This window comes from Lampris incognitus, chromosome 10 (genome assembly GCF_029633865.1).
Source record: "Lampris incognitus isolate fLamInc1 chromosome 10, fLamInc1.hap2, whole genome shotgun sequence".
Taxonomy (NCBI): Eukaryota; Metazoa; Chordata; class Actinopteri; order Lampriformes; family Lampridae; genus Lampris; species Lampris incognitus.
Genome location: NC_079220.1, coordinates 56,076,126 through 56,218,456, shown reverse-complemented (window position 1 = coordinate 56,218,456; position 142,331 = coordinate 56,076,126). Strand labels below are relative to the sequence as shown.

The 142,331-nt window shown below is 47.6% G+C and overlaps 8 protein-coding genes across 9 annotated transcripts in view; 5 read left to right on the top strand and 3 right to left on the bottom strand.

Moving 5' to 3' along the window:
• The window catches only part of LOC130119884 (zona pellucida sperm-binding protein 3-like), a 2,508-nt gene extending 690 nt beyond the window's left edge, over positions 1-1,818 (top strand). The window contains exons 3-10 of the mRNA XM_056288476.1: positions 1-64; positions 135-312; positions 388-505; positions 580-665; positions 745-914; positions 989-1,141; positions 1,219-1,275; positions 1,400-1,818. The exon at positions 1-64 is cut by the window's left edge and continues 40 nt beyond it. Of these exons, the coding sequence (XP_056144451.1) occupies positions 1-64; positions 135-312; positions 388-505; positions 580-665; positions 745-914; positions 989-1,141; positions 1,219-1,275; positions 1,400-1,818 (1,245 nt within the window). The remainder of the gene's footprint in view (positions 65-134; positions 313-387; positions 506-579; positions 666-744; positions 915-988; positions 1,142-1,218; positions 1,276-1,399) is intronic.
• A 1,520-nt stretch (positions 1,819-3,338) lies between these two features.
• On the top strand, positions 3,339-10,743 carry LOC130119883 (zona pellucida sperm-binding protein 3-like). Its single transcript, XM_056288475.1, has 8 exons — positions 3,339-3,722; positions 3,809-3,927; positions 4,008-4,099; positions 4,415-4,592; positions 5,045-5,162; positions 5,241-5,323; positions 5,471-5,583; positions 10,703-10,743. The coding sequence occupies exons 1-8, from the start codon at positions 3,339-3,341 to the stop codon at positions 10,741-10,743; spliced, it is 1,128 nt and encodes a 375-aa protein (XP_056144450.1).
• A 2,107-nt stretch (positions 10,744-12,850) lies between these two features.
• LOC130119507 (splicing factor U2AF 65 kDa subunit-like) lies at positions 12,851-30,872 on the bottom strand. Its single transcript, XM_056288023.1, has 11 exons — positions 30,699-30,872; positions 28,142-28,295; positions 25,413-25,516; positions 24,832-24,983; positions 24,574-24,690; positions 24,237-24,375; positions 24,038-24,117; positions 18,483-18,605; positions 18,308-18,394; positions 17,949-18,191; positions 12,851-13,525 (listed from the first exon to the last, which is right to left on the bottom strand). The coding sequence occupies exons 1-11, from the start codon at positions 30,745-30,747 to the stop codon at positions 13,394-13,396; spliced, it is 1,380 nt and encodes a 459-aa protein (XP_056143998.1). The 5' UTR covers positions 30,748-30,872; the 3' UTR covers positions 12,851-13,393.
• Positions 30,873-35,458: 4,586 nt separating this feature from the next.
• LOC130119945 (dehydrogenase/reductase SDR family member 7C-B-like) lies at positions 35,459-39,943 on the top strand. Its single transcript, XM_056288548.1, has 8 exons — positions 35,459-35,570; positions 36,263-36,345; positions 36,674-36,851; positions 37,357-37,469; positions 37,561-37,771; positions 39,134-39,226; positions 39,335-39,484; positions 39,594-39,943. The coding sequence occupies exons 2-8, from the start codon at positions 36,292-36,294 to the stop codon at positions 39,797-39,799; spliced, it is 1,005 nt and encodes a 334-aa protein (XP_056144523.1). The 5' UTR covers positions 35,459-35,570; positions 36,263-36,291; the 3' UTR covers positions 39,800-39,943.
• A 1,896-nt stretch (positions 39,944-41,839) lies between these two features.
• On the top strand, positions 41,840-45,468 carry LOC130119954 (protein NATD1-like). Its single transcript, XM_056288558.1, has 3 exons — positions 41,840-42,062; positions 42,177-42,298; positions 44,283-45,468. Exons 1-3 carry the CDS (start codon positions 41,903-41,905, stop codon positions 44,397-44,399), a joined length of 399 nt encoding a protein of 132 aa, XP_056144533.1. The 5' UTR covers positions 41,840-41,902; the 3' UTR covers positions 44,400-45,468.
• A 3,647-nt stretch (positions 45,469-49,115) lies between these two features.
• LOC130119981 (germ cell-specific gene 1-like protein) lies at positions 49,116-55,467 on the bottom strand. Its single transcript, XM_056288593.1, has 5 exons — positions 55,164-55,467; positions 53,851-53,898; positions 51,485-51,637; positions 49,655-49,766; positions 49,116-49,419 (listed from the first exon to the last, which is right to left on the bottom strand). The coding sequence occupies exons 1-5, from the start codon at positions 55,465-55,467 to the stop codon at positions 49,116-49,118; spliced, it is 921 nt and encodes a 306-aa protein (XP_056144568.1).
• A 21,854-nt stretch (positions 55,468-77,321) lies between these two features.
• On the top strand, positions 77,322-80,795 carry rcvrna (recoverin a). Its single transcript, XM_056288193.1, has 3 exons — positions 77,322-77,705; positions 80,397-80,508; positions 80,677-80,795. The coding sequence occupies exons 1-3, from the start codon at positions 77,325-77,327 to the stop codon at positions 80,793-80,795; spliced, it is 612 nt and encodes a 203-aa protein (XP_056144168.1). The 5' UTR covers positions 77,322-77,324.
• Positions 80,796-87,505: 6,710 nt separating this feature from the next.
• Positions 87,506-131,504, bottom strand: gas7a (growth arrest-specific 7a). Of its 2 annotated transcripts, none has more exons than XM_056287522.1 (14): positions 131,190-131,504; positions 123,656-123,779; positions 119,523-119,600; positions 117,146-117,231; positions 115,141-115,299; positions 109,346-109,435; positions 105,644-105,759; positions 102,495-102,569; positions 102,150-102,228; positions 101,361-101,492; positions 95,294-95,417; positions 89,722-89,801; positions 89,525-89,623; positions 87,506-87,642 (listed from the first exon to the last, which is right to left on the bottom strand). In XM_056287522.1, exons 1-14 carry the CDS (start codon positions 131,331-131,333, stop codon positions 87,529-87,531), a joined length of 1,500 nt encoding a protein of 499 aa, XP_056143497.1. In that variant the 5' UTR covers positions 131,334-131,504; the 3' UTR covers positions 87,506-87,528. The 2 variants fall into 2 exon arrangements, with proteins under 2 accessions (XP_056143497.1, XP_056143498.1); XM_056287523.1 differs by having other exon boundaries at positions 115,141-115,203.
• Between the last annotated feature and the right edge of the window lie 10,827 nt (positions 131,505-142,331).

Below are 142,331 nucleotides of genomic sequence, written 5' to 3'. Positions count from 1 at the left end.
GTCCCCTTCACATCCACCCAAGCTGCTGTGGAAGCCCTGGAATTTGACTTGACGATCATGACAAGTGGGTAGTTCAGAGAGGACTTGTCTTCCATCTGCTCATTTTCAGAATCGATGACTTGTTTTCTGTGCAGGTGACTGGCAGTATGAGAGGAGCTCCAACGTGTTTTACCTTGGCGAGCCCATCGCGATAGAGGCCTCTGTCAGGGTCGGTCATCATGTGCCGCTCAGGGTGTTTTTGAGCAGCTGTGTGGCGACACTCAACACCGACATAGAGTCCACTCCTAGATACGTCTTTATTGACAATGATGGGTAAGGAGATGAGCGGGAGACTGGCCACAAATCGAGTCAAATCCAATCTCAACTTTCCTGTCGACTCCTATGTAGGTGCTTGGTCGACTCCCAGCTTCAAGAGACAAATTCTCAGTTCTTGCCAAGGACACAAGATGAGATGCTCCGGCTGGTCATTAATGCCTTTAGGTTTCATAATGATGATAGGGGAGAGGTAGGATGAATTGCTAAAGCTATAGTTAAAACTAATGTATGCAACACTTTAAAAACGAGTTTTTTCTCTCCCAGATCTACATCACATGTCATCTCAATGCTGTGCCAGTCACAAGTGAACCAGAGCCAGAACACAAAGCATGCACCTTCATTAATGGAAGGCAAGTTTTCATTGAGTCCTGGATGTTTTTATCAAACGAAGTGAGAATTTATGCTAGCATTGTCTTCTCCTCACTTCAGATGGCGATCAGCTGATAGCAATGACTACTTGTGTGCATACTGTCAAAACACAAATGAAGCTGGCAAAACCCACACTCACTCCAGTAGCTATGCCGCATTTGGCCCTCGCAGCTATGGCAGCTCTCAGGTTCCTAAAACTACCTGGAGGAGTGGACCAAAGGCTGACAAAGGTATATCAAGTGTCTTTGAGAAAATGGGGCATGCAAAGCCCACTTGTGTTTGACTGTTGGGCCTTCTTTGTTAGCTTGGGAACAGGTCTCAAGTGTGGGTCCCGTGTTGGTATTGCCTGCCAGACGAAGCGAACCTTTCCCCCCAGAAGATCTTCCTCCACTGCTCTCCAAAATCGCCAAACCCTCGCTATATGGCAGTCAGTGGAGAAGTGGCGTGAACAAAATCGGTAAATATACGATTTTTCAGTCTTGTAAACTGAAGCAAGTTTTGCTTTTAACGGCATCTCTTGGGCAACCTCCCTAGGTCATGTGGACGGCCCCATGGAGTCAAGTGAAGATGAAGAAGCTTTTGGGGAGAAAGGTAGAACACGCCATTGGTACAATGTCTTAAGCTGGACAACTGGTCATGGCTGAAATACTCCACTAGGGACAAGAACTGTTAGATGTGACTAAATGGTAATCCTGAACCCCCCCCCCCCCCCCAGATTTAGAGAAGGGACTGGTTTCTACAAAAATGACAGTGGTGCAGAAGGTGATGCCTGGGTTTGACCATGACGCAGGTCCCTCAAGTCTGGGTGAGAATGAAGATCTGAAAGATCGAGGTGAGACTGGAGAGCTGAAAAATCGTTGCATTAACTCATCACTAACTCCCTTGAAATCGCTGACAGATGAGGTTGCCAAAGAACACCAAGTGGTCTTGGACAAGAACGCACCTGTAAGTATCGACGACGAATCCATGCAGACATCCGACATGACATTGCACAAGACTGATGACGTCACAGAGGCATCTGGTGACGATAGCTCTGCCGCCCCTCAAGAGGAAAACTACAGTGAGCTGGAGACAAGGACACTGAGAACAACTACAGACTCTGGCCTTTCAGATAAAGATGCACCCAAAAAATAAATTTCAATTAAAACTGTTTTGTCCTTTTAAATTATTGACATGCAAACATAAAGTAGTCTAAAAAGCCAACGGTTAAATGAGCTTGGATGATTGGGACGAAATTGTTTTTTTTTTTGCCTCCAAAGCTGATCAGAATTTTCACCAATATTGTGCTAGATCACAACAGACCTTAATCCTCTTACAGCATAGAAATATTAGTCCAAGTTTTATTTTCTGGTATTGTCCATATGTTCTCCATTGTTGGGTTGGAATGAAATCCTGCAATACATGGTCCTCCAGAAGATTGCGTAAAGGGGACCTAAAAATCCTGCAACGAAGTTCAAACCCATCAGTCGAGTATCCTCTGAATTATGGGGGTTCGTTTAGACTCATTGTGGACGTAACTTGATAAGTACACCTTGAAACGTTTCACCCGTTCGCTGGTAGGTGCAGGTGAACGTTTGTTGATATTTATCCACGGTAAATCTTACAGGCGTCGCAGAAAATATAACGTGCATGGTTAAGTAGAAACGTTAGCCCTTGACTAGCGGGTCGGACCCTTTAGTCGGGCGGTTAGCGATGTCTCCCGCGGCGCGGGAGATACGAGTTCGCGTCCCGGCTGCGGCAGTTCCTGTGGTTGCCCCCCTAAGTCGCTACAATATGCCATTGTCAATAGCACACACCGGGAAACTGGTATGACCGCTGCTGCAGATACCGGAAGTCAGTGGACTACAGTTATGCACAGGGTCAATTGTGTCGGACGCCCTACCAAGCCGGAGGTAACACGGGGATTCGAACCGGTGAGCCACGTGTTGGTAAGCAACGGGATAGACCACTACACTACTCGGACGCCCTGGCTAACTACTTCCTGTTTAGCACTTTGAGATTTGTCCTCGAAGTGTTTTGCATAATTAAATGCTGCGAAATGCAAATTATTTGCCGGGTGCTGCCCACTGCTCCTAGCTCCACATCCCGGATGGGTTACACGCAGAGGGAATGTATGTACAAATGACAGTGTATTCTGTTATGTTCTGTAAACACTTGAGTGCTGAAGATCTGGTTTTCAGTAACGCGTATGGAGCAAAATATTTGTTGAATGGCATTTATAGACACGAATGTATGAACTTATATTTCAGAATCCTTAAATGAAGTTAGTGACCCAATTGCTCTTCCTTGGTCCATCATCACCAATTTGCCACTTGGCAAGTGATAATTCGTCATAAGGGAGAAAAAAAGGGGGGCTAGTTTTGAGGGGGGAGCCCATGAGCAATTTTCTGTCTGGAGCTTGGACCAATCCCAGCGACGTATCTCAGCCCCAGCTGATGAGTGATGGGAATCAGCTGCAAGGGACTACGTGCTGCAGGGCTGAAATTCGGGGCATCTGCTAAGACGTCTTGGTGAGCGGTGCCTCTACGTTGCAGGTGAGCCATCGTCTTGATGCTCTGAGCTTGGTTTGGTTCTGGAAGATTTTTTCTTTCTTATGCAATGATTGTTTTTATTTCCCCGAAGTGTTTCCTGGGTGTTTAGATGAAAACGGAACAATGGCAAGTTTAGACGCCTTGGCTTCCACGGCGCTGTTGCTGTCATTCGTCTTCGGCGTTGCAGACACCGTGCGGCCTCTGAAGGAAGGGCCCCTGATGGGGGCTGACGGGAGACAGTACAAATCTGCTCCGCTGCCAGTTGATGCTCCTGTAGAGGAAGTCTCGACGAATGGCAGCCCCACTGTCCGTGTTCAGTGCACAGGTTCGACCATGATGATAATAATAAAAGCTGACCTCTACAATAATGGACGGCAGGTGCGTCCCGAGGAGCTGTCTGTGGGCCAGACCCCACATGCAGGACCAGCCTACTGCCAAGCCTCCGCTGCCAGCGACGCAGAATATGTCATTGAGGTTGGGCTGCATGACTGCGGCTCCAAGCTGACTGTAAGTGCTTAAAGCCATGCTGAAAGATTCAGGCCTGGCCTCCTTTTTAACCCCCTTTTCTAAACGTCTGTTGGCGGGTTCCTCAGATATTCGAAGACTCGGTGGTGTACTCGAACCAGCTGGTTTATTCGCCCGACAGCGCCGGTCACCACAGCATCACACGGACGACCAGTGCTGTCGTTCCCGTTTCCTGCCACTACAGGAAGTACGGAAATTCATCTTCTTGCTGTTTCATGGAGTGGGGGTGATTTCATATTGATCACGTTTTCTTTTGTTTTTAATCAGGACCCACTTTGTGAGCAGTGTCGCTTCACAGCAGTCCGCCCCTGCAAAGCACTCACCAGTGCCCTCGGGCTTCTCGTTAAAACTAATGACCGGTGGGTAAATGGCATGGGTGGGCAGTCTGATCCAGAAGGGCCAATGTGGGTGCAGGTTTTTGTTCCAACCAAGCAGTTACGCACCTGATCCCACTGATCAACCAGTAGAGTCTTTGCTGAGGAACTTGATTAGGAGACACGGGCGCGTAACTGCTTGGTTGGAACAAAAACCTGCACCCACACTGACCCTTTCTGGATCAGACTGCCCACCCCTGCTCTAGAGAGTGACGTATGAGACCTTCTTTGCAAACGGATTGTTTGGTATGGTCATGGGGGGCGGGGGGGTAAATGGTGACGACTTTGCTCTACACGCAGATGACTGGAGAAGTGAGAGGCCCTCCAACATCTTCTACCTTGGCGATGCCCTGCACCTGCAAGCATCTTACACTGGTCCAAATTACCTTAGCAGGCGGCTCTTCATTGACAACTGCGTCGCCACTCTGGAACCTGACGCAGCGTCGCTGCCCAGATACTACTTCATTGAAAACCATGGGTATGACGCTTGTGCACACTTGTTACATATAGTATGTGTGTGTATGTATGTGTGTGTGTGTGTATATATATATATATATATAGTTTTGATAGCTAAGATATTCATGAAACGTACAAAATTCCAGTTGATGTCGGACGGGTGGCATCCCAGTGCCCGTCTCCAGCGCCAGCTAGGTTCGTTGTTGCAAAGAACTGTAGTTTCTAAAAGCTTGACATGAAGATCTGCTAAGGGATAAGATTTTTTTAATTTTTCCAAGTTTTCTTTGGGGGGGGGGGGTTATATTTAAATGGACATGGCTGTGAAAACCCTGGTCAACTCGTTCATTTTCCTCGATTACTCTTAAAATATGCGAAATGCATGATTTCAAAAATTTATTGAAGAACACTTTAAATTTATTAAACTCAATATAACCCACATAGTGCCTCATGTAAATGTGTATTTGTTGTTGCCAGGTGCTTAGTGGACGCTAAAGATGAGGGCTCGAACTCTCACTTCCGACCTCAAAACAGGGCTCATGTGCTTCAGCTGCACCTGGATGCCTTCCTGTTCCAGCAGGATCGGAGGACCTCGGTGAGTCCTTCATTAGCATCAGTCGTGTTAGAGGCTGGCCTTGGTCGTGTAATGATGGTCATATGCCACCGCGTCTAGGTTTTCATTACGTGCCAGCTGACTGCTGCTGCTGCAGAGCGGAGCACCCCGCTCAGCAAGGCCTGCAACTACACCCATTCAAGGTTGGTCTTTTGAAACGGTGGGTTGGGGTGACATGAAGGTGCGCCGTAAGCCTCTGGAGGGCACTTTTTCCAGCCTAGTGACTGTCTCTAGACCGGATCGCTTCTCAGACTCCAGTGGTAAATGACTCGTGGTACTTCCCCTCCTAGGTGGACTAATGTGGACGGCGATGATGAGGCGTGTCAGTGCTGCGAGGGCGTCTGTCAGGAAGGCTCCCCCAGATGGAACAGCAGGACTAGTATTGGGCGTCTCATCTCTAGCGGTATGCGCCGACTTCACAGGACATTACCAAGTCTTGAGGCTTGTTATTAAAATGTCAGTAGCTGTACAGGCTTGGCAGAACCGTTTCCCTGTGCAAGACGTTTGAGCAGCACTTTCCTTTTCAGATACCACGGTTTGGGACACTGTGAGTCTTGGACCGGTGATGATTTTCCCAGGAAAGTAGACCCATCTGCTTGGCTCTGAACAATAAACGGCAGCACTTTTAATCGTGTGTGTGTGTTGTTGTTTTTTTTGGGGGGGGGCATTTGACGTGGCAATTCATCAGGGTGAGGGAATTGTCTGTAAATTAAGCCACAATTGGATAAGTTTTCTTGCTGATTGTATATAGAGACGCTGGTGAGTGGCCGCTCTCCCACAGCTGTTTGGTTCTTGCTGAACCATAAGCACTTGAATTTATTTATAAGATTTATTTTATTGGCCACACGACCAAGGCCAGTGGAATTTGGTTTTTGGTACACTGTGCAGCACAATACATGCACAACAACAGACACTCCACATATGATCACAACCAACACAGTTACACAATAACAGAAATAAACATAATTGAGTGGTGGTGGTGGGGACTACAGGGAGGAATTCGGAGTCCTGATGGCGAGGGAGGGAAAACTGTTTGCGAAGCGTTTAGTCTTGACGGTGACCTGTAGCGCCTTCCTGAGGGAAGGAGCTGGAAGAGGTGATGAGCAGGGTGTGAGGGGTCGAAGATGATCTTTGCTCGCTTTACAGTCCGGTTGGTATGTAGAGGTTCAGCTGAGGGGAGTGGGTTGCCTGTGATTTTTGGATGCCTTGTTGACAATCCGCTGCAGGCTTTTTTTTTACGTGTTTGGCTGTCTGTGCTGCCGTACCCTACTGTAATAGAAGATGTTATAATGGCTGAGTTAAACAGAACCAGCAGTTGATGTTTGATCCGGTATTTCCTTTTTTTTCAGTGTTAATTTTTCACTTCAGGTTGTTGCTGATGTATGTTCCAAGGAATGTAAGAGGTGGTGGTGGTGATGTGGTCTCCGTTCATTTGTATGAGTCTTTTAGGATTCGGCATGCATCGGAAGTCAACGAGTTCTTGGGTTTTGGTTGTATAGAGCAGAAGGTTGTTTGCGCACCAAGTGGTAGCTTGGTGTACTGCAGTGAGGTGCTAGGTTTCTTCATTGTTGGAGACGAGGCCTACAATAGTTGTGTCGTCTGCGTATTTTCAGAGCTATCCGTAAATATGAGGTGGGTGGCGTAAAGTGAGAAGAGCCAGGGGGGAGAGAACACAGCCCTGAGGAGCACCTGTACTGAGGGTGTGAAGTTAGGTTATTAACCTTCACCCTCTGTAGCCTGTTCCACAGGAAGCTCCAAATCCAGTGGCATATGGCTGGGTCAATGTTCAGTATGGTAAGGGGTTTGAGTGGGTTGATGGAGCTGAAGGCGGAACTAAAGTATAAACAGGATCTGTGCGTAGGTGTTTGGTGATTCCAGGTGTTGCAGGGCTATGCTACCTGCATCCTCAACAGACTGGTTGGCTTGATAGGCAAATTGATATGGGTCCATCATTGGGGAGGTGCAAGAGTTCAAGTGTGACAGAATGATGCGCTCAGGTGCTTTCACGGCCACAGAAGTTAGGGCAACTGGCTTGAAGTCATTGAGGCAGGTGATCTTTGAGGTCTTTGGCACAGGAATGGTGGTAGAGAGTTGGAAGCACTGTGGGACTGTAAATTGACTTGGAGAGAGGTGGAAAATATTGGGGCCAATTGTGCTGCACAGTGGCTCAACAAAGCAGGGCCGATGCCGTCTGGCTCTGCTTCTTTCCTAATGTTCAGCTTCATGAATGTTGCTCTCACCTCATCCTCCTGGATGCAGAAGGTTGGCGTAGGAGTGGGGGGGGTGGTGGCTGGTGGAATAGGTTTTTCAAGCCTTGCCTAAAACTTATTTATTTGGGAGGTTATGGTCATTATCTGGAGGGGAGCAGGGGCGTTTGTTGTAATCTGTAATTTTCCTAAGTTTTTTCCATATTGCTCTGGAGTTACTGGGAGAGAATTGTTGTTGGAGTTTTGTTGCGTAGCTGGACTTTGCTTTTCTTATCGCAGCAGGCAGCTTATACTTGGCTGCTCTGTACCGATCCCTGTTTTTGTATGCCCAGTTCTTTTCTTTGTGTAGGTGGTGTAATTCTTTGGAGAGCCAGGGTTGTTGTTTTTTTTATCGCCGTAAAATGTCACGGCTTGGTAGGGACGCACATTTCCTCGCAGAACTCGATGTATGGCGTCAGTGAGTTCATCGAGGGAGTCGCAAGCTGCACTGAAAATATTCCAATTAGTGCATTCAAAACACCCTCGAAGCGTTTCAATGGCATCCATGGACCAGGACCTGACAGATGTGGATGTTCTCTTGGTGGGTTTAAACTTTTGTGTGTATTTTGGGATGAGGAGTAACTGTGGCCGGACCTCCCCAGTGGAGCCCTCGGGAATGCACGGTAAGCACCTGAAACGGAGACGTAGCAGTGATCCCGGGTTTTGTTTTCTCTGCGGTGGCTTGTTGCTCATAGGTCGGTGGTTCGAGGGACATATTCGTGTGGTTGAAATCACCTCCCACGGCGACAGACGTGTCAGGGTTGGCGTTTCCAACATGGGGAATGTGTCGCGGGAGTTCGCCAATGGCTGTGTTAGCATTAGCTTGTGGTGGAATGTAAACGGCAGCTAATACAGCTGAAGCGAATTCTCTGGGAAGATGATATGGTCGGCATTTCAAACGGACGAATTCAATATCACAAGAGCAGCAGCGGCGAAGGATTGCTGTGTGCCGTTATTAACGCGGAGTCTTCACATTAGCTCCGCTCTGGCCAGCGTAACTCTCATGGCCCGCGTCAGTTGTCCCCGGAGCCACACGAACAGCCGGCATCTTTACGGCGCTGAGACGAACGAACGGCTTCCTTTACTTAGCAGCACTGTTAGCTTTCATACTACCGGCCTCACGCTGCTTGTTCTACTTCCGCCCACTTACAGCAGTCCTTTTCCGCTATCCATCGCCCCACAGTGCCACCCAGTGGCGATGGAATGTAGTGTCTACAAACAATATTGTTAGGATCCATCCATTATCCGAACCGTTTATGTCAGGGTCGCGGGGATGCCGGAGCCTATCCCAGCAGGCACTGGGCGGCAGGCGGGGAGACACCGCTTCTCCTGCTCGCAGCGTCGCGGGATGCTGGCGCCTGAGAGGATTTAAGATGGCGGAGTGAGTAGCAGTATCCTTGCAGGCTCCGGTTAAACTTTTGTCAGAGTCCTTGAAATGTAAACCTTTACGAGCAGTAACCTGATATTGTGTAACCATATAACGGTATCAAAATACTCTATATTGAAGTACTCCAGACTTGGGGACAAGGGAAACAACGTGTTTGTTAGGTCGCTTGTGGTCCGTCATACTAACGGACGGCTCTTCGCGAGGTGCGTGATGACGGCGACGTGGAAGACATTTGTGTGGATGGAGAGACTTCTAAGGAAGAAAGAATAAATTGGACTCACGCTAATTAAAAGTCCGGCGTTTCAGAGCGCATGCGCAATCCTCCGGGGGGGGGGGACTCGCCGGCATGCCTGGTCCGTAATCCAACCTTGGCTGGTTTATATTTGAATTATACCGCTACCTCGTGGGCAGGCAGCAGAAAGCGTGGGATTTCAAAACTGGATACAATGTATCACTTAAGCGCTCAGGCGCAACACAGAACGCTACATTGAGACTGCCTAACTGCAACAAAGTAAAATGATGAGGCGGACACGTGTCTTCAATAACGTGCTTTATTGTATTAAATCCGCAAATACAGGCATACGGAGCTGCGCGCGCATATATATCATTGCCCCCCCCCCCCACACTTCTGAAATGTTTCCGGCACTATGAGCTGAGTCGTTTCCGCAGGGAAGGCCTGAGCCTGTCGGTCGCCTTTTAAGAAATTACCAGCTCAAACGTTAATGACTTGGGATTTCATGGGAACGTTATTTTCTCAATTAGTATGGAAACTGTCCGATTAAAAACCCGACACGGGATTGCATGGAACTCTACTGGATTGGCGCATTAACCTTTTTAATCTTCACCCCATGAAACGGAAAATACTGAATATACTTTTACCTCTCAAGCAGCAGTTCAGCCTGTAGGATACGACAAAGTCTTCAAAGCACCCAAAACACGTTTCATTACAGCCTTCAAATGACGTGTTGGAGAAGGCGAGTATCCTGCCAGCACAGCTGCACAGGCAACAGCAGCTCCACGCAACAGACTGCCCGCTCACACATGGCAGCACAGCTGGGGATGTTGCCAGCAGCCTCTCTTTATCGTCAGTCTCGGAGCACCACGATCCGGGTCACGGCGCCGAAGATGTAACCCACTGGTGCTGGAGCCTGTCTGCACACCCGGGGGACTCTGCGTTGCGTTTCTTTTATGTGTAGTGGGGTATTGTGCGGCGGCACAGTGGTTAGCGCAGTCGCCTCACAGCAAGAAGGTCCTGGGTTCGAGCCCCGAGGTAGTCCAACCTTGGGGGTCGTCCTGGGCCGTCCTCTGTGTGGAGTTTGCATGTTCTCCCCGTGTCTGCGCGGGTCTCCTCTGGGTTTTCTCCCACAATCCAAACACATGTAGGTCAGGTGGATCGGCCGTACTACACTGTCCCTAGTGTGTGTGGGGGGGGGCATTACCCCCCCTGCCCTGTGATGGCCTGGCTGCCTGTCCAGGGTGTCTCCCGCCCAATGACTGCTGAGAGCAGGATAAGCGGTTGGGATGGTGGATGGATGGATGGATGGGTGGTGGATGGATGGACGGATGGCTTTTTGGATGGGTATTTTGCGGAGAGAAGAAAGCATCGGACACACGGGGGTTCTGAATTGTGGTTGAGACCTGGTGCCACTTTACTGACTCACAACAGCTGCTGGTCCAGAACCTTACGAGGTAGTCAAACGAACAAAGATGGCGTCGGCGTCGCCTTCTTCGTCTTCTCTCGGTTTACTGGCGGGTCGCAAACAAGTCCGAGTGTGTGAAGTCGCGTCACTTTACCCCCCTTAAACTCTGCCCATCAACCTTGCGGCGGTTAAGAAAGTAGAGAGCGCCTTCCTGGTGATTTCAATCCCCTCTCCCTCTCCTGTTCCCAGCATCCCCATCAGACCCCCGCCTCTCGGACTTGACCCTGTGACCTTTCTCTTTCCACTTCATCCATGTTACAATGTAATGATAGGGCATGTTCACCGTTGCCTTTACAGGCAAAGCGCCATTTAGTCCTGTGCAGTGGTGGATCTAGAGGTTTTTTCCTGGGGTGGCAAGACTGTGTCCCTGAGGTGGCAGCTGCTACCCCGTAGATCCGCGCCTGTGAGGGGGAGGGGGGGATTCCAAATCGGCGACTAATGTTTGAGATGAGTTTGGTGCGGGTCTCATTGAACTTCACCATGCATGTACATAAAATATACTTTAAAAACATATTATCTGATTTATAAATGGGGTGGCAACAGGGGTGGCAAGACTGTGTCCCAGAGGTGGCAGCTGCCACCCCTTGCCACCCTGTAGATCCGCCCCTGGTCCTGTGTGATCCAGTCTCAAGTCTTGTACCCATCATCTCCCACACACAACACACATAGTGTCCTAGAAGGGCCAAACGGCGACAACCGCTGAACTCTCAGGGGAAGAGACCGCGCAATATCGACCTCTGGTGGCCCATCCAGGCTACTGCGCGAGGAATGCCTTTGCTTTTAAAACAACATGGACGGGATGAACTAAAGTAGAATAATAGAAAAAAGACAGGCTAAAAAAAAAACCCGACAGTGGATGCAAGCGTTTATTCAAGGCATGGCAGTGGCAGGAATTGTAAAAAGTGAAAATGTTCACAATTGTTGGCCTTCCAAAAATGTATAAAATACAGTAATGTTTATTTGATATGTTGCACTTATTACATTAAAATACCTTTTTTTTCCTTTTCTTTCAAAACTCTTAAATGGAGCAAATCCGTTGCAGTATCTACAAACCGTGTGAGGTCCAAATCTGAATTCCTCACGTTCACATTTCTGGTCAACTGTAAATATATTAGGTTCATTACACCGATTGGTTATAGGGCATATTCCTGCTCGCACTGCTCAAAAAGCTGACAACCTATTCCGTAATAAATTAATGTTTCATACTAATAAATGTTCTTCAAAGGGTTTGAAGTGACGACACAAAAAATAAAGCTTAATATATAGTCACAAACCTCATACGTTATCTATCCTACAGAAGGTGAAGGTGTGTTTCTTAAAATGTGCCTATTTCCTGCTTTTCCTTAAATTGGACCTTGCAAACAGATTCCAGAACAAGACCAGTATACATTGTGTAGAGGATGTTCCGTTGCCAACGGGGGTGGACCCGATTACAGGAGCGGATGCCCGTTTCCCTCTCCTGCAGCCACGGCATGGAAGTTCAACCCTTTCATGCAGGCTCGTGTCCAACATATGATGTGCTGTGGTTTTGGTAATAGTATTTTACTTATTTACTATATACAAACATTTCAGTGGCTGAAGAGTGATGTTAAGATATCCTGCACAGACCTCTGTAGCATTTTCCCACAAAACAAAGGAAGACGCTTGCTTGCCTGCAGAGGTACCGCAAGTTTCAGAGCTAAGTAGTATGCAGATGAGGTGTCAGAATAATCTTAACATGTGAGAACGAAGGGGAAAAGGTTGGTTAGCAAAAGTGAATTAGGGTATAAATCGAATTAAAACAACGACCACACCTTTAACATCTCGAATACGGTTCTCCTTTCTCACAGACGAATGAAGTCTTGTGCGCAGCATGGAGATCTTAACGGTTTGATTTTTATGCTCATACAATGCTAACTTGAAAGCAGTGGCGGCTGGTGCTAAAATTTGTTTGGGGGGGGCAGTTTACCTGGCGCAGCACACCTGACAGCTGCTTTAACGTCCACACAGTCACAGAGTCCTTACGAAGGACAGTGTGGCCTATAGATGTTATCAGGGTTGGTAGACGGTGGATGATTGACAGTCGAGACGAGGCGTGGTGGTGGGTGTGAACATGATTGACAGCCACGAGAATCGTCCAATCACATCAGATCAACAAACATTGCAACAATACCAATTCACTGCCAATAAAAGTGGGCGTGTCTGGGGCAGCACAGAACAGCGCCCCCTGGAAAATCTGAAGAAACCAATCAGACATATGTATGCAGACAGGAAGTATATGTATTCAGACAGGAAGTATATGTATGCAGACAGGAAGTATATGTATTCAGACAGGAATCAACCAAATACCATTTGGACCAGTATTTAATGCTGCTGACAGACTGAAAACACGTTTATTTCATCGTTATTTGCATGATACAACTGCATGATATTTAACATGTTGAAGTAGATTTTCATCTCTTGATATTTGAAGGGGGCAGTGCCCCAGCACCCTGTACTGGCCAGCCGCCACTGCTTGAAAGACAGCTACTCTGGTGATGTTGAGTGGGTTTCGTTAAAGTGGACACAGGACGGTAATTCGACTGTAAACGCACGGTAACGCAAACTGCAGTATTTGATTTGCCTCATCGTTCAGAGTGAAACCAGGCCACTGAACACACGTTAAGCTCGGCTTAGGAGATACTCGGCACACACTCCGGAATATACAATGTACAAGATGTGATATACGAAATAAAACAAGTCTTTTCCAGACCTAGTCTGTAAAGTCATGTTCACGACATTCAAAGAAGTACCTGGGCGGGAAATACAGATGTACCAAAACCAAGCTTTAGAAAGGAGGGGAGTGGGGAAGACGGGCCTCTCGCGAGACAGACGCCCCCCCCATCAGATGTGTCGGTGCTTTCAGAACTCGTGTCTGTGATACATGTCCGGGTCATAGTATTTGGTGACCACCACCCTGTTGGCAAACTTGCGGCCGGTTAGGGCCTGCATGGCTTTCTGGCAGTCTGCAGCAGATGCATACTCCACGAAGATCTGAAATGAAAGAGAGGGGGTGAGTTGGCGTGCGTTAAAGCTACTGTAGCTAACTTGGGGGGAGGTGAGCAACACGTCTTTTTCACAGTAGCCACTCTGACATGAAATACAACGATACTGATGAAGGTCCCGTTCCATTCAGGTCAAACTGAGTCAGGCTGCTGCTACTGTGCACTGGAAAGGCTCTGCTGCACTAAATGGAACAGAACCTTCATTAATTTAATTAATTAAACCTGTTTTTATCTGCTGCTACTACCACTACTACTACTACTACTACTACCACTACTACTACTACTACTACTACCACTACTACTACTACTACTACTATTTTCAGCTGCTCCCGTTAGGGGGCGCCACAGCGGATCATCCGTCTCCATCTCTTCCTGTCCTCTGCATCTTCCTCTGTCACACCAGCCACCTGCATGTCCTCCCTCACCACATCCATAAACCTCCTCTTTGGCCTTCCTCTTCTCCTCTTCCCTGGCAGCTCCATATTCAGCATCCTTCTCCCAGTATACCCAGCATCTCTCCTCCACACATGTCCACACCATCTCCATCTTGTCTCTCTTGCTTTGTCTCCAAACCGTCCAACCTGAGCGGTCCCTCTAATATACTCGTTCCTAACCCTGTCCTTCCTCATCACTCCCAGTGAAAATCTTATCATCTTCATCTCTGCACCTCCAGCTCCACCTCCTGTCTTTTCATCAGCACCACTGTCTCCAAACCATACAACATAGCTGGTCTCACCACCATCTTGTAAACCTTCCCTTTAACTCTTGCTGGTACCCTTCTGTCACACATCACTCCTGACACTCTTCTCCACCCACTCCACCCTGCCTGCACTCTCTTCTTCACCTCTCTTCTGCACTCCCCGTTACTTCGGACAGTTGACCCCAAGTATTTATCTGCTATTGCGTGTCAATATTGCTGTTGTGAAAAAGGTATATTTTTGACACAACACCCCCCATAAAATCTAGTCCCCATCTCGTGCCATTTCCTCCTTCCAATAACCTCTACCTCCAAACCAGCTTCATCCGCGTGCATGAGTTTGTCTATCACAACTGGAAAATGTTGTACTGTAGCTTGGGGCCCCGCATCAGTAGAGACTGTAGCTTGGGGCCCCGCATCAGTAGAGACTGTAGCTTGGGGCCCCCGCATCAATAGAGACTAGCTTGGGGCCCTGCATCAATAGAGACTAGCTTGGGCCCCGCATCAGTAGAGACTGTAGCCTGGGGCCCCCGCATCAATAGAGACTAGCTTGGGGCCCTGCATCAGTAGAGACTAGCTTGGGCCCCGCATCAGTAGAGACTGTAGCCTGGGGCCCCCACATCAATAGAGACTAGCTTGGGCCCTGCATCAGTAGAGACTGTAGTTTGAGGCCCTGCATCAGTAGAGACTGTAGCTTGGGGCCCTGCATCAGTAGAGACTGTAGTTTGGGGCCCTGCATCAGTAGAGACTGTAGCTTGGGGCCCTGCATCAGTAGAGACTGTAGTTTGGGGCCCTGCATCAGTAGAGACTGTAGCTTGGGGCCCCGCATCAATAGAGATTAGCTTGGACCCTGCATCAGTAGAGACTGTAGTTTGGGGCCCTGCATCAGTAGAGACTGTAGTTTGGGGCCCTGCATCAGTAGAGACTGTAGCTTGGGGCCCCGCATCAATAGAGACTAGCTTGGACCCTGCATCGCGTCTCAGGGTTGGAACAAACGTCCCTTGTAGGGTATGATTGGGGATCCCTACTATACGCGGACACAATACCCCTGACCTTTTGAGGCCCCTCGTGGTCCGGGGCCCCAGGGCACTCGCCCTGCATGCCCGGTCCGTAATCCAGCCTTGGCCCTGTGCGCACACATGGCAAGATTGGCATTGGGTCGGGGAGGCTCCTTAGCCGTGACTGGTCATCTCATTTGGACCGAATTAATTTTTACTGAATCAGAATACAGCCTCAGGAGCAGCCGAGAGGGACCGGATTTTTTCACAGTACATTTACTTGATGGCCACCAGCTGGCATGTAATGAGAATTTCACCGCACATCACAAAAGATGTGTGGTGAAAGATGTGAGATGTTACAAGAAAGTGACCTAAAGCAACTTAAGGGGACCAGGGAAAGATTATGAACGACCCCTCAATGCTTTTTCGACCACAGTGGTGATAGTTGTCCTGTTATCTCTCATTACGATGTGTGACTTTTTGTTTTCTTTTTACATCGAGCCATGCGAGCAACATGTTCCAGTGGCGTGTGGACACTGCTTGGCATCCTCCTCATCATATTCTTCATAAATGTTATAATTCCATTGTAATTCTGTTATCCTCTTTCAATGTCGCATTGTGTGAACACAGCATCATGTCACGTTGTGCGTCTTGGGGGCGAGAGCCTCCTCTGGTGCTCTCCCTGAGCCTCCTTCCTGTTGTTTCTCCCTGTTAAAGGGTTTTTAGGGAGATGTTCCTCATCCGATGTGAGGGTCTAAGGACAGGATGTTGTGTTGCTGTAAAGCCCCCCGAGGCACATATGTAATTTGTGATAATGGGCTACACAAATAAAACTGACTTGACCTTGTGACCTTGTGACCTTGTGGCAGTGGGGTGTGGTTTTGTGTGTCGGCTGATGACACCGAGCTTTGGAGTGGATCTGTTGCATCAGCAACACTTGTGCAGGGGGTCTGCGCTTGGTCCCGGCTGCGGCGCATCTGTCCACTTGTGTGTACGTGACGCCCCCTGCGGTGAGGCTAGCGTGAGGGACGGAAGCTGTGACTTGTTTCGACTTGTGTTATAAGGAAGAGGGCTGTGCTTCATGAAGCGTGTATATGTCTCACTTGTGCGCTCTAGTCCATCCCTTGTGAGTCTGTTTGTCCAACTGAACAAACCACGACAGTCAGAGAAGTACATCAGACTTAATGGATTCAGCAAAATCATCCTTATAAACGCTGCCTCCGTTGTTTTAGAACCGTATATATGACATATTTCTGCCACATTGGAGTACAAATAAGGCCAGCTCGGCAGCGGGTGGGTGCGTGGCGTGCGGGGCAGGCTTGTGCTGCTATGTACTGAAGTGTTTTTTCCTACATCTATCTTGGTAGTCCGCTCCTCGTTTGCCGAGCACTTTTATCAACACCACTGACGGTTTCCAGAACCCCACCCCCCCTCCACTATATATATATATATATATATATGAGAGACTGCCCTATGATGGTGTGGCAGCCTGTCCAGGGTGTCTCCCTGCCTGCCACCCAATGACTGCTGGGATAGGCTCCAGCATCCCCGTGACCCTGAGGGCAGGACAAGTGGTTTGCATAATGGATGGATGAAATTAGATTTATAATAAATCAGTCTGAGCATTACTCTGTGTGTACATGCTCAATTCCCTCTATTTACCAGATCTTGGCTTTGTAGTAGAGGTTGTACTAATGTGAGGCAATCACCATCTGCTGTAGTACCGTATCCTCTAAGCGTGATACAGCCTGTCCCTGAGCTGGGTGGCTGCTATCAGTCGCCATAGCACCGAAAGTCATAGTTATAGCAATAGCAGAAAGCTGCAAGGAAAGAGTGCAAAGCTTAAGGCTCAACAGACTGAGCTTAAATACAGCCAGACAAGGGGAGTACTTGCCAGTTCTCTAACTTCTCCACATTGCAAACAAGTGGTGCAAGATAATAACACAAGAGTTCAAACGAGTATCATCCAGGTTTTGTTAACTGGTGAGCTAGGTCAGTGTTTCTCAACCCAGTCCTCAAGGACCCCCTAACCTGCAGATTTTCATTGTAACCCTGCATAGTAGCTCTGCTTGTACTTAGTCAACCAATCATCTCACAGCACTTCATTATGCAAGGTGTGCCAACTCTTGACATTCACTGCTGAACTACTACAAACAGGTACCTATTCAGGGTTGCAAAGAAAATCTGCAGGATAGGGGGTCCTTGAGGACTGGGTTGAGAAACACTGAGCTAGGTGACAGGTAAGCACTATGATCATGTTTGTTTTAGTGCGTGAAACCATGGCAGTATGCAAATGGCTCCATAACATGCTAATCCCAGTGTAAAATCTACGAGAATGGTCCGTTAATTTCTAAACCAGACAATTTGCCTGTCATTCTTTCTACGTGACAACATGCCTGTGGACTCCAGGGAAACTGGCTGGATGCTGAATCGAGATGAGTGACTAGTGGGACAGTTTAATTTGCTACACATCAGTGATGAGAGAGAGCAATTGCAGACCCACGGCCAAAGGTTGTGCATTGTCTTTTTAAGCCCTGATGCAAACTGCAGCTTCGATAGCTTCGCCATTACAATGGCTCCGCTTTTGTTGAGATCATTAAGTCTGAACCTGAACTCACACCTAATTAGAACAACACATTAAATAGCTTGCAGGGCAGACTGGTGCATTAGGAAAAACCCAGATTCTGCAGAAACCAGGGCCAAGGCCAAGGACTAACCTTGCCACAGCCAGGGACTTCAACGCCGTCGACGGGCCGAGGGATCTCGATGGAGCGCACGCTGCCGTATTTGCAGCACTCCTCACGGATGTCCTCCAGGATCTCCTCGTAGTCTTCATCATCCACCAGCTCCTCGGGCATCACCATGTTGAGAAGGCACAGCACCTCTGTGGGCATGCCTGAGTTCTGCAGCCTCTGCAGTCCAGGGACCTGTAGGGTGACTGGGGTCTCGATAATGGATGTCTGGCACAGAAGAGAGCAATGAGATCAGGGAGCGTGCAGTGCTTAAGCAGTCAATACAAATCAGTGTCAATTACAGATCCAAATGAGGTGCGGGTTAAAACAGTACTCCGACTCACAGGATGGGTGCTTTTAGCCCCCACACTAGCCCTTTGGACAATGAGCTTTTTGTCGCCTAGCTGCATTCCATTCAGCCCGGCTACTGCCTGATAAGAATACATAGAGACCTCTAAGCAACAGCTTAATTAGCTCTAAAATCTTTAAAAAGGAGAAGGAAAAAGTATTCAACGTTACCTGGTCAGTTGCACTGATGTCAACATATTCGCAAAAGGCGTAGCCTTTCGACAGTGAAGTAGCACTGTCCTTGACAAGATTGAACGCTCTGAGCGGGCCGAACGAGGTCAAAAGCTCTTTCACCTGTGCAGCAGAAAGAGTACCAGTGCAGGGGTGAGATCGACCACATCAGTCAACCAGCGCTTACCGCACCAATTTTAAATCTCCTTTTGATAATCATGACACAAAATGAGATCACGGTGAGTGGACAGAGGAGTGTAATAAACAACGTGATAGTTGACACCAAAATGCATACGATCCCGTAATAGTCATTAAGGTCATCTGTACACCCGTGCATGACGTGTCAGGGAAAACTAGGTTCTGCACTACTTGTTAAGCAAAGTATGTGAAGGGACAACGTGTTCTGCTAATTTCAACGGTTCGGAAAAGAGAAGTCAGCGGGGGGGCTGACCGCTCACCATACGTCGCTCTGACCGAGAGAGGGTCACGGCGTGCAGTATACAAAACTCCCGTCATGAGACGTATGAGGCACCGAGACAGACTTGTCGCAAGTTAGTTGTTAGTGCCGTGTTTAGACATGGTCGTATCTATTCAAGTAAAATTGGAATAAAAGCAAATACGCTGACGTATTAACAATGTGTGTTGACCTCACAAGCTGTGCAGTCGGCGGTGCACGGTAAAATAAACATGTGAAACGGGCCCATTATTACAAGTTACAGCGGCCTCCCGTTGTATTTTGCCAACTACAGGCCAAATAGACTTGAACAATACAAGGGTTGCGTTTTTCTCTCTCTCTCTCACAAGCTTACCTTTACTTTTAAATCTGAATACGACCACCCCCGCCAACCCTCAGCCTGTCTTGACCAATTACCCCAAAATGGCCCTGGGTCCTAAAGGCGCGCCGGCATAATGACGGGATTTATGAAGTGGCCAGCTAAGGGAGCCTGCTGGCTAGGAGTGTATCCGTGTGAGGATCAGAATGTCTTACTTGCCTTGTGTTACATGTTGGCATGGCAGCAGTAGATCAGTACTACTGAACAAATTATGAGCGCAGACTTAACGATCTTACAGCCCCTAGCTGGGGACAAAGTGGGGGGAACAAAAATGAAAGAGCTGTGAGTATCAATGCAGTAGCAATGACTGCAAGTATATAAGTTTATAAAATAATAATAATGATAATAATAATAATAATAATAAATCAATAAATAATACCAGGGTACATTCACTCTATTATCTAACTGGACTGAGGTTAAAATAGAAAGCTAGAGTCAAATTCAGTGTTGGCATTGCTAATGTTCACCATCTCCCCAACATGTGGGCTGAGGTGGACCTTCTCTGTGCATTAGTTTTGTCTACCGGAGCACAACACTTATCAAGCTATGAATCCTATGACCCTGACCTACTTAGCACCAAATGTATTGGCTATCCTGCAGCTTTAATACACTGATATGGACTCCTAGCTAACTGGGAAACACAACCAGGTCTGGATACCAAACACATAGCAGCATGACAGGCCATGGCCCTGTTATGAACTGGGCTTTTCTTACCTTTTTCAAATCAGTATGTTAATACAATAAATGTACCTATAAGCAATTAACCTGGGTAGCAAAGTCACAAACAAGCTTTGTATGCCTCTTATCTCATCAACACTACCACGTTGAGACATACTATAGTTACAACATGATAATACTAGTATATAGTGCATGTGTTGATGCATGCTTAAGTAATATAATATGTGCTACCAATGATCATTTTGATTGCGCTGTGGATTTGTACATTTGGACAATCATACAGGGCTTTTTAAATTGTACATTTTAAGGGCTGCTCTGAAGCGCGTCAACTTTTTTTGTGTGTAAAGATTTACTGCAACAGTATGGCATGACAAAAAACAAAGTTTTGCCAGCACTATGTACTTAACCTCAGCCACGTACACCGATCATCCAGAACATTAAAACCACTGACGGGTACGTGAATAACAGTGATTATCTCACTGCGGTGGGTGGCTCCTGTCAAGGGGTGGGATATATGAGGCAGCAGGTGAACAGCCAGCTCTTGAAGCAGGAAAAATGGACCGGAGGGACTTTTGACAAGGATCAGATTGTGATGGCTAGGTGACTGCTTCAGACCATCTCCAGAATGGCAGGCCTTGTGAGGTGTTCCCAGTGTGCAGTGGTCAGGGCCTACCAAAAGTGGTCCAAGGAAGCAGTGGTTCCCAACCTTTGTTGAGTACTGTACCCCCGAAGCATTTCAAGCCAACCTAAAGTACCCCCTATTACGCAATCAATTGTGGTGATCACCAGGGTATATCATTAATGTATATAATTTATATATACATATACAGTATATTTAGTCTATGTAGCATTAATTTAATTATAACTTTTTCTAAAAAAAGACTCAATCTCCCCAGTTAATGTGACCCTTTAATCATATTCAATCATAACTAATCATATTACTTCTAATAGCCACTGTTTGTAGACTTTAAAAAAAAAGTAAGGCTCAAACTCTCCAATAATGTGACACTCAATGGGACACTTGAGCCTGTTTGTCACTCATCAGTTTTGTGAGTCTGGGGGAGATTGTTGCAGCAGCGGTGACCAGGTTGTTCTCCACGTTGAGCCCGTTCCTGTGTTTGGTTCTGATGTGGGTCATGGTGGAGAACGTCACCTCACACGGGTGTGTGGGTCCAAAGGGCAACAGTTCATTCAGGGCATGCTGCCCCAAGTCAGGATACTCCTTCTGCACAACACACCAGAAGTGAATCAGCGGTGTGCTTGAGTACCCCATCTTCAGGCTCCTATCTGAGGACACATCTATGAGGTTCTCTTGCAGTCTGTCGGGAATGCTGCTGCTCATGTCCGTCACAAATGGATTACGAACCCGGTCCAGTTTGGAAGACTTGTTGACCATATCAGGGAAGTAGGAGCTGAACTCATTCTTCAGCCTGGATAAATGTGTGTGTACTATGTTCACAACTGTAGCTCTGTCACGTTCACCAGTGGCAATGTGTGCATCCAGCTGCAGGAAACTACTTGTGTCCCTGCCTTCACATTTGCTCTGCCAGAGCTTGATCTTCTCCATGAATCCACAGACTTTGCCATACAAGCTAAGAACGTGTGTGTCTTTACCTTGAGGAGAGAGACTCAGCTGGTTGAGTTTGCTGAAAATATCGGAGAGGTGTCCCAGCCGAGCTACCCAGTCAACGTCGTTGAACAAAGCCACCACAGGGGGCGCGCGTGTGCTCCGACAGACATTCCCTCACTTCATTGTGCAGCTCGAACAGCCGCTGTAACGTCTTCCCTCGGGATGGACAACCACCAGACACAGGTGTGAAGCGGTGCTGTCCATGTTCCGACCCACCATCTTGACAAAGCGACTGAAACAGTCTAGGATTCAAAGGCCCGGACTGTATGAAGTTGATCACTCCTACGGCAGCATTCAAAATGTGGTGTAACTCTGGATCATTCTCTTGCTAGCTGATGCTTCTGGGTGAATCATGCGGTGCATCCATGTAACGCTAGGGTTTCCCTTTTTGACGTGGGCCATTAAACCATTCACCCTGCCGGTCATCGCCCCAGCGCCATCCGTGCACACATGAGAGCAGGACTTCCAATCCAGCTTGTGTTGAGAGAAAAAATGGTCAGTAAGGTGAAAAACGCCCTGTCCGGTAGTTCTCCCCGTGAGTTTCTTGCAAAACAGCAAAGTGTCTTTGTGACACACAAACGCAACCAGCTGCACTTCCCCGCTGGCACCCGCTGATTCAGCCAACTGCAAAGTGAACGTGCCCGACTCTTTCAGTTTCTCCACCGCTTGGTCGATAATGTCAATTGCCATATCGTCAATCCGATGGCACACAGGATGATCTGACAGACAGCGGCACTTTCTTCAGGACATCAGCTGCTTTCTTTATCGGTCATTGTTTCTGCGAGAATGACAGCTGCAGGCAAGATGAGCTCTTCGGCTACGGTAAATGGATTTTTTGATTTAGCCACGAGTAGCGACACAGCATAGGATGCCTCCAAAGATGCCTACAAGGTGGTAGTGAGACCAGCTAATACGTTGTATGGTTTGGAGACAGCGGCACTGATGAAAAGACACATTACAGCAACACAAACAACCGCTATGTTGCATAACTTGAGTGGCACAGATCCCTGAACACAACAGCACGAGTGGGGTACAGCACATAACAGGAACCTGACAAACTGACCCGCCAGTAAAAGACGAGATGGCACATGTGACTAATAAGGTACAGAATAACTAATAAGGAAACTCAATAATCAATCACCGGAAGAACAATATTTCTCAGAGTGCACACATTACTTTGATCAGTCACTGGGGCTAATTGGTGATGTAACGCTGGTTGGGGTGGCTGACTCTTCCTGAGCGAGTCACCACAGGTGGTCTACCACATCCATAGATGAAATCATGGAACTTCTTGGTCGCAAAGATGAGAGCCAACATTTCTTTTTCATTCTGGGCATACTTTGACTCAGTGGGTGTGATGGCACGTGATGCGAACGCCACAGGCCTCCCTCGCTGGAGACACACCGCACCCAGACCATGTTGTGATGCATCAGCTGATATGACCACTGGCTTCGATATGTCAAAGAACTGTAGCACTGGTGGGTTTGTCACTGCTTGTTTCAGCCTGTTGAATCCCGCATCGTGGGCTTCATGCCAAGTCCACTCCACATCTTGGTGTACCAGTTGTCACAGGGGACCAGTAACCTCACTGCATTGAGAGATAAACTTTGACAGTTTGTCATACCTATGTTACTTTGACGCAGGCCACCTACCTAAACATCATTGCAGACCAAATACACCCCTTCAAGGCAATGGTATTCCCTGATGGCAGTGCCCTCTTTCAGCAGGATAATGTGCCCTGCCACACTGCAAAAACTGTTCAGGAATAGTTTGAGGAACTTGACAAAGAGTTCAAGGTTTTGCTTTGGCCTCCGAGTTCCCCAGATCTCAGTGGGATGTGATGGAAAAACAAGTCCAATCCACAGAGTCTTCACCTTGCTACTTACAGGACTTAAAGGATCTGCTGCTAACATCTTGATGCCAGATACCAGAGGACACCTTCAGAAGCCTTGTGTAGTCCATGCCTCGACAGGTCAGAGCTGTTATGGCGGTACGAGGGGGACCTGCCCAATATTAGGCAGGTGGTTTTAATGTTTTGGCTGATCGGTGCATACCAATGACACCATAGTCAGAGGTCGATGGTAGACATATCAGCATCAGCCATGTTAATTTTGTAACAGAATTATCTCCCTGCACAGGAACAATGGAGTCCAGTTTTTAATATGAGGTCGGCTATATTCATCTGTCTTTTTGGCTACCACAGAGTAACATTTTGGCTTCTATTCTGTCTTTCCAAGGCATATTTTTTTAGAGTGAAGTGGGCAGTTTTATCTAGTGAAGAAAAATGAAAAATGTAAATCAATACTTGGGGCAAGTTTAAGTGTGATAACCTCTAAAAGTGAGAGGAAATATGGGGAAACGTGTGCTTGCTTTATTAGTCAGGTTGATATGATTGTTAGAGAACTTAAGAGTACCTGGTCATCGTTAAGATAGTTAGGCAGGCCTCCTATGAACAGTTTATGGGGAGAATCAGGAACTACAGTGGATACAACACCTAAACAAACCAAAACGACAACAAGTCAACATGAATGTCATGTCTCACATCTCTGAGTCTTATATTAGAGCGTATCACTGTTGAATTTGATATAAAAGAAAACCTCGGAAACAACAAACCTGGGACGTGGAAAGCAGGTTGTTCTGAAATGCCCGGTAAAGGCCGGTAGTCATGAGGCCGCCTGATCTTCAATGACTGACCTTGGAAATTGATTCCGTCAAAGGCCATGGCCTGTGTGGTCTCGTCTACAGATCGAAACTGAAAAGGAAAAAAAAAATTCTGATCTGACATTGTCAACTCGGGAAAGTTCCCCGCCACTAACTGCTGCTTTTCTGTTGTGACCCCTTTCTGTTAGAAGGAAAAAAAAACAAAACAAACATATATCACAATAATGTCAAAGCTCGTGCTTTTAATAAGCAAAGACAGTATAGGGATGGCAGAAGAACAATCACTCACCTCCAGGAATGCGAAGTTCTTATCCTGATTAATCTGCACTGCAAGCACAGGGTTGCTGGGGGCTTGTGAAAGGCCTGCGAGCCGCATCTGGGCGTTAAAAAACTCTGCCATGGACTCCTAAGCCAAAGAAAGATGTGTCTGACACCTTGTAATAGCTCTAGCGTGAAATATTTCAACAGCACAGCAACACACCATCCACAGCCACATCTTAGGAAACGATAACGACGACGGCAAGGAGAACGGAGTTAGAAAATGTACCTCGGTTACTCCGAAGGGAATATTGCCAACATAAAGGCGCCTGGCTTGTCTCGTCATCTGACTGCCAACTATGGGCACTTGGGTTGGTGTTGCAGCTACTCCACTCATAGTGGACGTTGCCAGCAGGGTTATCGTCGGTATTTGCCCCGCAGCTGGGGGAAAAACAAAGGAAGAGGGCTCATCAGAAACGTCACATGGCCCAAAACGTCATGGCTGTCTGCAACCACTGCTCTGTTGTAATGTTATCAGAGGGGAGATGGAGATCAACCCAGCTGCAGATGCCTCATTTGGAGAGAACATAAATGGCCGTTCGTGTAAATGTCAACTAAGTTCAGCTGAAAGGTTTTGCAAAAGGGTCCTGCAGACATACGGTGATGCAGGCATGAGGCGAGGCTCCGTGAATGAAACATGCACTGTATTGTCATACAGCAGCACACTGATGATGCATACTCTTGCCTGGAAAGTTAAAATGCACGTCAACAAACTCCAACAAACTTCCATACTTCCATGCAATCCAACACTGAAAAGAAGCCCCAGATTGACTCGAGGACCGAGAAAGCATAAAAAACCCTGAGAAATACCTTGCATAGCTTTATATTGCATTGGTGTGATATGTTCAAAGCCAGGAGGTGGAACATCCCAGTACTTGCAGGTCTTTTTCTTCCTCGTTCTCCTTGGCGAGTAACTAAATACACAAGACAAAACGAACAAAATTCATTTAAGGGGTAAAATTTTACACACTGAGGCCTCACACATAGTTGTCAATGGATGAGTTATCTCTACTTCTGTTCCACCTCATACCATGTACATAACATATATTAACACCGTGACACGTAATTGGTGTGGACGCATGGGGCCTTGCACACTTGCCCCACGGTGGCATCGGTGGAGTGTGTCTGACACGCTACTGTGAGGACGCTTGACGTTTCAGTGCAAATATCCAGCATTGTAAAATTCCCCTATGATTACCAAATTTACCACACCACCCCAGCGCTAGCTAAACAAGCTAAATGTGAGGTGATTTAACTATACTGCTCAAAAAAATAAAGGGAACACCTAAAAACACAATATAGACCTCGATGAATGAAATATTTCAGCTGAAAATCTTTATTTATTAGATAGAGGAATGTGTTTAGAGCAAAATAACCTAAGAATGATCAATGGAAATCAAAATCATTAGCCCATTAAGGTCTGGATTCAGAATCATACTCAAAATCAAAGTGGAAAATGAGAACATAGGCTGATCCAACTTCTGTGGAAATTCCTCAAGACGATTCAAAATGAGGCTCAGTAGTGTGTGTGGCCTCCACGTGCCTGTATGCACTCCCTACAACGTCTGGGCATGCTCCTGATGAGACGACGGATGGTCTCCTGAGGGATCTCCTCCCAGACCTGGATCAGGGCATCGGTCAACTCCTGGACAGTCTGTGGTGCGACATCGCGTTGGCGGATGGTACGAGACATGATGTCCCAGAGGTGCTCGATTGGATTCAGGTCTGGGGAACGTGCAGGCCAGTCCATAGCATCAATGCCGTCGACATGCAGGAACTGCTGACACACTCTGGCCACATGAGGACGAGCATTGTCATGCATGAGCAGGAACCCAGGGCCCACTGCACCAGCATATGGTCTGACAATGGGTCTGAGGATCTCATCCCGGTACCTAATGGCAGTCATGGTACCTCTGGCTAGCACGTAGAGGTCTGTGCGGCCCTCCAAGGATATGCCTCCCCAGACCATCACTGACCCACCGCCAAACCGGTCATGCCGGAGGATGTTGCAGGCAGCAGAACGTTCTCCACAGCGTCTCCAGACTCTCTCACGTCTGTCACATGTGTTCAGTGTGAACCTGCTCTCATCTGTGAAGAGCACAGGGCGCCAATGGCGAATCTGCCAACCAAGATGTTCTCTGGCAAAGGTCAATCGGGCTGCACGGTGTTGGGCTGTGAGCACAGGCCCCAATTGTGGACGTCGGGCCCTCATACCATCCTCATGCATTCTGTTTCTCACTGTTTGAGCAGAAACCTGCACATTAGTGGCCTGTTGAAGGTCGTTTTGTAGGGCTCCGGCAGTGCTCCTCCTTGCACAAAGGACCAGATAGCGGTCCTGCTGCGGGGTTGTTGTCCTCCTGCGGCCCCCTCCATGTCTCCTGGTGTACTGGCCTGTCTCCTGGTACCTCCTCCATGCTCTGGACACTGTGCTGGGAGACACATCAAATCTTCTTGCCACAGCACGCATTGATGTGCCATCCTGGATGAGCTGCACTACCTGAGCAACGTCTGTAGGTTGCAGATACCGCCTCATGCCACCTCTAGTGGTGAGGGCACTAGCAAAATGAAAAACTAACCAAAGATCGGCCAGAAAAGATGAGGACAGGCAAATGGTCTGTGGCCACCACCTGCAAATCCATTCCTTTTATAGGGGTTGTCTTGCAAATTGTCTAATTTCCACCAGGTGGAAATTAGACAATTTACCAACAGGTGAAATTGATTCACAAATCAGTGTTGCTTCCTAACTGGACAGGTTGATATCTCAAAAGTGTGATTGACTTGGAGCTACATTGCATTGCTTATGTGTTCCCTTTATTTTTTTGAGCAGTGTAGTTGCACATGACGTCCCCTTGCATCTGTTTTACACTCGCAAGCCCAAAGATTTGCACGATCCTGAGAGTGTGCAACTCCATCCACGTCCAGCAATGGCAATATCGTGTCGACCGAATTGAGTCATGTTGAACTGAATTGATTTGAGTTGAGCTAATTTGAATTTAACTGAACTGAACTGGTTTGGGGACGGCACGGTCACGCAGTGGGTAGTGCTGTCGCCTCACAGCAAGAAGGTCCTGGGTTCGAGCCCCGGGGTAGTCCAACCTTGGGGGTGGTCCCGGGTTGTCCCGTGTGTGGAGTTTGCATGTTCTGCCCGTGTCTGTGTGGGTTTCCTCCGGGGGCTCCGGTTTCGTCCCACAGTCCAAACACATGTAGGTCAGCTGAGTCGGCCGTACTAGATTGTCCCTAGCATGTGTGTGTGTGTGTGTGTGTGTGTGTGTGTGTGTGTGTGTGTGTGTGTGTGTGTGTGATGGCCTCGCAGCCTGTCCAGGGTGTCTCCCCGCCTGCCGTCCAATGACTGCTGGGATAGGCTCCAGCATCCCCGCCACCCTGAGAGCAGGATAAGCGGTTCGGATGATGGATGGATGAATTGGTCTGAACTGAACTGAACCAACTTGGATTTAATTGAACTGAAATAAGTTGAGCTGAACTGAATTGAGGCGAAATAATTGAAATAAGCTAAACAGTACCGAGCTGGACTGAGTCACCTGTGTTTTTTGTGCTCTCGTGAGGAGCTCCTGCGGTCGCGGCTCTTCCGGTCTCGGCTGCGGCTCCCTCTGTCCTTGCTCCAGCTGCGGTGTTTATCACTCCGCCCGGGAGACCCGCTGCGGCTCCTCCTCTTGTGTCTCTCTTTCTCCCTCTCTGTTCACATCGATACCAGGGCAAACACAGAGCGAAGGCTCGTCACTGCTCCACCAGAGCTCTTACTGCTTAATGACCACCACTCTTACTGGTTATAATGACCATCATTCTTACTGGTTATAATGACCATCATTCTTACTGGTTATAATGACCACCATTCTTACTGGTTAATGACCATCATTCTTACTGGTTATAATGACCACCATTCTAACTGGTTATAATGACCACCACTCTTACTGGTTAATGACCACCATTCTTACTGGTTATAATGACCACCATTCTTACTGGTTATAATGACCACCATTCTAACTGGTTATAATGACCACCACTCTTACTGGTTAATGACCACCATTCTTACTGCTTAATGACCACCACTCTTACTGGTTATAATGACCATCATTCTAACTGGTTATAATGACCACCATTCTTACTGGTTATAATGACCACCATTCTACTGGTTATAATGACCATCATTCTCACTGGTTATAATGACCACCATTCTTACTGGTTAATGACCACCATTCTTACTGCTTCATGACCATCATTCTTACTGGTTATAATGACCACCATTTTTACTGGTTAAAAACCATAATTCTTAATGGTTAATGACCACCATTCTTACTGGTTATAATGACCGCCATTCTTACTGGTTATGACCATCATTCTTACTGGTTAATGACCACCATTCTTACCCGGTTAATGACCACCATTCTTACTGGTTAATGACCATCATTGTTACTGGTTAAAGACCATTATTTATACTGGTTAAAAACCATCATTCTTACTGGTTATAATGACGATCATTCTAACTGGTTATAATGACCACTATTCTTACTGGTTATAGTGACCAATATTCTTACTGGTTATAATGACCACCGCTCTTACTGGTTATAATGACCACCATTCTTACTGGTTAAAGACCATCATTGTTACTGGTTATAATGACCACCATTCTTACTGGTTATAATGACCATCATTCTTACTGGTTATAATGACCATCATTCTAACTGGTTATAATGACCACCACTCTTACTGGTTATAATGACCATCATTCTTACTGGTTATAATGACCACCACTCTTACTGGTTATAATGACCACCATTCTTACTGGTTATAATGACTATCATTCTAACTGCTTATAATGACCATCATTCTTACTGTTAAAATGACCATCATTCTAACTGGTTATAATGACCACCATTCTAACTGGTTATAATGACCACCATTTTAACTGGTTATAATGACCACCATTCTCACTAGTTATAATGACCACCATTCTACTGGTTATAATGACCATCATTCTTACTGGTTATAATGACCACCATTCTTACTGGTTATAATGACCATCATTCTTACTGGTTATAATGACCATCATTCTAACTGGTTATAATGACCACCACTCTTACTGGTTATAATGACCACCCTTCTTACTGGTTATAATGACCATCATTCTTACTGGTTATAATGACCACCATTCTTACTGCTTCATGACCATCATTCTTACTGGTTATAATGACCATCATTCTTACTGGTTAATGACCATCATTCTTACTGGTTATAATGACCACCCTTCTTACTGGTTATAATGACCATCATTCTTACTGGTTATAATGACCATCATTCTTACTGGTTAATGACCATCATTCTTACTGGTTAATGACCATCATTCTTACTGGTTATAATAACCATAATTCTTACTGCTTCATGACCATCATTCTTACTGGTTATAATGACCACCACTCTTACTGGTTATAATGACCACCATTCTTACTGGTTAATGACCATCATTCTTACTGGTTAATGACCACCATTCTTACTGCTTCATGACCATCGTTCTTACTGGTTAATGACCACCATTCTTACTGGTTAATGACCATCATTCTTACTGCTTCATGACCATCATTGTTACTGGTTAAAGACCATCATTGTTACTGGTTAAAGACCATCATTGTTACTGGTTAAAAACCATCATTCGTACTGGTTAATGACCACCATTCTTACTGGTTAACGACTATCATTGTTACTGGTTAAAGACAATCATTCTTACTGGTTGATGACCACCATTCTTACTGGTTGATGACCAACATTCTTACTGGTTGATGACCAACATTCTTACTGGTTGATGACCACCATTCTTACTGGTTGATGACCCAGTCATACATTTATGACACTGCGTTTGGGTGCGAGTCGCAGCAATGGCAGGTCGCGGCTGAGCTCGTGGACGATCTAATATTAATTTTAATATTACGGTCGCAGTCTCTGGCGTCTGTATTGAGACTGGCTGTCCACATGAGTCATGGCAGAAAAACATTATTACGGTACACAACGTGCACCGTAATAATATACGGAGCTACGCAGCGCACCATGCTGGCTGGGGGGAAAACACAACAAGACACAACTCACCTTGTCGATTTTCGCTCAGCTGTTTTTCAAATTCCTCGAAATCCGACATGTCAGTAATTATCTCTGTATGTAAAACAGTTCTGTCTTTAAGACCCGGCTCGCTCGCTTCGGCGCGCGGACAACCCGCAGAATTTGTCGAGCCTTCTTCAAGCAGAGGGACGTGCGGCGCGCGCGCCAGGCACGCGAACGCACACACGCACACGTACGCACGCACACCACGGTGCGCCGCCGCGCCTCGCGCCGATCTACAAAACATCCGCCTTGCTTCAGTTCCGAGAGCGGAGCGCGTCACGTGACTTTGATGATGGTTTACAGATCGGACCAGACTCCCACGTTCAGACCGGGACCCCATTCACAATCACGTCCCAGGCTGGGATGGTAAGGATTGTACATAAGGATTGTACATAAGGGTTGTACATAAGGAATGTACATAAGGAATGTACATAAGGATTGTACATAAGGAATGTACATAAGGATTATACATAAGGATTGTACATAAGGGTTGTACACAAGGGTTGTACATAAGGGTTGTACATAAGGGTTGTATATAAGGGTTGTATATAAGGATTATACATAAGGATTATACATAAGGGTTGTACATAAGGATTATACATAAGGGTTGTACATAAGGATTGTACATAAGGGTTGTACATAAGGAATGTACATAAGGGTTGTACACAAGGGTTGTACATAAGGGTTGTACATAAGGGTTATACATAAGGATTGTACATAAGGATTGTACATAAGGGTTGTATATAAGGATTATACATAAGGATTATACATAAGGGTTGTACATAAGGATTATACATAAGGATTGTACATAAGGGTTGTACATAAGGATTATACATAAGGGTTGTACATAAGGATTATACATAAGGATTATACATAAGGATTGTACATAAGGATTATACATAAGGATTGTAAATAAGGATTATACATAAGGGTTGTACATAAGGATTATACATAAGGATTGTACATAAGGATTGTACATAAGGATTATACATAAGGATGTACATAAGGGTTGTACATAAGGATTATACATAAGGGTTGTACATAATGATTATACATAAGGATTATACATAAGGATTGTACATAAGGATTGTACATAAGGATTGTACATAAGGATTATATTTAAGGATTATACATAAGGATTGTACATAAGGATTATACATAAGGGTTGTACATAAGGATTATACATAAGGATTGTACATAAGGATTGTACATAAGGGTTATACATAAGAATTGTACATAAGGATTGTACATAAGGGTTATACATAAGGATTGTACATAAGGATTGTACATAAGGATTATATTTAAGGATTATACATAAGGATTGTACATAAGGATTGTACATAAGGGTTGTACATAAGGATTATACATAAGGGTTATGCATAAGGATTGTAAATAAGGGTTGTACATAAGGATTGTACATAAGGGTTGTACATAAGGATTATACATAAGGATTGTACATAAGGGTTATACATAAGGATTGTAAATAAGGGTTATACATAAGGATTGTACATAAAGGTTGTACATAAGGATTATACATAAGGATTGTACATAAGGATTGTACATAAGGATTGTACATAAGGGTAATACATAAGGGTTATACATAAGGATTGTACATAAGGATTGTACATAAGGATTATATTTAAGGATTATACATAAGGATTGTACATAAGGATTGTACATAAGGGTTGTACATAAGGAATGTACATAAGGATTGTACATAAGGGAATAACTTTGCAGCAGTTGTGGTCCAATTGGAAAAAAAGGCAGAACAATTAACATTCAGAATATCTGAACTATGACAGATGGGTGATGGTCCCTGGTCCGAGGTCCGAGGTCTGAAGTCCGAGGTCTGAGGTCCGAGGTCTGCCTGCAGGACGTCGTATAGCCACTCACAGTGGGTCTGTCTATGTAATTCCAACGCTGAACCTCAGGGACCTGGGTGTGTGTCACAGCAGGCCTTGGCCCCTGAGCTGCCGATATGGAGTCGCCAGCTGCTTCTTTTCACCTGACAGTGAGGAGTTTCACCAGGGGGACGTTGCGCGTGGGGGGGATCACGCTACTCCCCCCCCCCACTCCCCCGAACAGGCGACCCGACCGACCAGAGGAGGCGCTAGTGCAGCGACCAGGACACATGCCCAGACCCGGCTTCCCACCCGCATCCCGAGTTACCTCAGACCCGATCAAGCCGGAGGTAACAGGGGATGCGAACCGGCAATCCCTGTGTTGCTAGGCAACGGAACAGACCACTCGGTTACCCCTCAAGGTGTTTTAACACAGGCTGCAGAGCGGATGAGCAGCATCCTCCACACAGCTACTTGACCAGTAAGCAAACTCTAGCAGATCGTGGTTGGCAATGGTCAAAGCAACAGCTCTGTAGTCATGAAGACAGGGTACAGGGACTTTTTTGGGGTACAGACACAATAAGGGTTTTCTTGAGGCACGTAGGAACCACACGTAGTGACAACAAGAGGTTAAACACGTCTGTAAAAACGCTGAGATAATCACAGCCGGGCTTCTTGTCGCCGGGGTAAGTTGTCGCATCGTTCATGTTTTCACCATCAGGGGGAGCTACATAAAAGTTGAATACTAGTTTTGAGCGTCTACTTGGTTTAAATCACCGAGACAAGTCGCCAGTACCCACAGAGACGCTTGTCAACTGTCTCACGTGTGATTTTGTGAATGTGATTGTGAAGAAAGAAACCCAGGGGAAGCGGCGGCGTCCCTGGGATCACGGCAACTGCTCTTCCTCTGGCGGCGACCCCGCTGCCACGCCGGCCGGCTTCCCGCTAACAGGGATTCAACCTCACAACAGGGGTCAATCAGTCAGTCAAGCTGCATGATATATAGCGCTTTTCTAGCTGCAGACACACACACACACACACACAGATGTGTTCTTGGAGACAGAACTTGCACCATCCTATGTCTCAGATCACCCCTTTCAGGACCCAGCACCAACCCAGCCCTTCCAGACTCCAGCACCAACCCAGCACTTCCAGACCCCAGCACCAACCAAGTACTTCCAGGCCCCAGCACCAACCCAGCACTTCCTGGCCCCAGCATCAACACAGCACTTTCAGGCCCCAGCACCAACCAAGCACTTCCAGGACCTAGCACCAACCCAGCAATTCCAGGCCCTAGCACCAACCCAGCCCTTCCAGACTCCAGCACCAACCCAGCACTTCCAGGCCCCAGCACCAACCCAGCACTTCCTGGCCCCAGCACCAAGCCAGTCCTTCCAGACCCCAGCACCAACCCAGGCCTTCCAGACCCCAGCACCAACCCAGCACTTCCAGACCCCAGCACCAACCCAGCCCTTCCAGGCTCCAGCACCAACCAAGTACTTCCAGGCCCTAGCACCAACCCAGCCTTTCCAGGCCCCAGCACCAACCCAGCACTTTCAGGCCCCAGCACCAACCAAGTACTTCCAGGCCCTAGCACCAACCCAGCACTTCCTGGCCCCAGCACCAACCAAGTACTTCCAGGCCCTAGCACCAACCCAGCACTTCCAGGCCCCAGCACCAACCCAGCCTTTCCAGGCCCCAGCACCAACCAAGTACTTCCAGGCCCTAGCACCAACCCAGCACTTCCTGGCCCCAGCACTAACCCAGAACTTCCAGGCCCCAGCACCAACCAAGTACTTCCAGGCTCCAGCACCAACCCAGCACTTCCAGGCCCCAGCACCAACCCAGCCCTTCCAGACCCCAGCACCAACCCAGCCCTTCCAGGCCCCAGCACCAACCCAGCCTTTCCAGGCCCCAGCACCAACCCAGCACTTCCAGACTCCAGCACCAACCCAGTCTTGCTAGGCCCCAGCCCTGCCCATTAGCACCACCTCATCATTGCCTAGTAATGCCAGCTCCACCCACCAGTCAACTCCAGAGGACATTTGGCCATACCCAAAAGCTGGTGCAAGAAAACTAGCCAGCCCAACCAAAAAAACCAAAACAAGCAAGAAACACTGCTGTTCTCACTGACACCCAGTGGAGGAGGCACCTGCGGCTGAAAGGCAGACAGGCAGGTATAAACAGAGAGACTCCAGGTGTCTCTTCATCAGATGAAGATGAGGGCCTGTGCCTTGTTTGTGTGGAGCCACTGGCGAACAGCCGTCCAAGCGAGACGTGGGTCCGGCTCAGGAAGTGCAGACTCGTGGAGGCTGCACCCCCGGCAAGGCAGTGTGTGTGTGCCGGAACCGCAGCTCTGACGACGGGTCTGGCTGCCGAGGTCTGAGACCCGGCTTGAGGTTTGCTTGAGTGCTTGACGTGTTTTTTTTTTTTTAAAGTTTGTTTGAGATGATTTTCCCGTTGCTGTAGCGGGGACCGATTTAACGGCCACATCCCAGGATGCGTTCAAGTTGGATGATTAATCGGTCTTATTTCAATTTTGAAGTTCGAGTAAAAAAACACAACCCGACAATGAATCGGTTCTTGTTTTATTTGTTGCAAAACCCAGTGTGACGTCTTACCCCACATAGTGGATGACCCTGCACTGAAATAAGACACGACAATGAAACGATTACAGGATTATCATCTGGTATGCCGTTTTTACCAATATGATGTATTGATCCCAACATGTATATATATATAGGAGTGTGAAAAGTGTGACCCGACGCCCCCCCTCTCCCCCCCTCCCCTCCCCTCCCCCACCACCTGTCATACTGCACATAATATTTGACAACATGCGTGGAAAATATCTGACTCAGCTGTGCCGCTATAAAAAGCGCTCAAATCCCCGAGTATTGCCGGGTGGGAATGCTGGCGGTCGGAGGCGGCGTTTGAATGAAGCGGCACTTGGAGCTGCAGCGCCACACCAGAGGAGCTGGCGAGGAAAACAGAACCCGGAGGCCCGTTACCAGCACAAGTAGTAAGTGGTGGTCCTTGTTTGGTTCTGCAGTGTGTAGATGGCACAGCTCGGTTCGTAATGGGTAAACGGCGGCCCGGTGCTGAGACGCGGTGCAGCAGGCCCGAAGGTCAAAGCGGGCCCGGTTTGTTTTCAGACGCTCGGCCCGTACAGTGAGAGGAGACGGCGTCTTTAAAGGATTCATTTTGTTGTGGTTGTTGATTTCTCTGGCCTCTCTCCTCTCTGTCCCGGTCTACCGTGGACAGCAGCACACCATGCCATGATCTTTCGTGAGCAGTGTTAAGCAGCATCTAATTCTGGGTCAGTTTATATTTAGGAGTCCCCCTCTCCAACAGGCACGGCGCACTCAGCACGGCGCGCCGTTGCCAAGAGGTTACCCTGCAGCTCCCAGTCGGGCCAAACTGCACTCTGGAGAGGAGTTATTGGGTGAGTGGCAGGAAGAAAGGCGAGCGCGGCTCGAGTATGGCGCTCTGTGTGCAGCTGAGACACCGAGGGTCCGCCGCGAGTTTCATTCATGAGACTGGCGTTGGTGGAAAATCATGCAGCCTCTCTCTCGCCGAGCAGAAATCCTGTTTAAGGACCGCTTAAAACTGTGACATCGTCAGTAACAAACACTTGCTTTGTGCAGTCTCGTTTGACCCGTGTGCGTGTAAAACCACAAGCCTAAAAAGGTGGCTTCTCTGTTTCCATTTCAGAATTGTAACCGTAAAGCTATATTTAAGAAATGGGTGTAGAAGGTCAGTTGGATTCCAACGTTACGGATCCGGATCACACACGGGTATGAGACGCTCGTTGTTAGCCGTGTTCAGTAGATCCTAGTTGGTGTTTGCCGTCCCATCCCATCTCATCTGCATCCGCAAACAGCACACTTTCCATCCAGATGTGTGCTCGACACCTGAGCATGCCTCCACAAACCTGTATTTTGCACTAACCTGGGGGTTTGTGTGGCTAAACACCGTCACGTAAACACCCATGTGTCTCTGCTGGTGTGTTAGTCCATTGCCTTCGTTGTCTCTGCAAAAACATCTCATACAGCTATGTGTCCCCCGACCCGCCTCAGCAGAACAACGTAACTTCTGTTCCCTCCACCTCTCTGAATCTTTTAGGATACCTTCCAGGAGATGGACCCAGTACTGACCAGCAATGTTCTGCTGGTACCCTGTGTGATCCTGGCCGCAGCGGGGCTTTTCTACCTCTACGGTGCGATCACAAGTCTGCTGTCCAAAACGTCAGTACGCAACAAGGTGGTGGTGATAAGTGAAGCTCTATCCGGCCTTGGGAAAGGTGACGCATGTTTTGTTGTCGACTTGAAAAGGCGTTGAGGCCTTGCAGCACGAGTATAACAGCCAGCTAGCCATGTCAGTATTATGTCGTTTTGGCGGCACAGTGGCACAGTTGCCCCACAGCAAGAAGGTCCTGGGTTCGAGCCCCGGGGTGGTCCAACCTGAGGGGTCGTCCCGGGTCGTCCTCTGTGTGGAGTTTGCATGTTCTCCCCGTGTCAGCGTGGGTTCCCCTCCCACAGTCCAAAGACATGTAGGTCAGCTGACTCGGCCGTACTGAATCGTCCCTAGGTGGGAATGTGTGTGTGTGTGTCGCCCTGTGATGGCCTGGCGGCCTGTCCAGGGGGTCTCCCCGCCTGCCGCCCAGTGACTGCTGGGACAGGCTCCAGCATCCCCGCCTCCCTGACAGCAGGATAAGGGGTTCGGATGACGGACGGATGAATATGATGTCATTTTCACGTGACTGTCCCTGACGTTTTGCTTACCTCGCTTGCAATTCGTCGACGAAGAGTGTGCGAGTGTGTTTCACAAGGGAGGAGCGAGGCTGATCCTGTGTGGGAAAAACTGGGAGAAACTTGAGGGGCTCGCTGACGATTTGGCGAGTGCTTCGGACCCGACGTTAGTAAGTACGCTATCCTCAAATCGGGACCAGTGACACAAGAACCACGAGCTACCTCACTCTCCCCTGCCTTCACCTCCTTTTCCCTCCCCAGACCTTCCCCCCTAAGCTGGTGCTGCTGGACTTCGGTGACATGGACAGCATGCCCGAGGTGACTGCAGAGATCCTGGATTGCTACGGCTGCCTGGACGTTCTCATCCTCAACAGCAGTCTGAAGGTCAAGGCCCCTGCGCAGAGCCTGTCTCTGGAGATGGACAAGTTGGTGATGGACAACAACTACTTCGGACCTGTCACACTTGTGAAAGGTGGGCGATGCAACGCTACACAGCAAACACAACGCGGGATATGACGATGGCGTGATATAACGTAGCTCAGCGTCCTCTCCGCCGGGTTGTAATCCAAGGCAGGCCTTCAAACAGAGGCCGGATTCAGGTGTTTAGAGGAGGATGCGCTAACCCTAACCCAATGATGTAGAGCGGGGGGGGGGGAGGGGGGGGTCGTCCCAAACGTTTTCATGCCATGACCCACGTACGGATGTGCTTTTGGCCAAGGACCCACCCAATATTTTGTGCAGTAACATAAGCGATAAATTCTCACGACCTGTCAAAAAGTGATAATTAGCGATCCTCTCTACATCGTTCATCAGCGCAGTATTTCCGTTTTCAGGTTTTAGTCCTGGCCCACAGACGAGGCACGTCAACATTACACATATCCATCCATCGTCCAAACCGCTTCTCCTGCTCTCAGGGTGGCGGGGATGCCGGAGCCCATCCCAGCAGCCACTGGGCGGCAGGCGGGGAGACACCCCGGACAGGCCGCCGGGCCCTCACACACATTATTTCGTTCAGTGACATTTTGGAAGACACTTAAATCATTGCATTGTTTGCATTGACTCAAAAAATATGGAAATCCATTATTTCTGCACTTCTGTCTCCAAACAAAATGTGTTTATGGCGGACACCCCGTGACCGCCTTGTCTGAAGTCTGGAAATCCCCGATGCAGACAATGTCAGGCCAGGGGCAAGATGTTGGGCAAGATATCACACTGACAATAAAAAGTTATTAACCTTATGCTTTGATAGTTTTGATGGCCCCTTGCAACCCCCCCCCCCCCCCCCGTTATGGTGCCAGTGTATCAGACTCTGCAGTCATAAATCTACCGGGCCACTGGAAAAACCCCCACTCCCTAACCGGCTCATCCAGAAGTTTAATCACAGCAAGCTGAATCAGGTCATGCAGGCACGACGTGGTGTGATTTTCCTACCTGGATTATTGAGCGTGCATCAAGGCTAGACATATAATGGTTGAGGGTAGGCTCCAGCATCCCCGCGACCCTGAGAGCAGGACAAGTGGTTTGGATAATGGATGGATGGATGGATGTATAATCACACAACCCTTGCCGGATATACTCCCACGACTCATCTGAGCTACACTTACCTAACTAGAGCTAAAGCCGGTGCGCAACACGATGTCTAAAACGGCATTAGTGAGGACAGCAGTAACCACTACGATTGGTAATGGGGGGGGGGGGACTTCTCAGGAGAGTGCTGTAATGCTGCAGGTTGACAGCTGTAGGATTGTCCCTGTGAGCGCTGTATGCTTCTACCACGTGTCCTTTATTAGTCATTGTTGTCTACACTGCACTATGCCCCGTGTTTCTGTTTAAGGCGTGCTGCCCTCCATGATGTCCAGGAGGACAGGTCACCTGCTGCTGGTCAACAGCATCCAAGGAAAGCTAGCCGTGCCCTTCCGTACCACATGTGAGTTTAGTTCTTCCACCACGCCCAGAACTTTGGGGATCTTGGGGCACACCCGCACGAGCTGGCCGGGGAGGTGGTATTCAGGTGTTGTGTGTTTTCGCGTTGCAGACGCCGCCTCCAAGCACGCAGTGCAGGCCTTCTTCGACTGCTTGAGGGCCGAGGTGCAGGAATACGGCATCTCTGTCAGCACCGTGAGCCACACCTACATCAGCGGCTCAGCGCCTGAAAAGGCTGCCCCCTCCAAGTCCCTCTGGTCGTGTGAGTAAAAAAACCAACAAATCCAACATATGAAGAGGCTTCTTTGTGTCTTCCGCCGCCTTTCGTTCAGGGTAAGCCGTTTCACCTCTCTTCCTTCTGGATGTGACAGTTTTCTACAGTAGGAAACCGCTGGGTGTGACCCCTGACGAGGCCGCCGCTGAAATTGTGAAGACGTTAAGCAACAAGACGAAAGAGGTTGTGATCGCGCCGTCCCTCCCCAAGGTGGCCATCTACGCCAGGTCCTTCTTCCCTAATGTTTTCTTTGCGGTGATGGCCGCAGGAGTAAAGGGTGCTGCTGCTGTCGAAGGAGTGTAGCTGCTGTATCTATTGTCGTGTATCTATTGTCGTGTATCTATTATGGCCTGGCACATATTCTGGGCACAGTGCTCCTGGAATGAGATTTGCCAGCTCCAAAGGTGTTATTGGAAGTAAAAGAAAATGTTGGAAATTAGAACAGAAGGATCATTAGATGTTGTTACAGAATAAAAACTGTAACTGTGATTAATCTATGCACTACTACGACTACTACTATTACCACTATTTTCAGCTGCTGCCGTTAGGGGGCGCCACATCGGCTCATCCGATTCCATCTCTTCCTGTCCTCTGCATCTTCCTCTGTCACACCAGCCTCCCTCACCACATCCATAAACCTCCTCTTTGGCCTTCCTCTTCTCCTCTTCCCTGGCAGCTCCATATTCAGCATCCTTCTCCCAATATACCCAGCATCTCTCCTCCACACATGTCCAAACCATCTCAATCTTGTCTCTCTTGCTTTGTCTCCAAACCGTCCAACCTGAGCTGTCCCTCTAATATACTCGTTCCTAATCCTGTCCTTCTTCATCACTCCCAGTGAAAACCTTATCATCTTCATCTCTGCCACCTCCAGCTCCAACTCCTGTCTTTTCATCAGTGCCACTGTCTCCAAACCATATAACACAGCTGGTCTCACTGCCATCTTGTAAACCTTCCCTTTAACTCTTGCTGGTACCCTTCTGTCACACATCACTCCTGACAATCTTCTCCACCCACTCCACCCTGCCAGCACTCTCTTCTTCACCTCTCTCCTGCACTCCCCGTTACTTTGGACAGTTGACCCCAAGTATTTAAACTCGTACGCCTTCGTGATTTATCCATTTGATTTATTGTGATTGATCCATGGATTTGTCCATGCACTGAATAGAGAAATTAAACATTTGTCATGTGGATAGCTCTGTTGCTCTGCTTTGATTACATTTTTGAAATATATTCAATAAATGAATCCTCAGACCGTGTCTCGGAGTTGCTGTAGGTCTAATTTCTGTCTGTCTGTCCATCCTTCCGTCCATCCGTCCTGTCTAGTGCTGCATCAATCTAGCCGGACCAATGGACAATGAGAAAACAGCTGCTCTTGATTTGATGTTGAGCAACTCACTGGGCTTTATACATAAGTATAATTTAGAAATATAAAGTAAACCATTTTTTTCATAGCAGTTAAGGCAAAACTTTTCACACCTAGTAAAGGTGCGTTATGTAAACTGAAGCGACCTATGTTGCCCTTATAGCTTTACACTCAGGTTTTCAAGTTTACTGTGATATATGAAAGCCAGTTCATACTGATTCTCATGATGAAATGCTTGTTTTGCTGGCTCAACACACAAGTGGGAAACACGAGTACTTATAAGAGTACTTAGAGAAGCCAAAGTGCAAGAACAGGATATGTACAAAAACAAAAATATGTGCAAAAAAGCAGGCAGAGCAGACTTTGTCCGGAGGATTCCAACAAAGTACATCCAGTGTGCTACAGCGGGGGATGTCTGTGCAATATAGTAAGGTGACACACTATGCAGATTGTACAGCAACCATATGCCATTTCCCCTTTTATTACTCGCTCAGTAACGTCTAAAGCAGTGTTTCTCAACCCAGTCCTCAAGGACCCCCTATCCTGCATATCTTCTTTGCAGCCCTGAATAGGTACCTGTTTGTACTTATTCAACCAATCAGCAATGAATTTTGTCAGACGTTGCACACCTTGCATAATTAAGTGCTGCGAGATGATTGGTCGAGTAAGTACAAGCAGGGCTACCTATGCAGGGTTAATCTGCAGGGTAGGGGGGTTCCTTGAGGACTGGTTTGAGAAACACTGGTCTAAAGGGACTCGGACTGAATGGACGAGTGAATGGTTACGTTTTTCGATCAAAATGAGCCGCTCCACCCTGCAGCTCTTTTGCAGAAATGAAAACACAGTTACACAACAGTGCGGTCCACTGGCGACACCTGCAGGTCACTCCTCACACCGTCCACTGGCGACTCCTGCAGGTCACTCCTCACACCGTCCACTGGCGACACCTGCTGGTCACTCCTCACACCGTCCAATATAATGCAAAGACGTGCTTGCAGTGTGCGCACCGCAGGCAGCGCACCGGGGGGGGGATTCTGGAAATGGCTTTTAAACTATTTTCCAGCGTCAACACGCTGGCCAGCACACGCCGGCTCAGGGCTTATCGTCCAGTTTTTCGTGCGTCAAATGGCAATCGCGCGTTTACGGTGGAGCACGACAGGCAGACGCACGACTTCACCGTCCGCCTGCGGAGCGAGGAGGGTGAGTAACCCGCAGGGGCCGTCTGACCACCGGGGGCGCGCTGCAACTCGAGACCGGTGCGTGTTCGCGGCCTCCCCACGAAGAGCCGTCAACTCTCTGCTTTCCTCTTTCCAGGCAACAGCGAACGTGTAGCGCGCCTGCGCTACGCGTTCACAGGCGAGAAGGAGGTGGACCTCCTGGCCACCTACGTGCCGGAGTCATTTAGGGGAAAAGGTGTTGCGGCCCTTCTGGCAAAGGTAGGGAAAGTGTGTTCAAACGTCGAGCAGTTGTGACGGTCGCAAACGCAAAGCGTGTCGGGCCACATTGTGTATCCCCTGTAGATTGTGTATCCCTGGGTTGTAGCGCTTCCGACTCGTTTTACGAGCCGTGGCAGGCACTTTTATTGGTGGAAAAAAGTAAACACTCGTGTGTGTGTGTGTTTGTGTGTGTTTTTAAGTCTAGTGGCTTTTTCAGACTGTCACCAGACGCTGTTGTGAAGTCACTGCTTCTGTTAGACTAAAGCACAAGCTACTAGTTTGATTATGACAAGTCACTTGTCTTTGACTAGTCACCACTCAATAAACACCACTTCTTTTATTTTAGTCACCAGTACCTCATTCAAAGGCACTGGTCACCATTACATTCCTAACAGGGAAATACCAAAGTGCTCATCAGCTGAACCTTACGAGGCGTCACATATGAGATGTCAGCTCTTCATTAACTGCTAGTCACTGTTAAAAAGCACTAGTTGTTAATCTGGCAGCGTGGTGGCGCAGTGGTTACCTCACAGGAAGAAGGTTCTGGGTTTGAGCCCCGGGGTAGTGCAACCCCAGGGGGGGGGGTCACCCCGGGTCATCCTCCATGTGGAGTTTGCATGTTCTCCCCATGTCTGCATGGGTTTCCTCCCACAGTCCAAAGACCTGTAGGTCAGGTGGACCGGCTGTACTAAACTGTCTCTAGGTGTGTGTGTGTGTGTATGTGTGTGTGATGGGGACTTGGCAGCCTGTCCACGGTGTCTCCCCGCCTGCCCCCCCAATGACTGCTGGGATAGGCTGCAGCATCCGTGCGACCCTGAGTAAGGATAAGCGGTTCGGATGATGGATGGATGGATGGATGGATGGTTGTTAATCCAGTTCTACTTGTCATTATATACATTAGTTACTAGTAACTATTCATCAATCACAAGCTGCTATTCTGAGTTTCACTTGTCACAATTACGTTGTTACTAGTGACTACTCAGTAGTAAAGAGGAGCTTGTTAATGAGCTCTAGTTTCTATCCCAGATAAAGGTATCAACGCAGATGTTTTTACTTGGCATTATTTTTAAACGCGTAAACTAATGTGACCAGTTCCAACTAGATGCCGATATCAACATTACAGATTTGACTTGGCAAAATAAAAAACTTGATGGCGTCAAATTGAACAGCAGCTAGTCACTTTTGGAAAACTGCTTGGCCTTATTCAAAAGCGACTAGTAACAGAGGAGGATCTCTCTCCCGAGACGGACAACGTGACATGATGTTGTGTTTACACAATGCAACACTGAAAGGGGATAACACACAATTTTAATGGAATTATAAGATATATGAAGAATGTTGGAACAACTTCGAACAATGACCATACACGGTCTAGGGTGTTGAACTAGTCTTGTTAGTGACTAGTGCCTAAAGATTGTTAAATGGTACTTGTAAATATTTGAAGCAGAAGAAATGCTTTGATTCTTCTGCATGAAGGCACTGTGGTCTAACCATGATGTCGGTTCAAAACAGCAAATCACACTGTTACGGCAGGCCTATCGAAACCCATGTTACTCATTGTAGTGAATCGAGAACGTCTTTTTCTGAGCAAAAACCCAAACCCGTGTCTCTGGGACACTTATTCCACAGGGCGGCGTTTCCCAACCCAGTCCTCGAGGACCCCCTATCCTGCAGATTTTCATTGTAACCCTGCATAGGTAGCCCTGCTTGTACTTACTCAACCAATCATCTCACAGCACCTAATTGTGCAAGGTGTGCAGCATCTCACATAATTCATTGCTGATTGGTTGCATAACTACAGACAGGTACCTGTTCAGGGGGGCAGAGAGAATGTGCAGGATAGGGGGTCCTTGAGGACTGGGTTGGGAAACACTGCTACAGGGGATACACATTTTCACCAACGAGCAGCCATTTGATTGTACCCAACGTGAGTCTTATGTATGACCTATAAAAACATGATTACTACATGTGTTTTTCTTTACAGGCTGCGATGACGTTTGTGGTGGAAGAAAACCTCAAGGCACATATTTCATGCTGGTACATCAAGAAATACATTGAAGACAACCCACTGCACGGATATGAAGACCGTATTATTAACTGACCATCACAGCGAAAACCAAAGCAACCGAAAGGACCAACACGCTACCTACCTCACTTAAAACCAGCTGCCACTTGAGGCCTAATGAAAGCATTGTCCTCCCCTTTGTAGTCAAAGTGGAGGATGTGGGTAAAGTATACATGAAATGTGACTGTTAAGGGGTTCTCCTTTTCATGCAGTGGCCATACTACAAAATGATTTCCATCAGGTCTATATATATATTTTCATGGCTCCTACTGGAAAGTAAAGAGTTAAAATTGACATTGTCCTAGACTGTGCTAGATTCTGGGCATGTCACAGCTGCTTGTTTTCTGAATCAGACACTTTTGTTAATTTATATATGATAATTGAGTTCATAATTGTGTGTCTCCTCGATCATTCAGAAGGAGAAGAAGGTATACTTTATTCATCTCCGTGGGGAAATTCATCTTCTTTCCACACCCTAACCGTGGAGCTAGGAGCAGCGGGCGGCCGCCGGGGATGCCTCGGTCAGGGACACAGACAGGAGTATTTACCTTTGAGCGTGGGAGGAAACCACACGGACACGGGGAGAACATGCAAACGCCACACAGGACCTGGGAGGGCCTGAAGTTGGAACCCAGGACCTTCTTGCTGTGAGGTAACAGTGCTACCCACTGGGCCACCGTGGTTAGCACAGGAGTAGTATGTATGTGATAACTCCGTGGAAGTAAAAAGGTACCTCATATTTATGAAGAGAATAACATAAGCCTTTTTGTTCCAAAGTTAAGGAGGTTCATGTCTTCGTTATTTGCACACGACCTTCTGTAAAAGGTACACTATACTTACTTACTATACTTATAGTATAAAGTATATATACTATACTTAATGTGTAGGCAGCACGGTGGCACAATGGTTAGCGCGGTCGCCTCACCGCAAGAAGGTTCTGGGTTTGAGCTGCAGGGTAGTCCAACTTTGGGGGTGGTCCCAGGTCGTCCTCTGTGTGGAGTTTGCATGTTCTCCCCGTGTCTGCGTGGGCTGAAGAGCACATGTTACTATTAACCAGAGGATTTGTATTCTTTTTATTTGAACCTTGTCAGAATAAACGGAGATTGCCTCCAAAGATATCCTGGTCTGGGCCACTTCTTCAAACACAACGCACGCGAGCCACCAGCGGTTACACTGGGCTAAGTGGTATGTTACCCAACCCAACCCAGATGACTAAAATGAGATAATGACTACTGCACTTCTACAGATATAACTGACAAGCTTCAACTTTAGTTTCAATGTCTGGCAATTAACCACAATGCCACTGATGTTATCAAGGCAATCAAAGAAGTGCTTACGAAGGAGAAATCTGGAACTATCAGGATGTTACATACCCATGTGTACGGCTGAAACTGGAGGCTGCTGCTGCTGCTGCACATCCCTAACGGTGCCACTGTCAAGCCGGCTCTCATCCTCTGCCTGACCAGCACTGCTGGCTGCTCTGCCCCGCCCCGCTGTTCTGGGTTTCTTTCTTTTGCCGAAATCCTGAATGTTCTGATTTCTTCTCATACCGTAAGAGTCGCATGACGCATGTCACTTTATATCTTGCACAGTGCATTGAATTATGTATGCATGAATGAAGGTGACGTGCAAAACACAGGCCTCCAAAGTTAACGTCACACAAGACAGACTTAACTTAGCTACGTAGCACTAGCTAGCTAGCGTTAGCATCGTTGGTGACAGGTTTGCTAGCAAGCTGAGATGATGACAGACCTGCACCACATTATCATGGAAATCATGAAAAAGACAGGGAAGCTTTTTATCTCACTGACTGCTCCAAATCAACACGTACTGCTCTTCTCTGGGTTTCTGGCAGCCCGCACGCTACTCCGGCACATTATGGCCTCTCAGGTTTAAGGCCGAATTGCGCCTATAGAGGAAGTTCGATTTACTCCTCAAAGAGTTCAAACTAAGACCCGTCTCTGACTGGGCAGATAGCTAATCATAGGGATGGCACCTGGGGTGGCCAATCAGATTTCAGGGGTGGCACGTGCCACCCCAGGTGCCAGTCCCGGGACACGCCACTGCAACACTAACCAGCGACCTCAGTCTCGAGGAGGTGAGAGAATCATACTTTTTATAACTGCTGCCCGTCGTGGTTATGAGACCAATGTAAACTTGCAAAGCCTGCTATACAGTTTGATCTACAGGTCCTGTTGCTGCCGATAAGAGTGATAATAAATACGGTGTGCTGTGCAGTGTTACATGGAGAGGAGATAGGGACCACCAGGTACTCCCCCTACTGAAACACAATGAGGACTCAACCAAAGTCTTGCTGAGGCATCAGCTGGGCTCCTACGACCTCCATAGGTTACGGAACCGATGCTGATGCTGCTGTGCAGTGTTAGTTTAATTGTGTGTGTGGGTGGGTGGGTGGGTGGGGGGGGAGTAAAACAGTCATCACTGGGTTTAAAGGGAATCCTTTTTCTGTTCATCTCTCTTCCTCTGACTTTATTTCTTTCGTGCTGTGCACTTTTGAAACGCCTTGTAATAAAATTGACCGCAGAAGTGGGTTGGGTTTCCTCTCCCTTCCCCCCAAACCGGTATACTGTTGTTACACTTTGGTGGTCGTTGCTGATCTAGAGATGTGTGTTGTGGTTCTGTTAGGATGAATACTTGACTTTTATCGACCGGTGCAGTTTTCATTATGTTTTCTGCAAGTTTCGGCTTGTGGCTTTACCAAACGCCAAGACACCGGTTCGGCTATTGACCGCTTACACGTCACTTGCCAGATGACTCTTTATGGTCACCCATTGTAATTTAACACTTAAAATATGAGATTAACAATGCACCAGAGTTCAAATTGATGCTGGGACCAGCTACACCCAGAAAGGACTGTGAGGTATTTTGGAAAAAAGCCATAGATAATTGCTTTTATGATGCACTCTTAGGAAGAAACTAGGAAAGCATTTTGTCCAATAGAGTTGCGTAAGCTCGCCGTTTTGTTAGTCGCGTTTCAATTTTTATTTTGGACAATATTTTCAAAGACACACTTTGGGATCAGTGGGCCTCATTCATCAATCGTTCGTGTGTACAATGTTGTTAAAAACCTACAGGATTTCTTTAGCGCTCAAGACTGTCTGACAGTCAGTGCAAAGCATGCTGGTTATTTGTAATTTCTTCCCCCTAACAGCTGTTGTCTACATCTTGCAAGGAGCCATCACCCAGGCTTGCAAAGACATCAGTGTTAGCCAAGTGGCGTCTACATTCAGGGGTTACCCGGGTTCCACACTGGTCTCCGACAAATGTCAGGGCTAAAAAATCCCACGGGTGTCTAAGAGCAAATGTGCACGTGCAAACGATTGATGGATGAAGCCTAATGTCTATATTTTTTTCTGTCCTTCTGAAAAACACATTGACCTTAATGGCATGTTGTTTTCAAAACTGTGTAATGCACTTACAGTTTTCTCCACCAGGTGTGAGTATTTCTCCTGTGCAGACACACCCTGCTGGTGCATGCTTGCCTTGCACGGTAACTCGGAAATACCTGTTTAAGTGTATCTGTCATGTGCAGACATCAAATTGCAACCGTATTCACTGGTAGTGACAGCTGTTGTTCGTTGGTCAGCCAGGGAACTGAACTGACATGTGTTGCAACGTCTTGATTTAAACGTGGATACGACGATCGTCAAACAGTCTGAAGACAGTGCTATGGCAAATGGTTGAGAGGGAAAGTGGAGCCACTGGGCATGCAAAAGCAGCCCTAATCAGGGCACCAGGATTGCTGAGACACTCCAGGGTTACATGCTAGTTGTTCCTGTAAAGTGGAAGTCCAAACCGTGCATACACATGGCTGTACTGGACATCCATTCCTCTGAATCTATTTGCTTATTTCAAAGTGTGGAGAACAAACAAAACCCCTATAAACAACAACCTCAAGCACGTTATAATGAATGTTTCTAAACACATAAATTTGTTGTCCATGCTTAGCGGTGATCATCTGGACAAACATCTGGGAACAAACATCCACTGATCCCCTCCGCCCCATATGTGCTGTATGGTAACACATAGCCAGCACGTCGGCAGCTTGAAAACACAGCTAATCCCATCTTTTTCTGAACAGTCATGATTATAATAGTCACGGGCTTGGCGCTGGACACATGATGTACCATTCGTCTAAGATTCGCCGCACTATTCGTCGACAAGCATGTCGGAGTGGTGCGTAATCACTTGGCCTGGCTCTCGTGTGCTGTGGCATGCAGTCATGTTCTCTGTGACATCAGCTTTACCATAGTGTAATGCCTGGCTGTGCCGTCCAACAAGCTTCTCTGGTCCAAGCCGCCCTCATTGTCCCTCTTATCAAGGGGGTCACCGAGAAAGGTTTTGTTGCATCTCATGCAGCAAAAATGCAGCACTTGGTCAGTGCCAGACTTGAAATAGATATGTAGCAGCTGTGCTGCAACAACAGCCCCGGCCAGGTTTGAAGACTTTGGAAATTGCAGACTTGCCTTCCTTCCCCTCTATATAGCGAGCGAGTACATGTGGTGTCAGAACCAACCATGCTGTAGTGTCTCAAGAGGAATTGTGTGTGCTTGTGACCGGTTCCAGATACACATTGTGTGTAAATCATAATAATTAAAAAAGCAGCAAAAAAAAAAAGTCCCCCGTATTAAATTCTTAAATCCGGGAACAAGAAGCAATCTGTCTCCAGGAAATCACTCCCAAGAAGTCTTCTAAAGGGGCATGGGGCCAAGTCTGCCGAACAGCTGGACTTTAGCAATACTCCTCTCCCTGCTGATCCGGTGCGCCATTCATGTCGACCACGTAGGCCGTGCCACTTGGCGGTTTGTGCCCATTGACCGGTAGTTGTAAGGGTGCCTCGGGGTCGGCGGGCGCGGTAGTCAAGTACATGTCCCACATCTGTTCCGGGAGATCCAGCTCCATCATCTTCTGCTTGATCCGCAGGTTCTTCTCGATGTTCCGCCGCTTGTATTTGAACTCTATGATGGTCTTGGTATACCTGTTCAACGCCGTCACTGCAGAACCCATGCAGGTGCCGAAGGAGCTCCATGCCAAGCTGAGTAAATGGATGCAAGAAGCATTGGATGTTATATAAGATGCAGCTAATACGGCAAATATGGTCATCTATTGCATGTAAACAGGGGCCTCGGGTGAAACTGTACAGAGGTTGGTACTTCACAGTGTGTGTGTGTGTGTGTGTGTGTGTGTGTGTGTGTGTGTGTGTGTGTGTGTGTGTAACTACCCACCTTGATTTCAACCTTATTTGTACAGGGGGTGAAAGGCGCACTTACGCATAAGACCAACTGTAGTCCCAGGTCTTGGGTCTCCAGTCCTCTGGCCCCATCGCTACAGCCAACTGGAATATGGTGGTGAACATCATGTGGGCCACCATCCCACAAAGGCCTAAGAGCAAAAACAATTCAAGCTTTTTACTCAGCTGCGGGGCTTGAAAGACTAAAATATCAGATTTGTTTCATGCACTACTGCAAACTATTGGTTTACGGTATCTGTTATCTCCCGTGTTACGTGTCACTCACGGCTGGGTGACCCGTCCTCTTGAGAGGCTGTTAAAACCTCAGCAATGCAGCAGTTTGTGATAGAAGCATTGCACGGCGAGTCTGCGTAATCTAAACGTGTCAGTGCAATGCAAGAAGGGAAATGAACAACTTGAACTTCCTGTGCTTTTCATGATAGTTGTTGTTCTGCAGCGCAGCGAAAACCAAATAATAAAGAAATCACAGAGGCCAGAGGCCAGCTTCCACCGGCAGTCCCTGATGCCTGATGGTGTCAGGCATCAGGCAGAATTTAGGTGGAAGACTTGATGTCCAAGCCTGAAACGTGCTCCAGCTTTGGTCTGCCGTTGACACTGAGCCAGACAGGGCTGTGTGATACTCGAACAGATACGGCACAGACCCCGGTCAGGTCAGCCTGCGTGGGCCTGCATATCCTCGCCCTGCCGGCCGGCTCTGGGCCATCTCTCAGCCAGCACTCTACAGCTGCTTCCCTTGGGATTAGCGCATAACAACAGGGGGATGGGGGTCAGGGGTCAGGGGAGGGGAGGGGTGGTGTGGGAGGTGTGTGTGTGTGTGTAGGGGGGGGGGTGGGCTCCACAGGGCAGACCTTGTCATTGCCCAAAACCGCTGCCCCGGGCCAATCCGATTAGTCTACAAACCAGCAAATCCTCCAAGGCAGCAAGTGGGCACTGTGCAGACTGCGGCGCCTCGTGCGAGCTGGCGGGGCAAGCCTGTCATCGCTGTCCCCCATCAGGGAGCCCGACCTATTGCCCCGCTCTTGCCCTGGTTGTTTTTATCCAAAATATGTCTTTCTATCTTTCTTTTGGTGGTGGTGGTGGTGGTGGTGGGGGTTCAGCAGGGGTGGGGGGGGTGAGATGCACCCCCCCCAGATACATTCGGGGACTTGTGTTATGCTGAACACATCCGTTGCACAGGAATTCACTGATACAACAGTACGTTGCTCTTGGTCAGCTGAAGGTTTTGTGCTCTTTGGGTTTTTTTTTTACCTAAATCATCTCTCTTTTCGTCAGCAGAGCCGACACAGTGGGAAAGCAGCTGTTCTGAGAGCTGCTGAGATACCTTGCACCAGATGACATGATGCACACGATGCTGCAGAACGATGCCGTATACATTTATTACCCATGAGGCAATGAGTCTTTGATAGTGACAAAATGTTATTCACCATATCATAAGTGGTAAAGGGGAGAGGACTTGGTACTTGAAACCAGAACGAGGGGGGCTGTGGTATCAGCTGACACGCCAAGTATATTGTTTTGATTGAGATTATGTGGAAAGCTGTCCGCTGTGATTGCAGCTCTCATCCCTGTGGTGGATCTCTGGCCAGCCGGTCTTTTCTTTCAGTCGGTTAAGCCTGGGACCAGTATGTCTGCCCCTGTGCTGGTCCAGCAGTCAGACCGTCACAGCCTTTTTTGAAACTCAGACCAGCCACAGGATTTCCACCGAACGACAGAGAACTACGCACCGGCTTTAGCTAGGTAGGGTCGTTGGTGTCAGCTCAGTCTCATTCAAAAACCAAAAAACAAAAGCCAGGAGACTGCTGCTGCAAGTTGTTGCACACCGCAACAAAGGCGTCCCCGGTGACGTTACCTGACAAGGCGGTGCACAAGGCAGCGAAGGCGTTGAGCTTTAGCTTGTTCATGACACTAAAGCAGGGGCACTGCTCCAGGGTCATGAGAGCCCCGCCTGTGAACAGCAGGGTGAGGTACAGACTCTCCGCCACTATACACAACCACAGGACCCCTGAGGATAGAGGGAGAGGAAAAGAGAGAGATGAGTTGTGTTTTCCAAATAATACCTTGTCCCTCATCACTAATCCCACTCCTGGGAAGGGAGACATGAGTGTATCAGTGGGATGGAAAGCGGCAGACCTGTTGCAGATGGGTCTTTCTCTTGCTGTAATCTGCCCGAACCCTACTGGAACTACCTGATCCGCGGCGGCTGCAGGGATTTGTGAAAACATGGCAGCTGTTGCTGATGGGATGAAAGCTGCTCATGAGCACAGCGAGAGTAGCGGAGGTGAGAGCTCTCACACTGCGAGGGAGGATGGGACTGTGGGAGCACGAAGCAGCTTGATGGTAATTCAAACCCACCAAGAAATGGATTCTGTGACTGCTGAAACAGAACGTGGGCCATTAGGGCTTTCTCAACTTGGTTTTTGTGTTGAAAGTTATGCAATTAGACCTTGAGCTCCCTTGATTGATCATGTTGTTTGCCACTCAGAATGTTCAGGATCAAATTGCCCCAAACTTTAATACATTTGTTTCAGCACACTAACATTTTATAATGGCCCAAGCTGGATCTCATCCTCATCTATCAAAACGTTAGTGGGAAACTATCTGCAGTCAGAGCAGCCTGAACTCCTGCCATCTCACAGCTAGCTGTTTCACTGAAGTCTCTGTAGAGTCTCTGTAGAGCCTCTGTAGTCTCTGTAGAGTCTCTGCAGAGTCTCTGTAGTGTCTCTGTAGAGTCTCTGTAGTCTCTGCAGAGTCTCTGTAGTCTCTGTAGAGTCTCTGTAGTGTCTCTGTAGAGTCTCTGTAGTCTCTGTAGAGTCTCTGTAGTGTCTCTGCAGAGTCTCTGTAGTGTCTCTGTAGAGTCTCTGTAGTCTCTGTAGAGTCTCTGTAGTGTCTCTGTAGAGTCTCTGTAGTCTCTGCAGAGTCTCTGTAGTCTCTGTAGAGTCTCTGTAGTGTCTCTGCAGAGTCTCTGTAGAGTCTCTGTAGAGTCTCTGTAGTGTCTCTGTAGAGCCTCTGTAGTCTCTGGAGAGTCTCTGTAGTCTCTGCAGAGCCTCTGTAGAGTCTCTGTAGAGTCTCTGTAGAGTCTCTACAGAGTCCCTGTAGTCTCTGTTGTGTCTCTGCAGAGCCTCTGTAGTCTCTGCGTAGTCTCTGTAGAGTCTCTGTAGTCTCTGCAGAGCCTCTGTAGAGTCTCTGTAGTCTCTGTAGAGCCTCTGTAGAGTCTCTGTAGAGTCTCTGTAGTCTCTGTAGAGTCTCTGTAGTCTCTGTAGTCTCTGCAGAGCCTCTGTAGTCTCTGCGTAGTCTCTGTAGAGTCTCTGTAGTCTCTGCAGAGCCTCTGTAGAGTCTCTGTAGAGTCTCTGTAGAGTCTCTGCAGAGTCTCTGTAGTCTCTGTAGAGTCTCTGTAGAGCCTCTGTAGAGCCTCTGTCGAGCCTCTGTAGAGTCTCTGTAGTCTCTGCAGAGCCTCTGTAGTCTCTGCGTAGTCTCTGTAGAGTCTCTGTAGTCTCTGCAGAGCCTCTGTAGAGTCTCTGTAGTCTCTGTTGTGTCTCTGTAGAGCCTCTGTAGAGTCTCTGTAGAGTCTCCGTAGAGTCTCTGCAGTCTCTGTAGAGTCTCTGTAGAGTCTCTGTAGTCTCTGCAGAGCCTCTGTAGTCTCTGCGTAGTCTCTGTAGAGTCTCTGTAGTCTCTGCAGAGCCTCTGTAGAGTCTCTGTAGTCTCTGTAGAGTCTCTGTAGAGTCTCTGTAGAGTCTCTGTAGTCTCTGTAGAGTCTCTGTAGTCTCTGTAGTCTCTGCAGAGCCTCTGTAGTCTCTGCGTAGTCTCTGTAGAGTCTCTGTAGTCTCTGCAGAGCCTCTGTAGAGTCTCTGTAGAGTCTCTGTAGAGTCTCTGCAGAGTCTCTGTAGTCTCTGTAGAGTCTCTGTAGAGCCTCTGTAGAGCCTCTGTCGAGCCTCTGTAGAGTCTCTGTAGAGCCTCTGTAGAGCCTCTGTAGAGCCTCCAGGCTCAACATGAAATGATGTGAATGATGACATTCAGTCAGTGATAGTCTGTCGGTCAGTGGACTTGTCTGTCCTTGAGTCTGTACAAGACATAAAAACCTTGTGAGGTGAAGAAACAAGGAGGCCAAAAAGACAGCTGCAACAATGCAGAAGGTGCAGCCCAGGAATAAGAACATGTGCAACAACATTCCAGTACTTATCGGTCCGGCCGTCACGGTCGGCCGCGTCCTTTACCAACCTCGCTCGTGTTCAGGCGCAATCTCAGAGAAGTCTCTACAGTCGAACCCTGTAATCAGAGGATCAATCATGAAATCAGTCATTTTGAAGCCTGTTATCATCTTATTGATCAGTCTGCCCTGCCCTGGAGACATTCAGAAGATTTTATCTTGGTGTCTTTGGTCGGGAGAAATTCCCACCTGCCCCGTCAGCACATACAAACCTGTCATTAGTGAGGAAGTTGGTAGAAATCTCGAACTTCCTTGTAAGACCTGCAGGATAAGTTTAATTGTCTGTATATTGTAATGATGACTCTTGTCTGTCTGTCTGTCTGTCTGTCTGTCTGTCTGTCTGTCTGTCTGTCTGTCTGTGTTTTGAATCCAGCTCTATAAGTTGTTCAAGGCCTTAAATGGATGTCAAAAGTTCTGTTGATATGCAGCTTTGCCAACACTCAAATAACCACCTCCACTCAAACTCCCAAGTTACTATACTACACTAGTATAAAGTTACTATACTATGCTAGTAGAAAGCTGGCAACCCTTTGATCATAATCTAGCCTCTCTTACCTGAAGGCTACAACTGCCTCCATGTATATTCATCATTTCTCTGCATGGATTAGCAGTTGTATAAACTTAAAGAAATCAGAGCTATCTCGACGACTTTCTGCCGCAGTCACAGCTGCAGGCAAGGTGTAAGTGGCTGCGATGGTGTTTCTTCTATTTCTGCACTAGAAGTGCAGCGTGTGATCCCTACACTCACTCTTCTGTCGCACGAAGGTGCGTTTTGATCCGAGACAGCCTGCTGTTTACTCTAACAGTAATACCCATACCCAAAGTTGGGTACAGTAACATGGGAGGGAAATCCTGTTCTGATACATGTACTTCATACAACTACAGTTAGTACTCGTTCATCTGGAAAGCTGTACTGAACAGCCAGGTAATAACTTGTACTTGATCTACTGTGGCACTTGTCCTCCCACTGCCACGGTTTCACAGTAGAACAAACAAGAGGGCCGACGGAAAGGTTTACTTTCATAACATGCATGTATTTGTTTGGTCAACCTGATAACTGGCAAAAGATGTCAGAAGTCAGGCCGTGATATGGACGGTGGAGCGTTATCCGATCATCTGCTCGTCCAACATGTCACAACGTAAAAAAACTGACATTTCATTGACGCCATTACTGCCTGAAACCATCATTACAGCTGAAAAGACAAACTGTTTTTTTCCCTGCCTTCACATGAAGCACTTCCTCCAGCATCACTTCCTGGTTTTGTGTTTTTTCTATTAACACCTAGATCAAGGTCAATGAAGCACCGTCAGCTCACTGTCCTACCGTTCATGTCAGCGGCCTGCTCGCAGGAGAAGAAGATCCCCGTGTGAAATTTCCTCATGAGAAACTTCTCCTCCCCCGTCTCCCAGATGTACTGGACCAGTCGTGTGTCGTTGATGTTGGAGCTGTTGAAACGGATGCAGAACCACTGCTTGACCTTCACCGGTGGCCCTGTGCAGAAGGGCTTGACTACCTTTCTGGTCCCCTCACACCAGTAGCTGGTGGTCACTGCTGATAAGGCAAACGCAAACGCCACAAAGTTGAGGGTGAGTGCTAGAGAAGCCCGCCGGCCGCGCTCTAGCCTCATGGTCGAGGCCAGGCGAGATGAAACAAAATGAAAAGGCAACTAATCCTGGCTCTTGATATGCAGCCACCGTGCTCTCCCCCCCTCCCCCCCACCCACCCCAGATATATCAAATCTTCATAATCTCGTTGCATCCGAGGTTCCTTGGGTGATGAGGAGAACGCTGTACATCCCTCCTGCTGGCTTCAGGGATGTGGCATGAGGTCGGGTAGAGGATTCAGCCTCTTCTCGTCTGTTGAGACAATGCCGTCCCAGGAAATGCAGCCACTCTCCCCGTGTTCCCGTGCTTCATTTGAACACTCGTACTCTTCACTCTGCGCCCCCGTGCAGCCTCGTCTCGCTCCTCCCCTTGAACAAGTCTTTGACAGTATTATCTGTTACAAATGGCACGTTAGACTCCAGACCTTCTCTGAGCATATTAATAAAACAGATTGCTTTAAGCCTGGCTTTTAATCTGCCACACGGGTCTTTCAGTTTGCATCTCACTGATCTGTTTTTCTTTTTTGCACATGTTATGTCAAAGTATATCTCGCATGCATGTTTTGCAGCTGGTGAACTGCGGCGCGATGCGGACACTGTGTCACGAGGCCGAGAACCCACCAGCAGGCAAAGTCTTGTTTCTGACGGCCAGCTGATGAAGGATGTACCGGATGATGATAACAGCCAATATGTAGAAGAGCTGACAGATGTTGGCAAAAAACATATCCAGCCTATTTTTTTTTTCTTCCAGTAAATGAGTCTTTTGCTTTCTGTATTAGTCCTCCACTGCAGGAAATATCACTGCAGATGCTTTTCTACTAACAAGTCAAGTGCTGAACACATGCTAAGGTGAGGTGAGGTGTACCTGGCAGGTAACTTGTTGACTGTGCACTGACCGAGACTAGCAGCAGCATTATCACATAGCAACGTTTCACAGGATGCAGTATCAACGTTTCGCCTGGCTGGTGGTGCAAAGCCGTTCTTAACTGACTACACGATGACAAATAAAACACAGCGTTGGCATCCTAACGTTGGTGTGTGTTGAGGGCTTTTCCGATAGAGCTTTCAAATGACGTGGGCAGATCTTCACTGCATGCAAACCAACCCAGATATGACTGACCCTGCCTTGCTCAGGTCTGGTGTGGTCTGCTGTGGTCTGGTCTGCTGTGGTCTGGTCTGGTCTGGTGTGGTGTCAAAAACACACAAGCCACCTAGCACAGTAGAACGCTTCTCCTTGACAAGCCAACCCCACCTCCTCCACCTTCAGACTGTTTTCACTAGCGGGGCTCTGACTATGGGCGAATCACCGGCGCCCTATCAAGTAACCGGTACACCGCTGCCTTGCGGGGTAAGGCCTTTTTAGCCAGAGGCTAAGGGTGGGGCAACCCCGAACAGAAGCCCCCGCAGGAGTAACCCCCCGTAGACTCGTTATCATGGCCCAGTGGCATGTGGGCACGCCCTGAGGATGAGTCAAGGTTACCCCAGTTATGGGTTAAAGAACAAAACTACGGGGATGCAGCGTAGTGGATGTGATGTAAATATACATACTACTATAACATAGCAGTTGAACTTACATAGTGATGTAACATAGTTAAACGTAAGAGCGACGGCAGAAGAAAAGACGTATTGGGACAGAGGGGAAACATTTGCTCTTCTGCCCCACTACTCTACCCCAAAGGCTAAGCGAAAGGGGAGTAAAGGCAATGGATGAATGAGGAGATGTAGAGAGGTGGTATCAGAGTAAGTAAATAAGTAAACATGTCTGTGAATGTTCTCATTCATCCAGGTCATGGTTCTCCAAAGGAGTTGAATCGAGTGCAACTGGACTTGGTATATATCCGTGAAGACGTTTCGCCTCTCATCCAAGAGGCTTCCTCAGTTCGTGCCTATCTGACTAGACCAAGCTAGTCTGACTGGCTGGTGATGAGACTCAGATATTTATCCTCTTTGGATAAACTCCTTCAGAGGAACACCTCCAAGCCACTGGTTCAGATACATGGGTCAAAATCCAAACACAAGAGGTGCAAGTGTTTACCAAACACATCAACTCAGTGGACAAGAACATTAAGTTCACAAGGGAAGACGTAAAGAACAACAGTTTGCCCTTCTTGGACTGTGACGTCCACATTGGGGAAGACAGGAGCCTCCACATTGGGGTTTACAGGAAACAGACACACACAGACCAATATCTACTTTTCGACTCACACCACCCGCTGGAACACAAACTGAGCGTCATCAGAACTCTGCAACACAGAGCTGACAATGTGCCCAGCAGCACTCAGGCCCAACGGGAAGAACACAAACACCTGAGGGAAGCTTTAAAAACCTGCGGCTACCCCAGTTGGACCTTTGTGAAAACTGCAACACGTTCCAGAAAGACCAACCAGGTGAGCGATGAGGAGAAGAGGAACAGAAGGAATAGCACAGTCGTCCCGTATGTTTCTGGGGTCTCCGAGAAACTCAGGAGAATTTTTAACAAACACCGCATCCCGGTATACTTCAAACCCAGCAACACACTCTGACAAAGACTGGTTCATCCCAAAGACCGTGTACCACACACCCGGAAAAGCAATCTGGTGTATGCTGTACAATGCAATGAGGATTGCATTGACCTATACATAGGAGACACCAAACAACCACAACACAAACGGATGTCCCAACACAGAAGGCCAAACTCCTCAGGACAAGACTCAGCAGTCAGTCTACACCTAAAGACACAGTGAAGTCTATCACACCGTGATAAGACACAGTGAAGTCTACAACACCCTGATAAGACACAGTGAAGTCTACCACACCCTGATAAGACACATTGAAGTCTACCACACCCTGATAAGACACAGTGAAGTCTATCACACCCTGATAAGACACAGTGAAGTCTACCACACCCTGATAAGACACAGTGAAGTCTACCACACCCTGATAAGACACAGTGAAGTCTATCACACCCTGATAAGACACAGTGAAGTCTACAACACCCTGATAAGACACAGTGAAGTCTATCACACCCTGAAAAGACACAGTGAAGTCTACCACACCCTGATAAGACACAGTGAAGTCTACAACACCCTGATAACACACAGTGAAGTCTACCACACTCTGATAAGACACAGTGAAGTCTACCACACTCTGATAAGACACAGTGAAGTCTATCACACCCTGATAAGACACAGTGAAGTCTACCACACCCTGATAAGACACAGTGAAGTCTACAACACCCTGATAAGACACAGTGAAGTCTATCACACTCTGATAAGACACAGTGAAGTCTATCACACCCTGATAAGACACAGTGAAGCCTATCACACCCTGATAAGACACAGTGAAGTCTACAACACCCTGATAAGACACAGTGAAGTCTATCACACTCTGATAAGACAAAGTGAAGTCTACAACACCCTGATAAGACACAGTGAAGTCTACAACACCCTGATAAGACACATTGAAGTCTATCACAACCTGATAAGACACAGTGAAGTCTACAACACCCTGATAAGACACAGTGAAGTCTATCACACCCTGATAAGACACAGTGAAGTCTATCACACCCTGATAAGACACAGTGAAGTCTACCACACCCTGATAAGACACAGTGAAGTCTACAACACCCTGATAAGACACAGTGAAGTCTACAACACCCTGACATGATACAATGAAGTCTACAACACCCTGACATGATGCAGTGAAGTCTACAACACCCTGATATGATACAATGAAGTCTACCACACCCTGACATGATACAGTGAAGTCTACCACACCCTGATAAGACACAGTGAAGTCTATCACACCCTGATAAGACACAGTGAAGTCTACAACACCCTGATAAGACACAGTGAAGTCTACAACACCCTGATAAGACACAGTGAAGTCTATCACACCCTGATAAGACACAGTGAAGTCTACCACACCCTGATAAGACACATTGAAGTCTATCACACGCTGATAAGACACAGTGAAGTCTACAACACCCTGATAAGACACAGTGAAGTCTATCACACCCTGATAAGACACAGTGAAGTCTACAACACCCTGATAAGACACAGTGAAGTCTACAACACCCTGACATGATGCAGTGAAGTCTACAACACCCTGACATGATACAATGAAGTCTACCACACCCTGATAAGACACAGTGAAATCTACCACACCCTGACATGATACAGTGAAGTCTACCACACCCTGATAACACACAGTGAAGTCTATCACACCCTCATAAGACACAGTGAAGTCTATCACAACCTGATAACACACAGTGAAGTCTATCACACCCTCATAAGACACAGTGAAGTCTATCACACCCTGATAAGACACAGTGAAGTCTACAACACCCTGATAAGACACAGTGAAGTCTACAACACCCTGATAAGACACAGTGAAGTCTATCACACCCTGATAACACACAGTGAAGTCTATCACACCCTGATAAGACACAGTGAAGTCTATCACACCCTGATAAGACACAGTGAAGTCTATCACACCCTAAGACACAGTGAAGTCTACAACACCCTGATAAGACACAGTGAAGTCTACAACACCCTGACATGATGCAGTGAAGTTTACAACACCCTGACATGATACAATGAAGTCTACAACACCCTGACAGGATGCAGTGAAGTCTATCACACCCTGATAAGACACAGTGAAGTCTACAACACCCTGACATGATACAATGAAGTCTATCCCACCCTGATAAGACACAGTGAAGTCTACAACACCCTGACATGATACAATGAAGTCTACAACACCCTGACATGATACAATGAAGACACATGTTGTAGACTTCACTTTGTCTTATCAGGGTGTGATAGACTTCACTGTGTCTTATCAGGGTGTGATAGACTTCACTGTGTCTTATCAGGGTGTTGTAAACTTCACTGTGTCTTATCAGGATGTGATAGACTTCACTGTGTCTTATCAGAGTGTGATAGACTTCACTGTGTCTTATCAGGGTGTGATAGACTTCACTGTGTCTTATCAGGGTGTGATAGACTTCACTGTGTCTTATCAGGGTGTTGTAGATTTCACTGTGTCTTATCAGGGTGTTGTAGACTTCACTGTGTCTTATCAGGGTGTTGTAGACTTCACTGTGTCTTATCAGGGTGTGATAGACTTCACTGTGTCTTATCAGGGTGTGATAGACTTCACTGTGTCTTATCAGGGTGTGATGGACTTCACTGTGTCTTATCAGGGTGTGGTAGACTTCACTGTGTCTTATCAGGGTGTGATAGACTTCACTGTGTCTTATCAGGGTGTGATAGACTTCACTGTGTCTTATCAGGGTGTGATAGACTTCACTGTGTCTTATCAGAGTGTGATAGACTTCACTGTGTCTTATCAGGGTGTGATAGACTTCACTGTGTCTTATCAGGGTGTGATAGACTTCACTGTGTCTTATCAGGGTGTTGTAGATTTCACTGTGTCTTATCAGGGTGTTGTAGACTTCACTGTGTCTTATCAGGGTGTTGTAGACTTCACTGTGTCTTATCAGGGTGTGGTAGACTTCACTGTGTCTTATCAGGGTGTGATAGACTTCACTGTGTCTTATCAGGGTGTTGTAAACTTCACTGTGTCTTATCAGAGTGTGATAGACTTCACTGTGTCTTATCAGGGTGTTGTAAACTTCACTGTGTCTTATCAGGGTGTGATAGACTTCACTGTGTCTTATCAGGGTGTGATAGACTTCACTGTGTCTTATCAGGGTGTGATAGACTTCACTGTGTCTTATCATAGTGTGATAGACTTCACTGTGTCTTATCAGGGTGTTGTAGACTTCACTATGTCTTATCAGGGTGTTGTAGACTTCACTGTGTCTTATCAGGGTGTGATAGACTTCACTGTGTCTTATCAGGGTGTGGTAGACTTCACTGTGTCTTATCAGGGTGTGATAGACTTCACTGTGTCTTATCAGAGTGTGATAGACTTCACTGTGTCTTATCAGGGTGTTGTAGACGTCACTGTGTCTTATCAGGGTGTGATAGACTTCACTGTGTCTTATCAGAGTGTGATAGACTTCACTGTGTCTTATCAGGGTGTGATAGACTTCACTGTGTCTTATCAGAGTGTGGTAGACTTCACTGTGTCTTATCAGGGTGTGATAGACTTCACTGTGTCTTATCAGAGTGTGATAGACTTCACTGTGTCTTATCAGGGTGTGGTAGACTTCACTGCGTCTTATCAGGGTGTGATAGACTTCACTGTGTCTTATCAGGGTGTGATAGACTTCACTGTGTCTTATCAGGGTGTGATAGACTTCACTGTGTCTTATCAGAGTGTGATAGACTTCACTGTGTCTTATCAGGGTGTCGTAGACTTCACTGTGTCTTATCAGGGTGTTGTAGACTTCACTGTGTCTTATCAGAGTGTGATAGACTTCACTGTGTCTTATCAGGGTGTGATAGACTTCACTGTGTCTTATCAGGGTGTGATAGACTTCACTGTGTCTTATCAGGGTGTGATAGACTTCACTGTGTCTTATCAGGGTGTTGTAGACTTCACTGTGTCTTATCAGAGTTTGATAGACTTCACTGTGTCTTATCAGGGTGTTGTAGACTTCACTGTGTCTTATCAGGGTGTGATAGACTTCACTGTGTCTTATCAGGGTGTTGTAGACTTCACTGTGTCTTATCAGGGTGTGGTAGACTTCACTGTGTCTTATCAGGGTGTTGTAGACTTCACTGTGTCTTATCAGGGTGTGGTAGACTTCACCGTGTCTTATCAGGGTGTGATAGACTTCACTGTGTCTTATCAGGGTGTTGTAGACTTCACCGTGTCTTATCAGGGTGTGATAGACTTCACTGTGTCTTATCAGGGTGTGATAGACTTCACTGTGTCTTATCAGGGTGTTGTAGACTTCACTGTGTCTTATCAGGGTGTTGTAGACTTCACTGTGTCTTATCAGAGTGTGATAGACTTCACTGTGTCTTATCAGGGTGTTGTAGACTTCACTGTGTCTTATCAGGGTGTGATAGACTTCACTGTGTCTTATCAGGGTGTGGTAGACTTCACTGTGTCTTATCAGGGTGTGATAGACTTCACTGTGTCTTATCAGGGTGTGGTAGACTTCACTGTGTCTTATCAGGGTGTGATAGACTTCACTGTGTCTTATCAGGGTGTGGTAGACTTCACTGTGTCTTATCAGGGTGTTGTAGACTTCACTGTGTCTTATCAGGGTGTGGTAGACTTCACTGTGTCTTATCAGGGTGTGATAGACTTCACTGTGTCTTATCAGAGTGTGATAGACTTCACGGTGTCTTTTCAGGGTGTGATAGACTTCACTGTGTCTTATCAGTGTGTGATAGACTTCACTGTGTCTTTTCAGGGTGTGATAGACTTCACTGTGTCTTATCAGGGTGTGGTAGACTTCACTGTGTCTTATCAGGGTGTGATAGACTTCACTGTGTCTTATCAGGGTGTGGTAGACTTCACTGTGTCTTATCAGGGTGTTGTAGACTTCACTGTGTCTTATCAGAGTGTGATAGACTTCACTGTGTCTTATCAGGGTGTTGTAGACTTCACTGTGTCTTATCAGGGTGTGATAGACTTCACTGTGTCTTATCAGGGTGTGATAGACTTCACTGTGTCTTATCAGGGTGGGGTAGACTTCACTGTGTCTTATCAGGGTGTGATAGACTTCACTGTGTCTTATCAGGGTGTTGTAGACTTCACTGTGTCTTATCAGGGTGTGGTAGACTTCACTGTGTCTTATCAGGGTGTTGTAGACTTCACTGTGTCTTATCAGGTTGTGATAGACTTCACTGTGTCTTATCAGGGTGTGATAGACTTCACTGTGTCTTATCAGGGTGTTGTTGACTTCACTGTGTCTTATCAGGGTGTGGTAGACTTCACTGTGTCTTATCAGGGTGTTGTAGACTTCACTGTGTCTTATCAGGGTGTGATAGACTTCACTCTGTCTTATCAGGGTGTGGTAGACTTCACTGTGTCTTATCAGGGTGTGATAGACTTCACTGTGTCTTATCAGGGTGTTTTAGACTTCACTGTGTCTTATCAGGGTGTTGTAGACTTCACTGTGTCTTATCAGGGTGTACTGTGTCTTATCAGGGTGTGGTAGACTTCACTGTGTCTTATCAGGGTGTGATAGACTTCACTGTGTCTTATCAGGGTGTGATAGACTTCACTGTGTCTTATCAGGGTGTGATAGACTTCACTGTGTCTTATCAGGGTGTGGTAGACTTCACTGTGTCTTATCAGAGTTTGATAGACTTCACTGTGTCTTATCAGGGTGTTGTAGACTTCACTGTGTCTTATCAGGGTGTGATAGACTTCACTGTGTCTTATCAGGGTGTAATAGACTTCACTGTGTCTTATCAGGGTGTTGTAGACTTCACTGTGTCTTGTCAGGGTGTGGTAGACTTCACTGTGTCTTATCAGGGTGGGGTAGACTTCACTGTGTCTTATCAGGGTGTGATAGACTTCACTGTGTCTTATCAGGGTGTGTGATAGACTTCACTGTTTCTTATCAGGGTGTGATAGACTTCACTGTGTCTTATCAGGGTGTGATAGACTTCACTGTGTCTTATCAGGGTGTGGTAGACTTCACTGTGTCTTATCAGGGTGTGATAGACTTCACTGTGTCTTATCAGGGTGTGATAGACTTCACTGTGTCTTATCAGGGTGTGGTAGACTTCACTGTGTCTTATCAGGGTGTCGTAGACTTCACTGTGTCTTATCAGGGTGTTGTAGACTTCACTGTGTCTTATCAGGGTGTTGTAGACTTCACTGTGTCTTATCAGAGTGTGATAGACTTCACTGTGTCTTATCAGGGTGTGATAGACTTCACTGTGTCTTATCAGGGTGTGATAGACTTCACTGTGTCTTATCAGGGTGGGGTAGACTTCACTGTGTCTTATCAGGGTGTGATAGACTTCACTGTGTCTTATCAGGGTGTTGTAGACTTCACTGTGTCTTATCAGGGTGTTGTAGACTTCACTGTGTCTTATCAGGGTGTGATAGACTTCACTCTGTCTTATCAGGGTGGGGTAGACTTCACTGTGTCATATCAGGGTGTGATAGACTTCAGTGTGTCTTATCAGGGTGTGGTAGACTTCACTATGTCTTATCAGGGTGTTGTAGACTTCACTGTGTCTTATCAGGGTGTTGTAGACTTCACTGTGTCTTATCAGGGTGTGGTAGACTTCACTGTGTCTTTTCAGGGTGTGATAGACTTCACTGTGTCTTATCAGGGTGTGATAGACTTCACTGTGTCTTTTCAGGGTGTGATAGACTTCACTGTGTCTTATCAGGGTGTGATAGACTTCACTGTGTCTTTTCAGGGTGTGATAGACTTCACTGTGTCTTATCAGGGTGTGGTAGACTTCACTGTGTCTTATCAGAGTGTGATAGACTTCACTGTGTCTTATCAGGGTGTGATAGACTTCACTGTGTCTTATCAGGGTGTGATAGACTTCACTGTGTCTTATCAGGGTGGGGTAGACTTCACTGTGTCTTATCAGGGTGTGATAGACTTCACTGTGTCTTATCAGGGTGTTGTAGACTTCACTGTGTCTTAGTAAGGTGTTGTAGACTTCACTGTGTCTTATCAGGGTGTTGTAGACTTCACTGTGTCTTATCAGGGTGTGATAGACTTCACTGTGTCTTATCAGGGTGGGGTAGACTTCACTGTGTCTTATCAGGGTGTGATAGACTTCAGTGTGTCTTATCAGGGTGTGGTAGACTTCACTGTGTCTTATCAGGGTGTTGTAGACTTCACTGTGTCTTATCAGGGTGTTGTAGACTTCACTGTGTCTTATCAGGGTGTGGTAGACTTCACTGTGTCTTTTCAGGGTGTGATAGACTTCACTGTGTCTTATCAGGGTGTGATAGACTTCACTGTGTCTTATCAGGGTGTGATAGACTTCACTGTGTCTTTTCAGGGTGTGATAGACTTCACTGTGTCTTATCAGGGTGTGGTAGACTTCACTGTGTCTTATCAGGGTGTGATAGACTTCACTGTGTCTTATCAGGGTGTGGTAGACTTCACTGTGTCTTATCAGAGTGTGATAGACTTCACTGTGTCTTATCAGGGTGTTGTAGACTTCACTGTGTCTTATCAGGGTGTGGTAGACTTCACTGTGTCTCATCAGAGTGTGATAGACTTCACTGTGTCTTATCAGGGTGTTGTAGACTTCACTGTGTCTTATCAGAGTTTGATAGACTTCACTGTGTCTTATCAGGGTGTTGTAGACTTCACTGTGTCTTATCAGGGTGTGATAGACTTCACTGTGTCTTATCAGGGTGTGATAGACTTCACTGTGTCTTATCAGGGTGTGGTAGACTTCACTGTGTCTTATCAGGGTGTCGTAGACTTCACTGTGTCTTATCAGGGTGTTGTAGACTTCACTGTGTCTTATCAGGGTGTTGTAGACTTCACTGTGTCTTATCAGAGTGTGATAGACTTCACTGTGTCTTATCAGGGTGGGATAGACTTCACTGTGTCTTATCAGGGTGTGATAGACTTCACTGTGTCTTATCAGGGTGGGGTAGACTTCACTGTGTCTTATCAGGGTGTGATAGACTTCACTGTGTCTTATCAGGGTGTTGTAGACTTCACTGTGTCTTATCAGGGTGTTGTAGACTTCACTGTGTCTTATCAGGGTGTTGTAGACTTCACTGTGTCTTATCAGGGTGTGATAGACTTCACTGTGTCTTATCAGGGTGGGGTAGACTTCACTGTGTCTTATCAGGGTGTGATAGACTTCAGTGTGTCTTATCAGGGTGTGGTAGACTTCACTGTGTCTTATCAGGGTGTTGTAGACTTAACTGTGTCTTATCAGGGTGTTGTAGACTTCACTGTGTCTTATCAGGGTGTGGTAGACTTCACTGTGTCTTTTCAGGGTGTGATAGACTTCACTGTGTCTTATCAGGGTGTGATAGACTTCACTGTGTCTTTTCAGGGTGTGATAGACTTCACTGTGTCTTATCAGGGTGTGATAGACTTCACTGTGTCTTATCAGGGTGTGATAGACTTCACTGTGTCTTATCAGGGTGTGGTAGACTTCACTGTGTCTTATCAGGGTGTGATAGACTTCACTGTGTCTTATCAGGGTGTGGTAGACTTCACTGTGTCTTATCAGAGTGTGATAGACTTCACTGTGTCTTATCAGGGTGTGATAGACTTCACTGTGTCTTATCAGGGTGTGATAGACTTCACTGTGTCTTATCAGGGTGGGGTAGACTTCACTGTGTCTTATCAGGGTGTGATAGACTTCACTGTGTCTTATCAGGGTGTTGTAGACTTCACTGTGTCTTATCAAGGTGTTGTAGACTTCACTGTGTCTTATCAGGGTGTTGTAGACTTCACTGTGTCTTATCAGGGTGTGATAGACTTCACTGTGTCTTATCAGGGTGGGGTAGACTTCACTGTGTCTTATCAGGGTGTGATAGACTTCAGTGTGTCTTATCAGGGTGTGGTAGACTTCACTGTGTCTTATCAGGGTGTTGTAGACTTCACTGTGTCTTATCAGGGTGTTGTAGACTTCACTGTGTCTTATCAGGGTGTGGTAGACTTCACTGTGTCTTTTCAGGGTGTGATAGACTTCACTGTGTCTTATCAGGGTGTGATAGACTTCACTGTGTCTTTTCAGGGTGTGATAGACTTCACTGTGTCTTATCAGGGTGTGATAGACTTCACTGTGTTTTTTCAGGGTGTGATAGACTTCACTGTGTCTTATCAGGGTGTGGTAGACTTCACTGTGTCTTATCAGGGTGTGATAGACTTCACTGTGTCTTATCAGGGTGTGGTAGACTTCACTGTGTCTTATCAGGGTGTTGTAGACTTCACTGTGTCTTATCAGAGTGTGATAGACTTCACTGTGTCTTATCAGGGTGTTGTAGACTTCACTGTGTCTTATCAGGGTGTGGTAGACTTCACTGTGTCTTATCAGAGTGTGATAGACTTCACTGTGTCTTATCAGGGTGTTGTAGACTTCACTGTGTCTTATCAGGGTGTGGTAGACTTCACTGTGTCTTATCAGAGTTTAATAGACTTCACTGTGTCTTATCAGGGTGTTGTAGACTTCACTGTGTCTTATCAGGGTGTGGTAGACTTCACTGTGTCTTATCAGGGTGTGTGATAGACTTCACTGTGTCTTATCAGGGTGTGGTAGACTTCACTGTGTCTTATCAGGGTGTCGTAGACTTCACTGTGTCTTATCAGGGTGTTGTAGACTTCACTGTGTCTTATCAGGGTGTTGTAGACTTCACTGTGTCTTATCAGAGTGTGATAGACTTCACTGTGTCTTATCAGGGTGTGATAGACTTCACTGTGTCTTATCAGGGTGTGATAGACTTCACTGTGTCTTATCAGGGTGGGGTAGACTTCACTGTGTCTTATCAGGGTGTGATAGACTTCACTGTGTCTTATCAGGGTGTTGTAGACTTCACTGTGTCTTATCAGGGTGTTGTAGACTTCACTGTGTCTTATCAGGGTGTTGTAGACTTCACTGTGTCTTATCAGGGTGTGGTAGACTTCACTGTGTCTTATCAGGGTGTGGTAGACTTCACTGTGTCTTTTCAGGGTGTGATAGACTTCACTGTGTCTTATCAGGGTGTTGTAGACTTCACTGTGTCTTATCAGGGTGTGATAGACTTCACTGTGTCTTTTCAGGGTGTGATAGACTTCACTGTGTCTTATCAGGGTGTGGTAGACTTCACTGTGTCTTATCAGGGTGTGATAGACTTCACTGTGTCTTATCAGGGTGTGGTAGACTTCACTGTGTCTTATCAGGGTGTTGTAGACTTCACTGTGTCTTATCAGGGTGTGGTAGACTTCACTGTGTCTTATCAGAGTGTGATAGACTTCACTGTGTCTTATCAGGGTGTTGTAGACTTCACTGTGTCTTATCAGGGTGTGGTAGACTTCACTGTGTCTTATCAGAGTTTGATAGACTTCACTGTGTCTTATCAGGGTGTTGTAGACTTCACTGTGTCTTATCAGGGTGTGATAGACTTCACTGTGTCTTATCAGGGTGTGATAGACTTCACTGTGTCTTATCAGGGTGTTGTAGACTTCACTGTGTCTTATCAGGGTGTTGTAGACTTCACTGTGTCTTATCAGGGTGGGGTAGACTTCACTGTGTCTTATCAGGGTGTGATAGACTTCACTGTGTCTTATCAGGGTGTGATAGACTTCACTGTGTCTTATCAGGGTGTGTGATAGACTTCACTGTGTCTTATCAGGGTGTGATAGACTTCACTGTGTCGTATCAGGGTGTGATAGACTTCACTGTGTCTTATCAGGGTGTGGTAGACTTCACTGTGTCTTATCAGGGTGTTGTAGACTTCACTGTGTCTTATCAGGGTGTGATAGACTTCACTGTGTCTTATCAGGGTGTTGTAGACTTCACTGTGTCTTATCAGGGTGTTGTAGACTTCACTGTGTCTTATCAGAGTGTGATAGACTTCACTGTGTCTTATCAGGGTGTGATAGACTTCACTGTGTCTTATCAGGGTGTGATAGACTTCACTGTGTCTTATCAGGGTGGGGTAGACTTCACTGTGTCTTATCAGGGTGTTGTAGACTTCACTGTGTCTTATCAGGGTGTTGTAGACTTCATTGTGTCTTATCAGGGTGTTGTAGACTTCACTGTGTCTTATCAGGGTGTTGTAGACTTCATTGTGTCTTATCAGGGTGTTGTAGACTTCACTGTGTCTTATCAGAGTGTGGTAGACTTCACTGTGTCTTATCAGGGTGTGATAGACTTCACTGTGTCTTATCAGGGTGTGATAGACTTCACTGTGTCTTATCAGGGTGTTGTAGACTTCACTGTGTCTTATCAGGGTGTGGTAGACTTCACTGTGTCTTATCAGGGTGTTGTAGACTTCACTGTGTCTTATCAGGGTGTTGTAGACTTCCCTGTGTCATGTCAGGCTGGTGTACGTAGACTTCCCTGTGTCATGTCAGGGTGGTTCACCGTGTGGAAGGCAGCACTAAGATCTAATGAAAGTAGGAGGGTATTTTCCCAGAGTCAGCAGAGAGCAACCTTTCACCTGTGCAGAGTTGTTTCAGTGCGGTGGAGGAATTTTAACCCTGGCTGCTCACAGTTTGAGAGGACTATAGATGATGAAGGCAGTTTTGGGATTATTTTTGTTCTAAAGAGCAGCTTTTGACAAGGGTTAAGACCCCGAATACACTTTCCACTCAGAAAGACGAAGGCCAAAACATTTTTAATGAGCCAGCCAACATCGGTATTCAGTACACTTGGCAACTTAATAAGGGTGAGGTTTATTGCAATTTAGAAATAAAAACCCAAACTGAAACGTGCTCTTTAGCTTTAAGGATGGAGACGCTACACATGAAATTAGACTGACTTACAAAAACACAAACAAAAGAAAGATAAAAAGACCAAGTCACGAAAGAATGTTTGAAAAGGCACAAATAAAAGCTGCGAGGTGAGGTGTGGGACTTAAAGTGGACAGCATGGTGGCCCAGTTGTTAGTGCTGTTGTCACACAGCATGAAGGTCCTGGGTTCGAACCCCATGCATGTTCTCCCCGTGTCTGCGCGGGTTTCCTCCTCCCACCATCAAAGAGGCATGCATGTTGGGGTTAATACTCCTGTCTGTGCCCCTGAGCAAGGCAATGGAAAGAACTGGAGTTGGTCTCCTGGTGCTGCAGCTGCCCACTGCTCCTACACAACAGGAAGGTTACATGCAGAAGACAACTTTGCTGTAAGAATACAGTGACAACATAAAGTGGCTTTCATTTTTCATTTCATTTGAATATATGGTGTGTGCAGACATCGGCCAGCAGCTTAAAGGCCGACCTGCCACTGTCTGTTGACTTGTAGACTTCACTCTGTCATGTCAGGGTGGGATAGACCACACTGTGTCATGTCAGGGTGTGGTAGACTTCACTGAATCATGTCAGGGTGTGGTAGACTTCACTGAATCATGTCAGGGTGTTGCAGACTTCACTGCATCATGTCAGGGTGTTGCAGACTTCACTGCATCATGTCAGGGTGGGGTAGACTTCACTGCATCATGTCAGGGTGTGGTAGACTTCACTGCATCATGTCAGGGTGTGGTAGACTTCACTGCATCATGTCAGGGTGTTGCAGACTTCACTGCATCATGTCAGGGTGTTGTAGACTTCACTGCATCATGTCAGGGTGGGGTAGACTTCACTGCATCATGTCAGGGTGTGGTAGACTTCACTGCATCATGTCAGGGTGTGGAAGACTTCACTGCATCATGTCAGGGTGTTGTAGACTTCACTGCATCATGTCAGGGTGTGGTAGACTTCACTGCATCATGTCAGGGTGTGGAAGACTTCACTGCATCATGTCAGGGTGTGGTAGACGTCCCTGTGTCATGTCAGGGTGTGGTAGACTTCACTGCATCATGTCAGGGTGTTGCAGACTTCACTGCATCATGTCAGGGTGGGGTAGACTTCACTGCATCATGTCAGGGTGTTGTAGACTTCACTGCATCATGTCAGGGTGTGATAGACTTCACTGCATCATGTCAGGGTGTGGTAGACTTCCCTGCATCATGTCAGGGTGTTGTAGACTTCACTGCATCATGTCAGGGTGTGGTAGACTTCCCTGCATCATGTCAGGGTGTTGTAGACTTCACTATGTCATGTCAGGGTGGGGTAGACTTCACTATATCATGTCAGGGTGTTGTAGACTTCAGTATGTCATGTCAGGGTGTTGTAGACTTCACTGTGTCATGTCAGGGTGTTGTAGACCACTATGTCATGTCAGGGTGTGGTAGACTTCACTGCATCATGTCAGGGTGTGGTAGACTTCCCTGCATCATGTCAGGGTGTGGTAGACTTCCCTGCATCATGTCAGGGTGTTGTAGACTTCACTATGTCATGTCAGGGTGGGGTAGACTTCACTATATCATGTCAGGGTGTTGTAGACTTCAGTATGTCATGTCAGGGTGTTGTAGACTTCACTGTGTCATGTCAGGGTGTTGTAGACCACTATGTCATGTCAGGGTGTTGTAGACTTCACTATGTCATGTCAGGGTGGGGTAGACTTCAGTATGTCATGTCAGGGTGTTGTAGACTTCACTGTGTCATGTCAGGGTGTTGTAGACCACTATGTCATGTCAGGGTGTTGTAGACTTCACTGCATCATGTCAGGGTGTGGTAGACTTCACTGCATCATGTCAGGGTGTGGTAGACGTCCCTGTGTCATGTCAGGGTGTGGTAGACTTCACTGAATCATGTCAGGGTGTGGTAGACGTCCCTGTGTCATGTCAGGGTGTGGTAGACTTCACTGCATCATGTCAGGGTGTGGTAGACGTCCCTGTGTCATGTCAGGGTGTGGTAGACTTCACTGCATCATGTCAGGGTGGGGTAGACTTCACTGCATCATGTCAGGGTGTGGTAGACGTCCCTGTGTCATGTCAGCATGTGGTAGACTTCACTGTGTCATGTCAGGGTGTGATAGACTTCACTGTGTCATGTCAGGGTGTGGTAGACTTCACTGAATCATGTCAGGGTGTGGTAGACTTCACTGTGTCATGTCAGGGTGTGGTAGACTTCACTATGTCATGTCAGGGTGTGGTAGACTTCACTGCATCATGTCAGGGTGTGGTAGACTTCACTGCATCATGTCAGGGTGTGGTAGACTTCATTGTGTCATGTCAGGGTGTGGTAGACTTCACTATGTCATGTCAGGGTGTGGTAGACTTCACTGTGTCATGTCAGGGTGTGGTAGACTTCACTGTGTCATGTCAGGGTGTGGTAGACTTCCCTGAATCATGTCAGGGTGTGGTAGACTTCACTATGTCATGTCAGGGTGTGGTAGACTTCACTGCATCATGTCAGGGTGTGGTAGACTTCCCTGCATCATGTCAGGGTGTGGTAGACTTCACTGTGTCATGTCAGGGTGTGGTAGACTTCACTATGTCATGTCAGGGTGTGGTAGACTTCACTGTGTCATGTCAGGGTGTGGTAGACTTCCCTGCATCATGTCAGGGTGTGGTAGACTTCCCTGCATCATGTCAGGGTGTTGTAGACTTCACTATGTCATGTCAGGGTGGGGTAGACTTCACTATATCATGTCAGGGTGTTGTAGACTTCAGTATGTCATGTCAGGGTGTTGTAGACTTCACTGTGTCATGTCAGGGTGTTGTAGACCACTATGTCATGTCAGGGTGTTGTAGACTTCACTATGTCATGTCAGGGTGGGGTAGACAAGGCCTCTGAAATACAGATGCTTCATCAAAAATACCAGAAGCGATCCCTTCATTTTTCAGATATATAAATGTGTTAGATATGAATTATATGTTATGAGTGGGCATCCGGGTAGTGTAGTGCTGTATTCTGTTGCCTACCAATGCGGGGATCACCAGTTCGAATCCCCGTGTTACCTCCGGCTTGGTCGGGCTTCCCTACAGACACAATTGGCCGTGTCTGCGGGTGGGAAGCCGGATGTGGGTATGTCTCCATAGCGCCTCCTCTGGTCGGTCGGTCGGTCGGTCGGGGCGCCTGTTCAGGGGGGAGGGGGGGGATAGTGTCAGGTGAAAAGAAGCGGGTGGTGACTCCACATGTTTGGGAGGAGGCATGTGGCAGTCTGCAGCCCTCCCCGCCTCAGCGGAGTGGGTGGAGCAGAACAGGTGAAAGCACTGCCTGGGGGTGTAGGTGCGGTACTGGCCTCATGTCTCTTTCGACGTCTCCTGGGCCGTCGATCACCTCGGCCCTCCTCGAGCTTCTGCGCCCCCTGTTGGGCGGCCGTGTCCTCCAGCGGGCCCGGGTTCAGGCCGCACTTCAGAGTCTCGCCAGCACGCGGCGCTGGTGCTTAGCCTGCCGGTTACCGCCCCCGTCTCACCAGTCGGCCGTCTGGCTTTGGGACGGACAGAGGTTGGTTCAGCTGCGGCTCACCGCAGCACAGTTCTGCCGTAGGACTGGTCCTCTTCAGGGACCGGCCCAAACAAACTCACAACACGTGTGAGAGGAAGAACTCCGGGTGCAGCAGCATCTGCAGCTGAGTGAGTACAGAGACGTGGTTCTGTTTATCATCCAGTACCGGAACCGCCCCAGCAGTCCTTGGGGGCAGGCGGGGAGACACCCTGGACAGGCCGCCGGGCCATCACACCGGGACGCCAGAGCTCCCGGGGCCCGTTCAGGTGTCAGGGGTCATGTCTGGGCCTCCCCGGGGCACCAAGTGAGTAATAAATATCAGTTTGAGTTGTGACGAAGACTTGTCGTTATGACCGGTAAACCCCCCGCTCCCCAGGACTCGGCTCGCACGTGCAGTCCCTCACGACCCGATAAACCGGCATCCTCTGAAGGCGTTCGAAACCGCAAGGTGGTGGCAAAGGCCGCGTGCATCCTCCACCTTTCTGCCTAAACCAGCCGGTCTGACGTCAGGAGGCGTGGCTTCAAACAGGACACACAAAAGGCCCCTCGGCAACGCAAAACGAAGCAGGGCTGAGTCCTCCTGGCTCTTCATTTCTGTTAATTCCCTGCAGGGTGAGCAGCAGGGGGCCAGGTCCAGCACCAGACCTGATGAAGGGCTTAAGCCTGCCTGTGTTCTGAGGGCCGGATCTCCGCTCATCCTCTTACGTAAGGCGTACCTGCCCGCGGGTTCATTTGGCTGGAGTAAACCCTGCGACGGCGGAGCGCCCGGCTGGCAGATGTGGGATTTGGACTGCTGTCCCCCTACTTGTCTGTCGGTACGAGTCGCTGCTCCACGGTTGAGGATTTCACCACCAGACTGAAATCTTGCTCGGTTACATAAAACCCCATTACACCGCTCGAAACCGCGGTTGGACGCCATTCTTGGCCCTGTGCTGTGTAAAGGCAGCGGTGATGAGGGCCAGGGTGACGCTGCACCGCTGTCCTCCATCCACCCTTTACAAGCGGGTGCTCTGAGTTGTTCACTTGGCAGGTGCGGGACTCGAACCGTTGAGGTTGCTTTGTCCGTGTTGGAGAAAAGAACGCGTGTCTCTCGCTAACACCGGGCAAGCGCTGTCCAACTGGCTCCTTTACTAACCGGGTCTCAGGTATCAGTGTACTGATGGTCAGAACTTTTTCCAGCTGGGGCGTCCGGGTGGCGTAGCGGTCTGTTCCGTTGCCTACCAACACGGGAATCGCCGGTTCGAATCCCCGTGTTGCCTCCGGCTTGGTCGGGCGTCCCTACAGACACAATTGGTCGTGTCTGCGGGTGGGAAGCCGGATGTGGGTATGTGTCCTGGTCGCCGCACTAGCGCCTCCTCTGGTCAGTCAGGGCGCCTGTTCGGGGGGGGGGGTGTAGCGTGATCCTGCCACGCGCTACGTCACAGGCAGGTGAGCTAAGCCCGGCATGTTTGTCCCGTTAGCTCCGATCAGAACTCCAGTTGGGCCCTTGGTGGGCCTGGGCCCATCGACTCGCCACTCAGGCCCACCTGATCAGAATTAATTAGGTGCTAGGCGGCACGGCGGTGCAGCGGTTGGCGCGGTCGCCTCACAGCAAGAAGGTCCTGGGTTCGAGCCCCGGGGTAGTCCAACCTTGGGGGTCGTCCCGGGTCGTCCTCTGTGTGGAGTCTGCATGTTCTCCCGGTGTCTGTGTGGGTTTCCTCCCACAGTCCAAACACATGTAGGTCAGGTGACTCGGCTGTATTGTCCCTTGGTATGAGTGTGTGTGTGTGTGTGTGTGTGTGTGTGTGTGTGTGTGTGTGTGTGTGTGTGTGGGCCCTGTGGTGGCCTGGCGGCCTGTCCAGGGCGTCTCCCCACCTGCCGCCCAGTGACATGCCGGGATCAGCTCCAGTGTCCGTTCCCACGACCCTGAGAGCAGGGTGAGCGGTTGGGATGGATGGATGGATGGGTGGGTGGGTGGATGGGTGGGTGGGTGGATGGGTGGGTGGGTGGGTGGGTGTTTTATGGAAGGTGTCTTTCATAAAGTGTGACTGTCTGCGCTACGGAAACAGGATTAAACGACTGGGTCAGCGGGTTGGTCGGAGCGCGGGCTGTCTCAAAAGGCCAGCATGTTGACCCTACACGCCGCCGAGCTTTGACCCGCTTTGTTTTGTGTCAACCTTAAGCTGCTTTCTGTGGCCTCTCTGTGCCCCTGGCACATGACGGGCACAGATGAGGAGGAGGAGGAGGAGGAGGAGGAGGAGGAGGAGGAGCGTCCATGCTAGGTCAGAGTGGGGCACCGAGAGATAAACCGCACGGCTGTGCCGAACTGTATTAAACACACACTGACATGCAAACCTGCTCGCATGGACGTGATTCAATTTGAGAAATATCATTTCTACACTACAACACAGACACAGACCTGAACCCTGGCACACACACACACACACACACACACACACACACAACTTCAGCAGAATTCTGTTAATCGACTTGTTCAGTGAGTCACAAATCTTCTCCCTGCAGGGTTTGAAATAAAAAGCTAAGGGGTGTCATCAGTCAACACAGAATCAGGTTGAAGGGAAGCAACATGAAACCCGGTCCACATTCCAGTTGTGTGGCCAACGTGTCCCGTTTCCTTTCGACACAACGCCGCGCCGGCCTTTATTTAACCACCGCTCAACTTCCCCGTTGATTCAGAGCGGCCGAGCCGTGACCTCATTATAACAACACAACAGCTTGTGTCGTCTGGTTCAGACCGGTTTGATCCATCCTTCCTGAGCCCGTCTCAGCCGGGGAGAGGTTCTGGAGTACACCCGGAACCGTGTCAGTCGTGCTGTTTTGTCTCGCCGTCGTCCCACAAGCAGGCCGAGGTGGGTTCCGGTGTTACTTGATGTGACGATGATCTGGTTAAACTCAGCCTCGTTAAAATCAGTCTAATTTAAATCAGTCTAATTTAAATCAATCTAATTTAAATCAGTCTAATTTAAATCAGCCTAATTTAAATGAGTCTCATCTAAAACGCAGGTTTTTCAGACCGGCTAACTAAACCCGAGTCACGCCAGCGTGATTCTTAGGACCGGTTGGCCAGATCTGACCGTCTCTGGACCGTCTGATCTGCCCGGGTTTGGAGAGGAGGAGGAGGAGGAGGAGGAGGAGGAGGAGGAGGAGGAGTGGTTTAAGAGGAGCGCCCCAGCTTTGGGTCTGGACACAGCAGCAGGGCTGGTGGTTACACAAGGCCGGCCGAGTAATTACCTTCCCTTTCTGCGGTCTGCTTACCACAGCAGATGGTCTTGTAATCTGGTTTGAGATTTACACTGGAGACACAGATAATCTCATCCTATTGTAGAGGAGCAGCTCACACCGGGCCCTCGATACCGGCCCCTAATGCTCGCTGCTGCATTTCACACCAAGCCCACCCCCCCTCCTCCCCCCCTCCCTCCCTCCCTCCCTCCCTCCGTGTGGCTCCTTCTTCACAACACACCTGGGCTGAACTCTTGAGACGTGAACTGAAGACATTTGAGACTGGGGATGAACATCTCCACCACAGGTTTTGTCCACAGTGTTTTCAGAGCGTTTTTGTTAAATACTGTAGTGTGAGTGAAGCTCATAGTTTAAGAAGTGTTGTGTCAAAAGGTCAAAAGACATGAACCAGATGTTGACCTTTACAGTTGCAGTCACCGGGCCCTCGGTGACTTTAATTCTTCCCTCTCTGCTAAACGCCACGTGCGTCAGCACCTCTGGTGCATCACCAGCACGATTAAAGATGCGTCCGTGTCTGCGCAACTGTGTCGTCCAAATATGTGCCATAGCAGTGTGATTAGGTCATCCCCTTAATCCTGAAAGGCCTCCCTGGATTAAGGTAGTGATGACTATAATCCTACTGAGCACTTTGCGGAGTTGTCAGGGAGAGTGTGAGACAGACCAACCACGAAGTGCTGCCGAGGATTTGACCAACCCTTCAGAGAGAGTTAGGGGGCGAATATAGAAACAAGACAAGAGAGCGAGCGAGCGAGAGAGAGAGAGAGAGAGAGAGAGAGAGACAGCATTATCACCGTTTCCGAGTGTCTTGGCAGCATGGGAAATAGTAAAAGTGGAGCGCTGTCAAAGGAGCTTCTGGAGGATCTGAAGTCCAACACCAAATACTCGGAGACTGAGCTCTGCACCTGGTACCAGTCCTTTCTCAAGGAGTGCCCCAGTGGCAAAATCAGCAAGGAGCAGTTTGAGGGCATCTATGCCAGCTTCTTCCCAGATGCAGACCCCACAGCGTATGCGCGCCACGTGTTCAGGAGTTTCGACACCAACGCAGACGGCACTTTAGACTTTAAAGAGTACATCGTGGCTTTGCACCTGACCTCCGGCGGCAAGACGCTGCAGAAGCTGGAGTGGGCCTTCGCTCTCTACGACGTGGACGGGAACGGAACCATCAGCAAAAACGAAATCCAAGAAATTGTTAAGGTACTGATCACTTATAATTGTCAATTAACATGCTAAATGTCCAATACATGCAGGTCACATAGTGAGGGGGACCGCAGTAAAGTGCAGGTTGATATCGTTACAAGCTGAATGTGTTAACATGCGAACTACAGCAGAACTTCGCAACCATTTACTGCATGAACTACATTACAGGACAAGGCACATTTTCTACCCGTCTTTTCTTGGTAACCACTCGATTCAGCCATCAGGGGTTGACAGACTGACTTTGCGTTGTGTATTATTGTACATAAACAGTATAATTTATTTCTAAGTAACATTTCATTCTTTAATCTAAATTTAGATTGCAAATCTTTTGCACCCGAGGTAAACCCAGAGTGATTTTAGCTGCTAAAATGGTAAGAAACCTGACTGCAATGAAAATAATCTGAACACAAATTCTAATTTGGTTTCAAGTGTGGACAGTCTGGAGATATGTGATAACTGATCCAGTATGGGTCATTACTGATCCAGTATGGGTCATAACTGAGTCATAACTGATCCAGTATGAGTCATAACTGATCTAGTATGGGTCATTACTGATCCAGTATGGGTCATAACTGAGTCATAACTGATCCAGTATGAGTCATAACTGATCCAGTATGGGTCATAACTGAGTCATAACTGATCCAGTATGAGTCATAACTGATCCAGTATGGGTCATAACTGAGTCATAACTGATCCAGTATGAGTCATAACTGATCCAGTATGGGTCATAACTGAGTCATAACTGATCCAGTATGGGTCATAACTGAGTCGTAACTGGTCCAGTATGAGTCATAACTGATCCAGTATGGGTCATAACTGAGTCATAACTGATCCAGTATGAGTCATAACTGATCCAGTATGGGTCATAACTGAGTCATAACTGATCCAGTCTGAGTCATAACTGATCCACTATGGGTCATAACTGATCTAGTATGGGTCATAACTGATCCAGTATGGGTCATAACTGAGTCATAACTGATCCACTATGGGTCATAACTGATCCAGTATGGGTCATAACTGAGTCGTAACTGATCCAGTATGGGTCATAACTGATCCAGTATGGGTCATAACTGAGTCATAACTGATCCAGTCTGAGTTATAACTGATCCACTATGGGTCATAACTGAGTCATAACTGATCCAGTCTGAGTCATAACTGATCCACTATGGGTCATAACTGATCCAGTATGAGTCATAACTGATCTAGTATGGGTCATAACTGATCCAGTATGAGTCATAACTGATCTAGTATGGGTCATAACTGATCCAGTATGGGTCATAACTGAGTCATAACTGATCCACTATGGGTCATAACTGATCCAGTATGGGTCATAACTGAGTCATAACTGATCCAGTATGAGTCATAACTGATCCAGTATGGGTCATAACTGAGTCATAACTGATCCAGTATGAGTCATAAGCTGCTTGCAGACCCAGTCTGATGTGAGCTGCACTCGCCGCTGAGTCAGCGTGGAGGTCAGAGCCAAACAGGCAGACTTTTCAAAACTTCTTAGTGGGACACTCGGTCATTTTATTGTTGCCAAAAAAAAAAACTACACCAATCCTCAACTAAGAAACTTCAGTAGTTCTTGTAGAGCTATTGAGGGTGAACGCTGTAAACCATATAACAAACCTAAGCTATGTGTATCATATAGGGTACACGCGTTAGCTACCTACAAGCTACCTGACTGTTCAAACACACCTGAGATGCCGACTTAGTTGGAAACACGTCCCAGCCTGAGGTCTGCAGACAACTGCAGACTTGTGTTGCATAATTCAGAGAATTCTGACACAACAGTACCCTTTCCTCCATTTTGCCTTCCGTGCCTGGCTGGCTGCCTATTGGCTGCGTGGGCATTCATCACGGCGTGCTGGCACATGAGTGGCACAAGCAGCTGGAAATAATGGTTTCAGAGCATGGTGGCGCTGTCGTGGCGTTATCAGTCATTCCACTGTGCAGGCTGGTGACTCTTGTGTTAGGCCTACTGGCTGGTTTCTTGCCTCCACCAAAGTCAAGTCAAGTCCATGTTATCTGTACAGCCCAATATCACAGGGGGCTTTCCAGCAACACAACATCCTGTCCTTAGACCCTCACATCGGATAAGGATCAGCTCCCTAAAAAAACCCTTTAACTCAACACGAGAATTATCGGCCTGCGAGGTGGCATCATCCCATATGAACAACATCTTTATGACTCCCACCGCATCAGTTACGGGACATCTACAGACTGTCTGTAGCTGTGTAATGTAGTTAACGTAAACCCTTACCAAAACTTTCAACTTGAGCAGATTAGACACTACCTTATTTATTGTGGCACCCCCTCTTTCATGATAAGCGACTTTAGGCAACCATTCGGTTAGCTGCTAAACTTGTATGACAGTTTGGACACCCCGGAATCACGAGGTATCAGAACACTCGGTCCAGTCTGTTTTCAGCACAGCACAGAAAGTGGTACATTGCTAACACGGCTTTGCTAAACCCTTGCAAGTACATCACGCATTACAAAAATAAAACCCTTAACCCGGGTAGGTTAATGTGCATCTGGAATACCTTTGCATGGCCCACTCTACAGGGAGGTAGCGAAATGTGTCTAGTGAAGGGAGGAGTGGCTGTATGTCCCTCAGGCTGCTAGTGTGAGGGATTGTTCATAATGTGATGCGGACATTATCTGATCATGGCTCTTGTGCAGTCCATTTTCAACATGATCCCTACGGAAGACCAGAAGAACCTGCCCGAGGACGAGAACACACCCGAGAAGAGGGCAGAGAAAATATGGGACTTCTTTGGAAAGAAGGAAAACGGTAATTATTATTGACAGTCCCCTCTAACGGTGATAACGCCATAACTCAGCATGGCTATGTGTGACTTCTCATGTGCAGTGTGAGTAGTCCACCTGCAAGTCTAGACCTGGCTGTTAGCGCGCCAGAAAGTAAACCCGTCATTCTGTTTTTCTTTCTGTCGACTCGCAGATAAAATCTCCGAGGGGGAATTCATTCAGGGGGTGATGGACAACAAGGACATCCTTCGTCTGATTCAATATGACGAGCCTCAGAAAATCAAGGATAAGCTCAAGGAGAAAAGACACTAGCCTTCTGGAAGCCAGAAAGGTCCCCTCCTCTTTATGGACTACTGGAATCATGACTGTTTACATGTTAACGTGACTCAGCTGCTTGTCCTCTACACCAGCTACTTCTGTTCCTCCTGGTCTCAGAGACCAGCAAGCAGTGGTGTTGTTATATTCCTGCCCGCTAGCTGGTGGACTGTTTCTTTTCATTCTAGAGTGTTTGTCCATTTCTATAAAACATAATGAGCTCTCTGGACAACACTGTAACATCTGAGAGGCTCACCGGAGGTCACGGCCACACGTCTGAGAAACGGTGTGTCTGTCCCCTGAATAGTGTTATGAATGTATGATGGACTGTACACATATGGTCAACGTCTCATTAAAGGTCTCTAGCTCCACATTTGATTCCCATGTGCATTTTACGCCGCTTGTTCTCCGCAGAAGAAACTTGATTCCCTGCCCCCTGCGTCCAAGTAGCCTTGGTGGTGTACCGGCACGTTTGTGTTTGATCACACTTTGATTCATGTAATTAGTTCGATAGCGAGCAGGCTGAGGCCAAAGCTTCTTATGGTGGGAATTAGGCTCAAGTTAACAACCCGTCTGTGTCAACCAATCCCATTAGGAGCTGAAGGTCAGCTGAAACAAGCAGCTTCCTTACTGGGACATCTTGCCAGGCCAATAAGGCATTGGCACAGTGAGGGAAATGCTCTTTAAATAAACTAATTGTATGAGCAAAAACGGCCCATACAGGTCAGCCAGTTTTAACACGTCTTTCAGATGAATTAAGCATCATGGTCTTTTTTTTTATTCATGGAGAACACTGTTTTAGCAAGCAAGGTCTTCATCGAAAAACATTCCCTACCACCAACGTTCACATAAGGGAGATGCCTTCCATAACAGAGCTGGCTTATCGATGGATGGCCAGTACAGGCCCGTCGCCTGCATGCTGTGGCACTGCTGGATGTGTCGCTGTGCTCAGTACATTTGCACATACGAGGAATTTGACTTCCACGGTTATGTACGAGGCGTGAGGGAGCTGATATGCTGAAGCACGTTCCCGTAAGGCGGGGGGTAGTGTAACGATCACGTATGAAGACTCGTGGGCCCTTAGCTAACGGGTCGGACCCTTTAGTTGACTGGTTAACGTAGTCGCCCATGGTGCGGGTGACACGGGTTCGTGTTGCGGCTACCCTCCGAATCCACTACAATATACTATATTAGGGCTGTACGGTACGGTGGCACAGTGGTTAGGGTGATCACCTCACAGCAAGAAGGTCCTGGGTTCGAGTCCTGGGGTAGTCCAACCTTGGGGGTCGTCCTGGGTCGTCCTCTGTGTGGAGTTTGCATGTTCTCCCCGTGTCTGTGTGGGTTTCCTCCTACAGTCCAAAGACATGTAGGTCAGGTGAATCGGCCGGACTAGATTGCTGCTAGGCACGTATGAATGTGTGTGTGCCCTGTGTAACGGCCTGGCGGCCTGTCCAGGGTGTCTGCCCACCTGCCCGCCCAGAATGGATGTGTAAGGGGCACTTGATAGAAACACTATAAACTGCAAGTGCTTGTTTAAGGTACTTTTCAAAGAGGAGTAGCGGACTGAAAACACCTATTACGTTTTCCCCAAACAGCCGGCATTTATCTTACCGCACCATTCAACATGTTGTGATCCTGTCTTCTCCTGTGTGTGTGTGTTGTGCTGTCCTTTTAGCTGTGAAAATCAATGTTTTCTCTTTTTAGTCTTTAAACAACATGAGTTGAGGAAAAAACAGAAAATGAAAAAGCCTTCCAGAGCTCTGATGAAATAACCCCCCCTCCCCAAAAAAAAAATAATAAAATAAAATAAACAATGTCCATCTACCCGGGTAGTGTGTTTTTGTATTAGGTGTGTGGTGAGAGCTCAGCGCTTATCTGCAGGATGAGATGAGCAGGTGTGGAGCAGAACAGTTCCGGCTGCTGGCGAGATGTTCCTCTTCACGCCCCCTGCTCGTCTGCCAAGCGTCCGCTGGCGACTTGTCCAATCGACTGTCCAAAATCAGCTCATAAAACAAAACACAAAAAAACCCCAACAACAACCTGCACAGCAGCAGTCCCGCCGGGACCGGAACTGCTGAGACTGTTGAAAGCGCCAGCAAAATGCTTTTCGTAATATTTGAATTCGTGTTAACATGTAAAAACATTACTTGTTAACAAGTAATGCTATGCATGCTTGCTGCTATGCTTGCTAGCTGCTATGCATGCTTGCTGCTATGCTAGCTAGCTGCTATGCTTGCTTGCTGCTATGCTTGATTGCTGCTATGCTTGCTAGCTGCTATGCTGTGTTGCTGCTGCAGTGTTGCTGCCTTGTGTAGTGTAGGCTAACTCAACAAGACATGTGTCTATCTAACCCACGCGCACTAGCTGGCCTGGTTTCTGTTTGAATTATTCCGCCAGCCCGTGGACAGGCAGCAGAAAGCGTGGGATTCCAAAACTGGATACAATGTATCGCCCAAGCGCTCAGGCTCAACACAGAACGCTACATTGAGATTGCCTAACTGCAACAAAGTAAAACGATGAGGCGGACGCGTGTCTTCAATAACGTGCTTTATTGTATTAAAACCGCAAATACAGGCATACGCTCTTATAGCACTACACAGTACACCCCCACCACACTTCTGACATGATTCCGGCGCGCCTGCATTCCATAATATTTTTCTAACACACTATAATACCACATTAACACGAGTAATTACATTCCAGTGGACTACTTGGGGAGTTCGTCCCATAGCTTTTACAGGTGAAATTGAGCCATATGAGTAAATACTCCAATGTAAATGTCCCACATGATGACTCACGTGAAGCCCGTATTAATACTCAAGACCTCTTGAGTCCCCTGCAGAAGTGAACTGCTCTCGAGTGGAGGGGGCGTACTCCTGTCGTCCACCAAATCCTGCTTTGGCCGAGGAGGATAACGAAGCCTTAATGTCCATTGTAATCAGCACTGGACTGAATCCAGGGTGTTTTATAACCAACTAAGCCGACCCAAAAGACCGAAGATTATATCTGGCAGCGGGACAGGAGGCATTAACTCATACTAATAAAACGACAGCAACAATATTTAAGAACAATATTTAAGAAATTTACAAAAAGAGAGAAAAAAAACGTGTTTATCCCTTGGTGCAATGCCACGCAACCATAAAGATTATATAACGACACAATGGGTTGTTTAACGTTCAAGGAAGAGATGTGTTTCCGACTCTGCGTTCCGCCGCACACAGCCCGGACGCCCGTCAGCTGAGAAACATCCTGCTGACGTGTGAGTTGATGACACGGTGAAGAGACACACGACGCTCCGCTAACTCATCACGTGCACGCTGATGGAACTCTGATGCTGGTACCAACATTTAACTGCAACATAATAACTTTGTCACATGTGGTGCACGACACTGATACACACTTACAGCTCTACAACAGCAACGCCATTTAGACCTGGAGCAGTCTGGGACAGCAGTAACACAAGTCTGAACACGCCGAGGCCACTGCACAGGATTCAAATTGACATGGCTAAAAAAATCATATATATATATATATATATATATATATATATATATATATATATATATATATATATGCTGTCAAATCTGGTGGCAAATTTTTTTTGGTTGGCTGCAAGACCAGCCTTACCCAAGGCAGATACACCTGGCGACACAATCAGGTGCTCAGGTGCTTGGCAGCTAAACTCGATTGCAAGAGGGTTTCCATCAATGCCCAACCCTTCAACAACCAGGAAGGGCCCTGGCGATTTCCAGCTTTCGTTGGGGAGGGGGATAAACTGAAGGCCAACCCTTCACTTCCCAACTTGGGCTCACTAAACTCAGCCAGGGATTGGGAAATGCGAGTGGACTTAGGCCAGAAGCTCATCTTCCCGACAGAGATCGCAACAACCACCTTGCGACCAGACCTCGTCCTCCGGTCCAATTCTAACCAGCTCGCTTACATCATCGAGCCGACAGTCCCCTGGGAGGATGCAGTCGATGAAGCGTACGAGAGTAAGAAGCTGCGGTACGCCAACCTAGCAGCCGAAGCAGAGGACAGAGGCTGGAAGGTGAAGGTGCGCCCTGTGGAGGTGGGTTGCAGGGGCTTTGTTGACAGCTCCACAGCAAAACTCCTGAGGGAACTAGGAGTCAGGGGGCAGGCCCACAGGAGAGTGATCAAAGAGCTAGCCAACACTGCTGAGAGGACTAGCCACTGGATCTGGATCAAAAGGAGAGACGCCGTCTGGGCTGCCAGGGTGAACAGCTAACCACAGGTCACACACCCAGGACCGATCAACCTGTGGTAGGCCTGCCTCAGCGGAGGGTGTCTTGTGATAAAAGGCCGAAACACCCTGTGATGCTGAGGTACACAACTGATGATGTGTCCTGGTGGTGGCAATGTCACCTTGGCAGACATCTCCAGTTTGATCTCCACTGAATCTGTTGCAGTGCAAACACTAGGGATGTTAACAACCAGTCCTTTTTTGAATCTTGTATTTTCCCCCCTTTTCTCCCCAGCTGTACCTGGCCACTTACCCCACTCTTCCGAGCCGTCCCGGTCGCTGCTCCACCCCCTCTGCTGATCGGGGAGGGCTGCAGACTACCACATGTCTCCTCCCATACATGTGGAGTCGCCAGCCGCTTCCTTTCACCTGACACAGCGAGGAGGTTTCACCAGGGGTGCGTAGCGCGTGGGAGGATAACGCTATTCCCCCCAGTTCCCCCTCCCCCCTGATGCCCTGACTGACCAGAGGAGGCGCTAGTGTAGCGACCAGGACACATACCCACATCCTGCTTCCCACCTACAGACACGGCCAATTGTATCTGTAGAGACACCCGACCAAGCCGGAGGTAACACGGGGATTCAAACCGCCGATCCCCGTGTTGGTAGGCAATGGAATAGACCGCTACGCCACCTGGACGCCCCCAAATCTGGCAAATTTAGATGCATATTACATAGCATGTATGCATAAGCAATAAACCTTTTTATCGTAGCAACTTGAGTTGGTGCATAAGAACAGTGCTTGCAGGGGTGACATAAGACTGATGACACCAGTCATAAGAACAACATGACACCAGTCATAAGAACAACATGACACCAGTCTTATGAACCGACATAACACCAGTCATAAGACTGACATGACACCAGTCTTATGAACCGACATGACACCAGTCATAAGACTTGACATGACACCAGTTATGAACATGAAGGAGTCTTTATGAATGTTCACGACTCATTAAGTGTCATTTGGTCAGTTATGTCATCGTTAATGCAAAGTTGGCGTTGTTTGAGGCGTCGGTGGTGTAGCAACTGGGTGGGGCCGAGCCGCTCCGTTCGATATATTTCGCGCGTCTGTATCTCGAAAACAGACGACTCAGACAACGTCAACTCTAGCCAAAATGACAACTGACCGGCTGATTTCTGATTCCGATTATTTCCCACGTCACTGACCGTGTCCACCCGAGGTCTACAAGAAAGACTTGTGGTTTCCTGCCAGAACACCGAACCACAGCACGGCGTCCATGCAGGTCTTCTTGCTTCCGGCCTAAATGAACACATCCTCTGCAGTGCTTCACTTGTACAATCAACTGATAAAAGCGGGAAGTGTTTGAGGTAATTGGCACCTCCCTGGGAACGTGTCAGATAGTCACCACTCGCCACCGTGCAGTGACATTTGTGGAATGTTGTCCCTTCGCTATTAAACAAGCACCAGTGTACGAACGCTTCAGCGGCCTGCGAGACACGAGACAGCACAACACATCTAGTTTGTATGTACAAATGTACACGGCTGCAGAACAGAACATGTCAAGCACATTCCAGGTGTATGACCGTTAGGCACTAAAAGGTGTTCGTTGTCACGCGGATCATGTTCTTCCTCTGCACTCACCCAGACCAGACCTGGCCTGGCCTGGGTTCAGGTTTTCCACAGGTTGTGCCTGGTGGTAAGTGTAGCGAGTTGTCATTGCTACACTTCTTGTGTGTGTGTTTTCCCTTGGAGCTCAGTTGAGGTTAATGTAAAACAGCAGTACACCCTACTCTATCAGCGTGGGTAAAGTGGGTAACTCTGACACAGTACACCACAGTATACCACAGTACACCACAGTATACCACAGTATACCACCTCGCAGTAATACAATCTGTCAACCTGCGCTACGCCGACACAACCACCGCCGTGACTCCACAAACTGCACCTGCCCATGTACAACAACAGCAAGATACTCAAAACATGCCTCTCCACCAAAACAAACCAGCAAAATAGGAAAATATACCGTTCCCACTCAGAGACACTTTTCACTTTTCCTTTTCCATATCTAAAATAAAAGTTTATATCGATAATTTGCGTTTCTTCCATTTTACCCTCATTAGAAATGCCTGACTAGAAGTGTCCTGAATAAAATCTAAGCTAAACAATTCAGAGTACACAGCATTTTTAAGTCTCAGCTTCACAACAGGTAAACAATAAGATGAGTGAAGTGGCGTCCGATGAGCTAATGCAGATTATAACACTTAAATGGAGAAGGAACATGCTGGTATACTTCTGCGGTGTGTCCACTCAGGTTCTCGGTCATGGACGGAAGCTGCATTACACATGAATTGCCCTCCACCTAACGTCCGAGACACGATGAGCAAAACCCACGGTGGCCCGGACATGCACGGCCCTGGATCTGGTGTGAAGGTGCCCAGGGGTTCTTGACGCTACGGAGGCGCTGCTATCGAAAGTTAGCGTGGCTGACTCCCAGGGGGGTGCGCTCTATATGTCCATGTCCACGGGCCGCACTTCACCCGTCTTGTGCTCTTTGACCCACAGCTCTCGGTCTTTTGCTGGGTCCACACTCTGGAGCAGCTGGTCCACTGGCTCCACCATCTGCCGGCACAAACCCAAACACGCTGTGTTATAGCCATGCTAGAAGGTTAGCACACTGGTCATTATTAAGGTACCGTCTTGGATACAGTATGGTCATCGCCTTATCCAAGTCTCATGATGGCAGCATCAGTGATAGCAATAGCATTTTTTGGGGGGGGGGGGGTTTGCCCCTTTTTCTCCCCAACTGTATTCGGCCAATTACCCCACTCTTCCGAGCCGTCCCGGTCTCCGCTCCACCCTCTCCGCCGATCCGGGGAGGGCTGCGGACTACCACGTCTCCTCTGATACACGTGGAGTCACCAGCCGCTTCTTTTCTCCTGACACTGAGGAGTTTCACCAGGGGGACGTAGCGCGTGGGAGGATCACGCTATTTCCCCCAGTTCCACCTCCCCCCAAAACACCCCCCCGAACAACCAGAGGAGGCGCTAGTGCGGCGACCAGGACCCATACCCACATCTGGCTTCCCACCCGCAGACACAGCCAATTGTGTTTGTAGGGACGCCCGACCAAGCCGGAGGCAACACGGGGATTCGAACTAGTGATCCCCATGTTGGTGGGCAACGGAAGAGACTGCTATGCTACCCAGACACCCCCAGCAATAGTATTTTTGCAAATTCGCTGACCTATAAGCTCCAACACTGTATATTGTTGTTTTTGTTTGACGTAGTAACCTCTATGATGATGCTGGTAACCACACCAGTGCTTGACTACAGTAAATCCCAGAGATACCTTCAAAATTAAACTTCAGGTTCACTACCGATGGTGAACTATCTGCTAGTAAAGGTTCTCTACGGCCCTGTTCTGCCACATCTGCTTGTTAGCCACGTCGTCACTTCTTTTTTTTTTAAACTCACCTCCACCTGCTTAATTCTGCATTTGGCCGCTATGGTGACCAATCATCAGCTGTCAATCAGCTGATGATTGCTTATGGCACAAAACAGGCTTGTACCGTCTCATCAAGAATTTACTTGACTCACTGGATTATTTTACTCATTTGTTGAGCACTTTCCCTACCATTGAGTGTATCTTTCAACAAAGCTATATATATATATATATATATATATATATATATATATATATATATATATAGAGAGAGAGAGAGAGAGAGAGAGAGAGAGAGAGAGAGAAAGTATTAAAAAGGGCAGTTGTATGTAAATCATCAGGGTTGTAGCTTTAATTTAGTCACAAATTCATTGTGAGCATTAAACAGTTGACTGAACTCCAGCTGTTGTTTTCCAAAGCTCTCTTGCTTCAGAAACTTAATCCCTCTGTGCGGTTTTCTGTACTGATATAGTTTGGAATTAAGAATATCATCCACCCTCTTGGGAGAACAAAACTGAAGAAGCACTGGAGTATGAAGGAATGCCTGCTCAAGTCCTACTATAGAGTCTCTCCACTAGAGGAGGCTGTCATTTTAATGGCGTCGGCCTTGCCAGCTAGCCAGCCACTGCAGAAGTGCTGCTGCTCTAATGGGTTGCACAACCCATTAGATGTAAAGGTGTTGACACCACCCAAATGAGTGAGGTACCTTTACGCCCCTGGGTGTGCAGAAAGGGGGTGACAGCTAGTCTAGGGATTGCTTCCTGAGAAAAGGGAAACTGATATAACGGGTTGTGATAAAATCCTTCAGTGGTACTGTCACTCTTGCCAAGGTATGCAGCTCCACCCTACACACAAATCCCCTCAACGCCAGCTGTATCAGTGGAAAATCTGAATCACTGTGAAGTGTACCATCACATGTTACAGACTCAAGATCAGCTTTGGTGCTGAGGTATTTGTATGTTAATGTTCAGCGATAGTCCTGTCATGATATGTCAATCCAAGCGAGATTATTAGTGTCTGACTCAAAAGGGATGGAGAGAAAAGGGGACACAGAACTCACACTTTGGTTGAACATGTCAGTTTCGTGCCTCAGGGTTGTGTACTGGCGAAGATGCTGTTGAATCCACTCAATACGGTCAACTTCCAGTTTCTCCAGCTCCTGAATGGTTGAGAGACACTGACGGTTGATACAGGAAGCACATGGAAATACTACAAAATATCAACGCCGGTTTTTGTCTCAAAGGGAAGGTGGTTTACCATGCTCGTAGTGACCATTTCCTCAAACCACTTGGACTGGGTTTGGTTATACAGATCCACACAGCGCATCAGGTCATCTCCTGGAGAACACAGACAGAAACAGCTGAGGGATCAACAGCGGCCAGTCCAATAGGTTTTGACAAGAACATATACATATTTTATTTTTTTTGTTGCATTTTTGAAAGCACTGAATGATGAGCCGTTGACCAACATTCATCATGGCACAAAGAAAATAATCGGATCCTCTACATTTTAGAACAGTTGGCTGGCATTTCAAGGAATTCGGTGTTGGTATTATCGACTGGAGCACATGTGCACGGGATCTTTAATGATCAGTAGGGGGCGTTCCAAATGCATCCCTACCTTGGTTTGTTCTGTCTCGACTGGTACGTGCCATTTGAATTTAGATGTCTCCAACTTTTTGGACTTACAGAAAGTGGACTTAATACTCCAGTACAGGGACACTGGTGTGGTCTGTAGACTATCTGTCGCGTATGTGGGGAGACTGTGGTGACGAAAGGGAAACCTGCGAATAAAAACTGTCTTTAGGTGTTCTCTAATTTGGGATTATTTCTAGAGCATTAAAGTGATATTAAACTCTCCCTCTTGCCGGGGACCCCTTGACCCCCTATAGGAATCAGGAACACTTTATTTGTCGTTTCATTTCATGCACTTGCGCACACGAAATGAAACAAAATACTGTTTCCCGCAGCCCACAGCAGTACAACACAAAGACAAAAACACATCCAAAAACTACAAGAACGCATCCAAACTAACACATATATCCAAACTAACACCCAAACTAAAAAAAAAAACACTGTCCAGGGGAACGAACGCCAGCCAGGATGACTGTCGGAACTGCCGGTCTGCATGGGCTAGCAGTTAGCTTAGCCTGCCCCGCTACGGCATCCTGTCAGACCACCCTCGGTGTTTTCTCTTTGGGCGTAACTCCAGGCAGGGCCGTGGTCCTTGGGCCCACAGGACGCAGCAGACCAAGCTCTCCCAGCCGATTCAATACCAGCTCTCCCAGCCAGACACCTTCGAAACACCTCCCCGCACTCCACACGACAACACTAAAAACACCGTCGAGGCTAGGCAAGGCCACCGCCAGACCGCCCTCGGTGTTACTGGAACTGCCGGTCTGCATGGGCTAGCAGTTAGCTTAGCCTGCCCCGCTTCCGCGTCCTGTCAGACCGCCCTCGGCGTTACCTCTTCAGGCGCAGCTCCGGTCGGGGCCGTGGTCCCTGGACCCACAGGACGCAGCAGACCAGGCTCTCCCTGCCGACCCAGCGCCAGCTCTCCCAGCAATCAAACCAAGACAAACTGAGACGCAGACGTGGACAAAGACACTGCATGAACGGTACTGGGTGAGGCCTCTGCAAACGTGGATTCGTGCCACCATCTTCCCCCACCGGAAGCGGAGAATAGGACCCCGTCAGTCCCTAGGCTCCACCTTGAGATCCAATCGCATTTCAGCACAGTTTATTATGGAGGGATGGCACATTCAGCAGATGAGTGAGATGCTAAACCAAATAAAGATCAAACTTGCGAACCTGCTTATTAAAACCTCAGGCTGTGCAATCAACACATTTAACTTCCATACAGATGTACGCTGTGAAATATGCCTGAGAGCTGTACTCTGCCTCAGGTGTTGAGAAAGCATCGCTTTCACATAAAGCAGACATCAGTAAGCGGATACAATAAATCCATGCAGATTTTTTTCTCATGCATTATTATTTCAAATATTAGTTATATTATTCATTAATATTTCCCTCTGGAGTCATGCCTTTCTGACTATTGTCTATATGTATGTGATAAAGTTCACATGGTAGGGTTGGGCGATATGGACCTAATCCATCCATCCATCCATCCATTATCTGAACCGCTTATTCTGCTCTCAGGGTTGTGGGGATGCTGGAGCCTATCCAAGCAGTCATTGGGCGACAGGCGGGGAGACACCCTGGACAGGCCACCAGACCATCACACAGGACCCACACACACACACACACACACATTCACAGTGACAGTTTAGTGCGGCTGATTCACCTGACCTACATGTCTTTGGACTGTGGGAGGAAACCCACACAGACACGGGGAGAACATGCAAACTCCACACAGAGGACGACCCGGGACGACCCCCAAGGTTGGACTACCCCGGGACTCGAACCCAGGACCTTCTTGCTGTGAGGCGACTGCGCTAACCACTGCGCCACCGTGCTGCCAATTATTATTAGTTTTAGTATTAGAATTAGTATTTGTATTAGCTTTATTATTAGTATTAGCCTTAGCATTAGCATGACCACGGCATAAAGCAGCACTGGTATGTAGAATTGAGCCCAAGGTGTCTAAAAACACTTCATGCTAAATAGAAGCAGGCTGCTAAAAACTACAGGGCTACACTGGTAAGGGCGGTAAATTGCCAGGAGCGGTTCAATTAACCAAGCTGAAAAAGTGAGAGAAGTTATGTGCTTTAGTGTGTAACACCCACTCTTATTATATACACCTGTAGTGGGAACTCCTCCCCCCCTTTTTTTTCCCCCTAATGGCCAATTACTCCACTCCTCCGAGCCGTCCCGGTCTCTGCTCCACCCCCTCTGCTGATCCAGGAGGGCTGCAGACTACCACATGCCTCACCAGGGGGACGTAGCATGTGGGAGGATCACACTATTCCCCCCAGTCCCCCCCCCGAATAGACACCCCAACCGACCAGAGGAGGCGCTAGTGCAGCGACCAGGACACATACCCACATCCGGTTTCCCACCCGCAGACACGACCAATTGTGTCTGTAGTAATTGTAGTAATTCTGTCTGTAGTAACTGTGTCTGTAGTAACTGTGTCTGTAGTAACTGTAGTAACTGTGTCTGTAGTAACTGTGTCTGCAGTAACTGTAGCAACTGTGTCTGTAGTAATTGTAGTAACTGTGTCTGTAGTAACTGTGTCTGTAGTAACTGTAGTAATTGTGTCTGTAGTAACTGTAGTAACTGTGTCTGTAGTAATTGTAGTAACTGTGTCTGTAGTAACTGTAGTAACTGTGTCTGTAGTAATTGTAGTAATTGTGTCTGTAGTAACTGTAGTAACTGTGTCTGTAGTAATTGTAGTAACTGTGTCTGTAGTAATTGTAGTAACTGTGTCTGTAGTAACTGTGTCTGTAGTAACTGTAGTAACTGTGTCTGTAGTAATTGTAGTAATTGTGTCTGTAGTAACTGTAGTAACTGTGTCTGCAGTAATTGTAGTAACTGTGTCTGTAGTAATTGTAGTAACTGTGTCTGTAGTAATTGTAGTAACTGTGTCTGTAGTAATTGTAGTAATTGTGTCTGTAGTAACTGTAGCAACTGTGTCTGTAGTAATTGTAGTAATTGTGTCTGTAGTAATTGTAGTAATTGTGTCTGTAGTAATTGTAGTAACTGTGTCTGTAGTAACTGTAGTAACTGTGTCTGTAGTAACTGTAGTAATTGTGTCTGTGGTAACTGTACTAACTGTGTCTGTAGTAATTGTAGTAACTGTGTCTGTAGTAACTGTGTCTGCAGTAACTGTAGCAACTGTGTCTGTAGTAATTGTAGTAATTGTGTCTGTAGTAATTGTAGTAATTGTGTCTGTAGTAATTGTGTCTGTAGTAATTGTAGTAATTGTGTCTGTAGTAATTGTAGTAACTGTGTCTGTAGTAACTGTAGTAACTGTGTCTGTAGTAATTGTAGTAATTGTGTCTGTAGTAACTGTAGTAACTGTGTCTGTAGTAATTGTAGTAACTGTGTCTGTAGTAATTGTAGTAACTGTGTCTGTAGTAACTGTAGTAACTGTGTCTGTAGTAATTGTAGTAACTGTGTCTGTAGTAACTGTAGTAACTGTGTCTGTAGTAATTGTAGTAATTGTGTCTGTAGTAACTGTAGTAACTGTGTCTGTAGTAATTGTAGTAACTGTGTCTGTAGTAATTGTAGTAACTGTGTCTGTAGTAACTGTGTCTGTAGTAACTGTAGTAACTGTGTCTGTAGTAATTGTAGTAATTGTGTCTGTAGTAACTGTAGTAACTGTGTCTGTAGTAATTGTAGTAACTGTGTCTGTAGTAATTGTGGTAACTGTGTCTGTAGTAACTGTGTCTGTAGTAATTGTAGTAACTGTGTCTTTAGTAATTGTAGTAACTGTGTCTGTAGTAATTGTAGTAATTGTGTCTGTAGTAACTGTAGTAACTGTGTCTGTAGTAACTGTAGTACTTGTGTCTGTAGTAACTGTAGTAACTGTGTCTGTAGTAACTGTAGTAATTGTGTCTGTAGTAACTGTGTCTGTAGTAACTGTGTCTGTAGTAACTGTAGTAACTGTGTCTGTAGTAACTGTAGTAATCGTGTCTGTAGTAACTGTAGTAATTGTGTCTGTAGTAACTGTAGTAACTGTGTCTGTAGTAACTGTAGTAATTGTGTCTGTAGTCACTGTGTCTGTAGTAACTGTGTCTGTAGTAACTGTAGTAATTGTGTCTGTAGTAACTGTAGTAATTGTGTCTGTAGTAACTGTAGTAAATGTGTCTGTAGTAACTGTAGTAATTGTGTCTGTAGTAACTGTAGTAATTGTGTCTGTAGTAACTGTAGTAACTGTGTCTGTAGTAACTGTAGTAATTGTGTCTGTAGTAACTGTAGTAACTGTGTCTGTAGTAACTGTAGTAATTGTGTCTGTAGTCACTGTGTCTGTAGTAACTGTGTCTGTAGTAACTGTAGTAATTGTGTCTGTAGTAACTGTAGTAATTGTGTCTGTAGTAACTGTAGTAAATGTGTCTGTAGTAACTGTAGTAATTGTGTCTGTAGTAACTGTAGTAATTGTGTCTGTAGTAACTGTAGTAACTGTGTCTGTAGTAACTGTAGTAATTGTGTCTGTAGTAACTGTAGTAACTGTGTCTGTAGTAACTGTAGTAATTGTGTCTGTAGTAACTGTAGTAACTGTGTCTGTAGTAACTGTAGTAACTGTAGTAACTGTGTCTGTAGTAACTGTAGTAATTGTGTCTGTAGTAATTGTGTCTGTAGTAACTGTGTCTGTAGTAACTGTAGTAACTGTGTCTGTAGTAACTGTAGTAATTATGTCTGTAGTAACTGTAGTAACTGTGTCTGTAGTAACTGTAGTAACTGTATCTGTAGTAATTGTGTCCGACCAAGCTGGAGGTAATACGGGGATTCGAACCGGCTTTTGTGGGGACTTTTTAACCTTTTCACGGTTAGAAAGGCAAATGAATAAACCTTTTTGGTCTTAGCCGAAGTGTTTTTGCCAAGCAAAGATCCACCGGCAATCTTTGGTCATTCAGTTAGATTCATTTTTTGGGTCTACGTCAATTGTTCTTTACCAAGTGTCATCAAGAGCTAGACACCAACCAACCACACCAGCAAGCTTCATCAACCAACCACACCTTTAACCAGACAGGTGATTAGTCATTACTTTAGCTAGCTGGAATAGTGTTTGGATTGTGAGGAAAACCTCCACAGTTGTGACCCGGCTCCCAATGGCTCTGAATGGTTGGTTCTGAACCATCCATCTGCACTTGGGAACAGAAGTTCCCTGATCCAACTCCCTGATCCAGACCTTCAGGGCCTCTCACCTGCTTGTGTGGATTTCCGCCGTGCCTTCTTTATATCCTCCTCTGTCTTGTTGCTGAGTTTGATCTCCAGTTGTTGGGTCTTTACCTCCAGATCCTTCTGCCTATCTGCCAGTGCCTTGCGGGCCTACAGTACCACACACACACACACACACACACACACACACACACACACACACACACACACACACACACACACACACACACACACACACGGTAGAATTGCATGTGTGACTAAATTAACAATATGAGTCATTCAGCTTAATCCCCAGATTTGCCTCTATTACAAGGATAATTAAAGCCTTTTCATGTCGGCTACCTGTTTCCTCTCTCTGGTCCCAGTCTCCCCCGTTAATCTGGTCTCAATTCATGTAAGCGAATCCTATCTCATAGTCTTGTTTGAGGCTGCTCTACAAGGTCATGGTGTAACAGTGTTTGAAAGGGAACAAGCAATGCTCCTTTAATCCATAAAAATCACTTTTTCAGTGGATGACAGCTAAAATAAAACACAAGGGATGTGCTCGACTAATTCATTTACTCTTAAAGCGGCGTAGAGATGTTTGTTTAGAGACTGGGGATGATTGAATGGCACGAATTCGAGGAATTGGACCTAAAGGAATCAGACAACGAATAACGCGTTCAAATACAGTGGCATGATTCTAAGTGAATTTGTGAAATAGGATGGCAACGAGGAGGTCCAGAGGACTATGATTTAAAAAACAAAGTTCTGCATGTGTCGCAGCTCTAAAATAAACAGTGGTCCTGAAATCTGAGAAACAAACTTGTTCTTTTATACTTGTGTGGACCTTCTTTGACTCCTGTGGTAGTGGGGTGTGGCTCATCTGCAAGCAGAGACAGGTACAAGCCACTGTGCACAGCCTAGCTCAGCTGTCCTGGACCTGATGGGGCTCACGCCAGAAGGAGGTGCCGGTTCAGGACACACAGCCTGGAGGACGTCGGCCGCCCCTTCATCCTGGCGCGGCAGCTCCCCAACATGGTGAGATGGTGGCTACAACCAGGCTCAGACAACATCAATGACATCATCTACCGAGTGGCACTGGAGCAATTCGTCGCCTGTCTGACCCCTGCAACTGCCGACTGGGTCCAGTGCCACGGTCCTGAGGGCATGCCCAGGGCCATCGCCCTGGCAGAGGACCACCTTGCCCTTCCCGCCCGGGACTGACCGGGCGATCCCGGCTCCGAGAAGGAGATTACACACACACGCACCCACATAGACATCCACGTAGCAATACATGCCCCCCACACCTCATCCCTGGTCCAACCCCTCCCTCTTCCCTAATCCCCAGGGCCCATGTTCAGCATCTGCCCTCCCCGACCCACAGGGGGCTCCTCAATCATCAGGCCAGGAGTGCTGCCAGTGCAGGAAGCCGGCCCACAGGCAGAAGGAGTGCCCCTTAATGGAGGTGGACCAGGTGGTCTGGGTTCTTGGCCCGTCAGCCCCCTCGCCTGGTCCAGATGGGAGATACAGCACACTGGTATGTATGCAGAGGGGTTTATATTAGGCTTTGGTGGACACAGGCTGCACGCAGATGCTCATCCACCAAATCCTGGTTTGGGCCGGGGAATTTTTAGAGGCATCATGATTAAGAAATTCGGTGTGTGCATGGGGATATTCACAAGGATCCGGTGGTGGCCAACGAAATAATATATCGGGGGGGGGGGGGCATAAAGTCCAGGCCATGGTTAGTTCCCGCCCTTTGTGGCCCCTTTTATTAGGCTGAGTGAAAGCCGGGGTGGTGTGACTGGTGTGCAGTACTAAGTGGTGACACAAATCCCCCTCGCATGTCTCGGGGGAGTCGACCATGGCTCCAGTGGTCCGCCTAACAGAGGACTTCCCCATCAAGCAGACTCGGGATGACACACTGTGCTTCGCCTTTGACCGTGTGATGACCACCGATGGTCAACAGGTGCACATAATGCCGTGTTCACTGCACCATATTTTGCACTTATGAGAGACCGGTTAGGGCGGGACGGTGGCGCAGTGGTTAGCGCGGTCGCATCATAGCAAGAAAATCCTGGGTTCGAGCCCCGGGGTAGTCCAACCTTGGTGGGTCGTCCCTGGTCGTCCTTTGTGTGGAGTTTGCATGTTCTCCCCGTGTCTGCGTGGGTTTCCTCCCACAGCCCAAAGACATGTAGGTCAGGTGACTCGGCTGTACTAAATTGTCCTTAGGAATGAATGGGTGTGTGTGGGCCCTGTGATGGCCTGGCGGCCTGTCCAGGGTGTCTCCCCACCTACCGCCCAATGACTGCTGGAATAGGCGCCAGCATCCCCACGACCCTGAGAGCAGGATAAGTGTATTGTATTTAGAAATCACGTCAGGACACAGCGCTGTCGCTCGACACAACCTCTCCGTGGCATTCTTTATTTAGACTGACACAGCATCAAAGGCATACATAACAAAGTGGTCTAGATAACGGATGGATAGAGACTGGTTATACCAAGTGAGTCCTGACACTCAAACTGGATCTTCCCGGCGACCCATCACAAACCCATGGCAGGCCGTCTCAGTTACAAAAAAAACACGACCAAATAACGGCTCTCAATCTGGATATGCTGTCTATTGACAGACACGTTTCGTAGAATAGCATACAACAGAATACTCTTTACTAGTCATTTTGCACATACATACAAATGAAATTTACTCACTGCATTTAACCCGTCCTAACCGCATAGCTAGCAGCAGTGGGCAGCCGCCGTGCTGCACCCGGGGACCAACTGCAGTTATTTCTTCCCACTGGCCTGGTCAGGGGAACAGACGGGAGTACTGACCCTAACGTGCATGTCGTTTTTGAGCTTCAGACTGAAGAGGCCACTTAGATGAGTGATGAAACGTATCTGTCAGTAACCGTTGTGTCCAGATGAACTGACTCAACCTTCTGGGGTTTTCTCACCTGGATTATTGAGCATGCCTCAAGACAAATAACGGCTGTTTTACTGGTCGGGCATTCACAGCAACGTGTGTCGGTGGTGTGCGTCTTGCTGGAAATGTCAACTGGTAAACCTGCCGGCAACCCCAAAACTGCCATTGTGCCCATTACTGTTAATTGAGGTCCTGTTTGAGCATATCGGCACGGACCTCATCGGGCCAATAGATCGGAGCACTCTGTGCTAGTCATAGTGGATTACGCGCCGCGCTATCCCGAAGCTGCGCTGTTGCACAACATCTAGGCTAAAAGCGTTGCGCAGGCCCTGTTTCATGTAAACTCCCATGAAAGAGACTCTGACAGACCAGAGCACATCGTTTATGTCACATACAGTATGCAAACTATACAAATTATTGGGCATAAAGTCGATCCGCATGAGTGTGTATCACCCCCAAACAGACTCGCTCATGGAGAGATTCACTAAAACTTGATCCATAGGTTCGTGCACGAGGCTAGCCGCAGTTGGGATGAGTGTTGGCTCCTCTGTTATTTGCAGTGCGGGAGGTGCCCCAGGCCTCCACGGGGTTTCCCCTCTCGGAGTTGCTGTTTGGCAGAATATCGAGGGGTGCGTTGGACCTGATTAGAGAAAGCTGGCAGAGCAGTCCATGTGCCAGTACATCCTGGACCTGAATGCAAAGCTCCATACACTGGGGCGGTTAGGACAGGAGAATCTGCCCCAGGCCCAGGGACGGCAGCAGTGCCTGTAGAACAGCAGCACGACTACGCCAATGTGCACTGGAAGAGAAAGTCCTCGCATAACTTCCAACATCCAGCTCCAAATTGCTCGCTAAGGGGCAAGGACCCTTTATGGTCACACAGCAAGTGGGGGGGATGTAGACTACGAGGGTGAACATAATGAGGGGGGAGGTCTAACACAGATTTACCACTCCAACCTCTTAAAAGCATGGAGAGAGGCAGTCCTGGTTTCTCTGGCCGTGGTGGTATCAGAGAGAGGAGATGAGTCGGGGCCGGAGGTACAGAAATCCAAAAATCCTGCCTCCCTCCGTTGTGAGAACCATCGTTCATCCCTCCAGAAAGCCGAGGTCGCTGCACTGCAACAGCACTTTGTAGACGTGTTCCCCCCCCCTGCCAGGACACACAGACCTCATACAGCACTGCGTAGCGACATTTCCAGCTGTGCTCCCACGTCCCTACCGACCGCCCAAACACAAAAAGAGAACTGTTCAGGAAGAAGTTACTTTGGCTGTCGGCCAGCTATGGCCCTGGCCCGAGTCGGGTGGTGGGGGTATATGGTAGTGGGTTGTGGCCGCAAGTGGAGAGAGAGGGCATGGGGCGCGGGGGAGCAGACGCGATGCGTGGCTGATTACTGACCAGTCTCAGGTGTGCCAAACTAACAAACCGCCTTTTATATTCTGCTGTGGGTCCTGGACTGTCACCAGCACTTAATGGGCAAATGCACCCCCTCTGTTCTGGCTGTACTGTGCAGAAACCGCACCGGTCCTCTGAATTCAGGGTAGCTGCTGTAGGCCCGTTTATGTCCGGCACAACTCAATTCTGGCAAAAAAAAAACCCAAAATAAACAAATAGATGTTGCGGTCGTTTATTGTCAGCTCAACTCCAGCCCAACTCTGTTGTCACGTGAAGAAGGGACAGAGACGCCACCACGTGTTGCACTTAACCACAACCATCACCACTAGGGGGGGTGCTAAGTGAAAGATGGCAGGTTTGAATATAGGGAGCACAAGAGAAAGTCATTAGATAAAGAACAATCATTTAATCTATTCTGCCGAACTTCAGCGAGTTTATAACATGTAATTCTTATCTCTGTTACACAAACACAGGAGACACAGTACAGAGGAGAGACAGGGAGGCTCCCGGCATGGAGAGGAGACTCCAGCAACGCTGAGCACCGGCCCACGCAGCGTGTGGACAAGGACATTGTAAACAGACAGAAATGCAAACTCTGTGTTTCCACCAAACCTGAGTCTGTCCTTCCCCAACACCCCCCGTGTTGCCGCAACTACATTCATTCCAGTGGCGGCTAAAAAACTTTTTTTTGGGGGGGGGCACAATTTAATTTGCTGCAGCACACCTGACAGCTGCTTTTATGTCCACACAGTCACAGAGTTATTACGAAGGACAGTGTAGCCTATAGATTTTATCAGGGTTTGTAGACGGTGGATGATTGACAGTCGAGACGAGGCGTGGTGGTGGGTGTGATCATGACTGACAGCAACGAGAATCGTCCAATCACATTAGAGCAAAAAACAGTAAAACAATACCAATTCATTGCCAATAAAAGTGGGCGTGTCTGGGGTGCACAGAACTGCGCCCCCTGGAAAATCTGAAGAAACCAATCAGACGGCAGCCTCAGGTCACCTGCTCGCCACAAGTTCGAGGGCTTACATAAGGTATGGTTTGGCCGGTGCCCCTCACCCAGGAAGTATATGTATTCAGACAGAAATCAACCAAATACCATTTGGACCTGTATTTAATGGCTGCTGACAGGCGCTCACAGACTGACAACATTTGTATTTCATCATTATTTGCGTTATACAACTACATTATATTTAACATGTTTAAGTAGATTTTCATCTCTTGATGTTTGAAGGGAGCGCGCCCCAGCGCCCTGTACTGGCCAGCTGCCACTGATTCATTCCCTAGCCCCTAACTCTAACCTTAACAATCAGAACTACATGCTTAATCCTAACCCTTACCTCAACCTCATCCTAATTCCAATTTTAACTCCAAACCCAAATCCTAATCCTAAAAAAGACCCTCGAAGAAGGGAGGACCGGCCAGAATAGCCTCACTTTGCAAAATGTCCTTATGCTAACAGTTAAAAACTCAAAACTGGTCCTCACAATGTAGATGAACAATGCACGAATACACACCCACACACACACCATTTGACAAGCCAGCTCACCATTAAATGGATGAGGGAGGGATAAATAAGAGTCTATATTGGCACGCAGTGATGGGACAATGTGTTCAATTGGTGCTACAGGCGTTTTGGAGACATAGCAGTCCAACATGAGTCAGAGGGCCAGCTGTTAAGTGTGGTGCATCTGAGCAATCGGCCTAATGTTTCACATGACTCGGGAGCAGCTCCTCTGACTCTCGTAACATTCAGGATTTACACTGACATGCATGGCTCCAGTACCTTCTCCACACTCGCATAGCGACTAGCTAGCTGCTTCCTGAGGTCTGCGATGTGATGGTCGTACTTTTTCAGGTCCTTCTTGAAGTTGTCGGCCCTGAAGGTCAGCAAGGGCTTCTCCACCTCACTGTGGAGCTGTGGAACACAAGTCACATAGCTGCTAGTGAGGAAACTGGCCTTGATAAAGCAGATTTGTCAGGTTATAGAAGTGGGACACCTAAAACCTATGAGTGAACACTATACCTCAAATGTAACGATGCCTAATGAGAAAGCGCTGGTAATGGAATGCAAACACCCACCTTGAAGAGTTGCTGAGGCGTTTTTTTGGCGCCAGTTTTACTCCATCTCACCAGAAACTCGTAACGGGAAAAGGTTTGCACACTTTTTCGGGCCAAAACAATGTCATGCAAGCTGCTTACAGGAAACTGAGAAAACACTAACATGCACACACACACACACACACACAAGCCTTCAAAAGGCTGCAGGGGGCTTTTCATGTTACCTGTGCCCTCCACCCATGATGAGGTGTAGCTCAGTCTCACAGCTCTGTGAGCCAGGCAGGGCGAGTTTTGCCTGTATGCCCTTGGCTTCACAACCCTATCCTCATTAGCTGCAGAGTTGAGGGCTTTACAAATTCTCGGGACTTACTGCTGAATGAAGCCAGTGCAGGGTTTCTGCACGAGTGGAGGTTGAATTAATGATCTGATTATTTTAAACGACTTAAAGGGAACTTTTAGGTTCAACAGAAAAGGTGTTGTTGTTTTCCCCCCCACAGATGGCGAGAGACCGTACCTTGTTGGAGAACTTTAAATGGACTTCAGCCTCGTCATGAAGACTCTTCTTCAGCTGCACCCAAGCTTCTCCTAGAGTCCTGCAAAGGGTGAGATGCTCGGCTGAGAGCTCTCCTCAATAAATCACCTTACATACTTTTCTTGTGGGTAATGTTAAAAAGTAAAACACATTTTAGGTATGCCCTCAAAAGCATTTCACATGCACCAAAAACACTCTGGGGTGGGATATAGCGGTGTTTCTTTTTCTTTTAAACAGTTCTGCCTTCAGACCAGGGTTTGTCGTTTAAGTAGTGAGACGGCGAGTCAACGTCTTCGAGAACGTGGTGTTATCGCCACAGTCACTCACCCCTCCTCCTGCGAGGCCAGCGGGCTCAGCGACAGCTTAGACAGGTTCTTGGCATACTCCTCTTCGATCTTTATCCTGAAAACAGACAGCCCTGTGTATGAAATGCTGTGGTGCCTGGCTCAAGGGCTGGCTGACACGCTGCTTCAGTGAAGCTGAAAACTGTGGAAGCGCAGTAAATTACACCGTTTTCAGCGCGCACCGGAGCAGACGACCGAGGCTACATCCTAAACGGCAGACACAGTCCTGACCTCCACCTCTGTAACGTCACCGCACGAGGCAGGGGAACTAACCGGTGACACGAGCAAGATTTCCTATTTACTTCCTGTGTGACGGAAACCGGAGACTTTACTCATTGCGTCGCCGTCCTTGTCATTCAGTCCCTCCACCAACTTCACATGAACTATCCCCACCTGAGCAAAGCAGCCAGCGAGAGGCCACACAGCCCATCCTCTACACCAGCGTTTCTCAACCGGGGGTCCGCGGACCCCTAGTGGTCCGTGGCGTAATTGCAAGGGGTCCGTGAAAATAAAGTATCTTTAAAAAAAAAGATCCTATGACATTTATAGAAATAGGATTATTTTACTCAAATGTGACTGAGACCTTTATCTACCTAAACTATAAAGGGTAACAGGACTTGTTTCTCTAATTACATCTGTTTCAAAAATGTAATTTATTGTATTTTAATAAGAGATCTCGCTCCCATTTGCATTGTTAAAAGTTACTGCATAAGAATTCTGTTGTTATATATATCTGAAAGTTACTGAATACATATTCTGTTTTGTTACATATATCTGAAAGTTACTGAATACATATTCTGTTTTGTTACATATATCTGAAAGTTACTGAATACATATTCTGTTTTGTCACATATATCTGAAAGTTACTGAATACATATTCTGTTTTGTTACATATATCTGAAAGTTACTGAATACATATTCTGTTTTGTTACATATATCTGAAAGTTACTGAATACATATTCTGTTTTGTCACATATATCTGAAAGTTACTGAATACATATTCTGTTTTGTTACATATATCTGAAAGTTACTGAATACATATTCTGTTTTGTTACATATATCTGAAAGTTACTGAATACATATTCTGTTGTTACATATATCTGAAAGTTACTGAATACATATTCTGTTTTGTTACACATATCTGAAAGTTACTGAATACATATTCTGTGTTGTTACATATATCTGAAAGTTACTGAATACATATTCTGTTTTGTTACATATATCTGAAAGTTACTGAATACATATTTTGTTGTTACATATGTCTGAAAGTTACTGAATACATATTCTGTTTTGTTACATATATCTGAAAGTTACTGCATAGGAATTCTGTGTTGTTAACTATATCTAAGTTACAACTGAAAGCTCTTATTTTTGCCCCAAAGAGTGAATAAATGCTATAATGCAATTTAAAATGCAGTTTCTACTGTTTCTATCAAATTGCAACCCCCCTCCCTCAAGATCAGGTGGAGGGGTCCTCAGGGTAGATCAAAAATCCGCAGGGGGTCCAGGACCCCAAAAAGGTGGAGAACCACTGCTCTACATCAGCCTGCTCCCCACAAAAAGCAAGCCACCCGCCCAAACAACGAGTAAAGGCCAGCAGTGAATGTTTGTCTGCGTACTGTAACTGCATGTACTGTAAGGCCATCAGATTTGGGAGACAGGAACCCCTTGAATAAAATGGGAAATTACAGTGAAAGGACAACATTCCTTGACTTTGCAGGACTAGCAAGTAGGAGTTAGCATGTTGTAGATCTACGCTGAGCTCATCCTACATAGACGAGACGTAACGTCGACCTCTCATTACCCACTACCCTGAGACTGACCGACCCAACTGCAGCTTCTGAGAGGCTTGTGGCACACGATCGTTTAGTTTCACAAGCTTGCTGGGATCCTTAAAGGCTGTTAGCTTATTCATCCAAGTGTCATTCGTCACGTCTTCATCCACACGCCCCCCAGAATGATGAACCGGAGGTTCAAATCCCTGATCTTTCTTCCAACTCACGATGGCAGAAATTATTTAGCACGTGCTGGAATTTTATAATGAAAGACTCAGCGGCATGAACACCGATTTAAAATCAAGACGAGCTTCTTGTCGGAAACACAAAAGATCTATACCAGAAATAATTTGGGGATAAAGTTGGCAGTGGTGAGTGGAAGGAACTCGTTATTTTCTACAAAGTGAGAACATCATTTTTTAGCACGACACAGAGAAAACATATTGGATGTAATATATAGTAAATATCACTGCTCTTATACAGTTCTTTTTCTTTTTTTTGACCCCCCCCCTCATCCCCAACTGTACTTGGCCAATTACCCCACTCCTCCGAGCCGTCCCGGTCTCTGCTCCACCCCCTCCGCTGATCCGGGGAGGGCTGCAGACTACCACATGCCTCCTCCCATACATGTGGAGTCACCAGCCGCTTCTTTTCACCTGACAGTGAGGAGTTTCACCAGGGGCACGTAGCGCGTGGGAGGATCACGCTATTCCCCCCAGTTCCCCCCCTGAACAGGCGCCCCGACCAACCAGAGGAGGCGCTAGTGCAGCGACCAGGACACACACCCTCACCCAGCTTCCCACCCACAGACGCAGCCAATTGTGTCTGTAGGGATGCCCAACGAAGCCGGAGGTAACACGGGGATTCGAACCGGCGAGCCCCGTGTTGGTAGGCAACGGAATAGACCGCCACGCCACCCGGACGCCTGCTCTTATACATGTCTACCTGTAATGGGCGGTGAAAGCCAGCCCCGTGTGGGATGGAGACGTGTCCCCAGTTGGGATGGTTTGAAGGCAAGTACCTGAGCTTTCACATGAAAATGCTGGACTTGACCCCAAACGCGGGACAGAAACAGATGATTATCTCAAATTATCCACGGCGCCACGTAGCTGAAGGGCAGAAGAAGACTGGGATGGATTATGTATACCGAGATGGCACGGTGATAACGCCACTCTGTTATCGACACATTAGACATGCCTCGACATGAGGCGGGCGGGCGGGCGGGCGGGCGGTCGGCAGCTAATAATAGCCCGTTCTCCTCGCGGCCTTAACGACGCACCCGTCTCCCCTTGGTCGTGTCAACAAACACCGGAGCGCCTCCAGCGATGTCCAGACACGACGCTGTCGTGCATGTTACCTCTCGTGGATGAACTCCGCCATCTCTTTCTGCATCTGTTTGCCTTTCAGTTGCTTCTGCAGCAGGACCTCGAAACCGGCCACAGAGGTGGCCCCCTGGGGGTCTTTCTTGTCAGCCTGAGGGAGAGGAGACCATCAATCAGGAAGATAGGAATTAAATTCACGGACAGAACGTCAAACAGCCCCCCCCCCCCCGTGTTGCTTACGCTGAAGTGTGCGTGGGGCGGGGGGTCGAGCATCAGCATGGAGGAGTGAGTCAGGAGCCATGTATGAATTTGTGAGTCACACGTGCATGTCGAGGAGGGCATGCGTCGGTGTGTGTAACGGTTTGTGTGTGTGTGTGTGTGTGTGTGTGGGACAGAAAGCCTAATGGGGCTCAGCGAAGTGTAGCACCCTCTCTGGTTTGTGATGGGGACTTGATGTGCTGCGTCACGTGGAACAGCGGGGCCGAGCTTATTTAAAACCGTAGATTTGAGCAGCAGGTCATGACATGTACACACGTCATTGTAAATGACCACAGGGAAACTGGACCAACAGAAGTGAAGCAAAAGGAAATATTCAGATTCTCAGCATGTGTTGATACTTTTCAAATGTAGTTAAGTAGTTTTTTTCCTAGATATAATCTACTACTACTACTACTACCACTACTACTACTACTACTACTTTTGGCTGCTCCCGTTAGGGGGCGCCACAGCGGATCATCCGTTTCCATCTCCTCCTGTCCTCTGCATCTTCCTCCCTCACCACATCCATAAACCTCCTCTTTGGCCTTCCTCTTCTCCTCTTCCCTGGCAGCTCCATATTCAGCATCCTTCTCCCAGTATACCCAGCATCTCTCCTCCACACATGTCCAAGCCATCTCAATCTTGCCTCTCTTGCTTTGTCTCCAAACCGTCCAACTTGAGCTGCCCCTCTAATATACTCGTTCCTAATCCTGTCCTTCTTCATCACTCCCAGTGAAAATCTTATCATCTTCATCTCTGCCACCTCCAGCTCCTCCTCCTGTCTTTTCATCAGTGCCACTGTCTCCAAACCATACAACATAGCTGGTCTCACAACCATCTTGTAAACCTTCCCTTTAACTCTTGCTGGTACCCTGCTGTCGCACATCACTCCTGACACTCTTCTCCACCCACTCCACCCTGCCTGCACTCTCTTCTTCACCTCTCTTCTGCACTCCCAGTTACTTTGGACAGTTGACCCCAAGTATTTAAACTCATACGCCTTCATCACCTCCACTCCTTGCATCCTCACCATTCCACTGTCCTCTCTCTCATTCACGCATAGGTATTCCATCTTGCTCCTACTGACTTTCACTCCTCTTCTCTCCAGTGCATACCTCCACCTCTCCAGGCTCTCCTCCACCTGCACCCTACTCTCACTACAGATCACAATGTCATCTGCAAACATCATCGTCCATGGAGACTCCTGCCTGATCTCGTCCGTCAACCTGTCCATCACCATTGCAAATGAGAAAGGGCTCAGAGCTGATCTTTGATGTAGTCCCACCTCCACCTTGAACCCATCTATCATTCCAACCACACACCTCACCGCTGTCACACTTCCCTCATCCATATCCTGCACCACTCCTACATACTTCTCTGCAACTCCTGACTTCCTCATACAATACCACACCTCCTCTCTCGGCACCCTGTCTTATGCTTTCTCTAAATCTACAAAGACACAATGTGACTCCTTCTGGCCTTCTCTATACTTCTCCTTCAACATTCTCAAAACAAACATCACATCTGTGGTGCTCTTTCCTGGCATGAAACCATACTGCTGCTCGCTGATCATCACCTCTCCTCCTCTTAACCTAGCTTCTATTACCCTTTCCCAAATCTTCATGCTGTGGCTGATCAACTTTATACCTCTGTAGTTGTTACAGTTCTGCACATCACCCTTGTTCTTGAAAACCGGTACCAGCATGCTTCTTCTCCACTCCTCAGGTATCTTCTCGCGTTCCAAGATTGTGTTAAACAATCTAGTTAAAAACTCCACTGCCATCTCTCCTAAACATCTCCATGCCTCCACAGGTATGTCATCAGGACCAACTGCCTTTCCACTCTTCATCCTCTTCATAGCTGCCCTCACTTCCTCCTTGCTAATCCGCTGAACTTCCTGATTCACTATCCCTACATCATCCAACCTTCTCTCTCTCTCATTTTCTTCATTCATCAGCCCCTCAAAGTATTCCTTCCACCTTCTTAGCACACTCTCCTCGCTTGTCAGCACATTTCCATCTCTATCCTTGATCACCCTAACCTGCTGCACATCCTTCCCAGCTCGGTCCGTCTCTCTGACTATCCCACTTCTTCTCTGCCAACCTCTTCCTCGGTATACTTTGCTGTACTTCCTCATTCCACCACCAAGTCTCCTTGTCTTCCTTCCTCTGTCCTGTTGACACACCAAGTACCTTCCTAGCTGTCTCCCTCACTATTTCTGCAGGGGTTTTCCAGTCATCTGGCAACTCTTCACTACCACCCAGTGCCTGTCTTAACTCCACCCTGAACGCCACACAACAGTCTTCCTTCTTTTTTCCTCTTTTTTTTAGATGTAATATTGTTTCTTATTTCTTACACTGGGCTGTCTTGAAACTTCTTGGCACTACACAAAACAGAAATTTCTGGGTTCCATGCAAGCCAGACACCTGAATGGAGTTTACATTTCCTGTGTTTTGGTTTGGTTCATATTCCACTTTCCTTCCACAGCCCACTGACTTACAAGTTTGGTAAATGGAGAAATCCTATTTTCCCATTGTGTGTGTGTGTGTGTGTGTGGGTGCCGTGATGGGCAAGTGTTGTATCCAGGGTGTCTATTTGCCCTTTATTCAACACCTGATACACCATCAAACACGATGCACTCAGACTCAATTATCAACACAGGATAACCAATGTTACACTAAAAAGCTCCATCGTTGACCAGAAATGCTTGACTGATCGATTTGACCCAACTTCCCAACTCTTTAAGTTGGGAAGTTTATGGAAATGGGAGGATTGTTGGACCAGCTAGGAAGCTGTGTAGAGGAGCAGAAATAACAGTGGTAGTGACCACACACGCCCCCACAGCCCTGGTGAGAGGCATACCGACTGCTACGTATTCAGATTTGTCTTCTACACATCCATCCATCCATCCATCCATTGTCCTAACCGCTCATCCTGCTCTCAGGGTGGCGGGGATTCTGGGGCCTATCCCAGCAGTCATTGGGCGGCAGGCGGGGAGACACCCTGGACAGGCCGCCAGGCCATCACAGGGCCCACACACACACACCCATTTATTCCTAGGGACAATTTAGGACCGCCAACTCACCTGACCTACATGTCTTTGGACTGTGGAAGGAAACCGGAGCCCCTGGAGGAAACCCACACAGACACGGGGAGAACATGCAAACTCCACACAGAGGACGACCCGGGACGACCCCCAGGTTGGACTACCCCGGGGCTCGAACCCAGGACCTTCTTGCTGTGAGGCGACTGCGCTAACCACTGCGCCGCCCTCTTCAACATATAAACCATATTAATATTCATTCAAAGGGAAGACTTGAAGTTTTTTGATTTGACCGATCACCTTACAAGCACGGCCATCTCAAAAAGACCGACAAACACTGAAATATCTGAAACCTTTTGGATCACCGTCGGCTTGGGGTGAAAAAAGAGAGGCGGTATTTTAGTGCAGTTTCTGTAAGACCTAAATGTCCTCTTACCCAGAAGTAGTCGCAGTAGCTCCATTCCTCGGGCTTGAGCAGCTGCTGCTCCGGGCCTTCTCCGGGTAGGGGAAAAGTGACACAGTTGATCTGAATCAGAGAAAGATTTAAAGAAACAAAAACGAAACCAAGACTGAGTCCGTTTCAAAAGGTAAAAGTTTCAGAGTTAACAAAGGGTGACGGCTAACAGCTGCGGCAGCGGCGAGGTTGGGGTCGGTGGTAGTTTGGCATGACATCATCTGGAGAGTGAGGTCATACTGTAGCCCCCCCCCCTTTGTGTTTCGCTGGTGAGACAGCGAGAATCAGTATCAGAAACACTTTATGTGTCATTTCATTTCATGCACTTGTGCACACGAAAGAAACGAAACATGATTTCGCCCAGCCCACAAACACAAACACACATATCTCAAAACTACTACAAGAACACACATATCCACACTAACACATACATCTAAATGAAACAAAAATAAATAAATAAATCACTGTCCAGGAGAACGGACGCCAGCCGGGATGACTGTCGGAACCGCCGGTCTGCATGGGCTAGCAGCTAGCTTAGCCTGCCCCGCTTCTGCATCCCATCAGACCGCCCTCGGTGTTTCCTCTTTGGACGCAGCTCCGGTCAGGGCCGGAGCTGGGCACACCAGGCTCTCCCAGCCAGTCCAGCACCAGCTCTCCCAGCCAGTCCGGCACCAGTTCTCCCAGCCATCAAACGAAGACAAACTTAGACGCAGACGTGGACAAAGACACTGCATGGACGGTACTGGGTGAGGCTGCTGCAAACGTGAATTCGCGCCGCCATCTTCCCACCCATCAGAGAGGCGTGCACAAACTCTTATGGCGATGTTGGTCATCAAGATGGTGACCAAAAGGCTATCAGACAGAGGGAATCAGAGAGAGGGAAGAGAGCCACATGCACCCGCTACAAACAAGAGGAAAATCTCTATTTAGGACCAGACACACACACACACACATCAAATAAATTAGCTTTAGGCACTTCGTAATGCATATGTGCTTTTGGAGACAAACATAAGCAACACTCAGACTGCATACACACACTGTCGTCCACACTGTCTCCAGTTACTCTGAGGGCTGTTATTATGTCATGGTGGCCATCTGTGAAGCCTTCCTCCTGGCACAGCAACATGCCCTCTGTGCCATTTCAGCCACTACTGTAAACTACACAGACATACAAACAAGATGTTAAAGGTATGCACACACACACACACACACACACACACACACACACACACACACACACAAACCTTGCTTACCGAGTTAAAAGCATGAGCCCGTCACACCTCCAAATTTGAACCAAGGACCAAAACGGAACTGGGGCATCTTCAGTCTTTGAGCTACAGATTTTATTTATGTAAAAATGTAAACCTGAGCTATTTTCTCATTTAAAACTGTCAAAGAATAGTCAGCATGACCAAAGCTGAAGTTTCCTTTGAATTGTCTGATCTGTTCACGACAGTCTTACTCAAGCGCTGAACACTGCTGCTGCGCCGCCTGGTCTGAATAAATCCCATCAATCATCGCCGGGCCTGTGACGGAAATCACAATGAATCGCACATTTCTGGGGTCGTGAGCTGAGATTCTTTTGCTTGTTTGCATTCTGGGTCCTTGGTTCTGATGCGTTAATGGCGCTTCCCTCTTGGCCATCGACAGACTCTGCATGCTAAGACCCACAGAGGGAGTGAGTTTTATTGACAAAGAAACACACCGGGAGAGGAACAACAGCACACCAACCCTCAATAGAAGCACAAACACTGGAGACACCTTCTTATCTAAGGCAACGGCGCCGTGATTTACACTATGTGCGAGTGTGTGGAGAACCATCACTTTGTTCATTTTCTGCCTGAGAGATCACACTGATTGTCATAGGCACCAGATTTTCCATTACACCAGCTCCACATCTGTTATGAGCCATTGTTTATCTGCCTCCAACGTCTCGCAGAAAACGAGACCATTTATCTAAAGCAAGTCTGTCTCCTTAACGGAGTGCTCCTTTTGGGGCTTTTTGAGCGCTCCAGCGGAGTTGGGACTCAAACATCAGTACAGATTCCCTGCCGTGACACAGAGAACCTCAATGAGCGATGAATGCTTGGAAGAGTCTGGTGATGAGGGGGGTGATTTTGTGGATCTAGGATGGAAACTCGCTTTGATGAAGACAATGCAAGCTCCCACGCTGGGACTCGAAAGGTTGTGGCCTGCGAATGATTCACAGTGTACGGTACAACCAGTCCCAGTTTGCAGGATTAACACCGGGACATTTTGTCCTCATAAACATGTACTACCGAGGATATTTATGCAGACTACACAGCTATAATGCTGCGTTACACACTCCGTAGCTCTTGTTTTGCTTTTTTCCCCTTTGCTGAATAGACAGAAATATTACACGAAACAGCGGGATCAAGTGGCCCATGAGCAGCATTTAAAACAAAAAGCTCTACACACCACACTAGTCCACATCCCTCACTAGCTCGCTCACCCACTCTCTCACTCGCTTGCTCACTCGCTCACCCCCCGAATCACTCGCTTATTCACTCATTCGCGTATTCTCTCACTCGCTCGCTCACCCTTTTATAAGAAAAGGGCTGCAGATCTCAGCTGCTGTGCATCGGCCCCTGTTGCTATGCAACAAATTACTTTTGCCGTAATTCACCCTCCTGCAACAAAACAGTCCTAAGACTTCTGCACTATTCTCCTCTCGTTCGTTTTAGACAAGCTCATTCCATCAGGACCGATTGCTCTCCTGGATTCAAGTCAAAATAATGCACCCAAGTTCTGCCACCCACCGGGCCCAAATGATGCGCCGACATTCCCAGTGTCTGACCCGAACACGGTACAGCAACAAGTCAAAACGCGCCGGCACGAATATTCAGTAATGATGGGAAACATCGAGGACTAATGCATATTCTCTTCAGCCCCTGGCGATCCGCTGGTCATCGTGACAGACAGGACAAGGTGAAGACAAGGTTACAGCATCTGTCCTCTCTGATGCATCAGGCATGGTGTCTGGACTGTATAATTCCACCCATCATGTGTGTGCATGTCTCCATGACAACGGGAGGTGTAGAAGGTTGTGTAATGCCAGCTGTATCACAGGCAAACAAAAAGGTACCTTTGTGGGCCGGCGTCACCCTATAGATTTAACTGTTATCACCCATTATCAGGCTGCAACGCTATCTTTATGACACCGTATGTCATGTCACTACAGCACGATGACGCCGTATGTCATGTCACTACAGCACGATGACGCAGTATGTCATGTCACTACAGCACGATGACGCCGTATGTCATGTCACTACAGCACGATGACGCCGTATGTCATGTCACTACAGCACGATGACGCAGTATGTCATGTCACTACAGCACGATGACGCCGTATGTCATGTCACTACAGCACGATGACGCCGTATGTCACGTCACTACAGCACGATGACGCCGTATGTCACGTCACTACAGCACGATGACGCCGTATGTCACGTCACTACAGCACGATGACGCCGTATGTCATGTCACTACAGCACAATGACGCCGTATGTCACGTCACTACAGCACGATGACGCCGTATGTCATGTCACTACAGCACGATGACACCGTATGTCATGTCACTACAGCACAATGACGCCGTATGTCATGTCACTACAGCACGATGACGCCGTATGTCACGTCACTACAGCACGATGACGCCGTATGTCATGTCACTACAGCACGATGACGCCGTATGTCATGTCACTACAGCACGATGACGCCGTATGTCATGTCACTACAGCACGATGACGCCGTATGTCACGTCACTACAGCACGATGACGCCGTATGTCATGTCACTACAGCACGACGACGCCGTATGTCACGTCACTACAGCACGATGACGCCGTATGTCATGTCACTACAGCACGATGACACCGTATGTCATGTCACTACAGCACGGTGCAGGAGCAATGGGGGTGATTTTAAACTGCACCGCAAGACTGTTTGATTATTATTTTTTTTTGGGAAAAAATCTTATCAGAAGTCACACATTTGCTCTATCGTCTCCATCTGAAGTGTTTAAAAATGTGTTATGTGCTGTGAAAACCCACTTTCACGATGTCACGCTGCAAAGGAATGTATTACCGCTTCTACAAAACCACAGCAAAATGTGCCCACAATAGACGTATAAAGACAGCCTTTGAAAAAGTAAGAAAGGAAAAAGGGAGAGAAAAGGGATTTCTCTTTTCTTTTTTCCCCCACACACAGTATGTATTCAGGGAATATGTGAGTGGTTTCTTCTTTCCCATGGCAGTATTTTCCATCTCAACACCCATTAATCAGTGCTATTGCTTTTGTCACCATGGAAACTGGACTCGCTGCATCTCTCACAGGTCTGTGGGCTTTTCACAATAGCCGGAGTGACGGCACCCGTGGCTCTGGCAGGTCAGCTCTGGAGCCCACCGAGTGCAAAATCAGCCCTGGGAGACACAGAACCACCTCTGTGTCTGCTTGCAGAGCCCAGCACGCCGTCGCCACCGCCGCCGCCACACTAACACACACTCTCCTCGCCTCCCACATTAATCAGTAAGAACCAAAGGATTACGTAACCAGCACCGGTGTTGGAGCAACTCAAGACGGATTCATAATTTCACATGGATTCTGATGTGTCCTGCTGAACACAATAAAGACATTACTCAACTCCTGAAGTCTACTAGATGACCTGTCACACACCACGAGCACCACACGCCTCATCAGTACTGGCATATGCGCAGACATTATAGTCTGAGTGCTTGCTCCCACAGACTAGGAGGTGGGAGCGGTTGCTAAAGTAAGCTAACTAGGGAGTTCTCACTCTCTAAATACTGAAAACGTTGAGCGGGCAACAACTGCAGTGTAGTGTGACCTGCATGGTCTCAGCGGATTAGTGGACGGACCGCTTTTTGTCGGGGGGTGGACACGCCACGCCACACCGAGCAAAACAAGGATGGAAAAACGACACCTTGAAGACCCAGATGAGTCCTCTATCTGACACAGACGAGACAGCAAGGTACTAAAAATACCTGCAGTTGTCTGCAGCGCTACTACAAAGCCTTTGTGTGCATAAGACGTCTCAAAGCCGCGGCAGCGGAGTGAAACTTGATAGGCTACCTGGCAGCTGCGTTTGCATCTGCTCCTGCTTAAAGTCTACAGTGGCTTTGCACAAACAGGAAGGGGAAGGGATGGAGGGTGGGGGAAAAAATAACAACAACAAAAAAAAAGTTTCAGCATGCATCTGGAAACGGTAAATGGATCTCTGACAGGTGTCTGCAACCCCCCGCCCCTACCTCAAAAAAAAAATCAGCTGTTCTTCAATCCCATGTAGTAAACCCCGGCCAGTCCACAAGACACAATTAGCACGACTCGCAGACAGTCCTTCATTCACGCCAGTGTATGCAATAGCACGTCGACAGAGGATCCCCTATGCTGCTCCGCACTCATACTTCCCCGGAGCCAACAAGACGTCTGGATGTACTATAGTGGCCGGAGAGGACGCGAGTCCAACAAATTCATTCTCACGACCAGAAACTGTCGAAAGGGGGAATCGGAGTGGGTGTCTCCAGATGTGACATGCTGGCAAAAACAAGAAAATAACAGAGGATTTTAATTTCTTTTCTTTCCTGCATTCGGCTGAGAGACGTCACCTCTATATGCACGGGTAGGCTTTCCCCCGAGGGAAAACAACAGAAGGAGAGAAAGGGAGCACCTGCTAAAGGAAAACAGGAGGAGGAAGGAGAAAGAGGGAGCGAGGATGAAGTTGAGTCTCTGAGGTACTCACAGTTATCTTGGTTTCCTTGACCTCCTTGATCTGCCTCTTGGCGGGTGAGACGGAGCCGGGGGGCTGTGGGGCAAGACAGGAGGGATCGTCAAAGCTCTCCTCGGTGTCAAAGCTGGCCTCCATCATCTCCCCTCTCCTCCTCCTCTGTACTGGGAAAACCTTCTCCACACACCGAGGCTGCCTTCAGTCTCACAATGCTGTGCTTGCCAAGCTACGCTGAGTGGAGTGTGTGTGTGTGCGTGTGTGTATTCGTGTGTGTATGTTGTGGTGGGGGTGGGCTCAGTGGGGAGATGGAAGCTGCTGGGGGGGGGGTGTGAGGGGGCGGTTGGTCGCGGTTGTGGGAGCGTGACGAGGTTAGCCTATGGTTAAGCCACCATCAATTGGGGGGGGGGGGGGCTGGAGGAGAAGAAGAAGAAGAGGGGGGAATGCAGCAAGGACCGTCCGTGCAGAGAAAATTGGCTGCTAGCACATGGACACAAAGATGCTGGAGAACAGGGGAGTGCAGGGGCACAAGCTTTAGAAGAAAATACAGAAGGGGGGGAGGGGGGGATGGGGGTTTTACTTACACAGCCCTTGCCACACCTCCCTGCTCCCTCTCCGGAGCGTGTGAGAGAAGATGCTTGAATGTGGGAGGAGAGCAAAGACTGTTGGATGGGGGGGATGGGGTGGGTGGGGGTCTGATGGAAATGGCTGAACGATGATGGTCTTCACGAATACTGATAATGATTTGGGGAGGGAGGAGGGGGGCCAAAAAAGAGGGCAGGGAGAAAAGCGACCAATCATCAGCTTCTATTATTGTGCTCATGAGCCTGTGACATTTTTAAGGTTTTGGGGTGATGCATTTAGGTGTGTGTGCGTGTGTGTGGTCTATCTATCTAAAGATGCATGTGTGTCTGTTTAATTGTGGGTGCTGAGAGTTTATTGTGTGTGTTAGAGGACAGAGTGCTAAGCGGAGATTGTTAAGTTCTTAGAGTTAAAAAGTGGAAAGCAGGAAGAATACTGGCATTGACCGGTAGACTGGCAGCTAAATATTGTGTGAGAACTTGGACATTTCTGCATGCATGTGTGTTTGTTTTTGCCCGCCCATGCTAAAATGCATGCATGCAGCGTCTTCACATTTAAGAATCTGTGTGCACGGCGGCAGCAGCTACGTCGTTATCACCCTTTTCCATACGCCAGAGGCATCAAACGCACACCGCATGCAGCGCAGAGCTGCAAAGACATATGTGACTGCTGCAGGGGCTTCAGCTCCCTGCACTGTTCATGCCTCATTACAACAGCCACCTGGGCAAATACATATGAGCAGAGACAGAGCAGACCCTATGCATATAAGGACGCTACATCGAATTGCCACGGACTCGTACTCTCACCTTCGTCGCACAGAACATGGCGTCCGGCTGCACTGGCCGGCGCCTACGATCTGCCCTGGGCTGCTAGCAGAGTTATGGAGATTCAGCAGCGGGTTCACTGTTCTGGGCCCCAGGTTCCCCAACCACTCCTGGCGTGAGCTCAGATTCACGTTCTGGCTTCCTTTCAAAAGCTGACAAACCCTGAGATGTGTCATCCAAATCTCAGCCGCACATATGGCCTAAATGTCCGTCCATCTCCTCTCTGTTGTGACGATGACACGGTATGCCCTCATCTGACTCGTAATTAGTCACGTGGTTTGGCATGTATTCAGTCTTGGCCCAGGCTCAGTAGTGCTAAGGGAGTGGCCTTGGTTTCACTGTACACAAAACGGCAGCTCAAACCCAGTGAAGCAGTGGGGTGTCATGGTTCTGGTTACACTGCATGCAGAAGAAACAAGGAGGCCCGGCCGGTATTAGAGAAGACAGGACGAGCTGGCAGCATGCACCGTTTTCTTAAAATCAACAGCACACAACTTCTAGAGCTTAATGGACATGTGGAGTTCATTGTGGTGATAGTCCTGTGCATATATTAGTGCGTTAGTTAAAGGAGCTGACAGTTTGTTCTGCCGGGTAGCTGCCTCTGACTAGGGCCGTACCTGTCTTCCCGCAGCGGCTTTCCGGAGAGCAACGCCAGAAGACTCTGTAGGATGCATGGCCATCTTACTGGTGGGACATCTGTTGGCTGGAGACGGACAGATCATAATGTGCCAGTTAGTAAAATTACTCCAAGATAAAGTCTGACTTTTGTAACATAACGTGACGATAAGAGACGGCGGGGAACCCCAAATCGACAATGTGAGAGGAAGCGTAAGACTCAATAAAAGTGAAAAGGTCAAATTCTGCAGAGGCTGTAACGCAACGACTTGATATCGGGGTGGGCGAGCCGCAGTTGGCGTGCCAACAAGTCTCCCCATTCATCTTTCTGACAGGTGGCGATTTGTTTCTTCCCTACGCCACAGCATTGAGCGTTCTACATTGGTTAACGCCACAGGACATTTTCAAGGGTAAGGTGGGTCTTTCTGCCGCTGCTCAGCACTGACGGAGACTCATCTCAGGTAGGGCGCTGCATACTTCATCCATGCTTCAACAACCGAGTGGAGGAAAGAGAAAAACCCAGTAATGAGACCGGCCTGGGGGGATCTCCTGTTTTCCACAGTCCTGTGCACAGCTCTCCAGTAATGTCCTGGGTCTTATCCTACGCTACTAACGACTCTTCGTGGCCTGTGATTCATGGGATGTCAGCTCCGTGTAGCACGTGACCGCAGGAGCTAGACCCCCCCCACCCCCACCCCAAGGCTACACATCACAGCCATGGACACTGGCTCGTAAAGGACGACGCCAGCCTGTGGAGACTGAGGGCACTGCAAGCTGACGAGAGGCGGGTGTGAATGCATGCAGTGGGCTTCGTTTATCGCGGGGGGTGGGGGGGGTGCTGATGCTTTTCTTCACATATCATTTATGTGTTTATGTGAGACAGTGCAGCTTTCAGGAGTCAGTCGTATTTCTCTCCAATAACGGCCCTGGAGATCCTGCTTACGACCCCGGGAGAAGGTCGAGCCAGCCCTGGTTGGCCTTTTCACCCTGGACTACACGGGTATTTAATGCGTTTGGCGACTGGTTAAATTTTTCAAAAAAATGAGTTGGTTCTATGTACTGTGTGTCACAGATGCTGTGTTTCCACATGGGGATGCATGAAGGGCTCTCTTTTTCCATTTTCATCACATCTGTTCCTTCCACACTTGGCTTCTCGGAGACGTCCCAAAGTGAGACGTCCCATCGTTCTGCTGCGTCGCAGCCGTCTATAAACTGCACAACTTGTTAAATGGCTTTTTTCCCCTCTGAGTATTTCACGTCTCCCTGTGCTGCACAGGAACAAGGTTTCCTTTTTGTGCAAAACAGCCATATAAGTGATACCGCTACGGACCGAGAGGGTGTTTAGAAAACATGGTCCAACGTGACGTCAAACACTAATTCTGAAAAGCTATCCCTTTTCTGTCTTTTTCTTCTTCTAAGGAACCCCCCCTCCCCCCTTTTCTCCCCAATTGTATTCGGCCAATTACCCCGCTCTTCCGAGCCGTCCCGGTCTCTGCTCCACCCCCCTCTGCTGATCCGGGGAGGGCTGCAGACTACCACATGCCTCCTCCCATACATGTGGAGTCGCCAGCCGCTTCATTTCACCTGACAGTGAGGAGTTTCGCCAGGGGGATGTAGCGTGTGGGAGGATCACGCTATTCCCCCCAGTTCCCCCTCCCCGAACAGATGCCCAGCCCGACCAGAGGAGGCGCTAGTGCAGCGAGCGGGACACATACCCACATCCGGCTTCCCACCCACAGACAGGGCCAGTTGTGTCTGTAGGGACGCCCGACCAAGCCGGTGGTAACACGGGGATTCGGACCAGCGAGCCCCATGTTGCATTTTTCCGTCTTTTAGCCGCAGTTCGGTTCTTCTCTTTGATTAGACCCCTCATTTCTTGCCTCTGTATGGGGATTCATGGGCGTCAATTTCTGGTTATCAGTTGTGGCAGGAGCGTGCTTTTCAATCACCACGAGGGACCGGTATTTACCAGTCCCTCGTGGTGAATGCAAATGAATTCTACACTCCTGAGATGCAGTGAAGAGAAACTGTCCGGATGCATGTACAACAAAATACACAACATCTTACAGAACACCTGGCCGTTGTTAGGTCCTCTTTACCCTGGTTTTACACTTACCCCCCCACCCCCCATTGCTGGTATGCCCCCTTACTCAATTTACCCTCGTGGGGGTCAAGGCAACGCTGTAGCAGAAGAGCACCATCTGTTATCTAAAGATGCTGCTGCTGAGGATGTTGTCAGCGACGGCACACAACAGCCTGCTCATTACTGCAATTTAAGATTCAATCTGGCTGCAATAACCACCGTTCGTTATAATATGGTCCACAGAACAGAAGCACTAACGCAGTGGAGAGGGTGCTGGGATGAAGGCTCGGTATTACCGTGTCGCAAGGAGCTCTGACAAACTGACGGTCGCTGCGGGGACCCGACGATCGTGGCAGGATGGTCCCACGTTGTTTCTGGAAGGAGCCAAAAGGACGCAGAATTAACACTCACGTCTCGTTCCCTCCTTCACCACCTAACACACAATGTAAACACAAACCGCATCATCATGATTCATAGGTTCTCAACTCCTGTCCTCAGATACCACCGGTACTGCGGACTTTCTGTCCTGCTGGGTAGTCGTTCACTTTTTGTTGCCATGGCCACTCCCGATTCCGGCCTCTCCAGCCCCGGTTCCCCTGTCTCATGTCTTGTCCTGCTCTGACAACACCATCCCTGTCCTGAATCCTGTCCAGCTTTCCCGTGACTCATTTGCCCCAAAGCTGTTATCGATTACTCGCTCAAGTTTCTGTCTTTCAGTTTGGCTGTCTACTTTGTTTGTGGTCAGAGCAGTCCACGTCTGTACCACATTACCATTTCTCCACCATGTCCTCGCCACGTGTGTTTCTGATACCCTCACGGTTCCTACCACTAAACCTTTTGTTTCACCTGTTACCACGTCGGCATTTGGGTCCTCAATTCCTGCCCCCCACCGTGGCAGAACGCTCCGACCATCCTTGGACCCAGTGGACGCCGCCCCTCCTGTTCCTGACTTCCCCCTGCAGCTGAGGACCACCTCTGTGTGTTCTCCTGTGCCTGAAGGTGCCATTCCTGTTCTGACACCCCCAACCCCTGCAGCGAATGTACGCACCAGAACCCCCCTCAATCAACTAGGATACCAGGTGGCATCTGAGGGAGGGTTGTACCACCATGGCCGCTCCCAGTCCAGCTACTCCAGTCCTGTTCAATTTTCTTGTAACGTCTAGCTGAAGGTTCTCGTCATGTCTAGCTATTTACCTCGCCTAGTTAGCTTTGATCCATGCCACGGTTACCGTTCTGCACCCCCACCCCCCCACCCCCCAACTGGCTCGGATGCCAGGTGGCGTTTGCGGGAGGGGAGGGAACTGTCATAGCCACTCCTGGTTCTGGCCACATGTCTTGTCCTGCTCTGACAACACCATCCCAGTCCTTAGTCCTGTCCAGTTTACCCGTTACCCATTTAGCCCAAATCTTTCGCTAATTACTTGTGCAAGCAAGTTTGTTAGAACGTTCCACATCTGTCCCATGTTCTCGTCATATTCGCTCCTGATGCCCTCATGTCTCTTAACCGTAAACCTTGTTTCACATGTTTGCATTTGAGCCCTCAATTCTTGCTCCCACTGTGAACTCCCCGATTACCAATCATCAAACTTTCTTCATATAGCAAGTTTTGTACATTAAAATGTAATGCAATGCACTTGGACAGCTGGAGTACATGGCCACGTAGTTCCTTAGGACTGGAGTTGAGTTGATCGATGACCGACATTACAGTGCTATAATCATCATCAGTGCTGCAATGCTATACTACAGTATAGCCCGTGCATCTCATTCTCCTTCATCCACTTGGCAAAGTCTTGACTCCCTCCAACCCTCTTCCATTTACCTATGCCAACGCATGGTCCAGCCTATGGTGGTCTTTCTTTTCCTACCACTAAAGTATTCTGTGTCTCCAAACAGTCCAACCTGAGCGGTCCCTCTAATATACTCGTTCCTAATCCTGTCCTTCTTCATCACTCCCAATGAAAATCTTATCATCTTCATCTCTGCCACCTCCAGCTCCACCTCCTGTCTTTTAGTCAGTGCCACTGTCTCCAAACCACACAACATAGCTGGTCTCACAACCATCTTGTAAACCTTCCCTTTAACTCTTGCTGGTACCCTTCTGTCACACATCACTCCTGACACTCTTCTCCACCCACTCCACCCTGCCTGCACTCTCTTCTTCACCTCTCTTCTGCACTCCCCGTTACTTTGGACAGTTGACCCCAAGTATTTAAACTCATAGGCCTTCTTCACCTCTACTCCTTGCATCCTCACCATTCCACCGTCCTCCCTCTCATTCACGCATAGTATTCCATCTTGCTCCTACTGACTTTCATTCCTCTTCTCTCCAGTGCATACCTCCACCTCTCCAGGCTCTTCTCCACCTGCAACCTACAGATCACAATGTCCTCCGCAAACATCATAGTCCACGTAGACTCCTGCCTGATCTCGCCCGTCAACCTGTCCATCACCATTGCAAACAAGAAAGGGCTCAGAGCCGATCCTTGATGTATTCCCACCTCCACCTTGAACCCATCTGTCATTCCAACCACACACCTCACCACTGTCCCACTGCCCTCATACATATCCTGCACCACTCCTACATACTCCTCTGCAACTCCTGACTTCCTCATACAATACCACACCTCCTCTCTCGGCACCTTATTATATGTTTTCTCTAAATCTACAAAGACACAATATACCTCCTCCTGGCCTTCTCTATACTTCTCCATCAACATTCTCAAAGCAAACATCACATCTGCGGTGCTCTTTCGTGACATGAAACCACACTGCTGCTCGGACTTTTCAACCCAATAATTCTTACATTTGTCTTTAAATCGTTGCCATTTTTCCTCAACAGACAGCTGTTGTCATTAGCATAAACAATGGTGACAGTTACTTTTGGAGCTTTGCTGATCGTTAAGTAAATTTAGAGACCGTGCTCATTTGCAAATCTGTCCATCTGTAGATGTACAATTTGCGTTGCTCTCAGTAAGGCTTTTTGAAATAATGTTGGCTCCCAAGTCACGCAACAATATTATATTATCAAACAAACAAACCTTTAAATGTGAGCAGAGAATAAACTGTGTGAGAGCATATGGTTATGTTCAGTATAAAAACAGCCTCGGTGTATTTTTCTCTACTTTAGTGTGAAGCGTGCCAAGGTACAGTTCACTGCCAGAGAGCTGTGGTTGTTGATGCAGCCTTGGTCTGTCCTGTGGGAGCCTGTCCTCTCCTGTGAATCATTTCCCAGGTGAAGTGTACAAATACAACACACGCACACCCACACACAGAGGCACACAAAAACACAGGCACGCCACTGCCCTGTTGTGAAGAATCGTTTTGTTGAATAAACCCCCCCCCAAAAAAACAGGCACATTTATTTAAAATGTCCCATCTGTTTAGCCTATTTACTGTTTTGCAATAGTCATCTGACTGCACAGACACCCCCCCCCCCCCCCCGCTGGACCTCCCAGAGCATGGCTGGTGCCTCTGAGATACTCTGCAGGCCTGATGTGGAGGCCTTTCCTAACATGAATGGATCTCTAAGAGGAAGATGGGTAGGAGGAGTAGTAAATAGCCTCAGGGACGCACAGTGCTAAGTGAGTGAGAACTCAACGCCACGGTAACAGAGCAAAACAACAGGAAATGGTAATATCTATGGACGCTGTTGAGTTTATCTAATTAGCATGGATCAAACGATACAGAGGGGAAGGAAATAGTGGACGCTGTAAACGAAGGCGAGAACAAAAAGAAATCTACTGACAGGAATGATACTGATATAACAACGGCTAAGAAAGTATTCCAAAGTATTGATAAACCACTCACCCACATCTATAACGTGCTCTTTCAATCTGCTAAAGTTCCAAGCAAAAGGAAAATAGCAAAAGTCCTACCCTATAGAAACCAATTTACAAACTACAGCCCAATTTCATTATGGTCACAATTCTCCAAAATATAGGACAAACTACTTGCTGCTAGACTAGATGAGTTCACTGAGAAGCACATCGCCTGACTGATAGCCAGTACAGGTTTTGACCAAACAGCTCAACTCTCTGGCGCTCATTGAATCTAATTGCATAGACCGAAAAAAGCTTGCCGTGGGAATATTTATAGATCTAAAAAAAGCTTTTGACACTATTGATCACGATGGATTAATAGAAAAATTGGAAAGGTATGGAATCAGAGTGGTGATGCAGAATTATTTAAGCAACAGGTAGCAGTTGGTAAAGATAGGTGAATATAAATCGTCATGCACGGATATTACTTGTGGCGTCCCCCAGGAGTCGGTTTTAGGTCCAAAACTGTTCATTTTGTACTTTACTGATATATGCAAGATATCAAAAACATTGAAATTTGTTTTATTAACAATGATAATTATTGTCCAGCCCTACCCTGTTGGAATTTTTTTTCTTTTCTTGTACAGTGTGAGTTTGTGACAAAGGCTTACCTTTGCTACAACCATTGACGTAATATTTTTGTCCCTGGGGTGAGAGGTAGCAGCTCCAGCCTAGGGGAAGAGGGTTGATGTCAGTCTCCTCCCTTGGTGATGGACTTGCAGCTGCTGACTTCTGCTACAAACAAACACTTGTTTTACCGCTACAGTCTACAGCATCTTTAAGCAAGACAACAGAATCAGGTATAATCTGGTCTGTATCCCACCCATATTTATTCTCTAATCATCATTTAAAACAACTTTGCAAATTGCTAAACAACCAAGGTAGAAAAAAACTATTGAAAAATAGATGCACCAATCAGCCAAAACATTAAAACCACCTGCCTAATATTGTGTAGGTCTCACTCGTGCCATCAAAACAGCCCTGACCTGTCAACACATTGACTCCACAAGTCCTCTGAAGGTGTCCACTGCTATCTGGCACAAAAACATTAGCAGCAGATCCTATAAGTCCTGTAAGTAGCGAGGAGGGGCCAGCATGGATCGGACTCATTTTTCCAGCACATCCCACAGATGCTCGATCAGATTGAGATCTGGGGAATGTGGAGGCCAAGCTAACACCTTGAACTCTTTTTCAAGTTCCTCAAACCATTCCTAAACCATTTTTAAAGGCATTATCCTGCTGAAAGAGGCCACTGCCATCGGGAAATACCGTTGCCATAAAGGGGTGTACCTGGTCTGTAACGATGTTTAGGAAGTGGCACCTGTCAAACTAACATCCACATGAATGCCAGGACCCAAGGTTTCCCAGCAGAACATTGCATCACACTGCCTCCACGAGCATCACACTGAAGAGAGCATCACACTGCCTCCACGAGCTTGTCTTCTTCCCATAGTTTATCCTGGTGCCATCTCTTCCCCAGGTAAACGACGCTCATGATGTAAAAGAAAATGTGATTCATCAGACCAGGTCACCTTCTTCCACTGGTCCATGGTCCAGTTCTAATGCTCACAGTGGACCAGTGGACTGGGGTCATCGCGGGCACTCTGACCGGTCTGTGGCTATGCAGCCTCACGCACAGCAAGCTGCAGTGCACAATGTGTCCTGACACCTGTTTATATCAAAGGCAGCCTTAACTTTTTCAGCAATTTGAGCTACAGTAGCTCTTCTGTGGGATCAGACCAGATGGGCTAGTCTTCACTCCCTACGCACATCAACGAGACTTGGGTGCCCATGACCCAGTCACTGGTTCACTGGTTATCCTTACTTGGACCTCTTTTAGTAGGTATTGACCACAGCATACTGGGAACACCCCCACATTCTCTGACCCAGTCTTCTAGCCATCACAATTTGGCCATTGTCAAAGTCACTCAAATCCTCGGGCTTGCCCATTTTTCCTGCTTCCAACACATCAACTTCAAGAGCTTGGATAAATTGTGCTGTGAATTTAAAATGTAGCCTTCACAACAGTTCATGTAAAAAATGTTAACGTTCATCAGTTTCACGTTCCACTTTTCAGCCTCTTTCATGTTACTGGATGGTGCAATCAGATTCACTATCTGGATGAAAAAGAAAAAACTTCGCCATCCCTTATCAGCACAACCCTGCAGCCTTTGCCACACAGGCATTACACAAGCTTAAAAAGTTTCCCGCTACATTGGCCAAACAGTACTGCAATGTACTTTAAAAAGAAAAAAAAAACTAGCCTCAAATTTTGGAGACTGCTTTCTGACTGTTCACTTTCAGATGCAAAAGTGTAAAGCCCATGTGGAGCCTGCCTGTTGAGGCTGAGCGTGGGCCTGCTGAACTCTATCTGTCCTGCAGGACAGGCCACTCATTTCCACAGCGGCATCCAGGGGAAGGGGGCGGGGATGGGACGGTGGCCGTGGGTTGAATGGACAGACTGATTAATGGGTGCTTTTTAATGGAACGAGAGAGCAGACAAAGATCGTGTCCTCTTTATCGTGAAAGCAGAGTGGGCGCATGCAGTTTGATGTATAGCATAAAAGGGCCGTGTCTTGCTCCCACTCGTTTTCTATCTCTCTCATTCTCTCAGATTTAAGGAACTGGTCCCGGAGTTTGCTGTGAGTGCAAAAGATAGCGATCCCAGAATCCACCACAGAGAGCCGTGCCATGCGGGAGCGTATCTCTGCCACGGGCTTCACACTGAGAGGTCGTTTAGTGCACGAAACAGACAAGTCAGCTCCCCTGACTGTCCTAGTCACCAACGGCCTTGTGAGATCCTCCAGTTTTATCTCAGGCTGTAGCTCCAAACTCAACACATGCCTGTGAATAACTTTAAAAAAAAACAAAATTCGTCTCATCAAAGCCACAAAATAAATCAAAAGAATCAAACAATTCATTACTAAATGACTTGCCTTCATATATTTCATAAACAGACTCCTGTTTTGAGTTCTTCTTCTCTTTTTTTTAACATCATTTCCATTTCTAGAGTATTTCAATCTTCCTCTGGTAAGTCTCACAGACATTGCCTACTTCCAGCTTCCACACAGGTTGTTGTACAACACATATCCTAAAGATACTGCTGCAAAGTCCTTCTTTTATGCTCAGAATTTGTTGTTTTTTCTCCACCCAAATGGGAACCGGAGAGCAGACTCTCCACTCACGTCTACTGAGTTTTCTTTGACTGCCTAAAAACCAACAAGACAAGCTCTGTCAACGTCCCACGGAGGGGAGGACTCCTCTTACCGCTTTACTGTGCTTTAGCTGCTTCAAAGGATTGACTGGAAATAAAGGAAAGCACTGAACCCACGCTGTACCTGGAAAAGAGGATTAAATGACCCCCCAGCCTCCCCGTGGCGCTGAAAGACGGGAGCTTCTGAGAGAAGACCCAGAGTAACAGACGACCCCGACCTCGTCCAGCAAACTCCCTATTTTGACCACTTTGAAAGAACACAGATATCAGTAATAACGGCAAAAGTAAATAAATAAAATGGTTTTGTTTCCAAAACACATTAAAGCTTTCTGGATTAGATGTGATTATTTACTCAAGAATGGCAGTGGTGTGGAATAAGCAACAGTACACAACCAACACAGCCAACATCCCAAGGGATGCTCTACTCAGGGCAACTCCTCAAATAGTTTTCACCAGACTATGAAGCATGAAAACTGACTGCCCACATATTACAAGGAGTACCGTCAATCAAGTGACATCTGCCCTATAGTGCCTCAGGTCCATAGTTTGGACCCGGCTCTACAGGATGTAAAACAGGAAACACGAAAGAAATAATAATAATAATAATAATAATAATAATAAATAATAATAAATAATAATAATAAATAATAATAATAATAATAATAATAATAATAATAATAATAATAATAATAATAATAATAAATAATGGACAATGTTATCATCCTGGCAAATTTTTATCTTGGACTCTAAACATAGTTTCAAACAATCAAAAGGCAGGTTACTTTGTGTGTCATTCCTAACAAGCTCAAACAAAACTACAGCTGCTTTTTCACCGAGAACGTCTTTCAGAGCCCCACAGCCAGCAAGCCCTGACCGCACCGGGACTCTCACGCTGCACCCGTCATAACAAAAAAAAGGGGGAACGTGGGAGACGAATCTGCAGTGAATCCGTGGAAGATGACAAGAAGTTATGTGCGTTGAAAAAGCAACATGTTCTTCATTTTTACACTGGCTAATGAGTGCATGGCAATAAATAATCTCAGCCCAGCTTGACACGTTGTCTTTTCTTACTCCAAGGGAAAGGAAGCTTTAGTGAAGACATAAAGGAAGAAGGGGTATTTACTAAGCCTTAATGCACAGCTGTTGTCAACAAAGAACATTTGGCGTCTCTAAAGCTAACCGGGGGGATTAAAGTGTTTTGGCAGGCTCCCACAAAGCACAAAATGTGTTCAGAAGATGTGCTATCAAAGAAGACGACGAAGATTTGGACAGAAAATGATGAGCCAGTCCAGGCAATGCTGAATAATGTAAGAAGACAAAGTTTTAAAACTATGCAATGAAATAGAATCATATTAATTGTAAAGACGTGTTATTGAAGACTGTTCTGGTGAAGGCTAGTCACAAATCTACAATATGATAAAGATAAAACGTGCACAAAATGGGACAGAGGGAGTGCTTCAACTAGTTCTTATAACAGGTAATGGTACAAACGTGCAAAGTTAATACGCATGAATGATTTGTTTCGGTCATACATTTGTCTGCATATGTAACAGACAGGGAAAAAAATCATCGTCCGTATTTACATCACTCCATTTCACGCAACAAAACTCAATCAACGACCGAAAAAGATACATGACACGTGATGATTTCAAAGATTTTAGCAATAAAAGTCAACTAAAGGTCTATATGAGAGTCCAACACGCTCCCCTAGTCTGCTGTATAGATCCTCTATTCCATCTAACTGTAGCCACCGCAGCTCTGGTGATACACTCCCGCCGGCTAAACAGCCCTTCACCAATCTGAATACCACATAATGCATAGTAAGGTCCTTAATAACATGTTCTTACCATGGTGCTACGCCGTTATACTCAGCCTGCCTCAGCGGAAATCCACTGTGTCCGTTAACAAGCTAATGGTAATGTCAAGGAGGGGACAAGAATTCCTAAAAATGGAAAGCAGAAATCTTTTGACTTATATTTATATATATATGTAGGGGTTTGGAGAGGGAAATGCCTTGGTTTAATCAGTTCAAGTCATTTTCTATAAGTCTTTGTTTGGTACATAACAGATGTTAGGGTCTAACGGCCTTCACCCAGGCGTGGGCAGACACTTTTCCTTCACGCCAGGCTGCACAAAAGCTGACACTGTCGCACTGAGCGGTGATGTAGTCAGACACAACAAGGACTGTTCTGTCTTGCAGTCGCCCCCTCGTCAGCTAAATCAGATTGACCCCTTCATATAGTGTGTTTCCGTCTGGTTGTGCTCCTCACTGATTCAAACAGATGAGGGCCATCTCTCTAAGCAGAATGCAGCCACTCAGGCCACAGCCGGACAGACACTGATGCACATAAATTAGGGTTAAGAAAGACATCTCCCAGCTTCAGAAACCGGGCCTTGTCACACAATGTCAGACTGTTAACGCGGCACTTCTCCTATCGGTTTCTGATCGGGATGTGACCCAGACTGGATCCATGAAATGGTGACCACATTGTGCGAAAATTGAGTCACACAGACAAGGTTATTCTTGATGAGGAAAATCAACATTGGATGTCTCATTCTGGACAAGTCCAGGTTAATTTGGGTAACATGACATTTCCCAACATGTGTAAGGAGAGAATATTCTCCTCTTTAAACGTATAAGAAAATGTATTGTGTCTTTTATGCATACAATACATACTCATTCATTCATTGACTGATTTGGGCTTCATTTTGGAATGCCTAGCAACAGCTTACTGAGCCGGTGGAACAGATGTGACATATATCAGGGATTGACAAGACTTCATATGCAGCAGAAGATACTTTGCAGTGCACAAAATATCATGACTATCCTTTAAAATGATCAACTGCTCAACACCATGGGGCAGCATTACTGGGATAAATGAGTTTATTGCGTTACTGGCAATGTTGAACGATACGATTCTTCTCGGTTTAATAATCTTAAAATAGACTAACAAATGTGCTGTTGCAGCCTCCACACTCTTACTTGTGTGTTATTGCCCTCTAGTGGATGATGTGAGTTGCATGCACACTCATTAAGTACATGAACAGGATTACCTGCCAGAGTTGGGCAGTGTATTGATATGATACCAGTATTCTAATATGCAACTAAATATTGTCTGCATTACAGTGAAGTGATGCAATTTTCTGAAATTGAAGTGAACTGATGCAATTTTCTGTTTTAGTGAAATGTAAAATGACTACCTCTATCTGCTTGGTCATCATATCCACATCTGTATGCATCAATAGACATCCTCAAAATATTGTCACATTATCGATACTGAGATAGTCGGACAAAAGTAAATTTGATTTTTGTCAATATCACCCAGCCCTATTACTTACTTAGAATCAGGAGAATCAGAATCAGGAACACTTTATTTGTTTCCCCCAGCCCAAAGCAGTGCAACACAAAGACAAAAACACATATCTAAAAACTACAAGAACACATATATCCCAACTAACACATATATCCAAACTAACACATATATCCAAACTAACACATATATTCAAACTAACACATATATCCCAACTAACACATATATTCAAACTAACACATATATCCAAACTAACACATATATCCAAACTAAAAAAAAAAAAATCAGTCCAGGAGAATGAACGCCAGCCAGGATGACTGTCGGAACTGCCGGTCTGCATGAGCTAGCAGTTAGCTTAGCCTGCCCCACTTCCACGTCCTGTCAGACCACCCTCAGCGTTTCCTCTTCAGGCGCAGCTCCGGTCAGGCCCGTGGTCCTTGGGCCTACAGGATGCAGCAGACCAGGCTCCCTCAGCTGATCCAACGCCAGCTCTCCCAGCCTGACACCCTCGACACACCTCCCCGCACTCCACACGACGACACCAAAAACACAGTCAACGCCAGGCGAGGCCGCTGCCAGACCGCCCTCGGTGTTATCGGAACTGCCGGTTTGCATGGGCTAGCAGTTAGCTTAGCCTGCCCCGCTTCCGTGTCCTGTCAGACTGCCCACAGTGCCAGTCAGGGCCGTGGTCCTTGGGCCTACAGGATGCAGCAGACCAGACTCCCTCAGCTGATCCAACGCCAGCTCTCCCAGCCTGACACCTTCGACACACCTCCCCGCACTCCACATGACGACAGCAAAAACACAGACAAGGCTGGGTGAGGCCGCCGCCAGACCGCCCTCGGTGTTATTGGAACTGCCGGTCTGCAGGGGCTTGCAGTTAGCTTAGCTTGCCCTGCTTCCGGTCGAACGGCTAGATTTTCGGTTTGACAGATTACGCTACATATGAACATTCATAGCCAACATCTTGTTTTCTTTCTAAATGTATTTCTAGTTTTTCCTCTTATCCCACCCGATTAACCCAATGATGGCATATGGCTGGAACTCTTGTCGAATAACTCCCCTGGCTCACGTTTCCACAGGAAGGAGATAGTCGTAACACCAGCTTCCTTCAAACTCGTGTCGGCTGCTCTCGCTCTTTTACACGCTGAAGCCTCCTCGCATGGATTGCATCACCTTCAGGCCTCGAAGGAGGCGTAGGGAGAATCCCTTCAGTTGCTTGGTTGCAGGCGCCCGGGTGGGCCAGAGGGGTCGCTGGAGAACGACGAGTCCCCGAACACTACACCGATCTACACCCACTATCCCTCGGGTAAGGGTGGTCTAATGAAGGCCTTACCCCGTGGACGCTCTGGCCGCGACCGGTTACGGCGGTCTGGGATACGAACCACCCAGCCACGTGACGAGCAGGTTGCAAGAACGACGGTTTAGTCCGCTCGGCCACCAGAGCGGCAACATCCTTGTTTTCTATTAGTCAAGTAGGAGAAGAATGCACAACTTACTTTTTTCTATCCAGATTTTTCTGACTGGTTCGGAGGAAATTGTCAGTAACATGCCAATTTCTTAATCCTTCTGGCTACAGCATATTTTAAATGTCCTTGTTGGCTACACTCTTTGCCTTACCTCCCCTTGTATTGACTTTGCAGAGCACAGGCAAATGACTTCACAACCTTCAGCAAGCATGTCTACCCAGTAATATGAAGGATTACAGAACACTGTCATAGGGCTCTTGTAACTGGAGCACCGCTTCTGTTGGGACGTGGCCATGTTCTCGTTGTTGAAGTAACTGTATCCCACCCGGGCTTCCTCACACGGCGTTTCCGCCCCAGCTGACTCCCAATAATCCTTTAAGAAGAATAGAATCAATCCCTCTTTTCAAGGTTGTCTTGTTTCCAAGGTCATCCACTCCATCGCACGTCGTCTGTCTTGGGAGCGAGACCCTCCTCTGGTGCTCTCTCTGAGGTTTCTTCCTGTTTTTGCTCCCTGTTAAAGGGTTTTTTTTTTTTAGGGAGTTGTTCCTCATCCGATGAGAGGGTCTAAGGACAGGATGTTGTGTTGCTGTAAAGCCCCCCTGAGACAAATTTGTAATTTGTGATACTGGGCAATACAAATAACATTGACTTGACTTGGCTTGTTTGCTTGTTCGCAGGCACTAATCACGTTAGTGTTTACACCCTCAGAAACAGCTCGTGTAAGTCCGTGATGACACACTGGATAATGGAGAATATTTAGCAGACTTGTAGAGAGGCGCAGCACTGTGTGACAGGTTATCTTTGAGGGGATCTTATAGATGTTTAAATAACCTATAGCCTCGTGTCAGTTCTGTAAGCTGTGGCTCGGATTGGCCTTCCTCAATTTGCAGGAGTACAGCTACAAGAGAATTGCAGAGGATTTGCTCTGTTGTTTTGGGGGGGTGGGGGGGCGTTAAAATAGATTAAAATAAATAGCTTTTTCTAAACCTTTTTAAAAATGTATGTTTATGTGTGTATGTGTCTTGATGTATTTCTATTTGATATGAGTGAATATAAACAAACACAAACATGCAGATATGTAACATACCAATGGTTGGGATTTGCAATGATTGTATTAATTGTAATGAAATTAAGATATTCTAAATGCTGTCCATAATTTACTTGATTTATTGTCCAAGAGCTGATGCAAGGGCATAATAACTGCATGCACACCTCCCTTTCTTCAAGCGCATTTATTTACCAAATGCCCAAAAATACGGCAGTTGCAGATATTAGTGGCAATGAAATGCTCTGGCAAACCTCAGAAACGGGGGAGGGGGAACAGGGGGCAAAAGTGTGCTCCTCCCACGTGCTACGTCCCCCTGGTGAAACTCCTCACTGTCAGGTGAAAAGAAGCGGCTGGTAACTCGATATCTATGGGAGGAGGCATGTGGTAGTCTGCAGCCCTCCCGGATTGGCAGAGAGGGTGGAGCAGCGACCAGGACGGCTCGGAAGAGTGGGGTAGTTGGCCAGATACAATTGGGTCGAAAAAGGGGGGGGAGTAAGCTGTACAAATCATATGACATCATATTTATGCTAGTTGAGCAATCTGCCTTATTTCAAGATATTGTCGTTTGTTTCTAAGAATCGTCCGGCAATATGTGAACATATCCTTGGAAAACAAATTGAAATGATCTCACCCGTTTAGCCTCAATCCAAATTAAATAACTCTATAAAGGACATGTCCTGTAGCATATTATTGAGACGGACATCACTCAGACTGGGTCTGAAATGTTTCTCTGTCTGATATGGCTTGCCAAGAATTGAAGTCCGGATGCAGCAAACCCTTCTCAAACTCAACAGTGACAAAACTGAACTCCTCTTCATTGGCTCCAAGTCCACTCTCAGCCAAATCAACAACCTTGCACTCACCATTGATGGCACTACTGTCTCCCCTTCCCCCCAGGCACGTAACCTTGGTGTGATCCTTGATCCCATTCTCTCTCTGGAGCCACATATCCACCAAATGGTCAAATCCTCCTTCTACCACCTTCGCAACATTGCAAAAATAAGATCCTCTCTCAGACGCCCTGCTGCTGAGATTCTGATCCATGCCTTCATCTTCTCCCGCCTTGATTACTGCAATTCACTCCTCTATGGCATCAGTGCTAGCTCTATCAAGAGACTCCAATTGGTCCAGAATGCATCCGCCCGACTTTTAACTTTCACCAAATCCTGGTACCACATCACCCCAGTCCTAAAAGACCTCCACTGGCTACCTATCTCCCATCGGATCAATTACAAACTCCTGGTTCTTACTTATAAAGCCCTCCACAAACTGGCTCCCCCATACCTCACCGATCTCCTCTCCCCCTACCAACCCTCTCGTTTCTCAGGTCCACCTCAGTCTCCCTTTTTTCTACCAGGTCCAACCTCTGCGGCTTTGGTGACCGAGCCTTCTCCAGAGCAGCTCCCAGGCTCTGGAACTCACTTCCCCAAATCATTAGAGACTCAGAATCCCTCTCACTCTTCCAATCCCATCTCAAGACACAACTTTTCTCCATTGCCTTCTCGTGCCCCCGTCCGCCTGCTCATACACCCCTGGTCTGGGGCAGGCTGGGGACTGAGCGCTTGACCTGCATCTGTGATTTATGTGATTTATGATGTTTGTTTTTCTTTCCCTTTATATCTGTCCTAGTCGGAGAGTACTGCTGGCGTCGTCTGTGGCTGCCGCTTCTCCCTCTCGTAGCCCCTCTTCCCATCCACCCCTGTATGTCTGTGTTATGTTCATCTGTCGTCTTGTTTCACTCCATTTATTGTAAAGCGACTTTAGGTACTAGAAAAGCGCTATATAAGATTGATTTATTATTATTATTATTATATTGTCTTTAATAATCAAGTCAGGAAAACCACTTTCTCTTCAACTTTCCTTCTCTCTTTGTGTACAACTCAACTGGAGCCCTTGCAAAATCAGTGGATGAGAAGATGCTTTTTTGGATGGTCGCGCGGCTCAACCAGCAACTAGACACAGGGCAATCCAGGCAACGCTTTATCGGCATTCTGGATATTGCTGGCTTTGAGATCTTTGATGTATGTGCTGCACATCGCTCATGCCTAATGGTTCACCACATGATTTCTTTATAATCACTTGTACTGAATATGGTGTTTCATTCTCCAGTTCCATACACTGGAACAGCTGTGCATCAACTTCACTAATGAAAAGCTGCAACAGTTTTCAATCACCGCATGTTTGCATTGGAGCACAGAGAGTATAAAAAAAGAAGGAATTTACTGGGAATTCATCGACTTCGGCATGGACTTGGCTGCCTGTATTGAACTCATTGAAAAAGTACATACTAACAATACTTCTGACTGATAATAAAGTTGGGAGAGCCCAGTCATATGGTAAGAGTTGAAAAATAATCTCTCTTGTTTCATAGCCGATGGGGATCTTCTCAATCCTCGAGGAAGAGTGCATGTTCCCCAAGTCAACGGATGTGTCGTTTAAGAATATACTCTATGACCAGCATCTTGGCAAGAACAACTGTTTCCTGGAGCACAAAGCTGTCAGAGGCAAGAGCGAGGCCCACTTTTCCCTGGTGCATTATGCCGGCACCGTGGATTACAACAACACCGGCTCAGCTGGCTAGAGAAGAACAAGGACTCGCTGAATGAGTCTGTTGTGCAACTGTATCAGAAGTCGTCTCTTAATCCCCTGTCTGTGTTGTACGCAAGCTTCTCTGGAACAGACGGTAATCAACAGTTTCACAATCTCACCTCAGGAGCCATCAAGAATACATGTCAATTTAAGTAAAACTAACAAAATGGTCTCAATAGGTTAAAAAAAAACAGCTTTATATCTTCACACATACTTTGACTTAAAATATCAGTTGTCCCGTGTTTGCCATTGTTTCCACCTTATAATTAGGATCCAGTTTGCTGTTTGATATACAATTATATGTGAAGTATGATGATGGCTGTTGAGGATCACAGGTAGACCAGGCTTTTGAGATTTCGAGGCAACTGCGGAGGTGCTGATTTTTTTCTAACCTCTATTTATCTATGAAAGGTCAACGGAGCACAAATGCGCTGCTCCGGTGACACTTACGGTCTGTTGAGTGAATGGAGACCATTATTCGTTCACACTACCCACCCACACTTTCCCAGTAGGTCCAGGGGACTTAACCCAGTAACCCTCTAGTTACAAGCAAGTACACTTGTACCTAGAGGTAGCAGTTTTGCTTTAACTTAAACTTTTTTGTGTGGATTTTCCCCCTTTTCTCCCTATTTGTACTTGGCCAATTACCCTATTTCCTGAGCCGTCCCGGTCGCTGCCCCACTCCTCTGCTGATCCGGGGAGGGCTGCAGACCACCACATGCCTCCTCCCATACATGTGGAGTCACCAGCCGCTTCTTTTCACCTGACAGTGAGGAGTTTTACCAGGGGGACGTAGTGTAACCTCAATATTCTGGTCACGACACCAAAGCAGAAACCACACCCACGCAGATACTTTGGGTCCAGGTGACAAATGTATGTTTGTGTAAATAATCACAACGGAGACCGCAGTGTATGTACAACGCATGACCGCTTTATTGTCGTGAATATGACGTAACACCTCAATCCCCATTTCCTGCTGGGGTGTACCACTCACACACACAACGCTTGGGGAGGGGCTTAGACCAACGGTCCCATCCAACAGCTCCCTTTTTATAGTTAACATTAACCCTTATATAACCGATTCCCTGAATACCTCCAATGGAAGGCTAACCACCTATACACTGAGTTTAAGTCTCTCAAAAACCACATTTTTTGGATTCAGAACTTCTTCGACCCCTCTCAACTTTTCCAGCTTTTACTAAACCCGTACCCCAGAATCCAGTCTTTTCTATAGGTTCAGCCTGTTTGGCGCTTTCACTAACCTGCCACTAGCTGTCCTGTAGTGCGCTGAGAGTGGTGATTTGCCTATGGGCTGAGGCAGGTCAGTTTGCCTGGCTGGGCTGAGCTCTTGGTCACTTGTGTCACTGTCCACAGTGACTGATGTCCCGTTTAATATTGTCTGGCAATGAATCAAGACAACAGTTGGTCAAGTTCGTTACAATATGAACAGTACTCCAGCTTCGTCCCCGCCGCAGTCATCGCGGAAAGGAAGCGATTGTAAAAAGACGGCCAACTGGCATCCGGGTAGTGCAGCGGGCTATTCCGTCGCCCACCAACACGGGATCCCGGCCTCCGGCTTGGTCGGGCGCCCCTACAGGCCGTGTCTGCGGGTGGGAAGCCGGATGTGGGTATTTGTCCTGGTTGCTGCACCAGCGCCTCCTCTGGTCGGTCGGGGCGCCCCCCCCCCCCGATCGGCAGAGAGGGGGTGGAGCAGCGACCGGTGTCACGGCACGATCTTCTCAGGGTAAATATTTTCCCGGCCAAGTTATAAACCTAGCTGAACAGTTTCCACTAGCTTCTGGTCTGAAACCTAAATGCGAGTTATTGCCCATACATGATTGTGAAGATACATTAACTGAAAATGTTCCTGTAAAGAACAGTGTTATGCTCGCGCACCAGAACCCGACCCGTGTGGCGAAACCCAAGGCAGACAGGCACAGGATGACTTCAAAATCCAAAAGGTGGTTTTATTGTGGGAGGGGAATGTATGGTGCTAACGGCGTCCTGTTAGTGGGGTGTGTGAATAAACTATGTGTGGTGTCCCGTGGTTTGTGTGTATAACTATGCGTGAGTGTTTTTAGCCTATATGTGTGGCGCGGTATGTAAACGACCAGGAGGTGTTGAAATAATGTCCGTGCACCTGGCAAGAAAGTCCAGTCCGTGATCCAAGAGGGGTTGTCCGAGGAAGTCCGGGTCCGAGATCCGGGAAGTCGAGTCCGAAAGGAGGAGTCCAGGTAGAGGGACGAGATCGCAGGAGAGGTCCGGGGGAAAACCGTGAAGGTCGCTGGAGACGCTGGGAGCCGTAGAAGTCGCGGAGAGAGAGTCGCAGGGTTCAGTACGTCGAAGCCCGGAGTGGTGTTCTGGGAGGCTTCTTGTAGAGGGCTGCCTGATGGCCGCAGGTGTGCCTGATGGATGATGGCAAACACCTGGTGCAGCGCAGCGCTCGTCTCCTCAGAGCGCGAGCCGAGCGCTCGGATGTTTCCGGCACGTCCGAGCGCTCGGATGTTTCCGGCACGTCCGAGCAGGGGGCGTGGTTTGAACGTGCCGGGGAGGCAGGTCGGGGCGGTGTAACCACAACACACAGTTAAATATTTGGGCATTTCTAAAGCTAAAAACCTTGCAGCCAGACAGTAACTGAACTTTAAGGGAAGGATTAAGAAAAGCAAGAATGTCTTTAACCTCCGGCTTCAGAGAGACTTGACGTTATACGGCAGAGTCCTTTCATCTAAGGCTGAGGGCCTTCCTCGCTTCGTTTATCCTTCCCTTTCCCTTTTTGTTAATGACCCCACAGTTAATGACATCAGCAAGTTATTCCTTGACTTCATCTGGAAAAATAAGTCTCACCAACTTCAAAAGGCAGTACGTTCTAACAGTAGAGCGGAGGGAGGTCCTGAAGTTTTAAATTTCATTGATACTGTAAACACTTTTAAAGTTAATTGGCTAAAAATTGTCTGGCAAACCCAGATTCTCTGTGGTTCTTCATCCCAAATCATATTTTTGATAAAATTGGTGGTCTCTGTTTTATATTGTAACGTGCATGGATAAGAAGACACGCTGGCCGCTGGCTCGCGGGTCTGACCCTTTAGTCTAGCGGTTAGCGATGTCTTCTGCGGTGCGGGCGATACGGGTTCGCTTCCCGGCCGCGGTAGTTCCTGTGGTTGCGTTGTCCCCCGAATTCGCTACAATATTAACATGTAATTACTCACCTAACAAACTTCCCGTGGCTTTAGCTAAGTTTCATCAGCAATCCCTTCTTGCCTGGAAGTTATGCTTCATCCACAACGTTTCTCCTCATAAAACCTTCTTATGGAATAGTGATTGTAGTGATATAACGCCATGTATATCCACTTGAACTACACTAGGTGTTATGTACTACCCGGACTGTTATTACGGTTACACCACTACCATGTATGGTTATTACGTCTGCCTACTGAGCCACGATTAAACCTGAGTTCTATAACCCAGTGTGGTTATTGATCCTCGACCAATACTACCCCAAGTATTACTTCAGTGATTATATAACTATTAGGAATAAGTCTCTTTTTTATCCCAAGTGGTTCCAAAGAAATATTGTCAACGTTTTATCCATTGTGGATGAACATGGCTGTATACTGTCCTATGAGCTTTTTAGAACGAGACACAACTTTCCAATTCCTTTTAAAGAGCACAACTCCGTTGTCAAAGCCATTCCTTCTGGTCTAATCCATTTTATTAGGAGTCACGTATGTTGTGGTGGAGGAAATACCCCAGATGCTCCACCTGCATTGCTTTTGATTGGTATTGTGGCAGGATGAAGAAAAACACAGGATACGAAGGCGAGTTTGAACTTTATTCCTCAGCTCCAAAACCAAACTGAAACAGGACCAACCTTTCACCCGGGAACGTAAACCACGCCCCCAGCTCACAGCCCTGCTGGGTGAGAGGCATAGCCCCTAGTGTCCGCCACACAGCCCCCCCCAAACACCCAGAAGGGACTCCTGGAAAGAAAATCAGTGTCTCACTGGAGGCTTAAGCAGCCTGCCATAACAGCTGCGCCGTCCCTCAGCCGAAACAGTAGGTGAAACACAGTCCAATGCCGGCTGAGAAGCAGAACGCTGAACCCGTGAAGACACTGCCGGGGTCCTGGAAGGAGGACGACCCCGACGGGGAACCTGGGCCGGAAACACAACTTCGCCTGCCACCCTGTGTGCCGGTTTAAGCCTACCAAGCGTGACACGCTCCGTACGCCCACCCATATCCAGCACAAAACCCTTAGGACCCGTCTCAAGAACCCGAAATGGGCCATCGTATGGGGGTTGGAGGGGTGAGCGGTGAGCATCATGCCGTACAAAAACAAAACGAGCCGACATGAGCTCCGCAGGCACGAACGACCGCGGAAAACAGTGGCGAACGGGGCCTGGAACCCGAGTGCTGTCGGACAAAAAAGGATAAACGGCCGGACGGGGTCGAGGAGCGGAACTCCCAGGCAAAAATTCCCCAGGGACGCGGAGCGGCTGACCGAGCACCAGCTCAGCGGGTGACGCGTCGAAGTCCTCCTTAGGAGCCGAACGCAACCCGAGCATAACCCAAGGTAAACGCTCCACCCAGTTACCATTCGAGAGCGCAGCGCTGCCTTGAGCGACCGGTGAAAACGTTCACACAAGCCGTTAGCCTGAGGGTGGTACGCGTTAGTGCGGTGTACCTGCACACCCAAGGATCGCGCAAGTGCCGACCAGAGCTCTGACACGAACTGGGGGCCCCTGTCTGAGGTGATATCTGACGGAGTGCCGAAACGGGCGACCCAGGAGGAAAGAAACGCGCGTGCAACATCCGAGGATGTTGTGGAGGACAGAGGGACAGCCTCTGGCCACCTGGTGGTCCGATCTACCATTGTGAGCAGGTGCGTAAAACCCTGTGAAGAAGGTAGAGGGCCCGCCAGGTCCACATGCACGTGGTCGAAACGTCTGGCCGGGATCGGAGACGGTTTAAGGGGCGACTTGTGCTGGTGGACCTTAGTGCGCTGGCACGCCACACATGCAGCCGCCCACCCCTTGACGTCCTTGCGGAGGCCAGGCCAGACGAACTTGGAACCGACCAACTTCACCGACGCCCGAACTCCAGGGTGCGAGAGGGAGTGAATCGATTCGAAAACTCGACGGCGCCAGGCCACTGGAACAACGGGGCGGGGACGGCCGGTGGAGACTTCGCAGAGGAAGGCAGTCCTGCATCACAGCGTCCTCTAGCTTGAGGCCGGAACGCGTTGACCTAAGGGCAAGGACGTCCGGGTCGCTGGGCTGGTCGGCAGCCATAGCGGAGAAATCCACACCGAGGTGCACAGGACACACAAGCACACGCGACAGAAAATCAGCAACAGGGTTGGACTTCCCGGCCACATGCTGAATGTCCGTTGTGAACTCGGAGATGGCCGTCAGGTGGCGCTGCTGACGAGCAGACCACGGCTCAGTCACTTCGGACATGGCGAAAGTCAGCGGTTTATGATCCACATAAGCCGTGAATGGGCGACCCTCCAGCAGGAAGCGGAAATGCCGGGTTGCAAGGTGCAGTGCCAGCAACTCCCGGTCAAAAACGCTGTACTTGCGCTCGCTATCTCGCAGTTTGCGGCTAAAAAATGCGAGTGGCTGCCATGCATTCGCCACACGCTGTTCAACCACAGCCCCCACGGCTATGTCAGACGCGTCGGTTGTTAAAGCTATGGACGCCGTGGGTGTGGGATGGGCGAGGAGGGCAGCGTTAGCCAGGGCGCACTTAGCTCCGTCAAAGGCCTGGACCCGATCGGGAGTCCAGTCGACAGGGTCGTTAGCCTTCTTAAGCCGCAGGGCTTCGTAAAGTAGCTGAAGGAGGTGGGCAGCGCGAGGGAGGAAACGGTTATAGAAATTCACCATGCCCAAGAATTCCTGCAATGCCTTAACAGAGACTGGGCGGGGAAATTCCGCCACTGCTTGCACCTTAGAAGGCAACGGGACCGCGCCTTGCGGTGACCCAAGAAGTCAATCCTCTGCTGAGCTGTTAGCGGCCATTCAAGCACTTCACACCAGATTTGACAACCAAGAGCGAAATATGGAGGAGTTCGACACGAAGATGACACAAAACACAGTGACGATTGCTAGTCTGACCAAGTCAATCGAATTTAACGCAGCGGGGTGAAGGAATGCAAGGAGCAGATTTCAGTTTTGAAACTCAAGTGTACACCCTACGGAAAGGAGTCGACGAGCTAAAAGAGAGGTCAAGAGAACAGGACCGGTACAAACGACGGTGGAATTTGAGAATTAAAGGAATGAAGGAGAAGATGGAAGAGAATATCAGGCAGGATGTGATCCGGCTACTTGGAGAAATCGCCCCGGCATGGTCCCAGAAAATGGATGAGTATGTGGGGACACTGTGCATCGCCTGGGGAAGAAAGAGGCGAACAGGAGCCGCCAGGTGATGGTACAGTTCGTCAAAAGACAGCACAGAGATGACATCTGGAAGATAACTAAGAAGTCGCAGGTCTGCGCGGATGCTGCAGGGATCCGTTTCGCCGAGGACTTGACCAAGGATGAAAAGGTGGAGAGGGAGAAACTTTGGCCGTAGACAGTGGCGCCCCCAAGGGGTGGCCAGGGGTGGCCACGGCCACCCTGATACTATCCCTGGCCCCCCCGCTGCCCCCCCAGCCACGAGTCGCATATGCAGAATATGCTTCTGATTATACATAATATGCTTCTATCTGATATCTTACATTAGGTGCTGTTCATTTAAATCAATAATGTATATTTTTCTTAACTCTCATATTGACAGTTTTCCACTAGGCTATACAGTATACTACAACAGCAGCATAGAATTCCTGAAATTCAGTCATGGCTTTTGGTTTTGGAGTGCCACCCCAAGATTTTCAGTGGCCCCATTTGGCCCCCCCCTATGAAACATGTCTGGGGGCGCCACTGGCCGCAGATCGAACAAGCAACGAAGGCTGGTGAAAAGGCGTATTTCTGCGGATCGTTCGGATTCAGAAACGGACGCCGCATTTATGCTAAAGAGTGACAGACAAATGTCTAGAGACATGAGAGGACGACGGAAAATACGAGTTTAAAGGTGGGGGTTTGGTTTTTTATGTTTCTGTTTATTTGATATAGGAGGAACGTTCACTCTTTTCATTTCTAAAGTAAAGAAAACTTTTATTGTTATTGCTGAGCTCGAAAACAGCACTTTGTTACAGTGTTGATGCTGAAAACAAGTCTATCTTTTATTTCATTAAACGCAAGGGGTCTCAGAGTCAATGTGAAGAGGAAGGCTATATTTTCTTTTGTAAAGGGCAAAAAGCCCAATGCACTTTTTTTACAGGAAACTCATTCATGTGACGCTGATGCCACCTTCTGGTCAAACCAATGGGGAGAGAAAATCCTGTTCAGCCATGGCTCCAAGCGTTCTGGTGGTGTAGCCATATGTTTCAGTAGGTGTCCTGGGAAGGTAGTTAATCCAAAACAATGATGAGGATGGTCACTGGTTTGCAGTTGTGTTAAACAATTGTGTAAAGCACAACTTTACCATGAACGTTAACACTCCTATCACCATTTTGTTGAGTACATGTCTGCTATATTAGTACATGTCGATATTTAGCAATAAAGTTTATTAACATGTAATAATAACAATAATAATAATAATAAAAACCGTTAACGGTCC

Excerpts from the sequence above, each read along its gene's own strand:
- rcvrna (XM_056288193.1), top strand. The coding sequence starts at position 77,325 with ATGGGAAATAGTAAAAGTGGAGCGCTGTCAAAGGAGCTTCTGGAGGAT. Across the intron at positions 77,706-80,396 it reads AAATCCAAGAAATTGTTAAG|TCCATTTTCAACATGATCCC; the intron begins GTACTGATCACT and ends GCTCTTGTGCAG. Across the intron at positions 80,509-80,676 it reads CTTTGGAAAGAAGGAAAACG|ATAAAATCTCCGAGGGGGAA; the intron begins GTAATTATTATT and ends GTCGACTCGCAG.
- LOC130119981 (XM_056288593.1), bottom strand. The coding sequence starts at position 55,467 with ATGAGGCTAGAGCGCGGCCGGCGGGCTTCTCTAGCACTCACCCTCAAC. Across the intron at positions 53,899-55,163 it reads GCAGGCCGCTGACATGAACG|GGTTCGACTGTAGAGACTTC; the intron begins GTAGGACAGTGA and ends CTCTGATTACAG. Across the intron at positions 51,638-53,850 it reads TGCGCCTGAACACGAGCGAG|GGGTCCTGTGGTTGTGTATA; the intron begins GTTGGTAAAGGA and ends CTCTATCCTCAG.
- LOC130119954 (XM_056288558.1), top strand. The coding sequence starts at position 41,903 with ATGGCTTTTAAACTATTTTCCAGCGTCAACACGCTGGCCAGCACACGC. Across the intron at positions 42,063-42,176 it reads CCGCCTGCGGAGCGAGGAGG|GCAACAGCGAACGTGTAGCG; the intron begins GTGAGTAACCCG and ends TCCTCTTTCCAG. Across the intron at positions 42,299-44,282 it reads TTGCGGCCCTTCTGGCAAAG|GCTGCGATGACGTTTGTGGT; the intron begins GTAGGGAAAGTG and ends TTTTCTTTACAG.
- LOC130119507 (XM_056288023.1), bottom strand. The coding sequence starts at position 30,747 with ATGTCGGATTTCGAGGAATTTGAAAAACAGCTGAGCGAAAATCGACAA. Across the intron at positions 24,984-25,412 it reads GCAATATAAAGCTATGCAAG|CTGCGGGGCAAATACCGACG; the intron begins GTATTTCTCAGG and ends TTTTTCCCCCAG. Across the intron at positions 18,606-24,037 it reads ACTATCTTAACGATGACCAG|GTGAAAGAGCTTTTGACCTC; the intron begins GTACTCTTAAGT and ends TCTGCTGCACAG.
- LOC130119945 (XM_056288548.1), top strand. The coding sequence starts at position 36,292 with ATGGGTGTAGAAGGTCAGTTGGATTCCAACGTTACGGATCCGGATCAC. Across the intron at positions 37,470-37,560 it reads GTGCTTCGGACCCGACGTTA|ACCTTCCCCCCTAAGCTGGT; the intron begins GTAAGTACGCTA and ends TTCCCTCCCCAG. Across the intron at positions 39,485-39,593 it reads CTCCAAGTCCCTCTGGTCGT|TTTTCTACAGTAGGAAACCG; the intron begins GTGAGTAAAAAA and ends TGGATGTGACAG.
- LOC130119883 (XM_056288475.1), top strand. The coding sequence starts at position 3,339 with ATGGCAAGTTTAGACGCCTTGGCTTCCACGGCGCTGTTGCTGTCATTC. Across the intron at positions 3,723-3,808 it reads ACTGCGGCTCCAAGCTGACT|ATATTCGAAGACTCGGTGGT; the intron begins GTAAGTGCTTAA and ends CGGGTTCCTCAG. Across the intron at positions 4,593-5,044 it reads TACTTCATTGAAAACCATGG|GTGCTTAGTGGACGCTAAAG; the intron begins GTATGACGCTTG and ends TGTTGTTGCCAG.
- gas7a (XM_056287522.1), bottom strand. The coding sequence starts at position 131,333 with ATGGCCACGTCCCAACAGAAGCGGTGCTCCAGTTACAAGAGCCCTATG. Across the intron at positions 117,232-119,522 it reads TCAGAGCTCCTTGCGACACG|CCAACAGATGTCCCACCAGT; the intron begins GTAATACCGAGC and ends GTCCGTCTCCAG. Across the intron at positions 101,493-102,149 it reads ATTTAAAGTTCTCCAACAAG|CTCCACAGTGAGGTGGAGAA; the intron begins GTACGGTCTCTC and ends TGTGTTCCACAG.